Raw genomic sequence first — 144,179 nt, forward strand, 5'->3', positions numbered from 1 at the left:
TAATTTAAAAAAATTTTTTTTTTAATGGTACATTTGCTCAGTTAACGTTTTGGTATGTCCAAAATTGTGCCTTTTAGCAAAGAAAATATTTTTTTGAGGGCATTTGAAGAGCATTTTTTCAAAAATTTATGGCAATTCTTGTCTCTATACAGTATTATAATTTAACTCAAAAATTTTTGAGTTGATTAAAATGAAAGTTATTTAGTGTTGAAGCTTCAAAGTTGAGGTCTGTGTTTGTTCCCACCTTTTGAGAACTGCCCAGTAACATTATGTGAATAGATGCTTCCAGTCTCTTTGTTTAGGGGAAGAAAATAGGGGAAGGAGGTTTTTGTGAAGAAAAATACCTCTCGCGCAGGCGCTGAAGCCAAAAATTGACGTCAATGAAGAAAGATCGCCCCCCCCCCCCCCCCCGCCCTCATAAAGCAATCAACAAGTTCGATGAAAATCCAAACACGGAAGTTCCTCGACAAAAAACACACATAACCAAAAATATTCCGAAGGAAACATTAATAATAGCCAATGCTGAAATTATTGAGAAAAATAGCTTTACCAGATATAGAGGCTTCCTTCTTTGCCGAACGACTCATTCTTAAATTTTGACTAAATTTATTAGTATAAATCAAGTGCAGAAACAAAATTTTCTCCCCTTTATTATGACATTTTAATTTTCAATCATTAATTTAATGATGCCATCAGACAAATACGTTGCCTGTGAAATTAATTTCATTTAATTTAGTGCATGGCCTCACTAAATTTCGCTTACGCTTATAGGTCGTGACAGTGACAGAAACTGATGGCAGCAAAGAGGGCACTTCAGAGAACCCCTGTTTCCATTACGCTGTCATTGATTGGTGGATGCAGGGGTTCCGTTCAGCTCCTCTTGCGGTCAAAATGGGCGACGTCCAATCAAAAATAAACTTTGAAATGTTCACATTGATTGGTGGATGCATGAGCGGATCATAGCTGTAGGTTTGACACAGAAAAGTTATAAATTGTCAAGCCCTGTTAAGCGTCAGCGCCATCTAGTGGGGCCATGTTTAGTGCAAGGGAGGCAGTAGCTTTGGAGCAAAAAGGTATATTTCCTAATCATACAATTGCAAGGCTCAACTTTAACAGAAAAATCATAATGGCATTGATTTTGTGTCATTTATGAAAAACCTTGAGTAAAACTAGAGATTTGACTGAACCAAGAACATCTTGTATCAAGCATACGAAAGTGATTGACGCTCATAGTTGTAGTATACCTTTTTGAAATAAATTAATTTTTACTTCAAACACTTAAAACTTTTTTTGTAATCATTCTACGATGTCAGCAGCTCTAGTCCTTGCGGATATTTTTGAAATGATTATTTTTATGGGCATTTCAACGGTACAAAAACTGAAATAATCGGACCATTTCTTGGCATAGACGTAAGTTAAAATGGACGTGAAACTGAGTTTTTAATTAATATCTCCGTTAATTAGCATCCTACGTAGATGAGGCTGGGATATTCGTAACCCTCGTAAATTTCGTTTTTTTTTAAATACCTGGTTCGACCCTGAACTCGAGCCCGTTCTTGAGAACTTTGCATATGAGTGCGAAGCGTTCCCCATCCCGTTTCACTCCCTTAAAATTGAAATTTCCAAAAATCCTTTCTTAGCACGCACTTACGTTATAAATCTAACCTATGTTCCAAATTTCAGCTTTCTAGCCTCAGTAGCTTTGGCTGTGCGTTGATTGTCCGTCAGGACAAACTATTTTATTTATACAGATTATATTGCATTTTTGAAACTCCCATTTTTAACCATTTCTAGGATAGATTCTTTGAATCCTAGCATTACCAAAGATGGTCTACATTTTTAAGACTACAATTCCAAAAAAAAAATACCCAGGAAGCCACTCCGAACAACACAAAATATCATTCAATCTTGAAGTTTTAAATCTGCAGTTTCGAGTATTTTCTAAAAGGGAGCCCAGTACAGATGTTTCTGTGCAAATACTAACTTCATATTGCCGATTCGAACCCCCCCCCCCCTAAAAATTTCATTGGCGCAGCCTGCACTATGATCCCCCCTGCGATAAGATTATGTAAAAACAAGGTTATCAGTTCACATTATGGGTTTAAGCTAAACTTTAGCGTAAAACTAGCAAAAAATTGGAAATATCGAGACCAAGTAGCCCCATTTTACGATAACAGAATTTTTTTAAAAAATACTAAGCACTTTTCAAAATGCTCGCAAAAGGATAAAATACCATTTCTGGGTCAGAAAGGACAATATGTTTAAGTATTCTTGTAGCTTTTAATTATTCCAAGAAAAGACTCCACAAACGAGGAAAAGTGCGACTCAAGTCAGGTAGAGCATTTCTTATCATTATCTAACTTTCTGTCATAAATTTGAGGGTTGAAATATGCAAATTTTTCTGGGAAAGTTTGGTTTGAAATGACTTGAGCCGCACTTTTCCTCATTTGTGGAGTCATTTTCTTTTAATAATTAAAAACTACAGGGATACTTAAGAGCCATTTTTTTAAAAGCTGGGCGAAGTGAATGGGGGCCTGATAGTTGATACCTTCAATTTTCCAGAAACTTTCAGGATATTTTTCTAGTATGATGATAAGAAAAAGTGAAGCTTCTTTCCTCTCTAATTTGACTCGTTAGCCCTCGAGTGGAGGTCACAGTTTAGGGCCGTGACAATATAGAGCTAAATATACGATTGCTTTGCTTCTAAAGCAATGAGTGAACCAAGCCAATTCTTTTAAATAGGATACTTCTTAAAGGATACTACTTGATACTAGGTACATGCTAACATAAATATTTTGGTGACTCACTTATGGCTTTGAGGTCAAAGGTCAATTGAAACTGCTACTTTTTTTGCCTTGTTTAGGCCCGGATATCTGCTAAAGCCGTGAGTAACCCTGGGAAATAAGTATATGATTAACTGCTCACCACAGTATAGTACTAAGAAAAACATAAAATAGCTTTCGCTTCTTTTGACTTCAGTAGTTAAACGGTCTCAAAGTCGATGATTTTTTTTTTTTTTAAAGCGCAAGTTTAGAGAGGTTAATAACTTCAATCGCGACGGGTCAACAACTTTGTGCTACAGCTGTAGTTATAGTCCAAGTGGTGTAGTTTAAGGTCCAGGTTAGAAACATATGGCAACTAATCAACTTTTTTAATTACGCGGTCTCAAAATTGATAGTTTGAAACAAAAATAATAGATTAATTACTCTAAAACGCCTGAGTCAATAACTTTGAACAAAAGCTGCAATTATACGCTACGTGATGTAGTTTTAGACTCGTGTCAGAAAACCATGAGATCTAATCAACTTACTTAATTAAACGGTCTCAAAAATGGTGATTTCAGTATAAAAGAGCGTTTTTTCACGAGTTTATATACGTGCTACTCAAAATCTTATGAGCTCAAACTCGCATAAATACTAGAACGAATCAACAGCTTAATGTACTACAAGCTCCTAAAATTTCATACTTCTAGTGTTATAATATTTTCTGTAACCTTGACCACAACATGACAATTCTTCTCACAAAGCTGATCCTCCATTTTGGAGCACAATATTTTGGAGGTCCTAGATACTAAAGATTTGGATCTCGGAAGCTGAAAATTTACATAGGTTAGTTTCAAAGACATCCCTACACCAGCATAAAATTTCATTCCATTTGGAGATAATCGAATTAGAACAGTTTGAGAAATTTAGGTCAGTTGACGTGGAATTACCTTGATATAACATTGTGACAATTCACATGCATCTTTTGTTATTTTTAACTTTATAATGATCATAAATCAATGCTATAGTTTAGGAAAAGGATTGCAATTGGGTAAGCGATTCAGTTCATAATTACAGTAAAATTTGCATATGCACTACTTAATAATAAACTTTTATAAAAAAAATATATTAAATAAGGCTCAAAAGTAAAAACATAAATATGATGTTAAAAAAAATGAAAAAGTAATTTGAATTTTGAAATTTTGAATTCAAATTATGTTTTACGCAGTCACGAGTTTATGCAGGACCCTACTTTTTGGAGTTATTATTGATAGAAAAGGCTTCTGTCCCCTCCTCCTGGGCGGTTACATGTATATAGTTGTGTGTGTGATGGTGCGCATTCGTGCATGTGTAGGCTTGTGTGTGTGCATAGACCTGTGCGTATGCACGTAGGTGTGTGAGAGTGTATGAGCGTGTGCGTGTGTAGGACATCAACGCCACCGCCCAGGAGAAGCGGATTCCGGGGGACAGTGCTCAGGACCAGAGGAGCCGCGCCTACAGAGGCTGGTGGGCCGTCGTGCTGCAAAGGCTCTCGGTCCAAGCTTAAAAAGGAACCACAACGCCACGGACGGTCAAATGAAAACAATTAGCAATCGTGATTGCTCAAAAAAAGAAAAAAAAACACAGGGTTTGAAAGACAATAACAAAGGATGCAGGTGAAATGTGTATACTGATAATATCAGAGTGATTCCATGTCAACTGACATGATTTTTCAAACTGTCCTCGCTCGATCATTCCCGAATGGGATGAAATTTTATAGAAGCATAGAGATGTCTTTGAAACTAAACTGATGCTAATCTTCTGCTTCCGAGAGCCGAATCCTGAGGATCTAGGGTCTCCAAAATATAGTGCTCCAAAATGGCGGATCAGATTTGTGAGAATTGCCATGTTGTGGTCAAGGTTACAGAAAATTTTATAACACTGGAAGCATGAAATTTTAGGAGCTTGAAGTACATTAGGCTGTTGATTCGTTCTAGTATTTATGCGAGTTTGAGCTCATAAGATTTTGAGTAGCACGTATATATATATACTCGTGAAAAAACGCTCTTTTACACTGAAATCATAATTTTTGAGGCCGTTCAATTAAGCAAATTGATTAGATCTCATGGTTTTCTGACATGAGCTAAAACTACATCACGTAGACCATAATTGCAGCTCTTGTTCAAAGTTATTGACTCTCTCGTTTTAGAGTAATTGAACTAAAACTGATTCTTTTTGTTTGAAATTATAAACTTTGAGATTGAATAATTAAAAAATTTAATTAGTTGCCATGGTTTCTAATCTGGACCTTAAACTACACCACTCGGACTATAATTACAGCTGTGTTACAAAATTGTTGACCCGTCGCGATTAAAGTTATTGAGCTTTAAACTTGGGCCTTTAAAAAAAATCATCGACTTTGAGACCATTTAACTATTAAAGCCAAGAGAAACGAAAGCTATTTTATCTTTTTCTTAGTACTATAATGTGGTGAGTAGTTAATCATATACTTATTTCCGAGGGTTACTCACGGCTTTAGCAGATATCCGGGCCTAAATAAGGCAAAAAAAGTAGCAGTTTCAATTGAACTTTGCCCTCAAGCCATGAGTGAGCCACCAAAGTATTTATGCTAACATGTACCTAGCATCGAGTAGTAGTATCCACATTTAAAAGAATTGGCTTGGTTCACTCATTGCTTTTGGAGTAAAGCAATCATATATTTAGCTCCTTTTTTTTCACGAACTTAAACTTTGATCTCCTACTCAAGAACAAACAAATCTGTTTTTTTTAGAAAAAGAAACTTCACTTTTTCTTATCATAGTACCACTAACACATCCTGAAATTTTTACAAAAATTGAAGACATCAACTATCAAGAGTGTCCAACTTTAAAAAAAAATGACTCTTAAATATTGTACTTTCTGACTCAGATATGTTATTTTATCCTTTTGAGTGCATTATGACAAGTGCTTAGTATTTTTTTAAAAATTCTGTTATTTTATTCTTTTTAGGGTAAATGTGTTTCAGAAATAGAATAATGTTACCATCACAAAATTTCACCTCTTTTTTTCATATAAATGTTTTATTCTAAAATTAAAAAAAAAAAAACTATGTACATCTAAAATTTTAAGCATTTGGCACTAAAAAGGAATCTTTGTTCCCCTCTAGGATTTGTTTGTGTGGTAATTTAATTAGAACCATTTAAATATTAAAGGTTTGCGAAACTAATTCATATTTCACAACATACAAGTTACTCGTGATAAAGACCCTAAGAAGGGTCTTTACTTAGCCCCGCTTTTGATTATTGGCATAGATGAGGATAAAAATCCTAAGAAAGTAATGATCGTGGATGCATTTCATGTTTGCTCCAGAGAAGCATTGATTCAAAATTTTTATTATGATTACTATTAATATTGCTGTTGCAAGGCAACAAAATTTGTAACAATGGGTTTTATATTTAAACATTTAATGGGGAAATTACATGAAATTTGCTGTCTGTGTGATATGTGTCTCCATCCAATTTACCTTGCCTTGTTGCTTCATTAACGTTGGTTATTACGTCAGTGCATTTGATTCCTTACAGCAGAGGGTGAAAGTTGACTGGGTCGCAGTCTCAATAAAAGTTTCTGAACTATTTCGCTAATTTTATCCCTAACTTTTACGAGACTATCAAAAACTGGAGCAGCTTAGCATACTGCACTGCCATACGAGTCATCTAGTGTTTCATCCAAGTTTCTGTTACACCTTTTAGAGTCATACTGAATATTGAAGATTGCACAGCTAATTCATCCTGCGTAAGTTTCAAGGTACATCACCTACAGTAATATTAGCTTCAAAGTGACAAAAACATCAACAGGCTCTTCTTACAGGTTAGAGAGCAAAAATAAAAACGTTATGTTTTTCAATGTGGATTCTTCAGAACAAAATATTGCACACTTTTAGTACATTAGGCTTCGAATGCATTCCTTAAGTTTACAAAAGCGTTCCAAAGTTACATTCAGGCTCATGCAGCGGATTTCATGCTCTGTAATACTCTTTCTCAATTTCTTCTAAAGCTCAATTTTCTGGGTTTCAATATATAGGAATGGTTTTTGAAAAGGCTTATAAGTTTTGCGTATTTTCACAATTGCTGAATGTATAAACCCTGAAACCTCAAATAGGAAGACCTATTCATTCTCAGAAAAATATACTCTACTTTTATTGTTTTCTTTAATGGTCAATCTACCGTTCATCATATGAGACAAAGATTTTCTTACTCTTATTGCAGATAGCCAGGAAGTTGATGAAAATTTCAGATGATACTTGTAAAAATATCCGTTTATGGACGTCAAAATTATAAAAAGTTTGTATGCAAAATCTTTGCCGGATTGAAAATCCCGCGGGCTTACTCCCGCTAAATACTGTACTAGGAAACCCTAGTCACTATCCACTTCTGACTACCTGATGTGAGATTGATAAACAGAGGTGCCAACCAAGGGGAGTCATGTGCCATCATTTTTTTTTTTTAGCAGGGGGTTTTCAGAGGTATTTCTTCTCTTTTGGAGGACTCTCGCTCTTGGCGGGATCTTTGTAGATATAAGGGGGGGGAGGGGTGCGCGCCCCAGTTGTTACAAAGTATTTCTTTTTACAAACCTTAACATCATCTTCATTGCTTTAATCATATGTTATTATGACAATACTTTCATTCAATTACATAAACATCAAGTAACTAATATTTCTTTTTTTTTTTTCAAAATTATCTTTATTCAAAATACTTCTTTCACATAATTATATAGCTTTTACATGGTACGTGCATAAACTTTTCATTATCTCTAGCAAGTACTTCACATCACAGTCTTGTTTTCTTTTTCTTTCCTTTTTTTTATTACAAAAAAATAAAAATAATAATAATTCAGTGGAATGCATAATGAGGAAAAATTTAAATAAATATATATATATATATACATAAGGCACATTTTGGATCAAAGCAAAGTATTTTTGCCATTTCAGAAAATTTTACTAAGGACAAAAGATTTAAAAAGCAAACAATAAAGCAATATTCAATACTGTGAAAATTTCATTGTGAATAACATTTGTAAACCATTTATAAAATTGTGTGTTGCTATTAAAGATCAGGATATAAAAGTATTCAGTAACTTCTCACAGAACAGAAAGCTATCAATGGGTTGCTTATGACTTCGGGAAAATTATTCGTAAGATATAAAAAATATGAGTTTTTTATGATAAATTTGACAGGAAAACACTTAAAGCTTCAAAGCTCAATTACAAGAGCAATACATAAATCGACATTTTGTTCATGATTATTCACTGCCTTTCTGGATTAAGAGCAGATAAATAAAATTGGAGTTGTTGATATAGAAAAAGTTCTGAAATACAAATATCAATGAATTCAAAAAGGTGTATATATGCTCAATAATGAATAAGTGCTAATGCAAATATTAATAATAATGATAACGGGCCATTTCATGAAAAAGCCTATCCTTTGTCCCACATGTGACGATTATTTGATTCATTAAATAGTAATAGTTTTAGAGGGTAACAAATCTTTTTCCGGGGGGGGGGGGGAAATAAAATCACACATATGTTTGTAATTTCTTAAGCAGATAAATTTGTTCATGAAATATTTATTGAAGTATTATTTTTAAAGAAATATATGAGGCGTAACTTGCGGGACAACATGACCAATTTCCGAGGAATGTTCCTAAATAATAAGAAATAAAGAAATTTTTTCAGATATTTATCCATAGCTCTCTATTTAGAAATTGTGTAAAATAGCTTCTTTAAAAACCTTAGGTGGAAAAGGGGGGGGGGGAGTTAACAGAAATATTATAGTTATGGCACTTAGGATATGGAAGACACAAAACCGAGCTATTTAGCATGCAACATCAACAAAATTCTGATCTTAAAGAGCTTAATGTGTCAACAGAAAATGAATGGCACTTTAAGTAAAATATTCCATCAAGGAATGAAACATTGTAAGCAAACTATAACAACGAAAGAATATTTTAATTACTGATTATAGTGTATGTTAACATAATTATGTATTTACTGAGATTCATTTTATTCATGCATATAAAAATGAAACTACTGAATAAAAAAAATTTTGCCATAGATGGGAAACTGATGAAGAAATAATACAAACATTAAATACAAGTTTCAAACAGGGAGAAAAAATGAGGTAATCCATAAATAAATTATAACTTATGATAATTGGATACATATATAGGAACTTTATTTAAATAAAAAGTTACAGCAAAGCAACTGTTTACTTTGGTTTATCAGACCTGGATGTCCTATTTGGCACAATGATACAACACAAAATGATACAAAAATATCTTTGAAAAATGTAAATGAAAATATATCTATTAAAAAGGAGTATCTTTGTAAAGCAAAATGAACACATAAAAACGTTTATTATCACAGTATCAACTATTTTTACTAGAGATGTTCGATGTAAGTATTATTTTAAGCTGCAATCAGAATTTCCATTCAAAGCATCATCCCCTTTTTCTGTGCACTTCATTACACTAGGAGTTTTCGGAGTTTGGTGAGAATCTCCTTTATTAGCAACCCAATCCACATAAAGATTCCTGTAAATTGAAACAGGATTACAAAGTTATGATGACAACAATATCTATTCAAGTGCTCTACTAAAAGCATACAGAGAGAAAATGCATTAAGTTAAGACACAATTTGAGTCATATACCACTGCGAGGAGGTAGAATGCAGTATCTGCAGAAATGTGTTTTTGAGATAGTTGAAGAAACATGTAATGGATTCCATACTAACAACAGGGAAATGTTGGATTTTTTTTTTTGGGGGGGGGGGGCTGTACTTTTAGCAGAAAACAAATGAACAAGCTTGTACATTTCACTTCAAGTACAATAGACGAAAAAAAAATGAAAAATAAAAATTTTGCAGATACTTTGCTTTACCTTCTCACCATAGTATAGTCACAGAAACTTTTTTTTAACTCTAGCAAAAAGTCTAGTTTAAAAAATACATAAATGTTATATTGATTCAAAACAAAAAAAAAAAATTCTATCAATAGCTTGAGAACTGTACCCCCAAAACCTGACAACGTTTTACAGAGAATTTAACTTGTAAAATTTAAAAGGTATATAAATGTTATGCATCATCTCTTATTGTAGAATGGCTCACATTTTTTCTATATGCTTTGGATATTTTATAACACCTTGTTCCGGAGGTTGAACTTCGGATGACGTTAAGTGAATTTTAGTTACAGAAAGCCTTTATTTATAATTGTAAATATATATACATATATATATATACATATAATTTAAGAAAAAAAGAAAATAGAGACAAGATTTAACATTCGGGGGAATGAAAAATTCTTTTAATTGTTAAAAAAATAGACTTTTTAAACTTCCGAGCAATGAAACAAATACTGAGCACTAAAGCCTGCACATTCGCCAGGATTTTGAAATTACCTCCAATTAGCAAAATATCGAGTTATGGAAGTTTGACTGTATATTCTCGCATATAAGAAATTTTCAAAGCACAATCACACATGACTAAGTTGGAAATGAACAATTTTTTCATTTTCAATTGTTCGGCATTTCCACGCACCGAAAGACAACTTCAACTGCCCTGATCTTGCATGAAACCGAAATGATACGGAACTTCCAGCGCCATCGGCTAAAAGTCGCAAAAAAAAAAAAACTTATCAAAGTGAATTTGGCTTCTACTTTCTTGTTCTACTTTCTTTTTTGCTTCTACTTTCTATCGCTGTAATTCATAAAAAAACATGTCCAGGATTTTTCATAGAATCCGTTTTTTGGGAAAAATCAAATTATTTTGTGAAAAATCAATTAATTTTGTAAAAATCAAATATTTTTGCAAAAAAAAAAATTTTTAATTTTAATGTTGCAAATACTGCATCATTGAAACTTAAAGTTGAGTGTTTTCCTCTTTTCTGTTGAGAATATCATTATTGAGTGTTTTTCTAGTATTCGCCGGGGGGGGGGGGGCATCGTTCTCTGAGAGATGGGCACTCCTCATGTATCAATATTTATTAACCATTTTACATTGTGTTAAACTATACTAGAAATGTTAGATGTATAGTATTTAAAATAATTGTAACAGAAAAGTAAAACTTAGGCAGGGGTGGGGTCAGCATTTAATTTCTCTGGCCCAAGACACTCTTAAAGAGCACAGAATTTCATTTAAAACTTATAAATCTCATGACTTTAACAAAAATATAAAAAATATTTTATTTGTTTACCTCTTAACAAAGGGCACTAAACATCGAAAAATCTATAGCAGATGCAAAGAAATCGCAATCCACAAAAAAAGGACATCAAAAGTATGAAAACGGCTTGTAAAAGAAATATTTTTCATAAAATTACTTTAGAATTGCATTTTAGAGGCCTATAATAAGCATATCATTAATATCTATCAACACAGTTGAAGCAAAAATAAAATTAAAATATCGATTCAACAATTTGACTTTTGACTTGTAGTAGATAATGGAATTTCGCTTTAAAAACATGAAATAAGTGTTGTAACAAAAATAAAATATGATTCTCATAGTGGATGTAAAAAGATTGCACTTTTCAAAATGTAAGCATCTAAAGAAAAAAACAGTAAATAAAAAAGTTAATTTAGAGTTAAACATCCTTGTTAGCATTGAAAAATCCAACTCACATGATTTTCTCCCAAAATAACAGTTACACATCACACCCTAGAAACGCAAATATTGCCAAGCTGGTAAAATGAGAATATTTTTTAATCAAGTCACTATAAAGATTTAATGTCAGATACTAAATGGTGATAATTTTGAAGTTGGTAACCCTATCTGAAGCGATTGCATTTTTCCCCACCCCTAATATCTGTTTGCAGTTCTAAGTTCATTTTGCTGATATATATTATTATTGTTTATCTGCAAAATAGCTATGATAAAACAAACTGACTTTCAGCTGTTAATTTCTTTCAAAGAAACAAACAAGCATTATATTTATTTGGCAGTAGTAGATATTTATTGCTTGCAGGAGCATCACACAAGTTTGGATTTTTTTTTTTTTTTTTTTTGCAAAATTAGCAGATTTTGTATAAGCTCACTCCTCTAATTTAACTTTAAAAAATGTTCCAAACGTTATTGGTTTTATACACGGGAAATATGCGTTATTTTGATTTCAGATTTGCTCTTTCCATAAATAATTTGTTTATCATAATTTTGTGAAGGGTCCATTTTGGTTGATCGGGATTTTGTGAAAGGTCTGTTTTGGTTGATTGGATTTTTGTGCAAGGTCCACTAACGGACCCAAATTTCCTCTGATCAGACCCCTGATGTGTCTATGGATCAAATGCATCTAAAAGAAAAATGTAGTAAACTTGTAACTGCTATAAGATAGCTAATATAATCCAAAACTTAAAACTGAAATTTCTTAAAATTGGAGGGTGATAGAAATTTTTTGCAAAGATATTCTTTTTCAGCACATTGAAATCTATAAGAAACACCCAATGTACATTGAGGAACAGAAAATTTGTTAATATTTTTTTTCAGTGTTATTTTCTAGTCTGTAACTGACATCAACATGAACTGTTGTTATGATAAATTCACTACAAAAACGTAGTAGTAAAAATTAACTCATAAATGAACTTTAACATTAATAACTCAACGTGGCAAATTTTTGAAAAAATTGTTACAAGATTGAATTTGGTGATGCATTTACAGATTGCAAATTTTGTGTCATAGTAAATACAATAAAGTCATACTCATTTTTTTATGGGACATTTGGCAATGTTTTTTCATTCATTCACACTTATGATGCACTTACAATGTTTCCTAGCATTATTCATTACATTCAGAAACATCACACAATTATCCTGTAAAACCCATTCTTGGCTAATCTTGGCATAGCTTATAGACAAGCTAAATTACACAAGTTTATAAAAAATTCCAAATGTTAAAATTTGGAAAGAAACGTTTAAATTATTTATAGCCAATGAGACAAACTCGTTTATGAGCATTTTAAAATTGTCTGTTGCAGATAAAAATCAATATTTCTTGAAGTCTCAGTTGTAATACACAATATGCTATGGGGGTTTTGTATTGTTCCCAAGCTTCACATCCAATTTCCCATAGAAAACTTCACAAATTACAGAAAGTAATAGAAAAATTGAAAACCATAATCATTACCTGAACACAGTTCATTACCTGTGCATCAGATCCACACAAGGTTTTAACTGATCGTATGACCAACCAGTTAAGCGTTCCAAATGTCCAGGCCAAGGCACTGATACTGCCAAACATCCTCTAGTTGCTGCAAGACAGGATGCTGCAACTTTAGATGGTGGGAATTGCAAGAAAATAACATCTAAAAAACAAGATAAACAAGTATTTATATTCATGCATTAATCAAATTCATATGTGTTTCAATGTCACAGAAAGACAAAATTAAACGATATTAGGGAGGAGGGGGAACCACAGAGCCCTTGATTTTAAGCCATATTGCCAATCTAAGTATGGTAATATTGTGTGCATGTAACCAGATATAATTTTAATGCTTGTAGCATATTTCACACATTGAAACCTAAGAATATGTTACATTTCTCATGTTACATACGTGAGTTGTGTTGTTGTGTTACATATGTTACATACATATGTTAACATTTATGTTTTCCCTACCATCCTGCAAGTGCATAAACTGTATAATAAAAAAACAGAGTGTTAAAACTGTAATTCATCAAGAAAAATTAAATTTTTAAGTCTAATCCATTTTTAAATACTCTAATATTCTATTCTACACTTAGATCATTCATTTAAAAAAACTTACATAGTCATAACTAAACATAACACATGTAAATCCAAAAATAATGAAAAATATTTGCTACTGCTGTTCAAAAACAATAATATTTAGTTATAATCAAATGCAATTGTAAAATCACCTTGTATGGAAACTTCTAAAAAGTAGCGAACATATTTCTTCATAACCACCTCCATTCGCTTCAAATTAGACCAATTTCCATCATCATTGCTGGCATCAAAAGGGCTAACAGCATACATTATATAATAATCAACAAAATGAGCTGCAGTGGGGAACAAAATATCCCAATTGAAGAAAGTCAAAATAGAAACTTCCATCTGCACAAATTCTATTAATTTATATTTGTTTCCGACAAGTGCATTGAGATCACTGTTCTTTGGTATTAAGGCATCGTTTTCTTCAAGTTTCACTAAAAACAAACATGTATGTCAGTATACATGTAAAAGCGTAAAATTATTTTAAAATACATACATTTTTTGTACATTGCTGATATTATGATACAACAGTCACAAGTACATATAAGTACAGTCAAATCCCAAAATAACAAAAACAACAAGGAGCCAGAAAAATCTTGCATTATGTCAATTTGATATAGCTGATTAAATTATTAATTTGAGTTTTCAATAAAGCTTTACAAATATGTACTATGTCAATCTTACACACCAGCACAATATCAATTCAAATTTGTCAAAGGTGGTTAGGCAAGTCTTAATCCTTATTTGTTTATATATTCTTATAGGTTAAAAACAATTTTTGCTCCAGAGCAAAACAGAACATATCCTAAATTTGACTCAGGTGTATTAAATGTGATGGTAATAACTGGCAGTTTTATGTTTAATTTGTCTGGCAACAGTTTTGATCTAAAAAAAGTTGGTTAAGGAAATAATACATCGTCACCTATTATCTACATCAGCTTAAAAAAAGGCTGTACCAAATTGTATGAGTATTGGGATTATAAAAGTAGCCCAAAACTGTCGAGTGATCCTAGAGGGCAGGCATGCAATCAAAACCTTTTACTCCTCACGCCTAGCTGAAAGCAAATCTTGATCTATACACAGAGCCGGATTTAGACTTAACGAGGCTTAAACTACTTCAGGTATGTTGACACGTTTTTAGTTCAGACAACTTTATGTCGATGGCAAAAATAACAAGCTATTTTTGAAAGTTTTTTTTATTTCACTATGTGTGACTTTTTTCAAATACAGAAACCAATATACCTCCCCCACCTTTTTTTTAATGCTCTTACTGTCTTTAATGGATTCACCTCGAAGGGGTTACAGTCAGCACAGGGTAATTGGATCAGTCGTTAATTTAATCAGCCGCTTTAATGAAACCAAATCCTCAAAAGCAGAACAAAATCCAACTTTAACATTAAAAAACTGCCAGGTATTTGAATCAAACATGCATCTTAAATGCATCAAGTGTCTTTTTTTTTTTTTTTTTTGCAAATAGTGAAAAGATAGGAAGACATAGTGTTGCACACTTTTTGTGAGTTTTCTCGGAAAAAAACCCAAATGAAACTAGACATTGAGAAAAATATTGCCAACAGGTTTTTCAAGCACTCTTCATTTTTTTTAAAGAATGAGTTGTGCAATATTTTGGGTGTTGAGGGCCCCCAACAAAGTGGAGGTCCTAAGCTATAGATTATTTAGCTCATAAATAAATTCAGCCCTAAATGTCTTTTTAAAAATTTTCTAAGACAAATGTAGCTTACAAATATCAATCTCTTCCCCCAAAGTAAAATTTTTTAACCAAACAAAATTTGCCAAAGAAGGACATTTTTGGGAGGTCAGAATGTCCCTCCGCTGGAGAATCCCCGAGCAATATATGTGAAAATGTATTCTAAAGACTAACTCTCCTCAAGCCATTTTATCCCTTAAAAACTTGGTCGTATCGGGAGAAGTTAAGAGTAAAAAGTTGGTCGAGAGCAAGGGAATGCAGTGACTGGTTGTCACTGGGGCCTATCAGAAATAAAAACAAGCATATAGGACACGCATTTGACAATTATGCATCATGTATACTTCAGTTTTTTATGTCCTATTTTAAAATTTTCTAGTATTAAATTCACTATAGCACATCAGAAGCAACCTTGACAAGCAATTTCTCTTCCAACATGCAGCAATGGAAATATTAAAGTAGCCAATACAATTACAATTTGTTAATAATCCAAAAAAAGAAGAGAATTTACTTACCAGCAACAGTTAAACAACCTAGTGCCACCATTTGTAAATGATCATAATGAATTGTATGGTTGTCCATGAAAATATCTAACAAATACAAGGCCAGATGAAGGACAGGAGTACAAAACTCTAATTTATCACAGATCAGCTCTAACCACTCCACTAAACATTTCCTCATGTGCAACTGAGGTGACTTTCCTCTAAATAAAAACCTCTTCTTTTCTTTAGATCGAAGGTGCTTGTGGATGTCTTGTGCATATTCTTGAACCCACCAATCTTTCTCAGTTGTCATCAGAATAAATGTAACCTAAGTTCTAAAAATAAACACATTTTAGAAATTACAAACAAATTGCAAATGATGTTACAAATTTATGTGGGGGAAACCAGTTTTGAAGGCCGAAATTTTAGTGTTTTTTCGTGATTTTTTTTTTTTTTAACAGGAAAGAAATATTCAGAATTTCTTTAAATTTGGAGGATATTTTATTTATCTCCGGAAGAATACTTTGTAATTTTTTGAAATCATTTCCAGCAGAATTAGAAGAGTTATAAGCTGCTGTCCATGTGCAGTAACCATCAGAGCTTGTTGCTGGTGTGCATTACTGAAGCCAATTTTTGCCTGTAATCATTACAATTTTTCTTTCTCATAAACAACATATTTCCTTAGAATATGAACCTAATTATGATCAAAAAATTGAAAATTAAACATTTTGGAGGTGTTTTATTACAATATTAGGATTTTTTCACACTTCTAACATTTAAAAAAAATATTTTTATTAATAATATCATCAAATAGTTAGGTTCATATAGAGCATAATTGAATAAAGAATATTCACACAAATTTTCAGAAGGATTTGTCAAAAACTCTTGGAGCTAGAATGCACACCAGTTGAAAAAAAGTTGTTTTGAGAAAAACGCATTTGAAAAAAAAAATGCTGGGAACATTTTTGAATCTCCAGTCACTTTTAGTGCTCATAGCAACGAAATTAATCGGAATTTTTCACACAAATTTCGGCAACATTAAGGGTGGAAAATCAAAAATTCATTTTTGTATTAGCTTTGTATCAACAAAAATGAAAATTTTGTATCAGTAAAAACACTGTTTTGTATCAGAATGATCAGTTTTGTATCGGATGAACTCAGTTTTGTAACAGAATCTTTAATTTTGGACAAGATCACTATACACAGTTTGAATCAAATACAAAACATTTGTAGCAAAAAAGTATCTAAATAATTTTTAAAAACTAATTTGGCAGCAAGTCATTAAAATTGTCATTTAAAAAAAAGGTGTAAAAACTACTTTTGGTAAATGCACAATTCATCATAATTTCATAATACATACGTATACCTAACTAGAATCTTAATTTAGTTGTTTCATAGTAATGGGGTTGTTTCCTTCAGTCAAAAGTACTACTTCAAGTCATTGAAATTGATAGAATAAGCAAGAAAAAAAACATAAACCCAGAAAATATTTTATTTTCCCAACAGTTGATTTTTAATTAATTTTTTTAAATGTCCAATTTTTGAAACAAGGCATCGTCTTGATGACGTCACAAATGATGCATTTTGGCACATCTTTCTACCACGGTTCCATATTATGAAAATCAACAAGAGAATTAAAATTGCGCTCTACGCTTGCTATCAACCATATCATTGCCAATGCATGTAAGTAAAGACCAGGGATAGAAGTGACATTTGCCAACAAAAATATAGGAAAATATAGGAATTGTGAAAAAAATATAGGAATTGGATAGAAAATATAGGAATTTTCTGAAAAAAATATAGGAATTCGATGGAAAAAATATGAATTTTTTGCAAACAATATAGGAATTTTTCGAAATAATATAGGAACATTTTAAAAATAAAAAAAAGAGGACATACAGGAATTTTTATAACAAGGCAGGCCAGTAGGACATTTTTTTTTCAAAATGCAATACAGTCGAACCTGTCTATCTCGAATTTTACGGCACATAAGAAAAATTCGAGATACAGAGGCTTCGAGATACAGAAGTTTTGAAAAAAGTTCTAAAAATAAGTAATTGGAGCAATGACTCGAAAGTAAAACTTTGGGAGCAATTTTACTAATCAACCATGTCCCCTTCCTCTCAGTTTCAGAATGGATTTAATTGCTGGAAAACTTGCTTTTTGTACATAAAGTTTTAATTCTGGAGGATTATGTGACTGCTTATATTAAGAAAAGTGCTTTCTGTCTCCAAATTCCAGTCAATAAAGATTGTTGTGGATGGAATTCAAGAAAGACACTTAAGTCAAAATTCGAGTTATGCATGTTTTCAGAAAATTTCATTCAAGACAAACATGGGGGAAAACATTGAATTAATACTTTATGTGCAGGGAAAATGAAAAACTTCGACACAGAGAGGTTTTTGAGATAGGCAGGTTCGAGATAAACAGGTTCGACTGCACTACTATTTGATTAAAAACATGTAATAACACTACCTGACATAAGTGCAATACATACGCATAAATAAGTCTAAAAATACAATTCTGCTTTGTTCTTAGACTTTTAAGCACTTAAGCATCTTGTCTGATTCCATCCCGTGAATGACCAAATATGGCGACTATGTTTCACACGTAGCTGCTGGTCCGGTAGCTTTCCGGTTGGAAAAAAAATGATAGCTCCAGATTTACCCTATTATGTTGTTTGTATATTTATTTTGTGAATGAGCTGCTTTTGAATGTGGAATTTTGTGAATGGGGCCGCTTTTACGATGCGTAAATTTGTGAAGGGGCCGCAAAGCGGACCCAAATTGTGTCTGGAACGACCCCAAAGTGTGCATGTCTTTCCGACTTCCTCAATTCTTTTAAAATCGAGAACAGCTTTGCGTATTCTTTTTTGAAAACTTGGCTGTGCGGCCTCTTCGGAGGCATTATTATTAAAATGAACGTTTAGTTGATACGTGAGCTGCAGCACCTACATTCCACACAATTAAAACCAAAACAATCGAAGTTGAGATGAGTTATCCCGCAAGTAGCAATAATTGCAACCGTAGCCAAACGCAAAGTTCCGAAAAAAGAAAAAAAATCGTGCGTGTGGAGACCTGAAACGGTAAGTGGCCGGAGAGCCCTTCCTAGAATGACATCGTCAAAACCTACATAGCCCATGCGCCCACCATGATCGCCCAAGTTCATCGACGCCGAGTTAGAAAGTGAAGTTTTGAGGACTTGCGCAGGAGCTTCATGGGCTCAGAATTGAGCTGCAGAAACGAGCTAAAGTCAAACGCTGCTCCACTCAGGAAGAAACACGGTACAGGGCACTCAACACATTTTAGCTTTAGAAAAGGAAGGAGACCATTTTCAATTAAAAAGAGGACTAAAGAGGACCAGTTAGGATTAAAAAGATGACCTTGGGAGGACCATTCATTTAATTTCAAGGAAGCACCAAAAGGCAAATTAGCTGCCTTCTGCTAAATCCATGAAGATAATTTGTTAATTAACCATAATACTGAGATTTTTAATGATACAATTCCTTTATCTTCTGCACAACTGTTCTTTTTATCCATTGAATAATAATATTATTTACACAAACACTTGGATGGGAGGGGGGGGGGTGCTGGTAGTCCCAGAGAAGGATAGATGAAGCTGTGCTTCATCTTTCCTTAGTTTAAAATTATTTTTGTGTTTTTCTGTCTTGTAATGCTTCTTAATAGCATTATACCCTTCACAACCGATATGAATCTATCACACACCAAACAGATCTACTGTATTCAAAGTTTTCCTAAAAATGTCTGAAATGCTGAATCACAAAGGGAAGCAGATCACATGAGGCTTAGTTTTGCAATTTTCATATTTAAAGTATATTTTCAAGAATCATAAAGCTTACATTAAAAAATTACTCCATGATTGCAGGGCCATGAGTGCTTTGAACTTTTATGGGGGGGAACAAATCCCCCCTTAGCAGGCATCATGCCGCCTGCCTTGTCTAGTGGTCAGAGAAGTCTGACGGCGACAGGAAGGTCCGGGTTCGAATCCCGGCTCGGGCATGGACATACTTTCTTCTGTCCTTTCTTTGTGTGAATCTAATGTTATGCTGTGAATAATTGCCTACCCTATAAACTGATCCTTATGACATGTGTGTACTGTGGAAGTCGGACTTCACACCAAATGACAGTGCAGTTGGAAAAATGAAGCAGCGCATCCCAAATTGCCAGCCTAGCTGGCACATGAGAACAACAGCAGGCATCATGACAATGAAATGATGTACACAAATTCAACTTGATGAAATTACATACTTCAACTTTGTTTCATATAAAAATGCTACTTTAAAATGCTATGTACTCAATTATTTAAATATAATATCCCCCCACACAAAAAAACAGTAATAAACGAAAATAAGCAAAGAATAATCAAAATTAAGTTTGAAAAACTAAATAAACTAATTAAACACAAAAATTATTAATTTTTTAGTTATCTAAATAAAAATTAAAACGTATCATGTCAAAAGAACTTCTAATTGTCATAAATATAAAAATATTTATAAGATGCAAAACTATTGAAAGCTCACAGAAGCATATTTTCACGAACCAAGTTCAATGTTGGCATGTTTCCCATAAAACATTTATTTTCTACTAAATTAAGCATAAAACATGCTAATCTAAGGTGGCATATGGGAAAAACATTCGATTGGGAAAAATATTTCAACATTTACATAATTCAAAAAGATTGAAATTTCAAACACAAAAAGCAATTTTCCACGAAGTCCGAGTAAGTTCAATGTTACCGTGGTTTCCAAAATAATTCCTTCGTTAATTATTGAAATTAAATGAAAAATAAGCTAATCTAAAGTAGCATATGTCAGAATAACTTCCAATTGTGGAACACATCAAAATATTTATAAGATGCAAAAGGATTGAAATTTCAAACGCGAGATGCAATTTTCCATGAAGTCTGAATAAGCTCAATGTTGTCATGGTTTCCAAATTTTTTCCTTCTTTAATTACCAAAATTAAACTAAACTAAGGTAGCATATGTTAAAATAACTTCCAATTGTGGAACACATCAAAATATTTACAAGATGCAAAAGGATTGAAATTTCAAACGCGAGATGCAATTTTCCGCGAAGTCCGAATAAGCTCAATGTTGTCATGTTTTCCAAATTTTTTCCTTCGTTAATTACTAAAATTGAACGAAAAATAAGCTAAACTAAGGTAGCATATGTTAAAATATCTTCCAATTGTGGAACACATCAAAATATTTACAAGATGCAAAAGGATTGAAATTTCAAACGCGAGAAGCATTTTTCCGCGAAATCCGAGTAAGTTCAATGTCGCCATGGGTTCCAAAATAATTCCTTCGTTAATTATTGAAATTAAATGAAAAATAAACTAATCTATAGCAGCATATGTCAAAATAACTTCCAATTGTGGAACACATTAAAATATTTACAAGATGCAAAAGGATTGAAATTTCAAACGCGAGAAGCATTTTTCCGCGAAATCCGAGTAAGTACAATGTTGCCATGACTTCCAAAATAATTCCTTCGTTAATTATTGAAATTAAATGAAAAATAAGCTAATCTATATCAGTATATTTAAAAATAACTTCCAATTGTCAAAAACATCAAAATGTTCACAAGATGCAAAAGGATTGAAATTTCAAACGCGAGAAGCATTTTTCCGCGAAATCCGAGTAAGTTCAATGTTGCCATAGTTTCCAAAATAATTCCTTCGTTAATTATTGAAATTAAACGAAAAATAAGCTAAGCTAAAGTCATGTCAAAATCACTTTGGATTGTAAAAACATCAAAATATTAACAAGATGCAAAGGGATTGAAACCTTAAACACGAAAGCAATTTTTCGCGATAAATCAAACCGAATATATATATGTTCAGAAAATTGCACTATTGAAACACAATCCAATGATTTTTGAAAGAATTCAAGCAATAAAGAAACTTCTCATACATTTTCAAGGTTTTCAAGCACTTGAAAAAAAAAAGACCTTTTTTTCCAATAACCTTTCAAGGTTTTTTTAATCGGCGTACGAACTTGGTTTAACACGCGCTGCGGCGGCGTGTTTGGGTGTACAGTAACTTTTAACGAAATGAAAAAACTTTTAAAATGTGATATTTAAGTAAAAACTATGTAAAAGCGGACTAATCAGACTGAAATGTTAAAAAGCGGTCTAAAGCGGACTTTACCATAAAAAACGAACTTTGGCGGGAAAAGCGGACCATTTGGGAGCCCTGCTTAGATAAAATGGCGTCTGCGCGTCGCTCACGGAAATGCAGTAGCAAAAAGTCGGGGGAAAAGTTTAAAAAAAAAAAAAAAAGGAAGCGGAAACTGAAAATATAGGAAAATATAGGAATTATAGGAAAATAGGAACCTTTTTCAGAAATATAGGAAAATATAGGAATATAGGAACGCTGCGATGCCTGGTAAAGACACAAATTAAATATTTTAGTCTGTGAACGGCAACACTGAATGGCATTTCATCATTTGTGATGTCATCGGGCAGAAACATAAACAATGAAAGCGCACCAATTTAAGTAATTTTTTAAAAATATTAAACTTAAACAAATTATTTAAAAAACAGTCGTATCCCAAGTCTTTAAGCATGCTCTTTCAGAAAAAAAATACTTTTAAAATTTCGGAAACAACCCCATTGTTGCAAACATTGATCATATTTTTATTTATAGCATTGCATGACACAGACAACAACTATAGCATTTAAATTAAAAATTGCCTTAAGTATATTACATTTAGATATTTATTACATTTAGAGCTAAAGAGAGAAAAAAAAAACTTTAAAAATGTATTTATAACCAGTTTCTAATTATTACAGAAGAAAAAAAACAGAAGGAGGGGGGTGGGGAGAGATTTTAATATAAAAATGTGAGATTTTTTATACTTTGGTTTTTTTAAAAAAAGGGGAATTGATTAGCAGTTTAAACATGAAATGTAAAGTTTTCAGGTGCAAAAAACAATTCTTTAACAGAATGATTTGAAATGATAAAATGAATTTTTAAAAAATGCATGAATTAAAGATTTATTCAGAAGAAACAAGTTTTATATCCTCAACATGTGATGAATATAATTTAGAAGTCATTACATTGATGTGTTATTCACACATACAGTTATAGACCTGGTTTGAATATTCTCATCTTGCATCAATATCTGAAATTTTACTTTTAATACTTGAATTAATAGCCCCCCCCCCCTTGCACAGACAAATAAAATCTTGGAGGGGGGGGAATGTAGATAAATAAATAAAAATCCTTCTCACTTTACAGACTTTTCAGTACATAGCCCTTTGAAGCAAGGGCACCTATATAGGGGGCTCAAGCAGGGTTGGCAAAAACCCGGGTTTTTTTAAAAAAGCCCATGGACCCAGGGTTTTTTGGGTTTTTTTAAATAAAACCCAACTAAAGTTGGGTTTTTTAAAAGAAATGTGTTTTTTTTTTGTCTTTTTTTAGGGAAAATGTGGGGTACTTGTAGCATATTGTAGCATAAGTATATGGACAAAGTGCAAAAATTATCTTTGGGTAAAAAGCTGGAAACCTAGTTAAAATTCAGAGATTTATGAAGAAAAGTATAAAAGACGAAAAAACCCAAGAATGTTTAAGTTTCAGATTTTTTAATTTTCATTATTACCAACAGTTAAGGCAAAGTTACTTCTCGAGTGATAAAATCTATTGTTCGTTTTTTAATTACTACATTTTTTTTTTTTTTTGCATTTTACTTTATAGTATTTCATTTCGTTGTGCAAAACTACTGTAGAACCTCATTTAGTTTAAATCCCTTTTTACTGAATTCCAGCTTAATCAAGACATTTTTTTGAATTTTATGTTGCCTGTTTTTCTATTTCTGTGTACAGGGTAAGAAATATTAAACTTTTTTGTAAAATAATGAAAATACTGTACCTGTTCTGTTTTTTGTCGACCGTTTGAAAAATCTGTTTATTTCTAAAAAATTTACCTTGTGTTTATTCGAGATTTGTGACGTGTTGGTAAGCAGAAAATAATTACATGAAAGCCTTTTAACTAGATTAGTTTCTTCTGTACAATCTACAAATATTGAGAAAATCAGACGTGACAGGACTTGGTATAGGGACTCAAGATAATTTGAGTTATTTATTGACCAGTTAAAGAAAAAGTTAAATACATTTATTTAAAATCTTTGAAGTATATTTTTAATGCGGTTAAGAGTTAAGAAATACTATTAAAGCTCAAAATCCATTTTTCATGTTCATTGTCTGTGGTGAAGAACAAATAAAAAAGAAGTTTAAATTGTAAAAGTATTTAAATTAATTAATTTTTTTAAAAATTCTCACAAAATTTTAAAAAACCCAAAAGTGGGCTAAATAATGGGTTTTTTTGAATGGGTTTTTTCAAAAAAACCCATTGGGTCCAATTCGGCCAACCCTGGGCTCAAGCCGCCCCACTCCTAGAAATGAGAATTTTCTTGCTTTTAGTACTTTTTTCTTTGCAAAAATATAAAAATATTTCTTCTCCAGCCATTAATGAATAGTTAATTAAAAATGTCAAACTTTAATAACTCTAATTTGTACTGAAATCAGTTTGTATGGGGAAAATATCCTGCTAAACCATGGGGAAAATGTCTGAGCCCCCCCCCCCCCCCCTTAAAATTTTGCATATGGGCACCCACGCTTTGAAAATTTTTAAAATCCTTAAAAAAGTAAAAAGTGATCCAAAATTTTAATTAACTACTGAAGAAATTATAAAAATTGAGCTCACTGATTCTTTTTAGGCAATAATTTAGCATTGCTTTTAACTTTATTAATCCGCTCATTTAGAAGTAACATTTCATTGGCAGAACGAAAAAAAAAATGAGGATATGGACCCCATATTGCTGTTTTCTATGTCGATTTACAAATTACCTGCCGTGACCACATATTTGCATTTTATTCAAGTTCACTAAATGTTGATGCCTCAATTCTGGTTCACTTGAACTTCACCCAGTACCAGAGGAATTTTTTTTAAGTTGTAACTGGTAGACAATGTGTTAAAAACTATATTTTGTTTTATAATTTAAAAGAAATAGATACAGGTATGCATGGCAACCAATAAATAATGTGTGCTGAAAAAAAATCCTTTTTGAAAATTATTTTAAAAGAAATAGATGCATGAACTTGTGGTAAAGATTATACTGCTTAAATGTAATTTAAAAAAAAAATACATTTTATTTTTTTTAATAAACTTTTAAGACACTTTTTCTACACACATATAAAAGAATAAGCATATCTTAATTTTATTCAAAACATGAAATAATCATAAAAATGAGAAATAAAATAAGTCAATTCAAAGTAAAATATAGGCTAAAATAGCTTTAATTTTCAAAATTGACAAATTTACAGGATGCAAAAGGATCGAAACTTAAAGCACAACACACAATTTTCGGCAAATATAAAGAGTTCTTAACCCCCTCTTTTACTTACTTCTTCCTTTTTAGCTTTCAATGACAAAAAATGAATGCAACTATTTTTTTTCTTGAAGTGAATGTTTCTGGATAATAAAACCGCATTTTTGGTACAGCTTGGCTCAAAAATTACGAATTTTGCTGTTTTGTATCAGAAATTGAAAACTGGCGCGATTGGCGCAGATTTGCACCCTTGCAACATATTCTTGAATAGTTTTAGTAACATTTTATGAAATTTTAAAAAAAAAATGGATTTTTTGACCGGTCTTAACTGGTTTCCCCCTTAAGCTTTCACTGATGGTGGAAACTTTAAAGGCTGGTTCAAGAATTACCACTAACCAATCATTGAAAAATATTTTTTGAAACTTTTGTAGCTGTTTGCAAAAATCCTAAGATGATTAAATTTTAGCCCTGCAATTTGACACCTAACATAATTCATTAAAAATATATGTCAAGAAAAGTTTAATAAAAAAGACAAAAACAAAACAAAATTTATAATGTTATAACAGGATTTTATGCAGCTATGACTATGACACATTATAACATGGCTTTATTCAGATATTCAAGTACCTTTTTTGACACCTTCACAAAATTAAGTATCATAAAATTGAACCCTTAATGAGCACTTGATAATTCAAATCATTCTTTAAATCATTTGAAAAATCATATATTTTTTATCATGCCTTAAAAATTTTGTATAACATTTGAATTTTTTACTTTTACAAAAAATAAATTATAAAAATATAAAAATTTTTATCAATTAACTTTATTCAACTGTGAAACAGACAATATTGAAAGTCCTTTATTTTCAATCATTAAAATATGTACATTCATAGTTTTTAATAATTTTTGCAACTAACTTGTCAAACATTTTTATTCATCAGTAAGAAAAAGTGCTTTAAACTGTCAGAGATTTATCAGAAAAATAATGAATTCCGGGTTCAACAGATTTTTCGTTCATCTCTAGGGAGAAAAGTTATGAGTTCTAAAAAAAGGGGGACCAAAACAGGATCCATTTCTTAATTTAAAAGGTTAAAATTAGGGATTAAACGGCCAGTTATTATAAATTATCGACCAACTTGCTGAACTATCATTTTGTGTTGTTTAGTTCCTAAGCTGAAATCTTTGAAATTAAAATAAGGGAAATAAATACCCAAACAGAGCCTTTTAAGCAAAGATATTCTACTTTGGTTGTGAATAAAAGCAAAGTAACAGAAAGTTCCCACGGGATTTTCTTTTTTTAATTCAGAATGGCATGATTTATTTAAAAATAGGATGCTCTTCTCATAAAACTTTATGTGCTTTTAAAAACATTGTTTCCTGTTCATATTGCACGTCTTTTTATAAGTTTAATATATTAATTATGCATAACAATAATTTAGAATCCTGAAAATTAAAGCTTACCTAATTGCAAAGTAAAATTAGCTCCGTTGCACCCAAAACCGAAGATCTTTAGTAAATAAACCAAAATTTAAGAAAACTGGGTATGTGGAGTTGGGTCATGACATGCTGCTTTTTCCTAATGGGAAAAAAAATATCCAATTTTTTAAATGTGTGAAAAGTTATGCAATAGATATTAAAGCTTCAGGGGCATTCCACGGTATTTTTGACATTTATGTAGAGTCCGTAACGTGACCTTTTTTGCCATAACTTTTTAATTTACTGTTTGATTAGCATATTATTTTATTTTCATCTTTTCCTACCAACACACCAGCTCAAATTAAAATAATTTGCAAATCAAACGGTAAATTAAAAAGTTATGGCAAAAAAGGTCACGTTACGGACTCTACATAAATGTCAAAAATACCTTTTAATGCCCCTTCAACATTTAAAATTCGAATTTTTAATCAAAAAAACGAAATTATTGACTTTAATAACCAGTATTTGACAAAGTTTAGTCATTGACAGCCCTTCTATGAAATTTCTGCTGATATGTAAACCATTAAAATATTATTAAATTTGACGAAACAATTGAAACAACGCTTTCCCTTTTTAGGAGATTCACTATTATTCTAAAATCGATCTTCCAATCGTCACAAATTTTTACATAAGTAGATCTATTTCTGATATATAGCTGTTGATACAAGTGAACTGACTGTTCAAGTAAGTCTTATTTGGAAGCTGAGGCTTAACAGCATCTGGGAGTCATTTAGCCAGCCATATGGTGATTTCGAAAATATATTTTTAATTAAACAATTTGCTTAACAATTTTCCTTGCAAGGAGGTTCATCCAGTGGGCACAACACCCGTAGGACAGCATCCGTTTCGTCTTTCAATAACTGGTGCATTGTTTGCATCTTTCGTTATCTGTGACAATAGGTAACATTGCAGAAAAATTTCTATTTAGCCAATGCTATGGAGTTGTTTACTCTTTCTTTGCTAAACACTGCTGTTTTAGCTTGGCCTGTACTTTTAAGAAAGGCTTCAAGTAAAAGTAATTTGCCTCTACATGCAGAAGAAGCTAGTACTGCATCATTTTGATATTGCTCTATCTACGAACTAGTGTACAGTCTTTTCCTTGAAGTTCAGATTACATTTCTGTTTCTAAGGCTTTAGTAATTTCATGTAAAAGGCTTCCAGATAATGCTTTACACAAAGGAGGTTGATATCCAGAATGTACTATAATTATTAACTTAGCTCTTTAGACCTGGCAGCTTTTAATGAAACACATTCATTTTCTTCAATTAATGAGATTTTTCACATTTCTTCTACATAGGATTATTACATTCAAGCCATACAAAAAAAAAAATCATCAAAAATATTTAGCTGGTTTATTATTAATCACTTAGTGCTAATCAATTTAGATATGCTTTAACGCAAAAGAAAAAGGAAATAACATAAATAATTACATAGAAGAATTTTCAGATCGGAAAAATTAATTTTGTTACTAAAAAGTTATAACAACTACTTACAAAACTGGATTTAAGTTTTTGTATTTATAACTTTTTTTTATGGTATAAGAAATTAATTTAATAGAATTAAATTCATTTTAATTAATTTTATTTAACTGAATTGATAAGATACTATGATTAAAAAATGTTTCAGAATGAGGAATCATAAATATTTATAAAAAATGTCAACAACTGCTGTATTTCAGATTTTGACAGGTTTTTGACATGTTACGTCAAAACTGGTTTTAGACGTCAAAAACTCAACCCTAGTTGTGGTACCAGTGTGACATTTTATTAAAATATCCTTATATTTCCATACAACTACTGTCAAATTCAAAAATTAAAATTTCATGAAATATTTTTGCATTTAGATTATGCATCTGTAATTACAATTTTCCCAGACATAGATTCGCATTGGAACAAAAATTTTAAATGTTATCATGAGCGAATTCTTAGCAAAGCAAAATGCTTCACCTCTCACACCGTATTATAGTTTACTTTGCTCATCTCACCTCATTCCAGATAACGAACGCTATGACTCAATGTTAATAGGTAGAAGTTGCAAGTAAATTTATAATCAATTATTATCACTAAAATACTACTGTCATTTTTGTTTCGAAAGCCTGTTAGAACGTGAAAATATCACGCAGTCTTAACTCAGCAATGTAACTGCAGAGTAATACGAAAATTTGCATTTTACTCACCAACGCGCGTTTCGAAATTACGAAAATTGAGTTGCTTTGTTTGCTATGAAAACAAAACAGTACGGTAGAAGTCAAAGTTGTGAAATAATTTAGTCATGCCAAAAAAAAAAACTTGAAACAATAAAATTGTAGTTATGTACTTTAAATTGAAGTAGTGAGAAACAAAATGATGTAAAGTTTCTTTTGCATGATAATTAAGGGAAAACAGGTGTGGTTTAAGCTTAAACCATTCTGACTCCCTTTATCATGATATTTAACTGTAACCTTGGTTTGCAATAAGTGTCTATTTCTCCGCCGTAGACTACGGTACGACTTCGCCGGCTAAATAGCCATTGACTTGTTTTCTTTATCAAATTTGTTCTGGGTGATGCTGCGCTGCTTTAAAAGTGGTAAGTCTGCTCATTCTTTTTCTCTATGAGAAGAAACATTTGTTTTTTTTAATAAAAAATTGATTGTTTCACAATTTACCGTCGGTAATTTAGAACTATGTCTTAAAATTTAAACTAAAAATAATAGCGAGTTAGGCTGCGATTTTGCATTTTGTGAGAGAATTATAGCGTGGAACACTTGACGTGGAAGGATTTCGATAATTGGGAATCTGGCGATCTTTATTCATTGGCGTCAATTTTTTGCTCCAGTGCCTGCGCGAGAGATATTTTTATTTGCAAATCCAAACAAAGAGACCGGATACATCAATTCACATAGGTTACAATAAATCAGCAGGGTTACCAAAATAAAATTATTTACGCCAAAAATGAGACGACCGCGCCAGATTCCCAATTATCGAAATATCCCCCTTGGCGCGGTTTCAAAAATGTTTCACCAAACTAATCAGTCGAACCTTGATATCTCGAATTTGAAGGAAGCATCGAAAAAATTCGAGTTAACGAAAATTCGAGTTATTAAAAATCCTTGGGCAGCTGGGGGAGGGGGGATAAAATGCAAAAAATACATGACTTTTTGAAAATAAATGCATATATTATTCACAAAACACTTACTGATACATTGAATCATTTTTTAAAAAATCGATGCTGGTTTGCTTCACATTCACGTCTTTTTCTCGTTCCACTACAATTTCTAAATGAGAAAGCGCTCTAAAAGTCTCTTCTGTCATATGTGGACGGAATTCGATGAATCTTCGTAGCACATCAGTGGCGGATAGGGCTTCTTTGTTTGTAAGTTTTTGGTGAGGATTGCAGATCTCTTCTTCTTCATCCTCTTTAGAAATTGGATCGCCAGCGGTTATTTGAGAAAGAATTTTGTGGTCTAACCATTGATTGCATACTGCAACTTCTTCATTAAAGTTTAGGAAGTCTTGGAATTGCACTTAATTTAAATCCTAACGTACAGAAAGTGGACAGACTTCCTCATCAACACTTGCACTTCGCCGCATACCTTAAGAAACGTAATGTTGTTTTGATTTTTGGAATTCTCGAACCATCCATTGCTTCTTTGAAATTTGAATGACCTAATTCCTTAGCAAATTTTTCGTCTTTCTCTTTTATAAAATTTTCATTCCGAGGGATGTTTTGTGCTCTGCATTGCGTTATCCAAACCATTAGACATTTTTCCATATCATGAAACTCGCTAACTCAAATTCTCTTTCGTTTCTCAAAGTCGTCATCACTTTTCTAGAATAGCCTCTTTGTTTTTCAAAATGGTCGATAAGGTACTGCTTGTAATTCCAAACTCTTTTTTGATTTCGTTTTTCTTTTTGGAACCTTTTTCTACTTCTTCAATAAGTCGTTTCTTCTCCTGAATGGAAAGCGTATATAATTTTCGTTTAGTTGCCATAGCTAACTAAGCATAAATTGACCGTTTTGAAAGTTATCTGAAACGATGCCTTTCTACCACTGTACGCGATGTGAAGATAGAACAGAATGAGGGTCCAGCAGAACTGTAACAAGAAGCAGCTATCCCCCCCTACTCTCCTCCCGCCAGCATTTCACAGCTCCTCTCCTGTAGGTGTGTGAGCTTTTTTAAAAATCCCATGGATCCAGGGTTTTTGGCTTTTTTTAAATAAAACCCAACTAAAGCTGGGTTTTTTAAAGAAATGTGGGTATTTTTTTGTCTTTTTTTAGGGAAAATGTGGGGGTACTCGTACCATATTGTTGTGTAAGTATATGAACAAAGTGCAAAAATTGTCTTGGGTAAAAAAAGCTGGAAAACTAGTTAAAATTCAGCGTTTTCCAAAGAAAAGTATGAAAGAGGACAAAATCCAAGAATGGTGAAGTTTCAGATTTTTTAGTTTCCATGATTACCAACAGTTAAGGCAAAGTTACTTCACGAGTGATAAAATCTATTGTTCATTTTTAATTACTACTTTTTTTTTTTTTTTTTTGCACTATTTATTGAATTCCAGCATAATTAAGGGGCAGTTCTCAAAAGGTGGGAGCAAACACAGACTTCAACTTTGAAGCTTCAACACCAAATAACTTTCATTTTAATTAACTCTAAAATTTTTGAGGTAAATTATAATGCTGCATAGAGACAAGAATTGACATAAATTATGGAAAAAAAGCTCTTCAAATGCCCTTAAAAAATATTTTCTTTGCTAAATGGCACAATTTTGGACATACCAAAACGTTAACTGAGCAAATGTACCATTAAAAAAATTTTTTTTTTTAATTATTTCCATACGTTTCAAAAAAAAATTAAAGGCATGAATCTTACAATGAATAATTTTTTGTTAATATTTTGCACAAATAACAAAAGTAAAGACAGATTATTTACTTTGTAAACGATTTTAGAAAAAAGTAAGTTTGAAATTTGATGCATGTCCAAAAGTTGCGATCTTTACAATGCTATTTTTTGAGAACTAAGTATATGATGTTTTCGTTTTAAAGGTATTTATCGATCCTCAGAATCAGTTTTCAGTTATTTAAAAGTGTTTTCATAAGCTTTTATGCAGTATCTTAGAAGAAAAATAATTTTTCTTAAACATACATGTGAGATGTCCAAATCGCGTTACGATCTTGACGCCGATAATTCTGTCCGTTTATTTATAATTTTTTTATAATCTACTGTCTTCTAACATCAATAAAAAAGATTATTATGATGTTATCTTCTGTAATCCATTGGTATTTTGCATAATTTATACGTTACACATTGAACAATACATAAATTACAGTAGAAACATGGCTGGTTATGATCGAACGAAAGCCATTTTGCGCGAAAATCGCCAAGCAAACCTCCGTTGGCGACAACACAGTATACGAAAAGCTAAAGGTTACCAGAGGGGGATTCCAGTTTGACAAATGTAGTTAATCGTCAGCTGCACCAGTTTTGGCGCCTTTATCACCTGCGCTAGCAATTTTTTTTCCCCGCCACTTTTATTATTTTAGAATTTTTTTTTTCTCTTCTTTCTTTTAAACACAATTTAATGATCTCCAAATAGAAATACGAATTTCTTTTTTAAATAATTTTTTTTAGACATCGTTTTAATTCTTATGACATTAGAAAAAATATTCATTACTAAAACTGATGTCATTTTTTACATTCTTTCTTAAAGCATATTTTGTTTATTTTTCCTTTAAAAATATATATGTCGTATTTATTTGTCTCTATTTTTATTCCTTATTTGTCCCAATAAATCAAACTACAAGTTTGTATAATTATTTCCATGAAGCTTTTTTCTACCTTTCATCAACTTCTTCAAAATCATTCCAAAACTTTATTATATGTAAAGAGCAGTATGTATAGCCATTCAAGTACTTCATTAATATCCTCTTTGTCATTAAATTGCAAAATTCAAAAAGTAGTAAATAAAATTTTCATTGGAAAAGTTAAAAATCAGATTAACAGTTGTCAAAAATGGTGAAACTTACATTATGATGATGTCCAAAATCCGTTACCTACAGGACAACAATGTCCAAAATCTGTTACCTACAGACTGCTGATTTAATTTGCTAATTAACAATTTTTACAAATACCTGCTGTCTTTTCATGTTCATATATTGTGTTCTAGATATGCATACTATAGAATAAAAGCAAAATTGATATCAAATTCGAAAATTTTTGAAATTGCTCAAAGTTAACTTTTTTGTTCCCACCTTTTGAGAACTGCCCTAAGACATTTCTTTGAATTTTATGTTGCCTGTTTTTCTATTTCTGTTATAGAGTAAGAAATATTAAACTTTTTCGTAAGATAATGAAAATACTGTACATCCTATTCTGTTTTCTGTCAGACCGTTTGTAAAACCTCTTAATTTCCAAAAAAAATACCTTGTTTATTCGAGATTTGCGACATGTTGGGTTGCAGAAAATAATTCACATGAAAGCCTTTTAGCTATAGTAGTTTCTTCTGTACAATCTACAAACATTGAGAAAATCAGACGTGACAGGACTTAGTCAAGATAATTTGAATTATTTATTGACCAATTAAAGAAAAAAGATAAATATATATATTTTAAATCTTTGAAGCATTTTTTTAATGCCCTTAAGAGTTAAGAAATAATATTAAAGTTCAAAATTCAATTTTTATGTCCATTGTCTGTGGTGAAGAACAAATAAAAAAGAAGTTTAAATTGTAAAAGTATTTAAGTTAATTATTTTTTTTAAAACTTCTCAGAAAATTTTAAAAAACCCTAAAGTGGACTAAATAATGGGTTTTTTTAATGGGTATTTTCAAAAAAACCCATTGGGTCCAATCCGGCCAACCCTGTAAAGTAAACATAAATTGTATGGTTAGGGCAGAATCAAAGTAATGGATGTACCATTTCCAAGCAAAATAAAATAATTAATGATGTTTTATAGCTCATTTATTGATCTGCTGGTTTAAATTTTGGCATGCTTCGATCATTACTTATCATTTCTTCTCACCCTGTCCAAGTTTTCATTCTCATACATAACTATATATTTCAGTAAATGGTAACGCACGGACGTACTATTCTTTTGAATATTAGTATTGATCAAAATTCTCTGATTTACTACATCTGACAAGCGGAAAAATATTTTTCTTACTGACTTTTGTGTCCATTGATCCAAAAACAGCAGGGTTGGCCGAATTGGAACCAATTGGGTTGGACCCAATGGGTTTTTTTGAAAAAACCCATTTAAAAAAACCCATTATTTAACCCACTTTTGGGGTTTTTTAAATTTTCTGAGAAGTTTTTTTAAAAATTAACTAATTTAAATACTTTTACAATTTAAACTTCTTTTTTATTTGTTCTTCACCACAGACAATGAACATAAAAAATGAATTTTGAACTTAGTAGTACTTGAACTTACTAGTTTTGAACTTGATAGTATTTCTTAACTCTTAACGACATTAAAAAAATACTTCAGATTTTAAATAAATGTATTTAACTTTTTTTCTTTAACTGGTCAATAAATAACTCAAATTATATTGACCAAGTACTGTCAGTCTGATTTTCTCAATATTTGTAGATTGTACAGAGGAAACTAATCTAGTTAAAAGGCTTTCATGTGAATTATTTTCTGCTAACCAACACATCACAAATCTCGAATAAACACAAGGTATATTTTTTAGAAATAAACAGATTTTTCAAACGGTCGACAGAAAACAGAACAGGTACAGTATTTTCATTATCTTACGAAAAAGTTTAATATTTCTTACTCTGTACACAGAAATAGAAAAACATGCAACATAAAGTTCAAAGAAATATCTTGATTAAGCTGGAATTCAGTAAAAAGGGATTTAAACTACTTGAGGTTCTACAGTAGTTTTACATAACAAAACAAAATACATTTAAGTAAAATGCAAAAAAAAAAAAATGTAGTAATTAAAAACGTACAATAGATTTTATCACTCGAGAAGTAACTTTACCTTAACTGTTGGTAATAATGAAAATTAAAAAATCTGAAACTTCACCATTCTTGGGTTTTCTTTTATATTTTTCTCCAGAAAACGCTGAATTTCAGCTAGTTTTCCAGCTTTTTTTACCCGAAGACAATTTTTGTTTTTTGTCCATATACTTACGCTCCATCTTCTACAAGTACCCCACATTTTCCCTAAAAAAAGACAAAAAAAAACCCACATTTCTTTTAAAAAACCCAACTTTAGTTGGGTTTTTTTTGGGTTTTATTTAAAAAAAACCCAAAAAAACCCTGGGTCCATGGGCTTTTTAAAAAAAACCCGGGTTTTTTCCAACCCTGAAAAACAGTCAAAACATTTAAAGATTTTTTTTTCTTTTATGAAAAAAAAATGTGTTGGTAATGGTAACGGACGTGGTAACGGATGTACCTTTCCCAAAAGTTTAAAATTTTTTGAATGAAAAGCATTGACAAGAAGTTGTGTATGGTTGAATCAAAATTTTAATACAGAATATTTAAAATGATGTTGAAAGGTATTGTTACATTAAACAAATCAATTATATCAAGGAAGTCCTTACAAAGCAGTAATACTTGGATGATAATGAAGGTCCATTGTCTATAAATGTCTTATATTATTTCACTTTTGCTTAAATATTTCATATATCAACATCCCTCAAATCAGATTTGTAAGTTCAGCTATGAATAACAGTTCTTAGCATAGTTACAATGTTAACATTGTTGAGAAATGATCCTAAAAAATACGTTCACGTTTCAATGCCTTAGATTCTCATTTTTCCATAATCTAAACAGTTAGAAATTAATATATTTCTTATTATTTCTTGTTAATTTGGCCATATCTACTGAAAAGTAGTGTATATCTAGAATTAACTCATTGAGCACTCTAAATTTTTTTGACTTTTCAATAAAATTTAAAAATTCCACCAGTGAAACAACTTGTTCACATGCAAAAAATCAAATTTCAGAAATCTACCTGTGCGACAACTTTGTTCACTTGCACTTTGCTTTTCAAATTTTCCATACTTTAACCCTGTTTTTGATACATATAGATTTAAAATGGTTTTTGTTCTTTTTCCAGTAATTTGAATTGAGTCATTTTAAGAGCAAAAATGTATAAATAAATATCAAAATAAATTTACCAAGATAAATAATAACCAAATTTTTTTAGCATTTTTTATATAAAAATAAAAAAATTTCTATTCATCATTTTTAACCAAAATTAGTCACGGACGTACCAAAACCAGTTGGGGAAAATTCATACTAAGCATTTTTAGACAGAATAAATCTATTGTTAAAATATATATATATATACTAATCAGAACCTTGGAGTAGTCTGCAAATAAAACCCAGGTGGAAAGGGGAACTTTTTTTTGATATTTTCCTTTTTAAATATGTGGCCTAACTTATTACCCTTGTGTACTGCTATTTCTAGCTAATAGATATATGTTTAAACATGAACTCAAAACCAAAACTCTGTTGCAAGTTTAACCATTATCAACACATATTCAAAATCTGCAAGCGTTCACCTTTAAAATAAGGTATCATTCAAGTTTTTACGGCAAATTTTTGAGAAAAAGTGTTTAGATGGTTTTTGTCTTTTATTAAATAAATAATTATTCTGAGAACTTAAAACACTAACAGCGTTTATCGTGAAAAGTAATTAAAGAAAAGAATTTGAATCAATATTGCAGGGAATGTAGCATGAAATTGCACTTGAGCTCTTAAAAATGATTTAGATCAAGTCTAAACTTGACCATGTGCATTTAACTATGGTTGGGGGGACCAACCTAACCTGTCAGTGTCGGTAATGCTATCTATGGCTATGATCTGTGTAGCCTTCACAATGCTGCCAGGTTAGGTTTCCCTCAACCTTAGACCTAACTGACTGGATCTATTTCTGCCCTGTTTCACTTCTTCACTGGTCTGCTTTTCAGTGGTGTTCCCATAGGGTATACGCCATATACTCTGAAACATTTTTTAAGCATAACGCATATACGCTCAAGCTTAAAAGAATTTCATATAATGACATATTATGTATGTGATCGCATACACATATTGTGCATAATCAGTGGCGTACCTAGATGGATGACACCCAGGGCTGCAATTTGTGGTATCACCCTCCCCCCCCCCCCCACACACACACTGACACAAAAGAAAAAAAAAATGAAAACATGCAATTCAGAAACAACTACATTTGTGTTATAATGAAATTTTAAGTTTGCTAATGTACAAAAAGCAAATTTCAATCCGGGGGTGTACCCCTGAAAAATTTTAAAATATGCATTTTAGCTTCGTTTTTTTCAAAAACTTGCAATTCAGCTTTGGGTGTCATCCCTCAGGTGGGTGACACCTGAAGCAGACCCCCCCTCCCCCGAAGAATTTTATCCCATTCGATCTGTCATTATCTCAATTTGCTTCAAAAAGAAAGAAATATGTTAAAGACAGAAAACTTTCAACCCTGGTACTTGATTCAACTTGTTGCTGCAAAATCAGGGCGGTATGGATCTAAGCAACACACTTTTTTTGAGCCCTCCTATGGGTAAACGTTACCAATTTAGCCATAGGCTAAAAGAACTTCGCTATTTCAGGTTCCTTGGTGAGGACCTAGTTGGCCTATTTAGTAAAATCAGGCTCTATTCTACAAATCTGACTGGTTGTTATTCTTGAAAGCGACATTTTGACAAAAATTCTTTATTTCCTATTGTCGTTGAAATGAGACCGCAAAATGCGACAGGAGGTTTGAGACAAAATAAAAGCTTGAAGCAAAACATGTACTTAGTTCAAACCACAGATGGGCATTCATTGAAAAGTTTTCTAAATCATGCTGCATAACAGCATCTCCCAATAGCTAATCTGTGGTCACAAAACTTAAGAAAATTTCTCTTACCTACTGTACTAAATAATTTCAAACATTTCTTTTTAGCAATTTACATTTCTTTTTAGCTTTCACCTCTCGGTGCTTCAAATGATTCTATATAGTACAAGATATTTTTCCTGTTTTTCTGAATTTTTAATATTTTTTCTGATTATAAAAAGGTTTCAAGTCTCATAATAATAACCACTCAAATTTTGTATCACTCATTATTACCTACTAAAAATTTATTTCATGCATTTTCAGCTCTTTGTGATTTTTCTCCTGTTCTATTCTGCCATCAAAGAACATTTTTGCAATCAGTGTTGAATTCTGATTCTGTTATGGATCCTGCTAAAAGAAAATCTGATGTAATAGAAAATGAAAACTCATCTTCAAGTGAAGCAAAGAAGCTTAAAATAACAGAAGATGTAAGTTGTAAAAACCTTTTCCTTTTATTTCATTTTCTTAATACACACAATGAATTTGATTTTAAGTAATTCTTTTAAAATTAAAGAAAATCATTTTCAATTGTGAAAGTAAGCTGTTTTTACTACTGAAACAGTGAATTATAAAAGTACAGTTAACTCTATATTATCTGGTTATCCACGGTCTTTCACACTTTCAAGGAAATCTTTTCAGCAATGATTAAAACCGAATGTAGATAAATTCACCTATTTTAGCATAACAGTAAAATTCATTCCTATTTCTCTCTTAATATTCCCTTCCATTGATAACCAACCTACCAAGATCACCGAAATCTGACTAGTTGAAACCTGATTTTTACACTGTTGACCTGCATAAACATGCGACCAAACAAGTTTTGTTTAATAAAATTCTTTTTTCTACTGTATTATCCGGCATGCCGCAAAATTCGTTGGTCAACAGACTTTCAGTAGCACTTGCCTGGTCCTTTCCGGCTTGACGGAAAAATCGAGGTAAGGGAAAAAAATAATAGGTACTATAAAAAATATATGTTCAGCTTAAAAATGAATACAAGTTTTATGCATAACGTATTCAGGGTTTGTACGCTCCGAGAGAACAAAGGAAAAAAAGTTCCTCGGGTGAACAGGAATTTTGCACAAACTATATAGCAGGGGAGAAGAGAATTTACTGATATGGAAGCACAAGCCTGAGTATGGGAGGGTCCATCGGGAAAAATCATTTTTTTATTATCACAAAATCATTTTATGTTTGAAACGTAGTCGTCAGTTTTGGTCATTCACTAGTTGGAAGTCGATTTGATGCTTAAATGCCTAAGTTTCCAAAAACAAAGCAGAATTGGATGTTTTCTTTAACTGCAAACTAATGAAAACAACGCAAAATGTGCTGCAAATTGTTTTTATTATTATTATTATTATTTTAAATATATAATTTTTTTGAAAAATGAAAAATTTTGTTCTTAAAACTTAATCTTTTCCTCATTGCTTTGGACACAAATGTGTTAAAAACTTTTTAACTAAGTTGTAGTTTCATGAAGATTTATTATTTAAAAATTGTTTTTATGCTACTAATTCAGAAATTTTTTTCTTAATTTTTGACGTAGCCGTTATATGTGGTCATTTCCAAGATGGAAGTACACAAGACTTTTTAAGTGTCTAATTTCTGAAAACGGCATTGGATGTTCATTGAAATGCAAGCTATTGAAAACAACGCAAAATGTGCCCCTTTTTTCAGATAATTCCTAATTATTTTCTAGAAAAATGCAAAATTTTATCTTCAGAACGTTTTTTAAATCTAATTGATTTTGACACTTATGTGCTGAAAATTGACTATTTGATTATTTTGTCTTAATTGTAGTTTTTTAAGGATTATTAATTATTTATAACTACTTTTATGTAACAAATTCAAGAATCTACTAAGTATCTTATATATTTTACGTTTAGTTGCCATATTTATTCGTTTGCAGGATGGAAGTAGACGTAATTTTTCAAAAACAGAGTTGGATGTTTATCTGAATGTAAACTACTGAATAAAACATAAAATGTCAAATCATGAATTGTTAAAAATTAAATATTTTCTGAAAAGAAAATTTTAATGTAAACACCCTTTATTATGCGAAAGAAAAAAGAACCCATGATTGTTGGCATTGTCCTCCTATGATCGACGGATGTCAATCTTCGTTATAACGTTAAAAAAATTTAAATTTTGAAAGAAAAAAGAAAAAGCTTCATTTTTTTATGTGAAGAGAAAAGTTTCATTTCTTAGGCATTGCTACTTTAAAAAATTTTAAATAACTTGAAAATATTGTTATTTAAATTTAATTTTGAATGAAGGGAGTAACCTGAAATTTTCTTTTAAAAAAAAACCTGTAAAAGTCGGGGAATTTTTTTTAACCACAAGTGTATGAACTCTGCTTATTATTGATAATAAACAGTTTGATTTTGTAAAAATATTTTCTAACAATGTCATTTGTTATTTTAACAAGAAAAACGTTGTTTAGTAATGAATACTTTATGAAAATTAAATTAAAACTGAGTAAGCAAACATTTAGGCAGTAAGTTGCCGCCCCTAAACCAGTGCTAAAGAATTTACCATAGCTATTGAATAAATAAAAATTAAATTTTCTTCTCTAAAGGAAATTTAAAATAATTTATTTTAAAATAATCACGAGCAAATCACAGTAACATTGATTGTTTCTCAATTAATTACTTCATTGGCATCTAATAAAATCCATTAATAATGACCTACCATAAATAACAAGCACATATTATATGCAATACACTTTTTTTTTTTTTTTTTTTTGAAGGAAGGTTACTTTTAGGATTCATTTTTTTTTTTTCCTAACAGCGGTTTGATTTCTGATTGGATCTGAATGGGGAAAATTATTTTTGTTTTGTTGCAAATAAACCTCGAATTATCCGGCATGCCGGAAAATCGAATTTTTCCGGCATGCTGGATAATGCGAGGTAGTATGATATATGTTTTTGGTATAACCTTGCTTAATCTGTTTGCGCAATGTGCTTGCGTTTTTTTTTTTTTTTTTGCTTATATAGCTATACAAGTTTTAGGGACTGTGTTTAAATTTGGTCATCAAGCTATGAAATTTGATAAGATTAGCATCAGAAATGGCACCTAGATGTAAAATTGCCTTAGTTGAGCCGAAATTTTATTTTCAAAATAAGACTAATGACTTCGAATTTCAAACCCTGTGCCAGGCATCTAACAAAAGGGCTTTAGTCTGATGTCTTTTCATTTATAAGCTCACCACTTTTGTATTGAAAAAGGGGGATCCTTGTTCCCAGAAACAAGTGTGTGCAGTTCTCTAAAAATTTGACTTTACACTAACATTTTCTTTTGCTTTTCTGTACAAAGATTTTTCTTTATTTCTCATAATGATGTGGTAGGTAATTTGTGAAGAAGAGAGGCGAGATTCAATCAAGAACCAGTCCAAATGGAATTACTGCAGGTCCTTGGAGTTGGGTGAGCGATTGTGAGGGCTTCAAAAAACTCACTTTCTCTTGTAATTGGACATGTTCTTTGCAGCATAGGAAGTTCAGAGAAATATTCTAACATTTATACCTTACCGTATTTTTGAAGACATGAACTATTTTATAAAAAGAAAGTTAATTAAACATGATGAGCACACTTAAACAATGATTGATGATTCCCGTATTTTCTTTGTTGTGTATGAAAAATTGATTGTGTATTCGAAAAGCACAACTCATTCCTGCATTTCCTTTTTCATGTTAATTATTGCTTTTCATCTGAATGAATATCAATAGATTGTTCCGTATTATTTTCTTATTGCATTTCAATTTTTTTATTATTATTGTTAGAAAAACCATACTGGTATTAATTTCTTTAGTTTTCAGTTGAAAATGTATGTATCTTCTTACTTGGCATCAGTATATTTATTTTTGAATTGTTATTTCAAAAACACATAATAGTATATCATAGGATTTAGTTTATTAGTATTTTTATTTTTAAAGTTAAATGTAGATTTAATTTTGGATTTCATTTAATGTGAATTTTCTGATGTAGCAGTTTAATGCTTCAATATAGTTTACTATATTCATATTTTCTATGCAAAATAGATAACTTTGTAAAAGATACCTTCAGTTGAAGCATTTTAAAGTATTTAACACTGAAATGTTTTAGGCACCCATTGATGATATAATTAAAAAGGCTGTAGAGACTTCAAACCGTGTTAGAAAACCAAAGAAAGCAGTTATTCTTATGTCTTATCTTGGAAAAGAATTTTATGGAATGCAAAGGTTTGTGCTTTCTTTATTTTTCAAAATGTACCAGTTCAGTTTTTCAGGAATATATGTATCATATGATTTTTATTTCTGTTAAATCCAAAAACAGTGTCTTAAAGGCTGAAAATTTGAAAAAAAAAAGGCAGCTAGAGCCATCTTTTAACAAGTTTGTGTGTGTGTGTTTATATATATATATATATATATATATATATATATATATATATTGAAAATTTTTGAGATGGATTGAACTAAAGTTAAAAAGTAATACATAATCAGTGAGTTAATGAAACCTAAGAAAATTCTAGACACATCAGCTTTTTTATTTAATTTGTAATAATATTGAAGATATACTACAGTCATTACCTAACAAAATTATTCTTGGACAGTATTTTTAATTTTACTCTTGAATATACAGAGATAATTTGTCATATTTTTTTCTCTGTCTGTTTATGTATACTTAACGTAAAATCCCGAAAGTAGCCCCCCCCCCCCCTATTTTCAAAACAAAACTTGTTAATTTCAGAAAGGGGGGGGGAGGAGTTATAATTGTGATTTTTTTTTGAAAAATTAGCCAAAATAATTGTTTTTAGCAGTACAGTGAAACCTGTGTAAGTTGACCACTTGCGGTGCACTACTTTAGTGGTCAACTTAAGCCGTTGATCAACTTATAGAGGTTGAATTATATGATAAGATCTAATTCTCTGTGCCTGAAAATAGCGGTCAACTTAGACAGGTGGTCAACTTACAAGGTTGGTCAACTGTACAGGTTTCACTGTATTATTATTAGAGTTCAGAAAAGAAGTAAGTAAATAAGAGTTAATATTAATCAAGAGTGAGAAATTATTTAATAAAAATCTGTCATAATTTCCTAGTAGTAATAAACTACATGTGAGCGCCATTTTTTCGAAAGAAAGGATTTTGCACCTTAAGTTGGCAAAACCCCTATAGTTTATCACTTGAAAATTCATCATGTACTGAATATGATAAGGTTACAGTAAAAGAAGCAAAATCTTAATGTTCTTGTTTCAGAATAGAAGCAAAAATCGCAATCATGGCCGCAAATTTGTAACGAAGATCGTTATTTCGAAAACTGAGCTTTATCAAATTCGTGAATGTAAACATAGACAAATCTCTTATTTCATTTAGTAAAATATACATTTCTGATGATTGTAAACTCGTTCAATTACATTATTTCTTTTTTTAAAAAAAGGTTATTTTTAAGTTTCACGCTACTTTTTAAGCAACGCATTTCGAAAAAGGCTACAAGTTTTCAAAATGGCATCATGTTAAAGATTGTTAATTTTCACAAACCAAAACAAAAATGCTCCTTCCAAAATGTATAAAAAGCCCTTGCATCAAAAGGAGTCTAGATATTTTGGAAGGAATAAACTGTGAAGACCACTTTTTTTCTCTTTTTTGTTCAAGTCATTGTTTTCTTTTCTTTGTTTTTTTTGAAAAGAAAACCTGCATTTTCCGTATACCGCAGCGGTCATTTTGACTGTTATACTTAAAAGATTGGAGGTTTCATCTTTTCGGGATTTTCAATCATAGAAAAGATTTCTTTCAACATGTCAGAAATTGATTTGATATTTCAATCATAATAAAGCCTGAAAATCAGTTTCAGGCAATTTTTTTTTTAATTTTACGTTTGATCAAGTGAAATACTCATGCTTTACATAATTGGTATTGAGATTGTACAAAAAAGAGGAACTTTTCTTATCATGTAATAACTAACAAGTACTTTCAACCATGCATATATTTGTTTTCAAAATTACATAAATATCGCAATATATCGTACATTATTATCTTTTACTGTACAGTAAAACCTGTAAAGTTGACCACCCTTGTAAGTTGACCGCTTTTTCCAGGCACGGAATGAGCCCTTATCATATAAATCAACCTCTGTAAGTTGACCACCAAAGTAGTGCACCGCAGGTGGTCAACTTACAAAGGTTTGGCTGTACTTAGAAATACTCATTGTTATCACTTTGCCTGTGTGATGCCTTCGACCAGGCATCCCATTGGTGATGAGTCTTCGTTGGACCAATGGTGGGTCCACCTCCAAACTATACATACTACTTCAGACTGTTAACAAGGTCTTTAATAGTTCTCTTATTCGCCTTGACCATTCAAATAAGTTTTCTTTCCGTCCTTGGAGACTTTTTGCATTTTCTGCTACATTTTCCCAGCCTCTTTTGGATAACTACTACGTTTTCTTTGACAGAAACATTGATTCTGCTGACAGTTTTTTGGGAAATAGTGAGTTTTTTCTCAATTTCTTTTTGTAAAAAGGTATTTTGTTTTGGTCTACCATACACATAACCAATGCTTTCTTGCTCAGTGAGAGGTAAAGCAGCTTAATTATTTCACCAAATTCACCAAGATCTATATTTGAAGTAAAAATCATCAAAACGTACACTAAAACTGTCCCTTGAAACCAGTGTGCAGAACAAAATCACTCATAAACTTGTCATTTTTGTGCTTCTCATGCAAAAATAAACAAAAAAAGTACTGTACGCCATTCACAGCTGCAGAAAAAGTTTTGGAAACAAGAATGGAACATAATGGCGGCTGTTATCAGATAAGACTCAATGCTGCCAGAAAGAGGAAATTCAAGAAAAACGGGAAATTTTGCGGTGAAATAATGTATATAGTACTTAGACTACTCTCAAAAAATATAATTAGGCTTTTAGAAAGTATCTAGAGGTTCTTTTTTAACTGGAATAATAGGTTTTCCTGTTTTTTGCTCCTTGAGTCTAATAAATTTCACACCTATGTAAATATGACAGTCTTTTTTGTTTAATATGCTAATGCTGTGTTAATATTTTTCAGGAATTCTAACGTTTCTACTGTGGAAGAAGAGTTGTTAAAAGCACTTTTAAAGGCTAACATCATTCTTCAAGGAGAATTTGACTATCCTAAAACAATGAAGTTTCAAAGAGCTGCTCGAACAGATAAAGGGGTATCTGCTGTGAGGCAAATTGTTTCATTGAAACTTCCTTTGAAAGAAATTAATGAGACCTTTGCTGAGAAAGTAAATAAATGTTTACCTGCTGAAATTAGAATAGTTGGTAATTATTTACTTTTTATTGTATAAATGTTGTGGTATCAACTGTACTAATTACTTGTTTTCAGTGAACCATAAGAGTATTACATCACTGCCTACAATACCGTCTAACCCTGCTATAATGAACCCTCAGTGGACTGGCTTTGGATATTGCTATAACTGCAAGTTTGTTACATCCAATTTTTTTACAAAAAAGTCCTCACTTTTGCTTATATGCTTCTATAGTGAATCTTTATTATGCAATGTTTCTATTAGTGCTTAGGATAAAATTAAGTAAAATATTAGTTTTATAACCATTGTGCTCAGTAATTAAACTATATAAATGTGTCTTATTTATAATGGGAAAGAAAATAATTTTTTGTTGCAAGCAATGATGTAGGTTTCATTGATTTTTCTGCCAAATATTGTCAACAAATCTACAATTTGTTTACTTAATGTCATAAAAAAATTGCTCAGAACATTGACAGCTACCTTAAAATTAACGATTCTACCAGAAAATGGCTATAGTGAGTTTAAAAACAAAAAATTCCTTACAAATTAAGATTAAACTTATACTGCTTTCAATATCAGAAAAAATTTAACTTAATCCCCTTCAGATTCTTCCCCAACTTGTCTAATTTTGCTATGGTCAGTGTGAAGTTCACAATACAATATTATGAGAGGAACAATAGGTGAGGAATGTGATTTGAACCAGGGTGCCCATGAAATTTTTTTTAAGGAACATAGCTAGGACAAATGCTATGAAAAGCTGGAAATTAAAAATAAAATTGTGATTGTTATAGCTAATTCTATGCCGCTTAGTAATCATTTGATGCAATTGAAAATACATTAGTGACATAGAGCCTCAGTTGGGACGATTAAGAAAGTTTGCTACTGCTGGGGATCATTATATCCCTGACTCACTATAGCAGGATTCGACTGCATTACAATTCCCCTGCTTATTTTTTACAACTATGTTTTAGCTTCCCTTTAAACCTACACCCATTAAATCTATTAAGTCTGCAGATCAGATCCACTAGAAAACATTAGGTAGTTCACAAACGTTAACAGTTTTGACGAAATATGTTTAAGTTAACAAGTATTTTGGCTGGGAACTCTAGTCGATCTAAATCATTGGATCAAAGGATCTATGAAACCCAATCCACCAATTAGCAAAATAGATCCAATTTTGCATTGAAAAAGAGGTTCAGTGCTGCATCAAAACGTATGCCTGCAATTTAAATTGTCAAAAAAGTGCAGCTACTAATATCAAAGTTTAACTTATCCTTTTTGTTTTAATTGAATTTTCAAAAAAAAAAAAAAAAGAGAGAAAGCTTAATGATAACCGTTTACTTTTTTGTGCTAAAAAAACTGCAATTGACGTACATATACTGTGCTGCATTAAATAAAACTTATTTATGTTCAAAACACACTTGCAAAAATTAATTAAAACAAAGCATGACAGGACAACATAAAATCAGGGTTCCACTGTATGGCAAAATAGAAAAGCTGTCAAACATGAAATGTTGCATGGTTTAGTTTTTTATTTGAAAATGAACCTATTGAATCAACTTTATCTTTCTCTTGCCTGCATTTTGTTAAAACTTTCGACTGCAGATCATTCTGAACTTCTTCAGCTATGCCTCCATTTTATGCTACTTGTGTTCAATATACAGTGAAAAACATGTAACATAAAACAAAGGGGAACAAAATATTTTTTTATGTTCAAAGATTTGTGTTAATTTTCAGAATGTATTGTGTGGACTGCTATATAATTTCCTGTTAATCAATTTTTCATGTTAAGCATTTTTGTGTTTCATATAATATATTTCAGTGTTATGTTTAACAGAATTTATGTTTTTAAGGACTAATAGAGTAATGATTTGTCACTTGATAGTTTTCCTTGGACATGCTGTCCCGAATGATCAATGAAGGCAGTGGTGTCATTACAAAAGGGCGGGGGCGGTCTGCCTCTAGTGTCACCCACCTGGGGGGGGGGGGTGACACCCTAAGTGAAATTCAAAGTTTTTGAAAAATATGAAGCTAAAATGCATTTTTAAGACTACAAATTTGAAAATTTTCTGGGGGCAGGGTGTCACCACAAATTATCACTAAAGGTTATATTTTTTCCAATATGTATGTAAATAACACTAAATCAGATTTATTTCAGTTTACTGGTTTTAACTATATATTTCTTGCATGCCAATATACATTTATATTTCTTTTTAAGCTGTGAAAAGAGTTACTCAGTCCTTTGATGCTAAAATCGCATGTGATGCCAGAACATATTCATACATGCTGCCTACTTTTGCTTTTGCAAAAGATATTCAAGATAATGTGGAAGATTATAGAATATCTGGTTTGTATAATGATAGATGTATGATATTTTATCTTATAATTTTAGCCAACTTAATTTCATTCATTCAGCATTGTAATTTAGTGTTTTGAAAGTTTCCATATAATATTTTGTTCTATGTTTTATGACTTTTAGACCTGTTATATTTTCTGACATTATCTATCATAAAAGCGAGGGCTCTGCAGATGTTCAATAAGGTTTCTTCTCAAATTTTGTATTCACAATAAAATTTGATTTAATTTCAAAACACATGAATTTTTTGTCCTCGTGACACAGTCAATGTTTTTAAAAAGGAAAACACTCACTTTTTTTTCCAATATACAAAATTTTGCCTAGTCTGAAAACTCAGTTCTACACCAGTGTTATTATGTTTAGAATATTTAATTATTTGAAAAACATGGTTCAATTAAACATGGTAGTTGCTTTTAATGTCACTTTCATCTGAAATTTTTTGGTTTTCAGTACCACGCTGATGTTTTGAGAATTTTTGTTGTATATAATTTCTTTTTTATAGACGAAAAAATACTTTCCTAACAATAGAAAGATAATTTTTTACACAAAGCTCTTGAACCCCTCAAATTCCACAAAAAAATAGTGGTTAGACTCTGAGATGTTTCAGCAAACAAATATGCTTGGAATGAGAGAGATGAATATGTTGCCCCCCCTCCCCCCCCCCCCTGTTCTCTCTCTCTTAACTTGGTAATAAGAGTTTTTCCCCATGCAACTAACTTATGAACTTATGACAAAGCAAATGAACTTTAGAAAATACAAAATTTAGAAAACATAGCATAAAAAGTAACTCACGGAGTCCTGTATTTTGGAATCTTTTGTGTAAAGTATGATGCACATCAGTACTTTGCTTCAGTCTATTTGTATTCAACTTTATTCTAAATTTAAATTTAAAAATAATTATCTTATAATTTCGTACTAGTCCCATTCTTTTCAAATGGCTCAACTCAGTTGAAAAGTCATAATCAATTAACCTGATGCTTTTGAATGTATTAAATTTCACCAAGAAAAATTATGCTTATTTATTGTCAAATGTGTATGAAACGTTTATAAAGATATCTTTCAACAAAGTCTTTGAGAGTTACCTTATATCGAGGTCCAACTGTATATTGTTTTTAATCAATTGAAAAGAGGGATGCTCCATTTTTGTTTTGTTTGGGTAGACTTGTTGGTAAACAGTAGAATGCTATCACGGAACAAAAAGTAACAGTTTTTTAGTTAATATTTAATTTACTATAGTTGGCTCTCTGTTTAGTGACTTGCATGGGACCACGAAAAATCGTCCTTAAGTAGAAAGTGCCCATAAATAGAATGCTTTTAAAACTATAGTGGACCATCTGGGACTGTGAAAAGCCAACTTTAAATAGATAAAGTCTTTAACTAGAGCGCCAGTGAAGAGATCTATCTGTATATGGTGAAGCTCATCTCTTCAAACATTAATGTGTTTCTAAAAAGAATTTTTTTTCTGGAGAAGGCCCGTGATCTTTATTGGAGATTAATAATTTGGCCAGGAGCTGTCAAACTTATTGGTCCAGACCAGAGCCTGTTGCTGGTCATCACTTTTGTGTACAAAACTTCTGAAAACATTTCTTAAAGTAGTTTTTGTTAGAGCTCTTTACATGTTATAATGAATTTTATTTTTCTGTATTAATAAGTGAAAGCATTGACTCCAAAGATACAGTAGTAATATATTGGGGCTTGAAATGTTTTGCCGTGTGATTATTCTGAGTCTGATGTTTTTGTCTAAATTTTGATTTGTTAATTGTGCCCTTTTTACTTACACATTATTGTGGTGATTTTTACAATCACATCTGAGATAACTGTCGAGTATTGACTATTGTAATGTTCATGGCACCCTATTGACTGGTATGTTACATAAGGTGTCTTTACTGTCAATAAATTTGAATTTACAATTAAAATAAGCTGATATTCAGTTCTTCGGGTGTTTTTTATTCAATACTGTGCCAGTAATCAAAAATATAAAATTTCAGATCTAATTTTGCTGATAAATGACTTGATATAGTCACTTAATGCTATCTTACGTAAGCATTATGCAGATGATAATAACATCCTTAGAAATTATTTCATGGATGACATTGATATTAACATTATTCCATCATCTTTATTAATAAGTTTCCCTTCTTATATTTCGTCGTCTCAGAGCAACCTTAGGCATGCGCTGCTCCTGGGGCAGGCAGCCGCCTAGGGCCGCAGATTTTAGGGGAGGCAAATTTTGCAGTTAATTTTTTTTTTTTTAAAGTTTTATTTTTAAGTATGAATATCTGTTTCAGCGCCATAAGTTTTCCTGATTCAGTGTTAAAAAATAATGATAATTTAGAGTGTGTACCTGTGCTTAGATATGCGAAACATAGTTTGGAATTTAACTAGGAATTCAATTTAATTTTAGAGGTGGAAATTGCGTGATTTAAAAGTCTGATGAAAATATTAATATATGTCTCAGTGCCATGGGATGTTACTGTTACTGTTGATGTACTTTGTCTCTGTTGATGAGATGTTACTGTTAAAAAAGATAATTTATGGTGTGTACCATTGCTTGGATATGGAAAACCCAGTCTGGAATTTATCTAGAAACTCACTTTAATTTTAAGCATTTTACAATGGGGTCGTTTCCAAAATTTTTAAAGTATTTTTTTCTGAAAGAGCATGCTTAAAAACATAGAATCTGACCTTTTTTGAAAAATTAGTTTAACTTTAAGATTTTTAAAAAAATTACTTTAATTGGTTTGCTTTCATTACTTACGCTTCTGCCAATGACATCACAAATAATGAAATGCCATTCAATGTTGCCATTCCCGGAGCAAAATATTTAATTTGCGTCTTTACTCGCGTGTATTGGCAACAATATGGTTGTTAGCAACCGTAGAGAGCAATTTATTTCATTCGCTTCTCGATTATCATAACTTGAAAACATGGTAGAAAAATACGGCAAAATGCATCATTTGTGACGTCATAAAGGCCATGCCTTGTTTGAAAAATCAGACATTTAAAAAAATTAATTAAAAAATAACTGTTGGGAAAATAAAAGTATTTTCTGGGTCCATTTTTTTTTTTTTTTTTTTTTTTGCTTATTCTATCAATTTTAGTGACTAAAAGTAGTACTTTTGACTGAAGGAAACAACCCCATTATTTTTATTTTATTAATATGTTATTATTTTATATTATTATTATTTTTTGAATGCGGGGGAGGGGGGCTCTTGTCAATATCGCCTAAAGCGGTAGAACTACTAGAGCCAATCCTGACCGTAAGATAGCTTAGTGTTATTTTTGGGATTAGATGTCTTAGTGTTGCTCTGAGGTGACGAGTCTAGCATTATATGTATATATTTTTCAGGTGAATGTATTGAAGATGTCAATGCTTTCCTTAAGAATTATATTGGAACACACAATTTTTACAACTTTACATCTGGCAGGTAAATATAATTTGCATAGCAGTTACCAATATCATTTTCGCAGAACTCAAAACTTTCTTTTTAATTGTAGATTGGCTGGAGATCCTAGCTGTAAAAGGTTTATAATGTCCTGTGAAGTAAGTTAAATTGTATAATAGTTTAGCACTTTTTAAATTTTTGATTGGAAAAGTGTTTTATCACTATTTTCTTATTTTATCAAGTTTATGGCATTGAATTTTGACACTGCAATCCCTGAATGAAAATTAGTTGTAATTTATTTATTAATAGAGTGAAATCTCATTATAATGAACTTCAAGGGACTGCAAGTTTTGTTTGTTGTAACGGAATTCAAGCCATCTAATAGAAATTAAATCAGGACTGAAAATTTATTTCATTCAAACAGATATTTCATTGTATTGGTATTTGTTGTAACGTGATTTCACTGTATTTGTATTCATGAATTAAAAACGGTTTTAATAAAAGTAAAATAAATTTGGCAAAACATAAAGTTAAACACAGTTACTTTTCATCCTTTAAGTGCAAAAAAGCCAGCTTTGAAATCTAGTCAGTATAGTCAATAAAAGCTAATAATTTTGAGCTTGCTCAGTATAAGTGAACATTTTCCTAGGCCATAAAATCAGGAGTTTTTTTTGTAAACTAATCATCTTGTAAAATCCTTATGAAACAGCAATGTGACAAAAGGCGCAAATTGGCAACATCCCTGCAACTTGGTTAATTCTGCCTACTTCACAGGCTTGTACTAAACAGTTATTTTCTGTTGCTAATATTTCAGTCACTTCCAGTGGTTCACACAATGATTTTTTTTTAATGAGATATGGTATTCTCTTTGTAAAGCTGGACAAGTTTCAGTCAAGGTCACATGTCTTTCAAATGACTGGACAATCAAGAGGTGAGAATCTGCAATGAAGTTCACCTTTTCTCTCTTCTTCTTTAGGGATCATAAAAAATAGCTTAAATCTAGTTATGTATGAATAGTGCTCCAATATTTGAATGGTGCTCCAATGTGTATATGTTGTATATATGCTGCATACATGAATGTTTGAGGATGTGAGTGGATTTTTTTCTTTTGATTTTATAAATGACAAGCTTAGTGATCATAAATTGATTAGGTAACTGAAATAAAGTAATGTCCTAAAAGATAGTGTCTTAAATCTTAATCAAAAACCAAATCTCATTTTTGATTCTGAACATAACTGCAATTAATTTTATCAAAAATTGAAGTAAATGCTATCAAAAATTCCATTACAAAGCTTCCACTAAACTGCACTACAGTAAAAAAAAATTGCATCACCCTCGCATTTTCACAACAATGGGATATGTGAGAAGTTTTGGTTGACTGATTAACAATGAATGTATGAAATTCTGCAAAACTTATGAAATAAACATTTAAAACCATGCTCATTTTTCCATTTCTGAAACTGCGTGTGAGTTGTTACTTACCAGTTTTGCCCTACGGCAGGGAGCAGAATCATCCTGGAAAATAACGTTTGGAAATGAAGTAAAGTGATTCCGAATAGTAGGAAGCAATTTCTTCTCCAAATTGCCAATATACACCTGAGCGTTTACTGTTATTTGCACAAAGTCAAGCCCACCAACTATTTGATCAGGAATACATCCCCAAATCATCTGGGATACAGGATGCTTGACTGTGTTGAATGCAGTCGGGATGATATTCCTCTCCTTTGTGGCATCTAACTGTATGCTGTACGTCTGACCCATGCAGATTGAATTTGAACTTGTCCAAAAACACAACTGATTTTCATTGATCGAGTCACCCTTGGTGAGTTTTTGCCCAGTCTAGACACTGTTTCCTCATTTTTTTGGTCAACAATGGCTTTTTTCGTTGTTGACGTGCCACCAAACCCACACCACACAGTCGTTTTTGTACAATAGATGTGAATGCGTGAACACCTGATTCGTTTTCCCATACTCTTCTAAGGTCTGTGGAAGATGATTGTCTGTTGCGAAGACTGAGTCATATCAAATACCTGTCCTGCGCTGCATTGGATATTCGTGGATGACCACTGTGACTCTGTCTTAATGTGCTTCCGGTGCTCTTTAGCTTATTCAGTAGTCAAACAACAGTCAATTGCGAACAGTTTATTCTTTTTGCTATGGAACGTGACGACAATCCTTCTTGTCTAATGCAACCGCAACACTCTTCCTTTGTGGTGTCAGTTGAACGTATTTCAGCATACTGCAACTCATAAGTCCAAATCGTAAATGAATGTGTCGAACGTTCAATTGTTTTTTTTATACATCAATCTTACGCAAAAGCTTGTGTCATGTACCGATGCCAGTTCGTGTTATATGATGCAAGAACCGTTAAATAAATCATAATTACTTATAAATGCCAAAAATATTTGGATTTCGCCGGGGATGCAATTTTTTTTACCACCGCTGTATATATTGTATTTATTTTGCATTTTCGTGTCATATTTTTAATTCACATTTTTCCTTTTGAAGTGTGGCCCTCCTTTTGAATCATTCGGACTGGAGTTTTCTGTAATTAAAGTCAAAGGACAAAGCTTCATGCTGCATCAAATACGAAAAATGGTTGGTTTGGCCATTGCTTATATGCGAAATTTAGCTGATTTAAATGTCCTGCAAAAATCTTGGTCATCTGATAGGGTATGTATTTTCTGTTTGATATTATGCAAAGGTACAGGACTGTTTTAAAATGTTTTAGCTACAAAACATGCAAAGGCCCAAAAACCAAATTCAAATGCCAGTCATTCCTAACAATTGGAAGGGCTTGTCTAAGAGACGAAATACTCTAATCATTTTTTAATTATCAATGTTTGTCTTTTCTCAAATAGTTACATTAAATTAAAATTTAGTATGAGACATGGTAATAAAATGTAAATACTGTAGGTTTTTAAAACCTCTTAACAATAAACTTTGGAATCGTTTCTGATTTATGTTTAAGAAAAAAAATATGAAGTTTGTTTTTTGAGAGGCGGGCTGGGGATGCGTAAAAAAGTTAACAAAAACAAAGCATGTGCTCAAAAAAACAATGTTCGTGTCTGAACTTTTGATAATTGTTGTCCTAAAAATGTCTAAAATTGTTTTTAAAATTTTGTCCTAGTTTTATTCAAATCTCCACTTTGAACCCTAATATTAGCTCCTATGATTAAATTTAAGGCATATTCAAATCTCAAACTGAAAGATGTGTTTCTTTCAAATGGATTTAGTTAAAAGTAGCTTTTGACAAAGAGCATGTTCAAACATTCTTTGAGTTGGCTATTTTAAGGATATTTTTCTTGGAGGGAGGCTTTGAATTTTCGGGTCATTTGGTCCCTAGTTTGGATCAAAACTATCAAAAGGAAAGTTGGTGCTTCCTTTTAATCTGTGTTGTATGAGTTAAAGTCGAACATTCATTCAATTGTTATTAATTGTACGCTCAATAGGCCATGCTAATTTTGCCTTAAATCAGATAGTATATTCTACTTTGACTTGGTGATACAAGTGGTATGAGACACAACAACTGCATAGTTATTTTTTAAACATTTCATAACAAAAATGTTATAAAAAACAGTAGTACTAAAAATATGTTTTTGGTTTTGTTTCAAAAAGCAGGGAAAAAGGTTATTAACAAAAACCTAAATGCAGTTCCTCAAAAATCTTGTGCTACAAAAGTTGGATTTTGTTTGACTAAATCAAACTGAAGTGAATTTTAAGTACGAGAAAGCTTCAAACAATTTTGCTTTTGATATTATTCAATGCTCATAATAATTATGGTTGTTCATTTTACCATGAAAACAGTATTTTTGCCTGAATAGTGGGAAAATCTTGAAAAAACACCATAAAAATGGCAAAAACTTGAGAAGTTGGCTAGATTTCCTAGAATGTTCCAAAAAACAATGTAATTTTGTACTTAATAGAATTGAGTATTAAATCAGAATTATAAATTTGATGAATATTAATTCGATAGTTAAAACAATTTTAATTCTTGAACAGAAACTGAAAACAGATTGGGAATAATGCTTCAAAACTTATTTTTGCTATGCAATTTTAGAAATGCAAATAATGTATTCTGGTGTAGAAAATTTGATTGAAATTGATGAGAATCAAATTTTTGTAAAATTATTTTCATTATTGAAATTACCTTTAGTTGAATATGAGTCAAACTAGTTTTCCATAAAGGTACATACTAATTATAATTCAATTTATAATATACAAATTTCTGTTAGCATAGTAAATCAGACATTATATCTCTGTACAGGGTGTCCATGCCCCTGGAAAGTTCGAGAAAGTCGTGTATTTCGACAATGGTTGAAAATGGTCATGGAAAATCGTCATTTTCAGCAGAAAATGCTCAAAAAGCATGAAAACTGACAACCAATCATGGATTTTGGTTTCAAGAACACGCGTATTATCGAATTGTACTGATTGGGTATAAAATTTACATATCTAGCAGTTTCTTACCCTTTTACTCTTCAGTCTCATTTTTTCACACATTTTGAAATCCAGTTGCATTTGATTCTATAGTATTTGCTCATTTTTCTTTACTGTGTGATTCTACCGTTTGGATATTTATAATTTTGTGTCTTTAGTATTAATTTTAAACCCTCGCTATATGTGTCTAATTGTGTCATCGAGGTCTTTTAGACTTCTAACTTAGCCGCTTTCATTCGGCTTAAAAATTTTGAGTCATTTGCATCTGGAGTGCTTCAAGAGACGCATAAAAATTATCTTTAATTTTCAGCAGTGATTTAAGTTAATGATGATTTTAGAAAATAAAATTTGTCTAAATAATTAAGAACATTTAGGACATCAATAAAATGCAGAAAACTTTCAATGTTGATATTTTTAAAAAGTCCTAAAATGTTACTAATTACACAAATTCGGGAATTTTTTCAATATGTGTAGCCTATCCTTAAATTTTAGTGATAATATATCTGCTAATGTCTGGTAAGTTAATTATTAAGTACTTTAATTAAATATTTTTCTCATTATTTATTTATTTCATCTATTGTAAACTTAATTTTATTAATTATTATATTATTGCTAGTTGCATATTTTTTAAAAAGCACTAGTTAAAAAAAATAATAAGTTTAATATTCTTTATTTGTTTGTAAAATAAATGTTTTGCTGTTCACCACTAGTTTTATATCATAATTGCTGCATGTTCAAAGCTCCTTTTATTTTGAAAAAAATCATTTTGCAATTGAAACCTTTTTTCAGTATTTTTAGTGATTAAAAAATTGTGTATAGTATCAGATTTTTTGAAGAAAAAATAATAAGTTAGTTACATGTTAATTCTTACCTATACAAAACTTTGTATGAGTCATCGGAATCAAAAATATATTTTCAAAATTTTGATTTATAAATATGTCCTTGGTAGCAAAATAATTAAGTTAAAACTATTTTTTTATGTGTATCACTAGTCGTTGTTGCATTAATTGTTTCTTAATTATAATAGTAGCTGCACTAATTATATTTCATTTTAATTTGAATTTTTAGAAACGTGTCCAAAGCATTGATCCGATAGTTGCAATTTAATGTACACAAAACACTTACTCAGATATTCTTGTGAAAAATTACTTTCTTTTTCTAGAAAAATTGCATCCCCTAAATCATGGAAAGTCATGGATTTCAAAACTCAATCTATAGAGGATACCCTGTCTGTAAAAACTAACTGAAAGAAAAAAAAAATTTGTTCTTAGTGCAGCCAGAATTCACCTTCCATGGGGGGGGGGGCATACGTCCTTACATGTACAGTTGAGTCTCGACTTTCGCGAGGGATGTGTTCCAAGTCCGCTTGTGTAAGTCAAAATTTCGCGTTATAGAAAAGGGTATGTATATGAATTTGTTTATTAATATACCCGATTATTTTAGACCGTTTTAAACACCCCTCAAACTCTTTTAGACCATTTCTTAACTATATATTACCGTTTCTTTTATTAAGAGCTGAAGTTTTACTGTAAAAAAAGCCCAATTATTCAACATAAAATACTTTTACAATGCACGAAATCACTGATCCATTAGGGAAAAAAAAAGAGACATAAAATTAAACAGTAGGGTACGTAAAATAAAATGCTAAGCTGTACAGTAGATACAATAGTTAAATCAAAGTTAAAAATTGAAGATGATGATTTATGCTGCGTGACACGTGCTTTGTCGGAAGTTTGCCGACTTCTGCCGGATGGCGGCAACCAATCATAGCGTGCCACTAATTTTTCCCGATCACTTCCGATTCAAACTTAAACATTTGAGCGTCGGTGGCAGATGGATGGGATTTCCCATGTAAGGTTTTTCCGGAATGGCAAAAGGTAAGTTACAAATCTTTTTTCTTTAACAATATTGATGAAATCCTTCAAGAAACAAAAAATAAAGGCATTTAGCCCAACAGGTTCCCCCCTCTTAAAGGAATTTCATCAAAAACCACATGATACACACTAAAAATACTTAACTACATTCACATCATATTTACAAAAAATACATTTGAAAAAAAGTTCAAAAATTTGATACGCCCCCCCCCCCCCCCCTTTCTCTTAAGTTAATCCCAATTAAATATAATTTTACAAAGCTTGTTTAAACAATTCTTAGATAAGGGTTTAGTGAAAATGTCCGCGATGTTTACATTTGTCCTCACATATTTAATCAAAAAAATCTTTTGCTCAATTAAATTTCTTAAAAATTGGTACCTTACATCGATGTGTTTTGTACGAAAATTCTCAATGGGAGACTTATAAAAATCAATTATTGCAGTGTTATCACAATAAATGACTGTATCCCTAAGCTGGAGGTTTTCAATATTTAATTCACTTATTTCTGCAATTATCCTCTTCAGCCAGACCATTTCTTTTGCAGTTTCACCAAGTGAAATATATTCTGCTTCCATTGTAGATAACGCAACACATTTATGTTTAAATGTTCTCCAATTAATTGGGACCCGATCAATACACAAAATTGATCCCCCCATTGAGACTCTATCCTCTCGATTGTCGGCGTAATCAGAGTCGGGGAAAACCCCGTAGGTCTACACTACTGATTGAGCTTAAATTTAGTTTGTATGATATTGTGTACTTTAAATATCCTAGCAATCTTAATAGAAAATCCCAATGCTTCCTTCCGGGATTTGCTTGAAATGGCGAAAAAATGTTCACCGCATAAGAGATGTCAGGCCGGGTCTTTCCCGCTATGTATGCCAAACAACCCAACAAATTTCTGTATGGGAGCTTTTCTACTTCCCTTTTTTCCTCCTCAGTTTTCGGGCAGTCGTCTTTTGACAAAACTGTACTTTTTGAGATTGGGAGGGTTGAATTTGACACATAGTAATCTGAGAATAACCCCAAGACCTTCGAAATGTAAGAGCTTTGGTGAATAAAAAGATTATTTTTATCTTCCACAAATTCAATCCCCAGTAGTTTTCTGGTTTTCCCCATTTCTTTTATATCATACACACTTTTAATTTCATTAATTACCTTTTTAATTAAATTTTCGTTTTTTGCTAGAATTATTATGTCATCTACATAAATAAGAAGAAAAGTCTCTTTGTCTCTGTGATATACACAATTACATCCTTTTAATTTTTGAAAACCAAAACCATGAAGAACACTGTCTATTTCAAAAAACCAGTTTCTTCCGGACTGGTGTAGTCCATAGAGAGACTTCTTCAATTTACAGACAAAATTAGGGTGACTTTTACTGATGAAACCCTCTGGTTGTCTCATGAAGATTTGTTCCTCTAAATCAGCATATAGGTAAGCATTTTTTACATCAATTTGTGAGTGACACCATTTTAAAAGACATATAAAAATAGAAAAGAAAACTCTCACAAGCGAAAACTCAATTACCGGGCTAAAAACTTAAGAATATGATTCAATTGACTGACGGTCCCCCCTCACAACCAATCTGGCCTTGTATCTAACAATTTCACCCCTGTCATTTACCTTGAGGTCGTAGACCCACCTATTTCCCAAAATTGGTTTCCCCTCTGGTGGAGGTACGAGGTCCCACACCTCTCTTTGCTGAATGACATCTAATTCAGATTCCATGGCCAGTTTCCAGTTGTCCACCTCGGGGGTGTCGAAACATTGCCTATACGAATTCGGTATAGAAATTTCCACTAAACTTGCTTCAGGAGCTTCTTCACCTCCTTCCGAATTTTCACTCTCGTCACAGATTTCCCCTACTGTTGGATTTTTAGTTGAAAAGTCAAAAAGTTTTGGTTTATATTCTATTTTATTTTCACTACAATATTTTAAAACCTGTTTTAGTGAATTTAATCTTACTTTATTTTTACCGGCAATTGTATAATAAATATCAGTCCTATCCCCTGTCTTTCTTTTTAGCTTCCCTAACCCATTTAATTTTCTCACAGGGAGTCTCCTCAATGCTCTCCTGGATTTCCTGTTCAAGTTGAACTTCACTCATAGGCCTGATAAAGTTAAATTTTCTCTCATTTTTATTTTGGACTTTTAATTCCCCCCATTTTTCATTTTCATTGAAATTTACATTAATAGTCTCTGTGACTGTTCTGGTTTCAGGATCCCAGATTCTGTACCCTTTGGTACGTAAGGCGTATCCGACCATGATCCCCTTGGTAGCCCTCATATCTACCTTTTTTAGTTTAAACTTAGGCTGACCTACATAGGCAATACACCCAAAAATACGTAGGTGTCTAACTGAAGGTTTACGACCAGAAAACAGTTCTAAAGGGGTTTTGTCCATATTTCCTATTACTGTCCGATTCCTCACATAATTAAAACAAAGAGCGGCTTCAGCCCAAAACTCATCCCCCAATCCAGAATCATTGAGCATAGACCTCACAACATTCATTATGGTTAAATTATATCTTTCTACAACCCCGTTCATTTGTGGGGTGTAGGAGTTGGTCCGCTCTATCTTTATTCCCTGATTGGTGAGATAGTCCTCAAAATCTTTGTTAACAAATTCTTTTCCGTTATCGGAACAGATAGCCAAAATTTTTGAGTTCAGGAATCTTTCAGTCCTTTTTTGAAAATTGACAAAAACATTAAATGCCTCACTTTTTGCTTTTAAAAAGAAAACATATGATTTTCTTGAGAAATCATCTATAATTATAAAAATATATTTCTTCCCCCCCCCCTTCCCCAAGGACTCGGTCTGAAGGGGTCCCATGAGATCCATGTAGAGCAATTGAAGTGCAGAATTAGTACGCCTTTCTGGCATAGATTTAAAAGAGCACTTCCTCATTTTTCCCAATTGACAAGGGTCACAATTGGGTTTTTGCCCCTTCTTAATTTCTAGTCCCTGGACTGTACCAAGTTTACTTGTTTTGGTGATACTCTCCATATTTATATGGCAAAACCTTTTATGCCATTTCTCCATGTCAACACTGACCATGTTGGCCCCTTCAGACGGGCCCTTGGTCTTAAAAACTTTTGTATAATTAACATTTTCACAATCAATATAAAAATTTGGTTTAACATGATAAAGTTTATTTATTAAATTTGCTGTAAATAGTTTAACATTCTCTTTATTAAAACCGCAGATCTTTCCGGGCAACCATTTAAGCTTATAGCCCTGTTTGTCTATACAAGAACCAGAAATTAGGTTGCGTCACAGTGTTGGAGCATAGAAAACATTATTGAGGGTGATGGTAATTAATTTTCCATCTGATTCAATTTTAAAAATTACTTTCCCAATGCCCTCTACCTGACTCTTCACGTTTCCTACAGCTACCTCCATTTGTGTGTTTTGAACATGCAAACAATGACTTATCTCGACAAAAATGAGATGTACTGCCACTGTCCAATAGCCATGTATCCTCACATTTTGGGTAGGTAGTATTTGCAGAAATTTCGTTTTCATTTACAGAACAGAACTTCCTGCCTGAGGGTCTTCTTTGGTTTTGAATTTAAAACTCTTATCCTGTTTTACTTTGTTTCGGCTCCAACACCTCGACTCAATATGCCCTTTCTTTTTACAAATGTAACAAACTTTATTCCTAACAAGGAATTTACTCCTACCATTTGCCATTCCGGAGTTTCCGGGTTTTGAAAACATTGCCGAATTTTCTACATTAGGCTCTTCGACCAAATACCTAATCCTGCCTTCCTCAGCCAGTAGTTCGTCTTTCACTTTAGAGAAAGTAAATCTCTCTTCTTCCCATCTGTAGATGGCTTGCACAATACTGCTGAAATTTGAAGGTAAATATTGTATCAATTGGAAGGTTCTGATTTTTTCTTCCATGATATATCCATTTTCGACTAATTGGTTAAAAATTCCCCCCAACCTTGCAGCGAATAATCCCACCGTTTCACCTTCTTGCATTTTGCAAGAGAAGTAGGATTCCCATAGCACGGCTACTCTGGCCAAAGATGGGGGTTCAAAATTTGTCTTAAGGGCTTTCCAAGCTTCACTAGGATCTTCCAAATTATCAATTAGCCTTTATGTCTTTTTCTAAATTTAAATAGATGATGGCTAAAGCTTGGCCACATCTTTTTCTGTCAGCACTAGTTAATTCCCCCTTCTTGTTTCTTTTGGGTAACCTCCCATAAATCCCTTTCTATGAGCACCATTTTTATGTCTTTTGACCAGGTAGCCCAATTATGGGAGCCCAACTTCTCCACATTTCTATAATCCTTCTCCATAATAAAAAATGATTCAATTTTCTCCGAGCAAATCAACCACACGACTCTGCTACCACCTGTTGGATATATTTAGATCTTATTGAGTTAGTAGCCTACAGCTAAGCTGAAAATTAGGCAACTCATTACCAACTGAATTTTGAGGGAGTGGGTTATGGGCCCAGCACGCTTCCACTGCGCTAATTCTAATATTGTTTTAAATACAGTTGCTTCGCATTTACTTTTATAACGTTTCCATCTATGTTAACACCCCTCTTCCAGAGTCTCTATAATCCACAATAAAGGTGCAGCTTCAAATTTCATACTGTTTGCACTTTGCATAGACACTACTCTCCGAGCGTAGTAAAACTAAGTTCTGTACTGTTACGGATTGCCTTTTTTTAACTTTTAACTGTTTGTATGGAAGATTCGCTCATTGTCGAACCGCTCGTGCTACCTTTGATCCACTTTTTTAGTTGTTCAAGCGTATCAAGAATTTTTACTTTTTCCTAGCACCACGATTTCTTCCAAGTATTTTCGCGTTATGAGCGAGTAATTCCGCGTTAGCTCTAAAATTCATTACTCGTGAAAAACTCGCGTTATAGCCATTTCGCGTAAGTCAAATCGCGTTGTAGCCGGAGTCGACTGTATATAAAATACAGTCAACTCAAAATAACTCGGATGCCTTATTCCTTCTTCTCAAAATTTTCATTGGATCCTAAACGCTGGAGAAAGCTCTGAGAACTTCCCATTCCTTGAAGGTTTTAACCAGTCCCTTGTGAGACTTTGGGAATTATTGAGTATATCACTGCTGGCAATATGTGTTAAAACAAAGGATTCTGGGCGATTCTACCCCCAATCCCTTTTTGTACGCCCCTGATTACGAGTGCTGTTTAGTAGTTAAAGCCTTTCAAACAAAGCCCAGTGATTTATTTCATTGTTATGTACTCTCCCCATTATTCTACATTTAGAGTATTCATCAAAAAAGCATTTCACTAAGAGAGTACAAACTTAACTTGTTCTAAACTAACTTGTGTGTGTTTCTATGATGTCTTGAATATTTGAAGTTTAAAAAATACTTATATACTAAAAATTTAGTAACATCTCTTTTTTAAGCAAACTGTTGTTGCCACTTTGGCAAAAAGGTATTTTTACCAGGGAAGTTTTTAATAGTTTTTTCCATGTTTTATTCCACCTTCAGCAAAAAATGTGTGCAACCCTAATTGATATTTATCTTAATTTTCATTTTTTTCTGTATATAATTGCTATTCCTTTTTGTTTCTTTTCAAATGTTTGTCAGTGAAAAATTTTTTTGTGAAACTCAATATTTTAATGCTATTATTTAATTTTATTCTAAACTCTGGACCAGGGCCGTCCCGAAGGGGGGGGGGCGAGCGGGGCAATCGCCCCGGGCGCCACGAAATGAGGGGACGCCACAAGGCGCCCCTCGTTTCGATGGAACACGACGACATTCACACGAAATGAGGGGCGCCTTGTGGTGTCTCTCTTCGTATAAAATGCCCTGATTGTATAAAATTGCCTTGATGCGCCCCCTCATTTCAGGTATCATAGATACGCAGCCATAAACTCACAAAATAGAGAATCATTGCAATGGTTCTCTATTTTGTTCTATGGCACTAAAATATTCCTATCTTTCAGTCTCCAGAGCATTCGTTTCCTTTGTATCATTGAAACAGATACAATTTCTGAGAATATAACTGTTTAGAATCAAACAAAAGACACTTCTCTTTTGTCTAGTCCTCACCAAATTTACTTGAGTTCTGCCCCTGCATGCAGTGACGTAACAAGAAAAATTTTTTAAGGGGTCACTTTGAAAAAAAAAGGCGGGGGGGGGGGGGTTATTGATCGGATAGAAAAAAATATCAAAAGGTGTCCGGTCAAAATTTTGAAACTTTTAGTTTTAAAAACACAATTTTAGCCTTAAAACGCGATTATAGGCCATGTTTATTGACGTTAGGGTAAGGGAGGGGGTTTAGAGACTGTTTCCGATCGATTATTTTTTTAAATAGATTAAGATCAATTCCTTCTCCCCCTGAAGTTTTCGAAATTGAAGTTTCAAAAACGCAGCTCTAGACAAACTTTGAAGATTTGATGGATAGGAGGATCTGGAGCATCTCCCAGGAAAATTGTTCAAAATTATGGTCAAAAAATTTAAGCAGTATTTTGCTTTCAGGAGCTATCCCACTTAAATTTTTTGTAAGTGTCGTTTGAAAAACCCATTGCTTGTGATATTAAATAAAGGCGACATGAGGATCCTTACACGAGTATTTTCTTTAACTCAAGTCTTTAAACGCAATTTCTAAGGCCATATTTTGTAATATTAGGGCCAGTAATTTTTCGAAATTAGAGCTCCGAAACGCAATTCTGAGCGGTTTTCGGTGTTGTTGAGTATTTGTGGGCTTCTCCCTAAAACTTACAAATATTTGATGCAAAAGAATAACATCTTGGTTTATAACATATAAGAAAGCTGATATTGGTACAAGTAAAACCAAAAAACTCTTGAAAAGAATCATTGGATGAGTTCAGATCGAAATTTAATTTTGATGTAATTTACTTTGATAAATACATTTTCTCTTTATAATCAGCAAATTATATTCGTGTTCTTAGTTTGATGAATATGAATAACCAATTCAGTTTTAATTGTTTGTTTTTTTATCTAGTGGGATAACATTTTACTAGATAAATATTTGGATTTTTAACATTTCCGTTTTTCGAAAAGGTTTGGGGCATTAATGTTTCACAAATATCAAAAACAGATTCATTGCTTTTGTTTTAATTTGTATTATGCGTAGCCCTTTGATTGTTCTGTTTATCAATATCTAAAATATTTAAGTATGTACTATTCACCAATGTTATAACTAGCTTGATTTTTCTGTGTGTATAGGGGGGGGGGACACCAGGAAACTTTCGCCCATGGAGCCGTCAGCTCTTCGGACGACCCTGCTCTGGACATTGATTGTTGTTTGAATTTTTTTTTTAAAGGTGTTAATGGATGTTTAAATAAGCATGTTTAATGATGATTTATAATGGATTTTCTTTATTCCAAAATCTAGATTGATATTCCTAAAGCACCAGGACTAGGTTTAATGTTGGAAGAATTGCATTATGACTGGTATAATACAAAATATGGCTCAGATGGTATGCACCAATCCTTAACATGGAATGAGTATGAAGTAAGTATCATTTTAGTTTTTGCATGTAGTTTACTCCTTTTTATATTTTACAATGTTCAGGTGTTGAAAATATTTGATTTTCTCTCCTCTAATTGAAGGTCGATTCTAAATGTTTCTTCATTTTATCCTTTGTTTATAACAAACTGGAATGTTTTCCCCTCTTTTGTGGATATCTTCTCATTTCAAAAAATTTCTGACTTTTTTTTGAGATTTATCTAAGGAAATTTGTTGCAAAAAATGCACTTTGAAATAGGTGTAGTGTAGGCAAACATAAGTTATGTTACATAACCTGGTAGCATTGTGAATGCTTTGCCAATCTTTATCACATTATTACGATGCTGCTAGGTTAGGTTTACTCCAACTATGGATTGAAATGATTTGAAACTTACTTAGAATCCAGACAGTTCATAATTTTCTTCCCTATTGCCTTTCTTTTTACAGAATCTATGCAGCAAAATTTTTCTATGTGCAAAATTTTGATTTGTTTTGAAGTTCAGAATTATTTTTATCAAATTTTAAAGAATACATTTAGTAGTTGTACGTAATTTTCATAATTTCTAACATTTATAAGTAACAGCTAAATTTGTTTTTTTAAGCATGCCCACATCGAATGCCAAACATGGCATGCCGTGTGTAAGCTTTGAATCCTTTTGCATCTCCAAAAATTTAATTATTTTAAAAGTTGACAGCTAGTTTTTCATACACTACCTACTTTTTTTATTTTAGTAATTATTTATTTATTTTGTGTTATTATTAAATCATCAATAGTTTTCAATTTCTCTCATTAACCCATTTTATCATGCATTTTTTAAGTTATTTAGTCCAGCTGTTTCTTTTGCTGTAAGATTTGATTGGCATGGAATTCTTCTTTTATTTTTTTAAACTGGCATTTACCTACGTGTTACACATTAACTATATTGTCAGAGTCCCATAATTTTTGTATTTCATAAACTAAAATGATTGTATTAAATGTGTAAATGAAAAATCATTCTTTTATTTCATTTTTGCTATTTTTAATAAAATTGAATATTGTTGCATGTGTATGATATTTTGCTTAGAGTTAATTGTAGGATTTGGGCTATCTAGTATGTAGCTGTCTGTCCTTCTCTCTCAGTAATTAATGCATCACTTTGTTTCTAGAAAGCACAACTTTGAAAATCAATTTGAACGTGCAATTCATTTATTCATTCTCTGTTCAGGAAGATAATATTTTTCAAACTATTCATGTAACAACTTCGTACTTTTTAAATATATTTTTTTTTCTTTTTTTCTTTTTAAGTGCTTACTATTCAATTTTGTAATGTATATTCTCTATTGTAGGAAATTGTCAATTCATTCAAGATGGAAAAAATATGTGCCAATATTGCTAAAACTGAAAGAGAAGAAAAATCGTATCCTTATTATTTTTATCATTATTTAACTACCTTTTCACTAAGGAAATTGTAAGGAATGTCTTTGCTATGTACCCAAAGAGAACACTCATTTCATTTACCCCAGTTTCCGTAATACCAAAATGTAAACACAGGGTTTGTACGCTCCGAGAAAACCTGGAATTGTCAGGGAAAATGGCACAGTTAAAAATGTCAGGGAAAAGTCAGGGAATTTTCCAAATTTGGCCCCCAAACATTTTTTTTTCCAAATTTTTTCCAGGGATTTTTGTTCCGTGAGATCTAATCTTCATTTTCATCGATGTTTCCTGAAAAAAGTTGTAAAATTTTGAAGCAAAATGAGTAGTCAAAAAAAGGGCGACTTAAAAAAAAAAAAAAAAAAAACTTCCACAGCGGCCATTTTTGATTCTCAATTCAGTGAAACATGTGTATAACAATACTGTCTATAACAATAAACCTGTCGATAACGATATTTTCCTTGGTCCCAGGAATATGTCAACATGAATAATCAAACTGTCTATAACAATAACCTGTGTATGAAAATATTTTTTTTCAGGTCCCAACAGTAAGTTGTAGACAGGTTTAACTGTAGTTCCCAAGAAAAAAATTCCTCGTGTGAACGGGAATTATGCACACACTCAACAGGGAGGAAGACAAATTACTGCTTCGGAAGCACTAGCCTGAAGATGAGAGGGTCAATCGGAGAAAATCATTTTTTTTATTGGAAAGTCTTTTCAGCTGTGTTTGAAATGAAGTTGCCATTTTTGGTCAGTCACAAGATAGAAGTAGACACAATCCTTAAATGCCTAAGTTTCCAAAAACAAAGCCAAATTGGATGTTTTCTTTAATTGCAAACTAATAAAAACACCATAAAATGTGCTGCAACTTGTTTTTATTATTTTTTTTTATTATTATTATTTTATTTATTATTGTTATTACTATTATTTTAAATAATTTTCTTGAGAAATGACAAATTTTGTTCTTAAAACTTCATTTTATCCTCATTGCCTTGGATGTAAATGTGCTAAAAACTTTTCAACTGAATTATAGTTTCATGAAGATTTATTAATTTTAAATTGTTTTCATGCTACAATTTCAAAAAATTATTTCTTTTTTTTTACGGGCGTAGACGCCATATTTAGTCATTTCCAAGATGGAAGTACACAAGACCTTTTAAGTGCCTGAGTTCCCGAAAACGGCGTTGGGTGTTTATTGAAATGCAAACTATTGAAAACAGATAATTCTTAATTATTTTCTAGAAAAATGAAAAATTTATCATCAGAACACTTTTTTATTCTAATTGATTTAGATGCTTATTCTAGACTTTTTTCTCTTAATTGTAGTTTTTTAAGGATTAATAATTATTTATAACTACTTTTATGCTACAAATTCAAACATCCACTTGTTATCCTAACTTTTTCACTTATATTTGGTCGTTTGCACGATGGAAGTAGACGTAAACATCCAAAAACAGAATTGGATGTTTATCTCAATGTAAACTATTGAAAGCAACCCAAAATGTGAATTAAATTCTGAATTTTTACACATTATTTTCTAGAAAAGGAAAATTTTAATGTAAGCATCCTTTAGTATGGGAAAGAAAAAAAAACAGATGGATATTGGCATTGGCCTATGATCGGCGGATGTTGATTTTGTTAATATGCATTATATTGTACGCCGATCAATGCAAGAAGTTAATCGGATTTATACTGAAAAATAGCTTTGTATTTTGCTCAATATGTTTTGTGTTATGTACTGATAAGAAAATAAAAAGAATTATTGTAAACCAAAAGCGAATGTTAAAATATTGCTGCGTGACTACAGCAAAATGCTAATATTACGCATGACACGCGACATTGAAGAAATGCCAAAATAAGTTGAAAGTACTTTGTTTTCAGCAAGTAGTAAACCAATTAAAACGTTTTTGAACAAAGTGTTAAAAAAAATAATAATAACTTAACATTTTGAGGGAGAAAAGAAAGAAAAAAAAACGGGGAAAAGTTTCAGTTATTCCGCATTGCTACTTTAAACAATTTTAATTATTTTGAGCATATTGTTATTTAAACTTCATTTTGAATGAAGTGAGTAACCTGGAATTTTCTAAAAAACAACCTGGAATTGTCGGGAGAATTTTTTTTAACCACAAGTGTATGAACCCTGAAACACTTTGACTGCAATACTTCACCATGTTCAGGCAATGATCAGATGATGATTATGCACATTACAAAACATCTCGAATTTTAATCCACAGAACCTATGAAAAAGTACTACTGAGTACACAAAGTACACCGCCAGCTCAGTCATTCCATCTGGAGACTACAGTTTCATGCTTATTAGCTTTGATCTGCCCAGATTAGGAAGTGACTGAGCTGGAGGTGGGAAACATCTTAAGGTAGCCAAGATAGTGAAACAAACTGGTATCTAATATAAAATTAGCACAGACCAGATGAGTGACCGAAACAATGGTTTGGTTTGACTCAAAAAGAAGAAGTCAGGAGACTGAGTATCTTCGTTCTTTTTTTTTTTCTATATCTATTATCTGAATTATAAATATGAAGTAGTTACAAAAGTGCAAAATTTCAAAAGTAAAAAATTAGAATTCACTGAAAGTTTTTGACTTTTTTTTTTCAAAATAATGTATGAATATTACTGCTTTGCTTTTGCAACTGCCCATGCATATTTATCACTAGATACAAAATTTCTTCTGATAGGTGACAGAATTGGGAGGTTTGGGAAATGTCAGGAAATTTGTTGGTCCATGAGAAATCAGGTAAATTTGTAAAAATAGCGAAGAAAAATTGATTAAAAGAGAGAAAAAAAATTTGCTTTGAAAAATAGAATAGTTCTCGTATAAAGAGTGTTTTTTCTATAAGGAATAGCAAAACCATTCTTTATACAAGCCTTTTTTTTTCCTTGTGATTTATGTTAATTGTTTACCACGGATCAGTGATTTTTATCTTCCATTGATTGTAAATTCTTCTATATCAAATAAAGCCGTGAATTAAGTTGGTTTTTTAATTTTGCGAAATAGAAATGACTTTGAAAAAAGATAATGAAGTAATGATTATCTGGGTGGTTTTTATGGATTGTCTGGTATTATCTGGATGGATTATCTAGTGTGGTTTTTAAAATGTGGCTGGATGAGCATTTTATTTTGGTACCAGAGTAAGACTTATAGTCATAAGGTGCCGAGTGATTATTTTCAAGTCGATCTTGGACACAAAGGGACAATTTTATCGTTTTTTTAATTCAAAAGAAAAGGAAGGATTTAAAGTTGAAATATTGACGTTCTGTTTCTATTTTCCTTAAATGTCCTTATGCATGCTGCAGACAGTTTAATAGTTCTTTAGAATTTTATGAATAGCTTATTATTTTTTAAGTTTTCATGCCTGTCGTTTCCTTAAAATGTCATAGTTAAGTTTCAAATAGTGGTAGTATTGTGAATGAGGAGAGACAAATGCATGTTTTTTACTTATTTTTCTTTTTTGGATATATGTATTTAAAACTGAATAATGTGAAAGATGTAAATGCAGAAACATAATTTCCTACAAACGCAATACAGTGGAACCGCGATTTTACATTGTCTGTTTCATAGACTATTCCATTTTTGAAGGCATTTTCTGTGACAATACCTCTAATGTTAAACTATTCTGAATTTTACGTGACTTTTTTCAGAAAATCCACTTAATACATTATTCTTAAAACAGATCAGATCAAATTTCATATGCAAGACCAAGATTAACTTTTTTTTTCTGGGTGTTTATTTTCAAAATAAATTTGTTTTTCAGCTGTTGGAACAGAAACAATGCCAGAACCGCTTCAAATTGATTGGGGTTTTTTGTATTGTGTAGCATAAAACTTAAAAACAAAATTTATTTGCATGCAAACCAAGAAGCAAATTTGCAAAAAAATTCTTAGTACAAAGTGCACTATGAATGAAAATGTATCTACAGTTACTTCCTATGCCAGGCTGATTAGTGCTAATAAGCACGATACTGCAGTCCTCGGCTGGAATGACTGAGGTGGCAGTGTATTTCATGTATTTCTACCTCAGCCCTGGCTATATGGGTCGTAATTTACTGAAAATACCATGCCTTGCCTTCAATCTTCGAGTTGAACCGAACCATTGCTTTGGTCACTCGTCTGGTCAGTGCTATTTCCATATTAGCTACCAGTTTTTTTGGAGCTCTTGGCTGCCTTATTAGGTTTTCCACCTCCAGCTCAGTCACTTCCTATGTCGGGCTGATTAGTGCTAATAGGCACGAAACTGCAGTCCTCGGCTGGAATGACTGATCTGGCGGGGTATTTCATGTATTTCTGCCTTAAGCCTATATGGGCGTAACTTACTGAAAACAAGTAGACTAAATTTCTTCCATTGGGGAAATGTTAAATTTAAAGGATACCTTATTTTTATTACCATCCCAAATTTTACGTTTTCCCACTTGGTACGCTATTTATTAATAGGTCAGCAGAATGCATAATATTGAGGTTCTAATTGTAAGAAAGTTTATTCAAATAGTTATCGCCAAAATGATAAGCAATCGCCTTTCCCCTTAACTTATCCATGAAAGTGTGACCATGACTCTATGATCATATCTTAGAGGCACCTAGAGACTTGTGATTTATTACTATTGAATTTTTCTTTCGAAGAACTTCTGAAAAATGTACAATCATAGCTAGATAATATAGACACACGCATGCACGCTGTGAGTGAATACATTCGATGCTATGCAGATACATTTGCTGTAGATAGTGCATTGGCTGAAAATTGTTAATAATATCCATATTAAACACTGATCATCTTCGAAATTTGAAGATAAATTAATGTAAAATGTTCATTATTGCTTTCACAAATACATGATAGAAAGCAAAAGGAGTTTTCTTACTAAAAATTTTACTTACCCATTGCATGTTGATTTTCATTTCTTGCAGATAGTTTTGAGCAATGTGTGCAGATACTTAATATTTTTACCTTACTATGTGTGCAATATTTGAATTACTTGCTTTTATTTCCTTCACAAATACATTAGTATGATTCAGTGGCTGGAGACCTTGCCTCATCATAGTTATGATGTGAGAGAAGATGGACCACCTACAACACTGCCTACTAAAGAAGAAGCAAAAGACTCTGATTCAAATTCTTCAAACTGCAATCAAAATTCTTCAGAAAATAGTAGATTAGACTCTAATGCTGTATATTGCAAGGACTTAAATTCAGACTTAAAAGAATCAAAAGAGAATGAAATAAAATGTGAATGTTGAATGTTACAGCATTTTCTATTTTATTGTTGTTGTTTCTTTATTTATTTTCAGTTTTTCAAAATCAGAAATTGTGCTCATCTGTACTTATAGCTGACAAGTATCTGTTTACATTTTTTGAAAATGTTGCATCAAAGATATTGTGTCTGTCTGATCAGCATACTGGAGACTGCTTAGCATCTACAGCCTTGAAATGTGGTACAAAATTACTTTAGACTCCAGGAGCACCTCGTAGCATTTTTTAAAAATTTTTGAATGTTTTTTGTAATTAATTGTTTTAGCTAAAATTTCACATTACCCGACCATAAAGGGGATGAAAGATTTCCCTCATCCCTTTACTTTCTATGTCATTCAAAACAGTTTTTTTTTCCTGCACAAAATGAAGTTTGTTCCAATTTTCTTAAGTAATTTAAACAAGAGATATAAGATCAAATGCATCAATCATCGAACCTTTTGATGCACAAAAATTGCAAATTACTGTAGACACGTGATTCGGTGTAATAAAGAACACCTTTTTCAATGCAAAGAAGTGTGAGCTTTTGGATGAAAAGTCATCCCAGGAAAGCAACACAGTGGAACAGGAGACAGCATAAATACCAAAAAATAGAAATTAACAAAACAAATAAGACAAAATGACACCTGAAGCCAAAGTTTACTATATAATTCGATCAGGGGAAAACTGTTAAGTAATTAATTTTCAAGAAATCTCATAAACAGTGCAAATTATCCAAAAATGAAACCACTGAATTAGCAATAAATTTACCGACAGGAAAAATTAAGTTCCATTGGAGCAATGCAGAATGAAACAGAGTGAAGGATAAACAATTGGACAAAATTATTGGGAGTGGTTTCATGTTTGGACAATTTGTATTGTTTATGGGATTTCTTGGAAATTTATTGCTTAATTGTTTTTTCCTAATAGAATTATATAATAAATTTTGGCTCCAGATGGCATTTTGTCTTATTTGTCATTTTAATTTCCATATTTTTGATATTGATACTGTCTCCTGTTCCACTGTGTTGCTTTCCTCGGATGACTTTTCTTCCAAAAGCTCACACTTCTTTGCATTGAAAAAGGTGTTCCTTGTAACACCAAAACATGTGTCTGGAGTAATTTGCAATTTTTGTGCATCAAAACGTTCAAGAATTGATTTATTTAATTTTCAATCACAAAGGTATTTATTCGTCATTTGTTAAGGAGATATAAGAGATACTACTAAAGTAAAAATTGTTGGCTAAACTCAATTCAAGTCAAGAGTTAAAAGAACAAACATACTGGAGACCATGAATTTGAAAATGACTTTTCAAACATACATAACGGCTGTTTGTATGCTCAGGATGTGGTTGCTATGCTCAGGAGCCCCTTAACACCTTTAGCTGAGAAATTTGGTGCTAGTTTAGTATGGAGAGGTGTTCTTTTTGGAAGAGTGCGAAGCCCTTTTTTTTAAAGTCATTTTACTATTTATATGCGTATTTTCATCAAGTTCTTTTTTCTTCTGGTGGGAGTGGAATTAATATGGAAAAAATAATCTAATTGCAATGAGCTCATCCTTTAAATTCTTTTTTCTGTGAGGCAAGAAGGATTTTCACTTTATTCTAATCATTGCATGCAGTTGAATCTCATTCTTTCTACACATAATTTAAGGGGCACATTCGTCTCTAGCACTATTGATTGTTTTCAATACCATCAAATTCTACGATAGTGCAGCCAAAAAGTTCCTTGCCCCACACAGCAGGAAATTTCTTACTAAACTACTGGTGGATAGAATTCAATCGCGATGAATATGCCCTTAAATTTTAGTGAATCAAATAAGACTGTAAAGCAATCTTCTAGGGTTGGCAAGCAGGGGGCAGAGCCTCCCAGTATTAAAAAAAAAATTGAAATAAAAAAGGGTGAAAATTAAGAAATAACAAATAGTGAGTGAGATGATGATGAAAATGAAGACTTCAAATTTTAAAAATAAAATTCATCTTTCTAGTTTTGTTGGAAATAAATGAGAAAGTTAATTAGGCAGAAAAAAAATTATGTTTGCTGTATAAATATGGTAATAGTCAAACAATTTTCTTCATGAAGCTATTAGGAAGATATGTTTTTCTCTCTGACTACCATTTCCTATGTTCGTATCATTTCTAAATATTTATAGATTTATTTCCATTGGAAACAAAAAAGAGTTTTGAGTTTAGCTATCATTTTAGCATCCTAATTGGATATTCTTGTGTCTATACATATAAGCTAAGTATGTGCTTTAAGACAACTGAGGTTCTAAGACTTAATAAGGTAGGCTCGCCCTAAATTTTATTTTGTGAAATTTTGAGATAAATTAGATTGGTAGAAGGCCTATGATTTGCTTTTTGTGATGTTTTAAGTATAAGTACTAAAGTCCAGATTATGCATTAAAAACCCGCTGAAATATGCTCTAAAAAAACCTAAAATCAGAGCTAGATAATGTAGACGCAGCCTTGCGCGGATACGTCTGCTGACGTGCGGATACATCGCCGCGGAGTTGCACATCGTCCGATAATTGTAAAAGTTCATACTCTTTACTTCTAATTCGTTTTGAATTGATATTATTTATTTAGATTGTAAAAATTATCACCAAATAGTATATAATAGTATATACACTCGCACATTCGGTAGACGAAGAACGTTTTCCTTGTATGCAGAAAAACATTTTCTTTGTATGCTGAAATGTAGATTTTTCTATTAGCAGTGTTCGACCTTTTGTATAAATAAAAAATAACTAGTCGACCCGTGCGGAACTCCGCACTGTGCTTCAAATCGCTTCATGTGGCATTTCGCTCTTTAAAAATTTCAAAGAAAAAACATTATGAAGAAGAACCGAAAAAAATAAACGGAAAAAAATAAGCACACAAAAGAGGGAATGTAATTTGAAGACATGAGTGACGACTCGTTAAATACAACGTTGTGATAATGTGATCATCGCTCACCTTTTGGTTGTATGTATTTTCAATGCAAACATAAATATCATTACAAGTGTGACTTCGTGGCTCGTAAAAAAGCAGTAATTGTGCATCTGAAAAATGGGTTGTGGCAAATACAGTCCTGCCCATGTGAGCATCTGACGAAAAAAAAAGAAATATTAAAGAGATATTTATTGGCACGGATTCGAACAGGCACTATTCTGATTAAAAGCATGGCACTCCAACAAAACGAACAGTTGCGCCTTTGTTTTTGAATGCTATTCATTGAAGGAACGTGTATTGATAAAAAGCAAGAAAGCTTTTTTCAAAAAAAAAAAAAAAATAGACCATGCATCTATGTTTTGTCATTTGCTAGCATGATAGGCTTGAAAATTATTCATCAAACATGAAATTTGATTAAAGAATGAGGAAGATCTCGTGTAGCGATTGAAACATTCTAGAGAAATAATAAATTAGATTGAAAATAAGTTTTTATATTTGAATATTGAATAATTTCCCATAGCAGGCTTAAGTTTATTTTTTCGAACGTAGACAAAATGCATTTCTTTCTTTTTTTCTGCTGAAAGCAGAGGAGTAGAAAATAATTTCTTACTGTTGAAGTTGATAATTTTAATTTTTTATATCGTATTCGAATAAATAATTAAAGGTTTACTGGGTGAAACTCGTAATTTCAATTTAAGGTAATGGTATTTTTTTCATTTATACAAAAGGTCGAACACTGCTATTCGAAAAAACTTCATTTCAGCATACAATGAAAAAATTTTTCTTCACAAAAAGGATTCCCTTGAGGTCTGAATTTTTTAATCTAATACTTTTTATATGCTTACATTAATGTTAATGGTCTGAACAGAGTCAAAGCTTAAAAAAAAGGAAGAACACCTTTCGATTAACAGTCAACTTATCTGAATAATAACTGTAGCCTGCATAAAGGAGTCGAAACACCAAGTAGCATTCCCATCACATTTATTTTATTGTCTTACGTGTGTTATCCGTTATATGTTATGAGTACATGTAATGGGTAGTATTAATCTAAATTTGCTATTATGTCGGGCAGCCCAGGCGGGCCCGAAGTTCAGATAGTTTATAGCCGAACGCCTCCCGAAAAACTTATCAATTTAACCGAACAACTAAGTCCAGTGCTTTTAAGCTTTAATTTAAAAAATAATAAATAAAAAAACAGGTTAATTGTAATTTTTTTTCTTGCCGAAAGCGACGCAAAAAATTAGAAAATTGTATTAGAACTTTGCTTTAAAAAAAAAAAATCTGCATAAGAACTACAGGCTGCATCAAGGTTTTGTAACAGCAAGGGGCGTTTCTGAAAACTTGATTTTTAGACCGTAAGTCTTTTTTTTTTTTTTTTTTTTTGTCCTTAGATGGCCGGATAAGTTTTAAAATGAGGGTGGAATTTCTTCAAGAGATAAGAAAGGTCTCACATACTGGCAGAAAAATAATCCACAGAAATAATATATAACCCTACTAGCAAAATTTCTTGCATCAACCTTGTCAGATCTTGATATTATATACTGACGGCGTCAATATTGACGTGTTTCATACTGCATAAAGCTTGCATAACGATTAAAAAGCAATATTACAATAACAACACGTATGCAACGTTGCATTCATCTTAAAATATCAATATTGCTATTACCTTACAATAACAACATTGCATACACGTTGACGTCGTCAAGATGTATTGATTTCATGCTGTCGCCGTCAAGGTAATTAGTACACAATAGAACAGGTGGACCTTCGTTGATACTTGCGCATGCGCACAGTTCTTTTCTACCCAGCGTCCTTCGCGTTGCTGACACATCTTCCTCCTCCGACCTTCGATTCAGTCGGTTCAGAGGAGCTGCACGTGGCGTTGCATTCTTTAGGCTTCGTTAAGTTGGTAGCTTAGTTATTAGTGTGGAATAGTATTGTTTTAGGAATAACTTATGAATGACTGATAACTGCATTTGTTTATTAATATTGTACTAAACAAGTCATATCGCAGACGATGTGCGATCAATGTTAGAAATGGCCGAAAATAACTTTTTTTCGCCCCCAGACTTTAAAACAAAGGACATGAAGCCCAGAATTTCGTATTATCACTTCAATCTCATGAGTAAGATTAATTTTATTCAATAGTTATTTATGTTATTCTTTAAGATAAATTCATGTGTTTTGTCCATGGGATATTTTCAATGCTGACATCCATTTGGAAATGTACTTTATTGTAATTATTTACTTATTTATTATTTTGCTTTCTTTACTCTTAAATGTGTTATAAAAACTTCCGCAATTATTCCTAACTAGGCATTTTATGTCTTTATAATACAATTAGAAGCATGAATTTAAAAAATAAGTCAAGTATTACGCAAAACGAAGAAACTTTCATTTTTTAAATTTAATTACGAGTACTATTAATACCTTTATATGAATTTCCGATCAGATGTTAGCTTTAAGAAAATATTCTTAGGCTAGAAAACTATCTTGAAGAATAACAGAAATAATTAAAAGAATGAAATTTAATTCTCGAGTTTAAAGTGAAAATAATACAAATAAATAAATGGATAAAACACCTTGCAAACGTGCTGATTTCATACTGTTATGTCAATGTATCCGGAAATTTTCCTGTCATATCAATACGTATGCAATATTACAAAAGCAAGATCATCTTGCCTAGACCTTGATTTCATGCTGTCATGACAACATCTTGATATTATCCTGTCATATCAATACGTATGCAATATTACAAAAGCAGACTACCTAGATATTTTCCTGATATTATGCTGCATGCACCTTGTCAGTCAATATTGTGGCAGCCTGCTGACAGCATAAATGGAGTAACATAACAACATTGGGGCAGCATTAATGCAAGATGATTTTTCTTGCATGTCAACCTTTATGCAATACTGAGGCAAGATATTTTGCTTACTGGGAAGATAAGATATTGAAGGGAAATGTTTTTATTTTTGGAAATTTATACCATTTGTTATCGCAGGCTGCTTGAACCGTTATAGCTTAGATGACAGCATGTGTTCATCATTTAATCGCACGGTTAAAATACAAAATAATTTGAACTAAGTTCTTTTTTAAGCGTAGCGTCCTTTTTTAAGCGTAGCGTACGTTTTTAAACGTAGTAAAAATGTAATGGAATATTTGTTTTTTTGTTTTTTTTTTTTTTTTTTTTTTTTTTTGCCAAAGGAAGAAAAAAAAATATTTTACCCATCAAGTTGTTAGTAATTTTAATGTTTTACTTCGTATTCTAAAAAATATTCTTAATTTTAAATGGAAAGCGTAATTTCAATTTGAGATAGTAACTTTTTTATTTGTACAAATTGTCAAAAACTTATTAGAAGAATCTATATTTCAATATGCGATTTTTTTTTCTGAACAAAAAACTATTCCATTGTTGTCTGAAATCTTAAACCTGATACTTTTATTTTCGCTTACATTATGCTTTAATTTTCTGACCGGAGCCAAAGCTTTAAAAAAAAGAGCCTTACAATTAAGAATCAATTAAGCTCCAGTTGCATCAAGTTTTCATAACAGCAAGGAGCGTTTCCATCTCATTTATTCTATTACCTCATATTTGTTATTTAGTGTTCATGTAATTTTTCTCTATTTTTTGATGCAGATTGTCCGGACTTGGTCCCGAATACTCATTCTTCTGGTTTATCAGTCGAACATTCTGCCGATCGAACTATTCAGCTCTGTCGGTGGTAGTTTAAAGCAGGGCTGTGGAGTCGGAGTCGGAGTCGGACTGATTTTGGGATAAAGGAGTCGGAGTCGGAGTCGTTAGAAAACATGCCGACTCCGACTCCGACTCCGGGCTTCTTTTTTTCTTTCCTTTTCACTGACTCTCCTTGCATTTTTTAAAAACTGATTACCAATTGGTTCGATTACATGTATAAAAAGATACTAATGAGAAAATAACTGCCATTATGGCAATTAGCTAACTTGAATGCTTACCGAACTTTCTGTAGCCGTCCCCTAGTTTGCTTGCTTTTTAACTTATCTAATAGCAACTGTCAGTAAACGGTTTTGTTGCCTAACATTTTCAAGTAATCACTTTCAAATAAAAATGAAATATAGTGTTTTGTTCGATCTCACTTATAAAATAGTAAAAGAAACGTAACAAATTAGTAAGTCGACACCCGTAGCTAAGGTTGAAACGTTTAAGTGTGATCGGCAAATTCAAAGAAGTTCTGGCGCGAAAGCACGAATCCAAAAGATTCGATGAAATAATCTAATGTTTTTTTCTTTATTAAGACTAATTCTGTAAGCTTGGTTGTCACTAAAAAGTATGGAACAAAATAAGTAAATGATTTCTTGATTACAACACTCAAGAATTGCAGTTAATCTTAAAATCTTCATATTTAGGTTAATTCTAAAGCAACCAATAAAATTTAAATTAAAAATTTAGCGAAGAAGAAATATAGGTATAGTAAAAGCTATTCGTACAAATTTGTATACCGCCGCGTTTTATGTAAAATTAGCTCCTGACGTATATGTGCCCTATTTTCGTTGAAATTTTATTGATGAAATATAATTTAAAATATATTCGTGAAAATTTTCAGAATTAAAATATTTATATTTTTTATAAACTCTGAAATTAACTTTGGGTGTCATCTGCTAGATGGGTGTCACCCGGGGCAAACCACCCCCTCTCAAGAACTTGGGTTTAGAAAAAAAAGGTTTTTTTTTCTCTCAAGTTACAGCTTTCAAAAATTGAAAGCACACGATTTGATCAATATCTATTTGTTAAACATTAAAGGGGGGAAAATTACAGATAATCCTTTTTAAAATTTTTAAAAGGGATTTTTAAGTCATCTCACTTTTTAACTCGTAACTATTGGAAAGTTTAATTTTTAAATTGAATTTCTAACGTTGTATGGCGTCTTGGGTTTACAATAAAACACAAAATGCGAAATTTTCATAAAAAGGAATTAATATTTCAATCTGTGTTAAGAGGTTTTCCCCCTTCCCTTGAATGGAGAGAGGGAGTTGAAAAAATACAATAAAAAAAATTAAAAAAAATTTGGAGTCGGAGTCGGAGTTGGAGTCGGAGTCGGGCGTTTCAAAATCCAGGAGTCGGAGTCGGGGTCGGAGTCGGCCATTTTCTTTCCGACTCCGCAGCCCTGGTTTAAAGTTATAAATTTAAAAAAAAAAAAATTTTTAGATCGTGGATCTATTTTTTGTCAGTAGCCTGCACGATAAGCTTTAAAATAAGGTGTAAATCAAAGAAATTGATCAAGAATTGAGGAAGACATTGCGTAGGAACAAAAACAGGCTACAGAAATAATACATAAGGATACCCTAATTTGAAATTACGCGTTTTATTCAGTAAACATTTAACTATTTATTAGAATACGAAGTAAAACATTAGAATTACTATCAACTTCATAAGTAAGAATTTTTTTCTTCTTTTTTGCTTTCAGAGAAAAATAAACAACGAATTGCAGTTTTTCTACATTTAAAAAGTTTACACTTAAAAACGGATTCAGTTCAACGGGTTTTGGTTTTGAATTTTGACCTATCGATTCTAAGGAAAACATGTGCTAACATCCAATCCGTAACGGTTAAAGCAGCATACTGCGGGAATTGTATCAATTTAAAAAAATAAAAACCACTTTCTTTCAAACTCATTTATTATTTCTCTAACCTGTTTGTTTCAATCGCTATGCGAGCATGGCCTGATTAACGCACGGTCCAGCGGGTCCGCGGACCTGGGTACCACAAATTTAGGGGCACCAAAATAGCCTAGCCTAAATTCACTTACTTCCTTTTTTTAAGCTCATTTTACTTTTTCTCAACTTTAAGAGAGATTTTTTTTAAAAAAATCAGCTCAAAACCTCATAAAGTTAAAAAACATTTCGCATAAAGAAGTCGTTGTCTCTTAGCTCTGGAACTTCAAAATAATTACTTGGATGACATAGATGAACATTTTCCAGAAGAATTAACACACTTTCAATTTTTTGCAAAAGGTAACCCTTCTCCTGGAGAATGTTTTAAAAGGATAAGATCACTAAACATTACACATACATTTCCGAATGTGGAATCACCCCTGCAGCTTTTTCTTACCTTGCCTATCAGCAGCTGTTCCAGTGAACGTTCCTTTTCATTTTTGAAAAGAATAAAAAATCATTTGAGAAGCTACGTTTCTCGGGATAATTTACAGGTATTTTCCTTATTGACCATTGACAAAACATAGATATCAAACATAGATCACGGGACGCGGGAGCGTCCCGCCCCGCCAAGGAAACCAAACGTCAGCAGCCAACAGAAGCAAATCCACCGCCAAAGACGAAAGAAAATAAAAGCGACCAAGAGCAAGATTACACGCCAGAACAAGTTTAGGTTTTGGGGGTTTTTCACCCCTCTGTATCTCAGCCCCATGAAGATCCCCGGAGTTGATTTTTGGTACACTCAATCTCTAGTAGCCCCTGACACCGTAACCCAAAATACAATCCCCTGGACCATCAGGGGGAGGAGGTATTGAAGTTATAAAATCGCTGTTCAAAAAAGTTTTCGCTTTCTTTGACAGGGCTACAGCCCAGACGAAAATAGGAATCAAGCTGAAATTTCGCACACACATTCCTTGTGCCCTACTGATGTGCCTTTTGTGCCATTTGACCCCCTCCCCTTCCCCCCTCGTTTTTACCCCCCGAATTGTACCTTCCCGGAGTTCTATCACAGCCCCCTGGGGGGCTACAGTAATGTTTTTTGTATACATATTCTTGGGGGGCCATTGAGTACATATACAGAAATTCAACCCCCAGGGACATCACGGGCCGGAGTAAATGAAGTTTGAAAATCACTAATTTTCCCTAAATTCTTATGTACTAACTCTCAGCTCATAGGGTTTGTTTATCTCGGACTGCAATTGCAAGGTTAGAACAGATGTAACAGTTATTCCGAAGTTGTCTTAGGAAATGAAATTCAATCAAGACTAAAACATGTCCAACAGTTGCAACTAGACGTTAAATCGCGGATATCACAAATTTGCCACAGCGACTGCGCATGCGCGCAGACTTAGCTCATTGGGTTTTCAGATTCTATGTTGTTTGTTTATACTTAAGCAGAGAAACAAATCAATGAATGAGATTAGAATGCTGTCCCCCCCCTCCAAAGTTTTGCCGATACGAAATTTCCTTCCCCCTGTTTTTCAGTTTTGATATATTTATGGAGGGAAGAAATTTTAAATGTCGGCGCGAAACTCTGGTTGAACCATTACAATATTTTACGCGACAAATTATATGAAACTGTACGCATATGAATACGGCACATATAACTTTTTAATTGAAAGCGAAAAATAGCACTTTTTTATTGGTTTGCTTATTTTCTAAATTAATGGATTTTTCACAAAGAACACATAATTAATTGAAAATATATGGAATACGTGTGTGGATATCCGTGCTTTGCAGTAATTTGTTAGCTGAAAAAATTTTTGCAATTAATTTAAGCAAGACTTTTAATGAGCTTAGTCCGCGCGCAACATGCGCATTCGCTATGGCAAATTTGGGATATCCGCGATTTGACATCGAGTAAAGTTGTATAGGTCTTCTGACACATTTAAATTTAAAATATTTAATGGCTTAGTTTTTTTTTTTTTTTTTTTTTTGCTTGATGATAACATGCGTTATTTGTTTTCTAAATGAACTTTTAAACAAAACTAGGTATTAAACAAGACAAAGACTTCTATCAAGAAAAAGATAAATCACCAAACAACTAAAATTATCCCATAAAACGTAAAATGATCTACGATTTTAGAAAAAATGTGATTAAACAAAAAGTGAAAAGCTAGATTAAAATACCCCTCAAGCTGTAAAACATTTAAAGAAACCTTCATGAAAATGTTGAATAATCTGTCAAATAAAGAAACTAATAGAATTTATTGTGAAGTTGTAAAATACTCGAAAACAATATAATTTAAAATATAGTATTTTATTATCCAAGAAGTTTTCTTTTCAACAGAGAGGATACAGGGATTGCAATAAAATTTAAACCGCATAATTCTCGCAAAATAAACATAGAATCTTAATAGTCAGAAAATAACTTGATGTAAAATTAGGTTAGCCATTATTGTTCCTTAAAAACACAAAACAGCGTGGTTTCAATTGAAAATTTTCTGACTTGAAGTTCTCAATTCTAAAAATACAGACAAAGTAATAATATCAATGCAAAAAGATGTGATATCTCATCAAAAACAACCCTGTTGTAAAAATTTCCCTGCCACGAAAACCTTTAACTTTTCCGCACAAAAAAGAAAACCTGCATCCTAAACCCAAAAACCCTCAGCCATAAAAAGTTATGATATCTAGTTTGCCCGCCAAGTATCTGCCAAACTATCAACCTCCCTCTTCTCCTTTTTCATCACAGCTACTTCCATTAGAACCTCCTCCCACCTTCAACTCCTCAGAAATATGGATAGATCTTTTAAATTGTTTATCTTGTCTGGCGGGAAGCTCTTCAAAGTGAAGTGGTTGCTTGGTGAGCAAAAAGCTTTTTCAATTTTTTGATATTTTATAAATTTTGTTTTTTTTCTTTGACTTTTACAAGAAAGTTGGAGAATAAGGACTTTCTGCAAATAGGAAACGAAGTTTGGAGTTTCGTCTAATCTCATGATCCTCTTAAAAATAGTTTCTGAAATTTAGTAGGTTGGACCTACTATTCTAAATCATACAGCCAAATAAATCATTAGAGAAAGGCGACCCACCAAATTTTGATTTGAAATTTGGTGGGTCGCCATTCAAAAATTTTACTTTTTAAACGGAGCTAAGGTCCGTTTAAAAAGTAGAATTTTGTATTTTTTGACTCATTTTTATTTTTGCTTCAAACTTTTAATATCTTGACTCTGCATCTGATTTTGAACATTTTTACAATTGGAAGTATACATCTAGAACTAACGGTTGCGAAAATAAAGTTCTTGCTGGTTAAAACGGAACACCCTGGTATAGATTATATCTACTGCCCGGTAATCACATAAAGATATTGCAGTTTCGTCCTTGTTGTGGACTCATCTGTTTAGAATAGTGAATAACCGAACTGGAGGCAGATGTCATCTCATTAAAGTGAAGCATTGAATGATAAAAAAGATTTCACTTAATCCCCAAAATCATGCAAAAGCAACGGAATGGAAACAACAATTCCATTATGAGAATTTTAAATATCCAGCAATGTTAATGCTGTATTCGAATATTGTCCCCTAGTTTAAATCAAAAGCCATTTGTCATCTTGCCGGACTCTCCAACTTCCTGATAATCTCTCATGTGCATACATTAATTTCCCTGTCACTTAAATGTGTTCATTGGAACGGTTAAACAGCACAAATATTTCGTCTCTTATTCCCACACAAACTTTCGTTCGGATTAAATTTTGGAAGCTCAAATCACATTCATAAGCGTAAATAATAGCCTCCTTTTTGCTAGGCACGAAATGATTGACAGGGCAGGAGTCGCTGTCAGCCAGGCATCACTTTATTCGAAATATATTTCCCGCCGACTCCCGGGGCAGCAAATCGCAATCCTAATAGCGGTAGGGAACGAAATAAATCGAAATGCCCTGAGGTGACGCGTATAAAAACCATTTACCCCTTTATCGCGATAAAAACCCTTTTGCCCCGTTCCTCCTCTCTTATTAAAAATGACAGGCTGTCGGAGCTTCATTTCTCCGCCCCAAGATAAGGCGGCGCCCCGAAAGCCATTATACAATTCATCCTTAAAAAGATAAGCGTTTACACGGCAATTTCCTCCCTCTAATGGAGTTTTATGGCTTGATGGCGCGGGCTTTGCCTCCTTTTCCATCTCGGCTCGCCTGCTCTTATCCCTTTGCTATTTGGACTCACTGCTGCGGAATAATGTTGATAAACATGGGAAAGATTGCTATATATATACATTACGCAATATATATATATAAATATATATAAATATAAATGTATATATATATATATATATACACACACACACACACACACACACACACACACACATATATATATATATATATATATATATATATATATATATATATATATACAGTCGAACTTCCACCTATCGAAATATTTTCTATATATCGAAAAAATCTTTATATATCGATTTTTTTTTTTTTTCCGAGACATTCGTAGATTTTTTTTTTTCCACTTTAGACTTTGTCTCATGAAAAATTAAGGTTAGAGGAGAAAATTATGTTCACTAAATGTATGTTGCTACGAAACTCATAAGGAATCTGCTGTTGAGGGATGTGTAGATAGGTCGTTGTTCCGTTCTGGAGTGCCTAAATTCCCTGAAGTTTATTTCAAATCTTAGTTGAAACCAGTAATATAGCAAAATCAGTTTCAAATTATATATTTTGTCTATTGATTATCATTCCTAATCTTTTTAGCTGCAGTAAAAATCATTCAAGTTCAGTAGATTGATTTTTTACTTTTTTTCTCGATTACATTGTCAAAACGAAAATCCCCTAATGTTGCGGATCAAGTTGAATTGCCGAAGAATGAAGATGTATAAAGACACAAAAATGTAATTTCTGCGATTTTTTTAATGATTAACTTTTATTTAATTCGATGCTCGTATGAATTAGAAATTGGGTTTCATACACGAAAATTAGCTTTAATTTTAATGTTCTCGATATTTAGGATAAAATAAGATGGTTTTTATATATCGAAATTTCTATGTATCGAATTTTTTTCCGGCAATTTGCTACTTCGATATAGGGAGATCCGTGTATATATATATATATATATATATATATATATATATATATATATATATATGTTGTCAACTCAGAGCAATAGTAAGACATCTCATCCCAGGAATAACAGTAAAATAATGGTGAGTGGGGAAATTTGTGGCAAAGTAATAATTAAGATGACTCACCTTTTTCAACATGAGCAAATCGGAAATTTGTTTCGAAAATTTCAGTGCATAAAGAAAAAGTAATGTATTTCATTAAAAGAAAAAAAAAAAAAACCCTTGCATTGAAGCATTATTTTTTATTTTTAGAAATAAGTTTGTACCTACCAAAAAAAGTGGAAAATGTTTACTTTTTTCCCCATGGAGCAGAGTGAAAAATAAAATATTTTTCTCATGAAATATTTTTAGTTCAAATATTAAAGGTATTTTTGATCAACTGAATAAATAAACAAAAGCATTAATGAATAAATAGAAAGATAATGAAATAATAAACGAATAAATAAATAAATAAATTGATTAATATGTGAGAAAAAATAAATTAGTGAAAAAAATAGTGAATGAATATGAAAATAAGTGAATCTATATAAATGAAACAAAAGTATGTGTATCTATGCATGTTCCTGATACAAATTCACAGTTTACGTCGGATCTCGACCAATTTTGGATAGGAGGTACTTGGGCTCCCGAGATGGAATGTAGCGGGGGGAGGGGGGGGGTTCAAAAGCCAAAAAAGTACTGAACTGTTCGAATTTTAATTTTTGGACCCGAAAATGGTAAATGGGTTTGACTTTTCCTATAATCGGGGGAATGGTGTCTCCCAAGTTTCGTGGACACAAAATCCCCCCCACCCTGTTTTTCAGTTTCAATCATACCTTTTGTTTGTAGTAAAGGGAAGAAATTTGAAATGTTGGCGAAATTAGAGATAAACCAGGGGATTTAAAAAATTTTCCTTTTTGGTTAATTTTCCACAATCTGTTGAAAAATTTGAAAGATTTTTATTTTCTTTGTTCAAGCCTGATTATTGTGAACAATGTTCAGTTGGTTCCAAATTTCGCACATTTATCACATGACTACAAAAAATGAGAAAAATAATCCATGTGAAAATTTAAGTTTTAATTATGTTTTTCAGTAACTTTAACTCAACGAGCTGATGTGTGCATCACATGATTTTCTTTTACGCCAATTTAATGATAATAGTAGTGCCTTGGAGTAAGCAAAGAAACACTTGAAGTATTTTTGCTCCACGTTTATTGCGAACTGAAGCAAAAAAAGTTTTATACAGAATAATTTTCCCAATATTGGACATTTTAATGTGATTCAATGGTTAACTCTCTAAATATCGTCTATTGTGGCCAAAATAAAACCAAATAAAAAAAAACCTCGCCAAATTCGTCTCCAAGTTGGCGAAAAAACTTGGCGATCAAAAGCTTGGCGATATGTCGCGAAGCGTCATCGAAATTGACAATGATTTCCCCCCAAAAGGGGCAAAAGACCCCTTTAGAAGCACCCGAATGCAACCAAAAGGGAAGGTGCACAACTAGACCCCACTAGGAGTCTACGTACCAAATTTCAACTTTCTAGGACATACCGTTCTTGAGTTATGCGACATACATACTCACATACATACGTACATACAGACGTCACGAGAAAACTCGTTGTAATGAACTCGGGAAACGTCAATATTGATATTTCGGGCATCTATACGTTCTTAGGTACATATGTACGTGTGGTCGGGTCAAAAAAAAAAAAAAAACTCACCATTCATTTGGGGGTGAGCAAAATGGAAATTAAGGCCGATTTTTGAGTGAAAATCTTTTCGCGAATACAATACTTCCTTTTTTGTAAAAGAAAGTAAAAAACAAAAAAACTCAACATTCATTCGGAGGCGAGCAAAATGGAAATTAAGGCCTATGTTTGGGTCAAAATTTTTTCGCGCGAATACAATACTTCCTTTACTTTGTAAAAGGAAGTAAAAATGATATTTTGTCTTACTAGGGAAAAGGGTCCCCTATAAGGCCAACTGTGAAAAAATGCCGAAAAGTATTTTAAGACAAAAATTAATTTTAAAATTACCATTTGTTGTACATATAAAAACATATCAAACCACAACTGATAAGCTCAAAACATTATGAACGAGCTGATGTATGCATCACATGACTTCCTTTTACTCCAATTTGATGTCATTTTCTCATTATTGGCAGTTTTTATATGATTCAATAGTTTACTCTCTAAATATCACCAACAATGGCCAAATTAAAACCAAAAATTAAAAAAAAAATTTTTTTTTTTAATCGCCAAATTTGTCACCAAGTTGGCGGCAAAACTTGGCGACCAAAAGACTGGCGATATATCGCCAAGTGTCCGCGAAATTATAACACCACTTGAGTTTACATCGAAATTGACAATGATTTCCCCCCAAAAGGGGCAAAAGACCCCTTTAAAAACACCCGAATGCAACCAAAAGGGGAGGTGCACAACTAGACCCCACTAGGAGTCTACGTACCAAATTTCAACTTTTTAGGACATACCGTTCTTGAGTTATGCGACATACATACACACATACATACGTACATACAGACGTCATGAGAAAACTCGTTGTAATTATCTCGGGGATCGTCAAAAGGGATATTTCGGGTGTCTGTACGTTCCTAGGCACATATCCACGTGTGGTCGGGTCGAAAACAAAACTCAACATTCATTTGGGGGTGAGCAAAATGAAAATTAAGGCCGATTTTTGAGTGAAAATTTTTTCGCGAATACAATACTTCATTTTTTGTAAAAGGAAGTAAAAATACCATAATTTTTTCAATGGAAAGGAGAAAGTTCAATCGTCACATTCGGGCACTGATAAGTTGTTATTTTCTGTTTTTTTTGGTCACTGTTATGCACAATTCGTGCTCATAAGTGCATCACAGGATCGCATCTTCCACCTGATCCTTCGGTATCTTAATGAATTCGCCGCGCCGGAGTACTAATAAGACCAATCATAGTTTTATTGAGCTGCAGTCTACTTTCAAGGGTTATCTAATTACAGGAGTAAATCGCGGTACACAGCTACATTTTCTTTCTTCAATTCGTCAACTGCATAAATTATGCTATCTAGAACAGTTAATAACGTTCTTTATTACAAAGTAAACTATGGTGAACCAAGAACCATGAAGAAAAAGAATTTACTGTAAAATAAGATCAGGTAATTTCAACAAGATTCTTTTATAATAACTTCTTACACTTTTTCCTGTTGATAACAAACTGCCTGTTGATAACCCTTTATCATCAGTTTAGCTTTTTGGTGACGATAAAATTATCATCACGCAAATTTTCGCTATCCTGACATCAAAAAAACGGCGGCTTAACCTCGTTGGTCCACTTGAGGTCTTATTTGGCACTCCTACCTTATAAAACTAATATACTCTAAACGTTATACAAACTCCCAGGTTAAAGATCTGGTCTGGCAAATTTTCTGCACGACCCAGGTTCAATTCTTGTCACATTCAACAGCAATTTACTTGGGGGAGGGGGGGGGGGATGATTTGAAGAAAGATAATTATTTCGGACGTGTAATAGCAAAAGATAAGAAAAGTACTCTTGTAGCGTTTACTAGACATACCAATAGTGCATGTTTAAACTTGCGGGTCATGACGAAAGAAATATTACGTAAAAGTATTTAAAAACCTAAATCCAAATGTATGAAACATTGCAGTTATTATGTATATGAGGATATTTAGCCATGGTATAAAATACAGTAGCTCTGCAAATATGAAAATGTTTTTTCTTTAAACGAAACCCTGAATTTTTCACTGTCTGTTTTAAGTATGAAAGAAAAGTTTAATACACTAAATACTCGTCTAGCACTAAGAAACTATCTCTCCCTAATTAGGCTTCCGGAATTTATCAGCGGTCTTCCAGTGCAGTGAAGCATCCCGAACGGAGTAGAGAGAACGGGATAAAAGAGCAGCAGAGAGAGAGAGAGATGCTCAAAAGCAAAAGCCAGTCGGATCCAGCAAGCCATAAAACTCTATTAGAGAGAGGAAATTGCCGCATAAACTCTTTATCATTTTAAGGATGAATTGTGTAATGGATTCCGAGGCGTTCTTATCGCCTGCTTCTGAAAGGAGCTCCATTGCTAGATGAGTATTATTTTTAAGAAAGAAAGGCGGAGCCGATGATGATTTTGTCTGGATGAAAATGATAATGGTATTTTTGAGCGCCTTGCTGATTTGATTTTCGCACCCTGGGATTTCCTTCATTACTCCTTGGGATAATTTTGATTCAGTCTGATTGAATCTGGCTGGATTTCGAAACCCAAAATATCTCCTTTATGTTATCGAATTTTACGTACTTACTTTCTTTCAAAGCATTCCAGTGGAGTTGTAAGAAATGTTTATGGAAGGGTTTTTCATTTATTTTTACACCTAAACGTAGATAGATGAATAGATATAGACAGATAGACATGATTAGGTAAATAGCTAAATATAAATATACATACTGATAGATAGATAAAGAGAGAGAGAGATCGAAATAAATAAATAGCTGGATATCAAACGAGAGATTGGGAGAGAGATCGATGTAAATTGAAAAATATATAGAAATAGATAAATATACATAGATTGATAAAGAGAGAGAGAGAGAGAGATCTCGATATAAATAAATAGCTAAATATAAATAAGTATATAGCTAAATGGATAGTGAGAGAGGTACATAGGGGAGGGTGGGGCGTGGGGTTGGTCATTTTAGTTATAATCGATAAATGATATTCGGTACCCATGAATCTGCAGCAATTGGTCTTGTGGATAGTGATGAAGTTTTTGCTTGAGTTTGCCATCAAATGATCCTTATTTTTCTGATGTCATTCAAGGAATGTTTTCTCTTTAACTCTCGCATCGATTTACAGCATTTTCTTTTATGAATAAAAAATTAACCAACTGATCATTTTTATTGTTCCACCTATGCAGTTAATTATCATTCAAAACATTTAGGTTAGGCTTTAAACAAATTCCTTAAAATGTTGAATAAGAAGAAAAAGGCAGAGTGGGGTACATTAAGACAGTCGTAGATGGGGCAGGGTGAGACTGTCTACCGATGCCCAATCCTGAATTTTGATTCGCAATGGATGTTTTTTCTTTTAATAAGAGTTTTAAAGTTGCTTGTTTTTTTACTTCCTTTTACAAAAAAGGAAGTATTGTATTCACGAAAAAAATTTCTCTCAAAATTCGGCCTTAATTTCCATTTTGCTCACCCCCGAATGAATGTTGGGTTTTTTTTTTTTTTTTTTTTTTCGATTCTACCACACGTGGATAAGTGCCTAAGAACGTATACACACGCGAAATAACCATTTTGACGATTCCTGAGTTAGTTATAAAGAGTTTTCTCGTGACGTCCGTATGTACGTATGTATGTATGTGCGTATGTGCGTATGTATGTCGCATAACTCAAGAACAGTATGTTCTAGAAAGTTGAAATTTTGTACGTAGACTCTTAGTGGGGTCTAGTTGTGCACTTCCCCTTGTGGTTGCATGCGGGGGTTTCGAAAGGGGTCTTTTGCCCCTTTTTGGGAGGAAATCATTGTTAATTTTGATGTATACTCAAGTAATGGTATAATTTGGCTTACACTTGGCGATATATCGCCAGTCTTTTGGTCGCCAAGTTGGCGACAAATTTGGTGATTTTTTATTTATAATCTTGTTTCAATTTCGTCACTGGTGCTGATATTTAGAGAGTAAACTATTGAATCACATAAAAATTGCCAATAATGGGAAAATGATATTAAAATTAGAGTAAAAGAAAGTTATGTGATGCACACATCAGCTCGTTTATTTTAGAGGAGCGAAAATTTGAATTAAACCACGTAAGGCAAAAATAGTGACATGAAACTAATTCGATGAGAAATTCATTTGTAACTAAAACTAATCTTTTGATTTCAAGTGGCGTTTCAGATAAAGTAGATCATAATAATCTGTAAATTTTCCATAAAACTGATACAAAAGCGCCCGCTTGCTTTAGTGTAAGCAGAGCATGTGTTTTTTTTTTTTTTTTGGATCTTCAAGTTTCAAAGGATATTTAAAAACCGAAGAAAGAAAAAGGTGAGTACTGAAGAAAGATCATCAAAAGGATAAATGTATCATTGCAAGTGATACTCATAGAAAACAAATTTTAGAAGAAGAAACGACAAAGGCTAGAGAAATGAAAATAATAATAATAATACTAATAATAATAATAATAATAATAAAAGTCAAAAATGAGAAAAATGTAGGGTTTTGATACAACTAATGAGGTATAAAATATTAAATGTGGGATCTGATATTTTATCAGACCATATTGGCATGTGCTAAAATCTACCTTCAAAGTTTGCAGAGCTAAATCGTGAGATACTTAAAGGAGACTTTCTTTTGATAGAATTTACCATCAAACAGAAATACTTTTATGCTGTTAATACTCTAATGGAAACTGATAAAAATGGCGACTTGTACATAAGGTTTTTTTTTTTTTTTTTTTTTTTTTTTTTTTTTTTTTTTTATAGCAATCACGATTGCTTATTGTTCTCATTTGACTGTTTTGAATTCCTATTATTTTATTTTCCGCCCAGCACCCTCTGCCAGCACCACCGCCGCGTCGACCGGCCTCACGATGCTGCTCCTCTTGCGAAAACAATCTCCAGGTTGCGTCCATATCCTACGCACACACGTATACACACACACGCCTACACACACATACACATACTCATGCCTGCGCACAGACACAAACACACACTTCTACACACACATACACATACTCATGCCTGCACACAGACACAAACACATATGCCTACATACACACACACACACGAACGTCTACACACACGCGTACACACACAGCACTGCATACACAACACGCACACACATGCATACACACACATACATACACACACACGCGCGCACCCACACACATGCGCCTACACAAACACGCACGCGCATTCGTGCACACACACACACGCTCGTGATTGCGAAAAACATAATTTGAATTCAAGATGCCAAAAATTCAAATTAATATATATATTTTTTTTTGCGCAAAAGTAAAACCGTTTTAACTGCTTTTATTTGACCATGTGTACCAGATGTTGCATCCGTTCCGACTAAAAATATTAACTTGTTAATATCAGCTTCTACGAAAAGAAATGATACAAAGCAAAATCTTTTTTTTTTTCTCTCTCTCTTTCGTGGTTTGAAAATTTAATTTTTACTTAAATGTACGATGAAACTTGAATATTTTTTCCTTATGATTTAATTTTGGTTTCAAACGTTGAACATATTATGTTTCAATCCTATATAATGTCTCTCTGTGATTTGTATGCTGTCTCACTGAACCCCATGCATGGGGTACAGTGAGACAAAATTTTACATTTCTTTATTTCATATTTTCTAAAAAACTTTGTATGGTAACGAAATTTTCTGTGTCTTAAAAAAGTTTGTATACTTAAGCTGCATTACAAATCCACCTTAAAATTTTTCTCGTGGAATCAAAGTTTCCAAATTTCTTGAACTTTATATTTTTCGTCTCACTGTGCCCCGCCCTTCCCTACAGTATTTCCTCTATTTGTACAAAATAATACAAATTTGTACCACAATTTGTATCACAATAAATACAGTAAATAAATAAATAAATAAATAATAACAAAAAGAGCCAGAACATATTTTCCAATTATTTTGTTGTTATTAAAATTATATTTCAATTCAAATTTTTTTTTTTTTTTTTTTTTGCATATAATAGAATTTCTAAAAGAAATAAGGACCCTCAGATTGGACCCAGTTGGCCCATGCGTTAATCAGGGCCCGCTTCAGTTGAATCTTCTACTTTGAAAAAGTAAAAACTCTGTTTTTAATCTCATGTGTCTATTTTGAAAAGAGAATAACTCTCAGTTTAAATTTATTGTTCTTATATCATTAATCAATTAAAAATCGAAGTTGCAATTAACCTACAAAAACAAAATGGTGAAAGTTAAGAGCGGTAACGCTTCAAACTTTCATAAGTCAGTTTCTTATTTCAGGGAGATGTAGTCTCTTCGAAATAAATCATTCAACAATACTTTTGAAGGGTTTTTCTAATTACAATAAGCAAAGTTCATAAGATTTAAAGGCACTAAGTTCGCTTAAATTCTCAATTTGAAAGCTATAAACCAGCAGTGGGTCTACTATCATGTGACTACTATTAAAATCAAGCATCTCAAACCAGCTTGGAACCGCCGAGAACCAAGGCAGGCCCCCTGTTCGCAGGTCCCCTATGAAATTTGTAAGTTTTATGCTATTCGGATTGGCTTTCCCAAGAGCCGGACCCCTATTTTCTGACTAATCTGACATGGTTTCTTGTCGGCCCTGTGGCGGACTGTCAAAATTAGTTGAACCAGTTTTTCTCTTCAAGTTTCTCTCTGTGTACAGACAAATATTACAATTTTATATACACTATATAAATTTTGAATTACTAAGATTGGAAATGGCCACAATGGAAATGAATTTATTGAAAAATTTAACTAACAACATCTAAAATAATGAAGGTTTACAGCTTTCCTGTAAAGTTGGTTTTTTTTCAGATGACCAAAAATTTGATAGTGGTGTTCATGTGGTATGCTGCCGTTGAAAGGTAAAGCGCAGCACCTGCAGAAATGAGTTTTTGAGATAGTTGAAGAAACACGTTTTGGATTCCTTACTTACAATAGAGAAATGTAATTTGCAGTTTTTTTTTTTTTTTTTTCGTGCTTTATTTGCAGCGGAAACTAAATGACAAAACTGCAAAGAAATGAAGAATGAAAAATTTGCAGATACTGCTCTTAACCTTTCTACGGCAGTCGAAGGAGTTCAAGTCTTGATTTATAAGACATTTATGAATTTATTAAAATGATGGAAGGTATACAGGCTGTGAATAACTTTAGAGTGCTTCTTTAATTTTTGTAATAAACAATGGTTGCGTGATGTTCCATAAATAAAGCTTCTGCTAATGAGTTCTAGGACCTGTTTAAAACACAGCTTTCTGTATCTTTGCTTTCGTAAAATTTCCATAGAAATTTGAAATTATCTTTGCATTTTTTTTTTCTGTCATTCATAGTTGTACTTTTGAAATTTTGATCTTTCAGGTTGAACGCGATAAGTAGTCATGAACACTTCAAGAAGCTATTTATTAATCCTTGTTAACGTTTATCTTCATTGCATAAAAACACCAGTATAATTCATAACTAATATTAACAATAATTAGATTTTGAATTTTGATTTTGAAATAAAAAGAAAACTATAACTTTAGAATCAAAACTTTCAAAATAATGTTTTAAACCTTCTTTGAGCACACACATGCCTGCGCACATACACATATACACACGCCTATACACACATGCGCGCGCCTGCACACATACTCACACGCCTACACACACACGCCAGCACACACACACGCGCGCGTGCTAGTACACATAAACACACACATACACACACGCCTACACACACACGCCAGCACAAACACACGGCAGCATACACATTCACGCCAGCATACATACACACACACACACACACACACGCTTACGCCTGCACACACATAGCGCCTGCACGCACACACATACACGCTTAAGGCCTGCACACAACACACATATAACGCCTGCACGCACATACATACACACTTAAGGCCTGCACACAACACACATATAACGCCTGCACGCACACACATACACATTTAAGGCCTGCACACACACACACACACATGAACACACACGCTTACATACACACGCCTACATACAGACACACACTTTGCGCTTCCTAATCGAAATTTTCGTTGCTCTTTAAATGAATATTCGTATCCGTTTGTTCAAACTCTGCATTTAACCGAAAACGAAGCGAAAGATAATTTCCGACTTAAATATCAAGTAGAAATAATTGCAATAATTCAGCGAATAAGAAAAGGGGATGTCGAACAAAGAAAAATATAAATGAAGGAAAGCGAATGAAAACTTCCATTTCCGTATCTCTTTTTAAAGCGAGGAATATGAGCTAAACTCCGTCCAATTATATGTCACACTGGAAGCGAAGAAGCCTGCTATTGGCTCTGAACAGGAATCCAATTTCGAAATTCTCACACTTCGCCGAATTTACGTTCTTCTTTCCGATAAACGCAATAGTCGAAATAAGGAGCGAGAGAAAGAATAAAACGAAATAAAAGTGGAGAAAGCTTTTTCTCCGGTTTTTTCTTTATCGTCTTTTTCCCGTTATTTCTTACCCTATTCAAGCAGTGCGAGTGAAAGTATTAGTGCTTTTTTCCCCATTCTTCAACATCCAATATATTCTGTTATAGATAGATATATATAAATCCTTTTCCGAGCAGTAAATATTTGGCCGGAAATGGAATGTGTTAGTTTTCTTTAGCTCCGAATTTTTCGTTGCTCTTGCTTTGTTATATTTGAATCGAAAGGCTGCTTCAGGGTTTTTTCAGCATCGTATTTAATTTTATTGGAAGCGAAGGCCACTTTAACTCGCCCATTTAAGAGATTAAACAAGCCTTCAAATCATTGGCTACCCCACAAAAGAGGAAAAGACATTAGCTCGCTTTTGCACTTCTCTGCAGCGCGATAATCCAAGCAGAACCTTTTCGAAAGTGCTTAGAAGAAACGAATGAAATAATTGAAAAAAGGTTATAATTATCTTTGTTAAATAATAATTGATCTTCGAAGTTTACATTAAAGTAAACATTAAGTTGAAAAAAAATTTCAGTCTGATTTATTTTTTACAAATTTTGCAATTGTACATTTTTTTGAATTTGAAATTTTGAATAATTCGCTTTACAGTGCAGTAAAGCAAAGGGGGGAAAACGCAAAACCCGAATATCCAAAAAAATAACAAGTGTTTAAACCTGTTGCAAATTACATCTTACCCTTCCAACAAGAAGGGGTATCCCAGCATTTTGCGCGTCGGGTTTGGGGGAAAAGGGGGGAGGCCGAAGAAAATCCTTTTTTTTTTTTTCATTATACAGTGCCGGCAAAATAAATACCGAATATTCAGCTACAATCTGGCCGAATGTTCTTTATTCGGCCAAGGGGCTGAACTAGGGGCCCACTAGGGAGCATGCCAAGGAAAATCTTGACAAGAAGTTTGCATGCAAAGTTTTTAATTGCCAGCCAAATGCAATTTTTTTTTTTTTTTTTTTTTTGAGGCTAGTATTACTTAGAAAAATTACTCAAAAATTGCAGAAACTACTCTACATTGTTGTACAGAAATTACATTGTATTCGGTGTGCGCGCGTTTATGTATGTTTTTTTTAAACAATAAAATAGCCTCTTAATTTGTAAGGATATTAATTAGGATTAACCCAATTGCCAAATTTTACATTGTAGAATATTTCGCAGAATTGTAAATTGAAACTCTGCAAATCATGTCTACAGTCGACGCTCGATATAACGACCATCTCCGTCCCAGAGAAAAAGGTCTTTATAACGAGTGGTCGTTATAAGAGGTATAATTAAAAAATATATACACGGTCATCATGCATGCCCCGCTGTTCCGAAAAAAATGGTACTTTTTCAAACATTCCAGTTAAATGCCCAAATTATTTTTATCATAGGAATTTTTTAGAAAAATCGTGTGCAAAATATTATGACAGAATATTAAACAAATTTTAAAGTAGAAAATATAGGGAGGAAAATGTTACACACTTGCAAATCTGCTACTACTACCACAACATTTTCTGAAGATAAAACCAGACAGATGTTCGCCTTTTTGACAGAAGTGATTTTTGCGAAACATTATTTTCTGTTTCTGATATAGGTGATGAATTGTGTTTTTCTTGCTTTTCAAAGAAGCATTTAAAAGTCCCTTGAGAACCCCAAATTTTAAAAACCACTAGATTCAAACACCAAACTACCAACACATCTGTCAACTCCCTTTTCTTAGGAATCTGGAAATTTCTCGATTTTTCCTCCCATTATTTTTTTTTTTGTGCTAGCAGTGGTGAATGGTAATCCCTCCACCCCTCTCAAAGTTCGATTTGACATTGAAAACTTCAGGCAGATGTCCGTAAACAATAATCAAAGTCATTTCAAGCTACAAATTTGTTTATTGGAAAGAACACCAGAAATAGCGTCCGCTGAATTCGGTCGCTGTATTGGATTAGACGATACAAAAAGGTCGTTATAATGGGACGGTCTTTATAATGTGTGGTCGTTATAATGAGCGTCGACTGTATATTTTTTAGAATTGTACTTTGAATTTCGCAGTACCGTACTCGCTACTTAACGCAATTGAATTAATCAAATTTAAGCAATGTGCAAAACTCACCCAAACTAGAATTTCTTTATGGTACGGTTATTATTCCTGCACTTCCCTTTGCTTGAAAATTATAACACTTTATTTTCTAATATTATGATCGAACACTAAACTGATGCAACTAAATAAACTTTTCCATTAGAAAATGAAAAATTAAATACTTTAATGACATATGCAAAATATTATGTATTCTTAAAGGTTGCACATTTTGACGATATTCATTCGCTATAGATAGATCTATAGAACTTAATTCAGAGTTACATGTTTAAAATCTTTACTCCAATCCGATGTGAAGAAAACACAAAGTTTGCAGAAACCAACTCTAATTCATGAATTCTTTACTATACTCTAAAATATTTGGAAAATTCCTTCTCTTAATCTAAAATGTTTCTATTTTTACTCCCTTTTCCAAAAAGAGGAAGTATTGTATTCGCGAAAAAATTTTCACTCAAAATTCGGCCTTAATTTCAATTTTGCTCACCACGGAATAAATGTTTTTTTTTTTTTTTTTTTTCCCGACTCGACCACACGCAGACAAGTAAGTGCCTCAGAACTTATAAATACCCGAAATATCCATTTTAACATTCCCTGAGTTAGTTACAACGAGTTTTCTCGTGACGTCTGTATGTATGTATGTATATATGTGCGTATATGCGTATGTGCGGATGTGTGTATGTGCGTATGTATGTCGCATAACTCAAGAACGGTATGTCCTAGAAAGTTGAAATTTGGTACGTAGACTCCTAGTGGGGTCTAGTTGTGCATCTCCCTTTTTGGCTGCATTCCGATGTTTTTAAGGGGGTCTTTTGCCCCTTTTTTGGGGGAAATCATTGTTAATTTCGATGTAAACTCAAGTGGTGATATAATTTGTCGGACACTTGGCGATTATATCGCCAGTCTTTTGGTCACCAAGTTTTGTCGCCAACTTGGCGACAAATTTGGTGATATATTTTTTTTTAATCTGGTTTCAATTTGGCCACTGTTGGTGATATTTAGAGAGTGAATTATTGAATCACATTAAAATTTCCAAAAATGGGAAAATGACATTAAATTGGAGTAAAATTAAGTCATGTGAGGCACACATCAGCTCGTTGCAATATACTGTTTAGTAATTATGAACGAGATGAAAGCTAGAAGCAAAATCTGTGAGTAATAAAACTCGATGAAAGCTAAACATATTCTTTTAAGGTGTGAAGAATTTTTAAAATGCTGTCCCCATAACGGAGAAAACCAATGGATCATTTAGATTTCCGATATCGCTATCATTTGAATTGCTTCCAAAGAATTTTAGAATTCAAAAATTTTCAGTTTAATATTAGTATTGAAAAGTTATTTTGTGAGAAAAACCATCTGTGCAATTTTTATTTAGATAGTGTTAAGTTACTGATGAAGTCAACTTTTTTTTTTTTTTGGCCGAGTTTAGGCGCCAATGAAATAATTATTGTTTCATACGTCACTTGAAAGTGTACTGTCTTTTCCGACATAATTGGTCTTGATAAAGACTGACTGAAGTCTTTTTAGACTTGATGGTTCAGTAAAGATATAGAAGTGGATGCACTTTGATATTGCTTACATTTTAATCTTATTGGATGGAAAACGCGACAAAAAGAGAATATATATCTTCGCTATCATTTTCAAACATTGTATAACTCATAGTTCATACCACTTATACTGCTCATACTTTTCCCTCTACTTTGCTAAGACTTAGTCTAATAATTTCCGTGTTCTGAAAACCAGAATTAATTTAAAAGATATGTACATAAAGAAGGGGTAAAAAAAAAAAGAGAAAGGCAGTACGTCTTTTGCATTATTAGGGGCTTCAGAGTATTACTCAACGACTACCTAAATTAATCCTTTAGAAGATAGTTAAAGTTAAATTTGAATTTTTGACATTTGAATGTAAATTATGTTTTTTTTCAATCACGTGTTGCGATAGGACCCTACTCGTTGGGTCTTGTGTGTGTACGTGTGTTCAGGTATGTATATGTCTGTAGGCGTGTATGCATGTAGGCATGTGTGTGTGTGTGTGTGTGTGTGTGTGTGCGCGCGTTTTTGAGCATAGACACCTTCGTCCAGGAGTGGTCCCGCTTCCGGGGGCCTAATTTTACTCCTCCATCTTTTAAAAGTAAAATCTGCTGACGTTAAGCCTTGAATGAGCGCAAATTATTTCTTACCATGGCGACGAAAATATGTTTTCTTAATAAAAATTAAAATAACGAGCTAGACTTATTCTCGTCGTCATGGTAATCTAAAAGCTCAGAGAAACAACAACATTAGTCAAGTGAGCTTAATAAACAATTCATAATTGTTCAAAAAAAAAAAGGGAAAAAAAAACACCTTAAAAAATAATAATTTTTTTCTACATGCTCTCATAAGATAGCTTTTCGCAAAGCACTATATGTGAAAATTTGAATAACATAATTGTTGCTTCTTTTTTTTTTTTTTCCTCATCCTTTTTATTATTGCCATTTTGAGTGCACAAAAGGAATCTCACAGAATAAATGCCACTGCTATATAAAACATATTTTTTCCCTTTTTGAATCGCTCTTTCACGATTTTTGTCTTTTATACATATAATTCCAACATTTTTGATAATTTTTTTAATTTTTGGGTCGTAAATAAGAAAGCATATTTCACACAAAAGAGCGACACAACTTCTTCTCTACAAATCAACCTCCAAGCATCTAAAGATTCGTATGAAAGACGTTTGCGACATTCCATTTAATATCTTCTAAAAATTCAACTGACAGAAAATATCCCCCAAAACAAGAATATAAAACGGACAGCCTTCCATTTCCTCTCCGATATATACCGAGGAAAAAGGATTTGTGAATATCGGTCTCTGTGTATAACTGGATGTGCTATAAAGAATAAAAACTCCTATGATAATCGCTCGATCCATTGCTTTAATGGAGTGAAAAAAAAATCCGAAAGGGCGTCCAGGGGGAGGGAGGTATTGAAGAAATAGCTTTTTCCCGAATCTCGTTTTGCTTCTTACTCTATTTCGGAGATGCCTTTATCGAAGGCGGGAGCATAAATTCGGCGAACTGTGAGAATTCGAAATTGGATTCCTGTTCGACGCCAATGATTTCTCCTTCGCTTCCACTGTGACATATAATTGGACCAAAGCGTCACTCATATCCTCAATTTTAAAAGGAGATACGGAAATGGAACCCCCATCGTTTATTTTCTTTCGCTCATCTCGTCTTCTATTCGTTAATTTCCATTTATTTGTTGTGTTTCATCTCAAGATTCAAATAAGTGCTTCGTACTGGTTGTTAAATCTAAACATATTTAACTCTAGGATGCAGGTACGGGACATTTAACCAATGTCCATTCCTCACTTCAACATACTTCAACTGAACTTAAGTCTATGACGAGAAACATAACAACGTTAAAGCAAGAACACTATTTATTAAACTGGTTAAAACATGTTAAAAACTTTCGAAGTTACATGCGCGTGCCAAGAAAAAAAAACTTTGACCGCCACAATACCGGCAGTTTTATGCATTGTAAACACAATGTTGCCAAAAAAAAGTTAATGTATTAGAAAAAGTTAACTTGCATAAATAACATGAATTAATTAACATAAACACGGAATTCTAGAATTGGAAATTTTCAAATCCAGTTCCAACACTGGTATTATATCTTTGGCAACTCAGAAATTGAGCAGCATGAAAAGAGGACGCTAAGTGGTTCGCAAGTTTACGACTGTTACCAGGGGTGGACAGACTACCATTTTAGAGGGGGTCTTACGGAAGAAGGATATCCCCACTCCTCCTTCTCTCAGAAAAAACCTACGATTTTGGTTGCAAAAAATTTCCGAAACTGCTTGGGTGTCAATAAAAAGCACAAATCGGCGAGGAATAAGGAATAATGCACCAAATAGGGCAAAAACATTGCTAATTAATTTCAAAGGCCGTGAAAAGAAGTAGTATTTAAAATATTTACTTTTGAAAACTTTTAATGAAATAAAAATATTACTGCAATCATTTACATTTTACTACATTCATAAAATGTCTGAACACAATGTGGATGCATACCGGGCCGCCGAGAGCCAAGACGGGTCTCTAGTCAGTTTGGTCGTCAGCCCCCCCCCCCCCCCCCCCCCACCACCATCCCCAAAAATTATCAAATTCATACTACTTCGATTCAGGGATGGTTCCCCTCAAGGGACGGCCATAAAAAAAATATATAAACATTATATATATATATATATATATATATATATATATATATATATATATATATATATATATATATATATATATATATATATATATATATATATATATATATATATATATATATATATATATAGATATATATATAGATATATATATATATATATATATATATATATATATATATATATATATACATATATGAAAAATTATGTAAAACGCAGCAAGCATTTGCAGTCCTAAAATTAAAATATTTCACAATTGCATAAAGAAGATAGCTTTGAAATGAATAAAAAATAAGTTTACTTCTCTAAAAGGAATTCAAAATAATTTAAATAATTTATTTAAAAAAATAAAAGAGGAGTAGCAATTACTATGATTGCTTTTGAGTCAATCATTTTATGGGCATTTAACGAAAACCATAATGCATGATTTGCAACAATTATATGGCTTTAAATTCTGTCTCTAAACATCTTCTTTTTGGAGAGATTTGGTTCATCGTGGATATTCGGAGATCTGGCTAAGAAGGGATCTTCCCTGCCGTAATGTCATGCTGAACCTTTGTCATTTCGTGAAATTTTCTCTAGAAGTAGGGCACTTATTGACATCTTCTGGAAACAATCGCCATCGCATCCGCTGGCCCTAGTAGAGCTTGGGCTTTGGAGATAGCCGGCAGGGCAAGACGTCTTTGTCTCGGGTGGCTTCTGGTCACCTTAGATCTCTAAGATTCTACCATGATATTAAGACTTTCTCGAGTTGTACCAAGTGCAATGAAAGTGAGGTCACTGCGGATACCTTACTCTATGGTGTTGCCTTGTCTCAAGAAGACAAACTGGACAGACCTGGTCTGATGTTGGATGAATGGACTCATGGACCTGATCTGGTTTTAGATCAGTGAGTTTTAGTAACACCAACAACAGCATCGACACCAAACACATACAAATTTAATTTCGTTTCTTCTTGAAGTATTTGGATTGTTGATTAAACATACAATTTTTTTCAGCCTCCTTTTTTTTATCTTTTTTCGCAAAATGAATCTCGAATTATCCAGCATGCCGGATACTTCGAATTTCCTGGCATGTGATGTGGTCACTCTCACTTATTTCCGGCATTGTGTGTATTGCTGCCATCATCCACAAATTAGAAAAAAAAATCAGGTTGCAATTTGGAAAAAAAACCTTAAGAAAAATCTACCTATCGCTACACAGTAAAGCAACATCATGTGATTAAGCACAATTTTCGTAATTTACAGTTTCATAATTTACAGAAGTTTTCAAGAAAAACGATATTATAAAATATCTGATGTGGACCCCACACTACTTCATTAAGCGACTCTTAAGTAATCTATGTTTTTTAATCTCGAAAAAAAGGGACGCGTGTATTCTTGTAACTTGCGTTAAAAGTAATATCTAGTTTTCTTAAATGCATAAATTTTTCAGACACACTCTTACGTCTATAAAAGATTGGTAAACATTGGAAATGGTACTTTCAAATATAAAAAAAAAGTTGATGTTTTCGTCAGCGTTTTAAATCAAAAGTTGCGCAAAAACTATATGGAACATGTGTAAAGAACAAAAAATAATAGCACCTTGGAGTGAGCCAAAAAAAAATTTTTTATCTTCTCTCTTAGTTTGTTGTCGAACCGATACAAAAAATTCTTTTAGATAATCATTTTCCAAACATTGACAATTTTAAACTTGATTCAATGGGTATCTAGCTAAATATCACTAAATTGATCCCAGAAATGGAAATTTAGTTCGAAATTTGAGTGCAATTTTTTTTTCATGAATATGTTACTTTTACTATACCACTAAATAAATTTATACTCTTGAGCGAAAATAATAATGTGTTGATAATGTAACAAAGGTGAAAAAATCAGTAGTCATTTTTTTTTTTTTTGAATTTGCTATACGAATGTAAATTTGCAATCAAAAATTAAATTTCTTACCAGTGATTGCCAAGTTTTACTCTCATTTAACTTTGCATTTTCCCATGCTTTGACACGCCTCTAAGAAATTTCGCTTTGTACATTTTCTAGGCTTGTGCTAAAGAATACAGAATTTTTGAATACGTAAAGAAATTTCTGAAAGCAAACAAAATAAATACCCACAATATTACTTGAAATGAAAACCGACTTTAAAAATTGTTTGCGTTGTATTGTGGCAAAATGATTTGGGAAGTATCCAGTTGAAAGAAAAAGCACGGGAGAAATTCGGCTCTAAATTCTTAATCCCATTTTGCGTCACTACATGCGTTTACAATTTGAAGGGAAGGGAAGTGAAGTGGTAAAAAGGAATGAGAAGACAGAAAATAAAGGCCCCATCAAGCCTTAAAGCTCCATTAGATGAAGGAAATTGCCGTGTAAACGCTTATCTTTTTAAGGATGAATTGTATAATGGTATTTAGGGGAGCCGCCTTATCTTGGGGCGGAGAAATGAAAATCCGACAGCTTCTCATTTTTGGAAGGGCGTCCGGGAGGGAGGGGCGTAGGGTTTTATCATGATAAAGGGGTTGATGGAGCTGCCCGGGGGTTTTTCAGCATATTCCGGTCTGTATCGTTTTGAGAGCCACTATTTGCTGCCCGGATGTTTTGACGGGGAATATATTTGGATTAAATTGACCGCTGGAAGTTTTGCTTGTTAGATGTCAGTCATTTTCGTGGAAGAAAAGGGATACATATTACTTTTTGTTGCGCTTAAGGATATTTTTGTGGCTCCTTTGATAGGAAAATAAAATAACATGGAAAAATGTAAAAGATTTTTCAAAAAGGAAATAAAATATCAGTTTTAGTTCGTAAACTGTTAGTTAAAATTGAAAAGATATGTACTTGAACATAAAGTAGAGCAAAAAAAAAACATAATAAAAATCAAAGTAACATAGTAGAAATGCGCAGCATAAATTTAAACAAAACGTAAGAATGAAAAAATATTACATAGAATATACTAGATTAGAGCTTACAATAAAGATAAATAAGGATAACAAGGGGAATATCCAAATAAGAATTTAAAAAACAATAATATACGGGAAATAATTAAGTAACCTGTAGCCTCCGCTGAATATGATGACTCTGGGATAAGTAATAACAACAACGATTGATGACAATAAGCACAGGAGAAAATTAGATAAATTTACCAACTTTCACCACCTATGCTGAATTTCAAGATAAAATACGCACTACTAACATCAGACGGTGCTCTTCGATTTCAGATTACATTCACACATAACAGGCATTGCTCTTGTTATAGGGTGTCTTGAAAAAGACTGTTTTTAAAAAATTATAGCAGGAAAACGGTAAATGATAAAAAAAAAAAAAATTCTTGCCGAAAACTCACGTGGTGGGTCGTAATCCCCCCCCCCCTGAGTTCCAAGTTTTAGTTGAAATTTTTTCCAATAGATGGCACTGCTGATAGTAAGCCCGTAAATCAGAAAAAAAAATTTAGAAAATTACATCATCATTTTTCGAAAATAATGAACAAAAGAACAAAACAATATTTTCAAACAATCGTCGGCTGTAATCCCATGTCGCAATCAGAGGAAAATTCGGTGAATTTCAATTCTTCTTTTTTGACTTACCGGCTTACTATGTGCAGCGCCATCTATTGAAACATTTTTGAACTAAAATTTGGAACTGTGAGGGAAAAAATTTAGGGTCCACCACATGAATTTTCTGTAAGAATTTCTTTTTTATCATTAACCGTTCTCCTGTTATAAATTTTTGAAAACAGGCAGTCTTTTTCAGGACACCCTGTATAAAAGAGATAAATTAGAAAAATGTTTAACGTTTTTTGCATTACGGTGGAAGTATACAAGAAGAGGAACATTTTTAATCTAAGGAATTAATGTAAAAATGTATTGACTAAAATGAATAAACTGTTACTTCAACTCTTAAACGAAAACAAATCAATACAGATGCGTTTAATTATACCAAAATAATTTGTGCCACAAAATATTCCAAGATTCCCAAGTTCGAAATAAATTTACGAATTACTCCTTTAGATGACGAATTTCATCACTGCTTAGTTACATTGGGGGAGATTAAATTGAAGGGTGACAGATATGTTTATGCCAACTCTAAGTTGATTAAAAAGAACGATCATAGACTCTACGGAGCTTATTTAAATATATATATATATATATATATATATATATATATATATATATATATATATATATATATATATATATATATATATATATATATATATATATATATATATATATATATATATTGTGCGTCTTGTAGTCTGCAGTAATTGCTTACACATTTTATAGAGCACATTTACCCTGGCTATAGGGTGGTAACTTACTGAAAACACATTTACAGAGTTTATTAATATTTTATATATAGTCTAATTCTACATAATAAGACCTCCAGCACCTATTTTGATTAGCTGACTTCGTTGAAAAGAAAGTACTAAATCATAGACTCCTGTCATTAAGATGTCAAAAATAGTTTCTAAGCAAGCTTTTGGAGCTTTTACGCAATTTGAACCCCTGAAAGCATAAGAATATAAGTTCCAAAATTAAAAATTTAGAGTTGACCTGTACAAATGTAGGGAGAAACTTTTCTGTGTCCTTGGCAAAAACCGGTAGTTTTTCTACACAGCATGATTTAGAAAAACTTTTCCCAATGAAAGTCTTCTTAGGGTTCCAACTTTAAGCACGTTTTACTGAAAACTTAAGAAAGTCTACTTAATACATCCTTTTGCTTCTCACTGCTTCAATTGTAGTTTACCTTTTATGGATGCGAGAAAAAAGTTTCTCGCAATAACAATGATTTTGAGCGCGGATGAAAATACTCTGAAAAAAAAATGCTACTGCTGTATTTTTTACAACTAAGTACAAAAGCATCACAATTTTTCGTAAAGCTCACGGCTTCTGACCCGTGGTGATCTTCCGGTGGCTATTCGAGATGCAGAAAATCGTCGATGACTATGTCGTATAGTTATGCGACGTGTAAAAGATCCCCTGGGCATTCATTTGGCTTTGAATGCTCTAGGCAAAATTAAATACTAAGTACAATTTCGCATCGAAGAGAGCCCGGGTGCCTCCATCTGGTGGAAACTGGGCTTCAAAATTATCTGTCCCCTTGACATCCGCGCCTTAACGGGGCGCGGGATCTGTGTGATCCCCGAAAAAGCATCCAGTAAGATAACGGCAAATGAAAGACTGGATGCCATATCGGGGGAGCGCACTAGGTCAGAAAAAGGTAAAGGCGCATAAAGCAGCTCCATAAGAAAAAAAAAATATTACTGCAAGAAGGAATATTAGATGAGTGGACAAAAAAAAAAAGCTTTTAAAATGGGGTTGTTTCCTTCAGTCAAAAGTACTACTTTTAGTCACTGGAACTGATAGAATAAAAAAAAAAAAAAAAAAATGGAGCGAGAAAAATTTTTATTTTTTCAATGCTTAATTTTTAATAAATTTTTTAAAATGTCCTATTTTGAAAATAAGGCGTAGTCTTTATGACGTCACAAATGATGTACCTTGGCACATCTGTCTACCGCGTTCCATGATAATCAAGAAGCGAATTATATATTGCGCTCTACGCATGCTATTAACCATATTGTTGCCAACACATGTGAGTAAAGATGCGATTTACATATTATTCTCTCTGAATGGCATTCAATTACTTGTGATGTCATCGGCAGAAGCGTAAGCAATATAATTATTATATAGCGGCTCTATACACAGTGACAGCGCACCGACTAAAGTTTTTTTTTTTTTAATATTAAATTTAGTCAAATTATTTTAAAAATGGTCAGTTGCTATGTTTTTAAGCATGATCTTTCAGAAAAAAAATACTTTTAAAATTTCGGAAACGACCCCATTGTCAGCAACTTCTCCAATGTATATTCACCTAAATTCGAAAAAGTCAAGTAATTCAGCCAAATTGGCATTCCATAAGATCAAAGTAACATATAGAGAAAAATCGAACAAAAACCATCAAGAAAAGGATTTTTTTTTCTGACAATCCTGCCGCTCTTCCAAACTCTATTTCGGCAATTGCTTTTTATCGCCGATAAAGAGAGGAGCGTTAATTCAGCGAAGTGTAAGAATTCCGAAATTGGATTCCTGTTCGACGCAAATGGTTGCTTTGCCTCCACTGTGACATATAATTGAGCTGAGGCGTCACTCATATCCTCAACTTTGAAAGGAGAGGCGGAAATGGTGTCCTTTTCCATTTATTTCCTTTCATTTATCTACTTCGGGATTTCTTTTGTACATTTTGTTTTCCGTCACATTCCTTCTTTGGGTGGTGTGTATCATGTTTAACATTAAATTCTGTTGTATGTAGTTTCGATTCCTGTTTACGAAATTACCTTTGTCGTTTTCTCTTATAGGCGCCCATGTTGAAAATTTAAAAGGGGGGGGGGGTCAGATATTTCCCCCATGGAAACCGATTTCAGAACAGATTAGAGTTATTAAAATTTGACATTTTTAATAACTTATTTGTTAATGACTGGAGAAGAAATGTTTTTATATTTTTGCAGAGAGAAAAAGTACTAAAAGCAAGAAAGTTTTAATTTCTAGAGGGAGGGGGGAGGGTCTTGAGCCCCCACTTTTCTCCTCCTCCACCCCGCCGCACACTCCATTTTTTTAATAAAGCGGCAACTTTCTATTGGAACCTTTTTTATTAAGCTAAGGTAAGCTTAAACTTGCTTGATTTATTAACATATAAATTGAAGCAAGCAAAAAAATTCAAATGCGTTGATATTATTTACATAAAACATGTAATATTTATTCAAATGGTTTTATTTGTAATATTCAGTATGAATATTTTGAAATGTGATTAAAATGTATTAGCTTATATGTTTGTTTTTTCTTATACTGATTTTGCAGTGAAATATGTATTACGTAGATATTGTTCATTATTACTAATTTTAGTGAATCAAGACTGGTTTACAATAATACTACCTTCCACAAAGCTCCACATGAAAGTTTTTAAACCCTCCCCGAAATTATTTTCTGGTTACGGCCCAGGCCCAGGCCTAGTTGACCTGTGCAGTAATCAGACCCTGAAAGCATATTATGCATTTAGTAACTGAAATGTGGTTTCTAGCAGAAGTAAACGATGAACACTCATTGGATAAACATACATTTAAAATATGAGAGTAACAATGAATGCGAAATAGTAAGGAATTTTCTTGTGAAAAATCATGCCACAATACTGCACGGGACTCTCATATTGGATGCTCCACCTTTATGCTAAGTACACAAGTATGAAATATTTAGCCTATATGGGGAGAAAATTACTTCTTTAGTTAAAATAAAACATGATTCTCCATTGGTGTTGTCTGTTATGAAAACGTCAGCATTCGGCAAATGCTTCATGAATTCCCAAGCCATTACTCAAATGTAGCAGAAAACACTTGTGCTCTTGTCTGGAATTGAACCGAGTTTCATCAATTTTTCTGAGAATCAGCGAGAATTTTTCTAATGAACATTGAATTTATCCATTTTTTTACCGTTCTGGTCAAAAAATTTGGGAGTGTGACCGCCCCTCTCGCCCCCCTGTTTTACGCCCTTGGTTCTGGGGGGGGGGTCTTCGTTTAGCGTTTTGAGCCATGAAAATTGAAAAACATTTTGTCTTGTGGTTTAGTGGCTGTAGCAATAATGGGAAAAACTGCTAAATATACTGCATTATTCCATTTTGCTGAATGATAAGAACAATGCATTTTGAACAGTTAAAACGGAAATCTTTAGCGTTTACGTTCCTTTTACGCGTCTGGAAAAACAGCTGACGGTGTCTTCTGCCGATACTAATAATAAATGTTTAAATGTTATATTTCGTTTGCAAAAACTGCACAATGCACACAAAAAGCATGAAATCTTTATTTGGTTGAACGAAAGCATTATGCAGATATCCTTTGTGCTAGATTTATTTCCACTGGACAATCAAACAAAAAACTTTTTATTGACTTGATTGAATATGGAAAGTACATTTGAACTGGAGCTAAGCAATTGTCGGGAAAAATATTATGAACAAGATTAAAAGCACGAGAATTTGAAGTGGAAAATCATAATAACTTTAAATTTCATCCTGGGTGACACTGCAATTTCATCTGTAATTGGTCGAAAAGTGTAATTGTGAAAGATGTGGGCTGGTAATGTTTAATTCTCTTCATGAAACGTCAAAAGTTCTTTTTAAGAAAAGAGACAAATGACTTAGACAATATACATAGGATCAGCCATCGAGATTAATAACAACGCTAATGAAAACGATAACGTCAATGTTTGTCTAAAAGAGAAAGAGGATTGATGCAGGAAAAAAGTTTTGAACTTGATGGAAGAGCTTGGTGGTAGCGTTTTGTCAACGATTCGTATCTTCTTCCTAGTTCGTATGACCTCGATGAGCCGGTGATGAATGGAACGGGATGGGGATGGGGGTGGACGGGACATCCGATCGTCCCGCAAAAGAAAACTTTTGCCCACGGTCCTTGTCAGGGCAATTAGTGACTTTGACCTCGGAAGGTCTTTGGATGGATGGGGCAGGGCGCCGGTCGGATTCTTGTGAGTTTTTGCCAGCGCTTCTGAGAGGAAGGAGTGGTAATTTGTACAAAAAGTATTAGCTGAGCTCATTGAGCCAGCTTTTCGTTTAGCAGCGCTTTAGCCATGAACTCAATTCCACAATGATTGAACAATTAATAAATAGGCGGGAACATTTTAGGTTTACCCCCCCCCCCGCTTTGCCGACTGTAAATTTTCCTTCTCCCTCTCACTGAGAAATTCCATAAAATAGAGAATACTGTAATGGGTTACTCTTTCGGTTCGCCGACATTATTTTTCGGAATATAAAGGCAAAGGAAGAAATTGTACCACACACCTCAATTTTTTTACGGGGATTTAGTGCCACCAATGGCACCTTTTCAACGCTACTCATCATTGAAAGAAAAAAAAATACTAATTTTGCTAAAAAGATATTTAAAAAAATTTGGTCAAAATTTTAACGCAATTGCGGCAAATCAAGAAAATTTTCAAAAGTTTTCAAATTTTTTTTAGTTTTCAAAGTTTTTTATGTGCACTTTGCTCTACCAATTGCCTTTTTTCGTACTATCCATCAACGAAATTAGAAAAAAAAGCTTTACTTAAAATATTTCTACTTATGCTTTAAAAATCTCTTTCACAATGAAATTTTTGTCTTTGAACTTATTTATAAGAAGTCTCCTTGATTTTACGTGCGCATGTTTCCCAAATTTTCAGCTTTCTTCTTTGGCAGCATATTTAATTTTCATTTTTCTATGCCTAACCGTTTTCCCGGGAAGCTCGTATCGCAACGTGCAAACGCACAAGCAAGCAAACATTTTTATTATAAGTATAGACGAAAATAGGTTAGGTAGATTTCTTTATCCAGAAGTTTTTTTCCCACCAGAGGACGAATATTCCATTATTCATTTGTTGCGAAAGTCAAGAACAATCTCCCTAGGATCAAAATTTAATGCTGATGTATTGTAAAAATTATAAAGAGTCATCGTTTTAATTTTGACTTGGATGCATTTATTTTTTCTTCCTTTAAGAATTTTATGTGATATAAAAGCTGACTAACTTGACAATAATTAAAGACAGAACACAAACATACAAATTCATCTTCAGTATCAGGACGTAGGGTGAGGTTTCTATCATTTAGCCAGCTTCTTAATTGAACCACTTCCATTATTTTTTAACTAACTATTTTTGGTCACTTCACTTTACCATGCTATTTCACTATACTGATATTCCCTTCTTGTTCAAAAAAAAAAAAAAAAAGAAAGAAAATCCAATCTCTATCCCGCGGGATTTTGGCATTGTGCCAAGATCTCACGGGATTAAATTTATTTTTTTAAAAGTTAAAAATTTTTCATCCTCAGAAAAATATAATTTTTTGTGTGTGCGTTCTTGAATGGTAAATTCACCATTCGTCACAATAATATACAAAGTTTGTTGCTCTTTTTTTCAGATGTATGAGGAAGGTGATGCAAACTTCAGATGATGCTTGTGAAAAATTTCGTTTATGAGTGGCAAAAGTTGGAAAACGTTAGCACGGGAAATCGTTACGGGATTGGAAATCTTTTGAGATTTTGCGTTCTCAATCCCGAGGGATTAATCCCGTTAAATATCAAGCGGGATCCACGGGGTCGGGATTTTAGAATTGTAAATCCAAGTACAAAAGTTAAATAAAAACAATTTTTCTACTATAATTACTAACTAATTAAATTATTAATTAATTGTATAAAATATTTTTAACATATTTCATAGCTTCTTTAATTGGTTTCATTCCTATACAAATGCAAAATACTATCGAATGTAAGATAGAAACTTGCTGTTGAATGCTGTTTTCCAACTCTATTATCCATTTTGACACAGGATTCATTAAAATTGACAATATTCAACATTTATTTAATCCGTTATAACGTCATTGCATTTCTATTTCAGAATATACATCTTTTTTACTCCAAGTAATTGCTTTTTCATGCCCCATAACTTTCAGACGCCATTCGTATGTACTTACAAAGCAATCCGATCCTTTCGTCACTCCTACAACAGAAACAGAATATACTCGCCGCGACATTTAGAATGAATAAATCAAGTGAAATAAAAATCTGTCTCCCTTGTAAAAATAAATCCGGCACCGTGCACGTGCAAAGACGTTGATCCTCACGAAATTGCGTGCTAACGTATCCCTAGCAAATCAACTGGTTGACAGATAGGCTCTAATCATGATGCATTGACGCGATGTGTAACACGTCCGGCATAAAAACACGATGGTCGGGATTCTGAGAAAAAGTTATACGCTTGATAGATCTAAATGAGGAATGAGGAATCGCCCTCGTCTGTCATAATTGTGAGAGATTTCGCTTTTGCTGCGTTGGTGGACGAGGAAAAGGTTGATTAGTTGTAGCCTTAGGAGCATCAGGAAGGTCAAGTGTGTGTGTAAATATCACTTTTTTTTTGTTTGGGTGGTAGTGAGAGAAGCAGCATTTTTTAATGGACATTTGATTAATTGGATGTGGTTCTTGAAACTGTGTATCCGTTAGTTTAGTGGTGTGACTCTGGTGCTATTTTATGAACGGCTACAAAAACTTGTCTTTTGTAAATAAGGAAAGTGCTGTCACAGATGACACATGATGTTGCTGCTTGTTCTTCTTCTTCTCATTTTTTTTTTTTTTTTTTTTTTTTGTAATTTTTTGGACAACATTTCAAAGTGCAAATAACTGATATTTCATTATTTTTTTATTGTTAACTAGCGGTACCCGCACGGCTGTGTCCGTAGCAGAAATTGATCATTTGGTTGGTCACCTGTATATATACAAATTATGGATGATGAATTAATCGCCAATATGCTATGTTAATTTGCTCGACCATGTTATGGTAATTTGCTCGTTCATGTTATGATAATTTTCCCGACCATGTTATGGTAATTTGCTCGTCCATGTTATGGTAGTTTGCTCGTCCATGTTATGTTAATTTGCTCGTCCATGTTATGGTAATTTGCTCGTCCATGTTATGTTAATTTGCTTGTCCATGTTATGGTAATTTTCCCGACTATGTTATGGTAATTTGCTCGTCCATGTTATGGCAATTTTCCCCACGATGTTATAGTAATTTGCTCGTCTATGTTATGGTAATTTGCTCGTCCATGTTATGGCAATTTTGCCGACCATGTTATGGTAATTTGCTCGTCCATGTTATTGTAGTTTACTCGTCCATGTTATGGTAATTCGCTCGGTGCAGAGGAATTAAATCCACCAATGGTGGTAAAAATAAAATCATAGAAAAAGAACAAAATCGAATTTCCGAAAAATCGCTTCGTGGTGCTCATCCCTATGCTACGAACTAATTTTGTGCCAAATTTCATGAAAATCGGCGGAATGGTCTAGGCGCTATGCGCGTAACAGAGATCCAGACATTCAGAGACATAGACTTTCAGCTTTATTATTAGTTAAGAAAACCAAAGTTCGCATGTTTCCACTCTCAAAAGTCTCATGGTTATCACAATTGGGCAATATTACTCTTATGCAAATTTTGAAACTTAAAAAGGAATCTTGACAAACAACTGTATGATGCTGATTAATAGTTATTGCAGAAATGGTTTTGATGCCTGGTTGAACCGTAAGGTAATGTTTTTAGTGTGTCGGTATTCAAATTACAGCTTCCATTTGCAAAATATCCAAGCAATTAGAAAATCACCAAACAGATACATCACATTTCAAAATATTAACAAACATTGTGACAGTACATAGATTCTAGCTTACATGCGTGGCTAAACTGACCATTTTGGATGGTGAAATACATGCAAATGATTCCATGTGAAGTTCCAGTGAGGCTTTTGAGGCAAGTCCAAAGTCCAAATAGCAATTTATTTCTTCAAACAATCAGAAATTTGCAATGCAACACATTTTAAATGTTTATTGTAGGCTGTAACTCCAAGCTGAATTTTTCGACGGGGAGGGGAGGGGGAGATTACCCCCACAAACTAGTATACATACCTGGAAATGCCTGTGATGAAGTGAGGTGCGATATTAGTCTTTGAGACGTGTATAGTGAAATATTTCAAGTGCGAACTGTATTAAATTTCATGTTCAAATAATAATAATGTCGACTTCATTTGCTAATTCAGATTAATGTACATATAAGTAATACATTTGATAAGAGAAGTGGTATCTCTTACAAAACATCTGCTCTAAATCATATGTATTATTTCTTAAATGTGTTTTTTTTTCTCTTGGAAACACTATAACTTCCTTAAAAAGCCATCAAACTTCATAAGTAAACACAAACCTCATAATCAAATTCATTAGTTAAAATTGCTTTTAACTTATTTATTCGGACGATCTTTGACTATTTAGTGCTGAGGTTTTAATGGTTGCTTCTGATAATAAAACAAGCATTTCGACCCTTGTTGTTTGGGAAGCATTAAATTTAAAATAAATATTAGTAAATTTTCTTGTTTAATGTATTTCTACATTGATGTTACATTTGCCGATCAATTTTTACTTAAAATATAAAAAATCGCCCATCAAAGTATGACAGGTGAAAACTGCTTTATATATTTGAACCAAGCAATTACCTGTTTGGTGATGTTTTGATAGTTGAAATTTTTAACTCCAGTCGATTAGTCATAAACTCCAGTTAATAGCGTTTACTGTTGACTACTTTTTCGTTTCTTCATTCTTTTAAAATGATAGTTTTACCAGTAAAACAGTTAAATTACCCCATCCAGTTCAGTCATGTCTAGATGTAAAATTTCCGGAATTTTTGAAGTGCTGGAAAAAAAAAACGGTTTTTACCAGTTTTGTTCGGGAAAAATTGGAGAAAATGGAAGAATTGATTTTTTTATGAATAAAAATAATAAAAAAAATTTTAAAAACATGCTTTTCTTTTTTTCATTCAAAAAAATGAACTAAAAAGTGGAAAATAATTTTCTTTTATCACAAAAAATTTATCCTACATAACACATAAGTTAACATCAGACCTATTGTATTACGATACATTGAAATTATCATTTAAATTTCTGACTAAAAAGAAAAGCGTGGGCGCCGTATAACCCGTTTTATACTAATGAAAATTAAAAATTTAACATCATACACATGGAAAAGCAATTATTACCAGATGAATTAAATTTAAAGAAATAAATTGGTATGCATTAATTTATTATATTAGACTTAAGAAAATTAGAATAGAATTATAAAAAAATCACATTAAAAATTAAAACATAAACATTGAATTGAAGATTAAATCATTAAGATGGATCAAGATTCATATAAAACTACAATAAAAATATTAAGAGTGTTATAAATACACACACCAGCATTATAATAAATTACTAAATTAATTTTTATTATATTACGGCTCTGAAGTATCATAAGTGTAAATTTTTTACTAATTTTTAATGTCTGATTTTAAAAAAAATTTTCCACTTGTAAAGAGAACCTTATTGCAAGGTACAGTGGTTATTGACACGTAAGTTTAGAAATATGAACAATAAATAGTAGTCGATTGAAAATTGAATTTTAATGTTTGCATATACTTATTAATTATCCTTATAAGATAATCAAAAATATTTTCGATAACTTTATGATAAGGCGCCCACGCTTTTCTTTTGAGTCAGAAATTTAAATGATAATTTCAATGTATCGTAATACAATAGGTCTGATGTTAACTTATGTGTTATGTAGGATAAATTTTTTGTGATAAAAGAAAATTATTTTCCACTTTTTCGTTCATTTTTTTGAATGAAAAAAAGAAAAGCATGTTTTTAAAATTTTTTTTATTATTTTTATTTTCTACTTTTTAGTTTTAATTACAAAATACCAATATTTCTAGTATATCACATCACTAGACACATGCAAAATGCTACTTTTTCCACACCACTTGAGAGGTAAATAGTCAGAAACGTTTTTTTTTTTTTTTAATTGTGGTTTGCCCAGTAGGTCTAGTCCACATTGAAAATTCAAGCATTTTTGACAGTACTATTTCGTATTCTTTCATCATTTTCACTGTACCTCCGCATTCTCTCCATTTCCACAAGAGCATCATTATTGCAAGGCTTCTTGCCAGTTAATTTTGTGCAGTCGAGCTCTTCTATCCGGAGTCCAGCAAGAGATCTTACTCTGCTCAAGCTTACGTACGCTTGTCCTTCAGCAAATAGTTTATTTCCAAGATAGACAACTGCATAGTCCACAGTACTTCCCTGCATTTTATGTACAGTTGAAGCCCACGACAAAATCAACGGCAACATTCGCCTTTCGGCAGTTCCATAACTGTATAAAGCTGGAAATTGAATGGATTTCGGCTCGATTTTGTGTATGCCGTCTTTACCGAAATTGATGAGAACAGATGGTATGTCCTCGGCATACACTTGAGCTCTGCGAAAATATGGCCAAACAATCTCTTTTACAAATCCTATAGCTCCATTAACAAGACCTTTGGTGACGTCAATATTGGCTCTTAACATAACCTTAGCTCCTACGAAAATTTCTAATTCTCGCGGTAAACCTCCGGTCTTGTTAATGTCTTTTGAAATGATGCTATCGATACTTGTATTTTCGTTGAGTTTTTTTGTTGCATCGATTAGTTGATCTTGGGCACGAATTTTGTAGATACTAGTATTTTTGCTCCTGAAATACTGGAGAACTCGATTGTTATGTTCATCTACCTGCTTGTTAGTTGGGTAGATTCTTAAGGCTCTTTCAATGGAAAACTCTCCATCCATATCAGAACTTTCTCTCTCAAGTAAAACAGCCATATGCTGTGCCGAGAGTTCACCAATTCTAAGAGCATTTAAGAGGTCAACGAACAACATGTCTCCTTGCTGTCTCATATTGTCCACCAATTCTACCAAAGAAAAAAGTTTCCATAAGTCAGTAGCAGGAATCATGTGCTCGGGCTGTTGGAATATTTGTCTTCCTCTCACAGGTGGAAGCTGCATTAGATCACCAAATACTAGAATGTTAAGGCCTCCAAAAAAATTGTCAGTGTTCTTTAATTGCCTCAAACGCGAGTCAATCATGCATAGCATCTCGTACGGTACCATGGATATTTCATCAATGAAGAAGAATTCAATGTCTGTCCAAAGTCGACGCATAGTTTGGAGAAATATTCCAGTTAGTAAAGGCATTTCCACAATACGACCATCTTTTTGAACTGGTAATTTCAACGAGTTGTGTAATGTGGATCCTCCAACCAATCGTGCAGCTACACCTGTTAAAGCACATACTTTGACTACTGGCTTGGCGTAACATCGGTTGACTTGATTTTTCAGTAGATTGAAAAGAAATGTTTTTCCAGTGCCAGCTTGGCCAGTGATGAAAAGTCTTTCTCGGTGTTGGCTGCCACCCAATTGGTCTTGAATACTTGATGTAATGTACTTGAATATGTCTTTTTGACGCAAGTTCATTGCTTGGACTGCATTTTGAAATTGAATGTCGTCCATTATTTGTTGTTCCAAAACTTCTTCGTCAACGTCTTCCTGCAATTCAAGCGGTTCTGCATCGAGTATTTCGAATGCGTGAGCTTGGTTAAAGGCATTCTCCAGTTGTCTATCTCGTTCTCGATATTCTTCCATTTGCTCGCTGTTTCTTTTTAAAGCCTCTTCTCGAGCAAGAAAGGCTTCTTTTGAAGAATTAAATCCTTCAAGTAGTTCTTGCTCCGAGCGGTAGGGCATGTATTGCAGAAGAAGACTATAGTAAAAATTCTCCGGATCAGTGGAGGCAACGAAGTATGGAACTCTTACAACAGCAGTTACATTTCTTATTTCTATTTTACAATTGTCCATCAAAGTAATCAATTCTTTTTTTTTTCTCTTATGGGGAACATTATCATTATAAACGTCAATGTCAATACTCTCCTCAACAAATTCTTTGCTTTGTGGTTTCGCGTAATATGGTTTAAATTTCATGGCGAATTCCATCAAGGTCATGTTTGCAAAGTTGAAATTTTGATGCTCCAGAGGTCTTTTTTTGTATCTATCAAAGATGTTTGCGCACAGTCCGGTGTTATCTCCCGCTTCGTTGAATTTTAATACTCTGTATCTTTGCTCGGGTTTTCTGGTGTTGAGGAAAACACATTGTCTTGAACTGTCTCGTAAATTTAAATGGCAGAGTCTAAAAACACACTCGCATGCCGAAACTTGTCGCTCACTCATTAGACGCATACATATTTTGAAAAGTTTGCGAGAAATATGTTGGGAATTCCAATTAATATTATCAATAATTCACGTTTATTTTGATATATTTGGCATTAATTAAATCCCCATTTTTTATCTTGCAAAGTCACGAATGCTAATTTCAATGTATGTAACGTATTTCCCGATCTTAGACACGTGCGTGCCTTACGTCATGAAATGACGAAGTTCCTTATCCATTTGATTGGCCGCCGTTCTAACATCGGGAAATGCGCATTTCATATGCAAACGACTCTGGCTGACTATATATGTTGCTTCTGTAGCTCAGTTGCTCTCTCTCTCTCTCTCTGTTAAGGCGCCGTATTTCAGTTTCATAGTCAGCCAAGTCGGCTGCTAGCCGTTATGCTCTCGAATAGGCATTTTATTACTGTAAACTTTATCAGCAAATCTTAAGTTTAAATAACTGTAACTTCAATTGCATAAATGATTCTTCATTTGTCATAATGCAAATTACAAATAATGGTTTTGCCTGTTTTACAAATCTATCTAATGCTTCGAGAGAACTTACTTTAACGTTATCATATTTCATATGTAAATAGTTCGCCAAGGATACCACTGTATAATATCACCAAGGAGGAAATAAAGCCATAATTTCAAATACAAGTATTATTTTCTGAAAAAGGACTCCAGTTACACTCTGCAACTAAAAATGCACTAATTAAATTAGTCATCGGTGCGATAACTTCATTGACAAAACCTTATCGCACAAAAGGGTTACGGGCCTCCAGCGCCCTCCTTGCGTTTTCCAGTTGGAGTTTATGAATGAAACTGGCACTTCCTGGTGATTTATAAAATTTCTCAGACGGCGGGCCCTGAAAATTCAAAATGGAAATCAGAAAACTGAATCGGGACAACTACGCCACGTGGACCGAAGATATGAAGGCAGTCCTGATGTCCAAGAACTGTTGGAGACTAATTTCCGGAAGCGAAGTAGAGCCAGCAAAAGATTCTGCCTTACTTCAAGATTTCCGTAAAAGAAGCGATAAGGCGTACAGCCTGATTTATTTAAATGTAAGTTCGGAGTACAAACCACTAATCAGTGATGTAGAAATACCGAAAGAAGCTTGGAAGAAATTAGAAATCCATTTTAGACCTGATTCAAGAGCGAGAGTAATCGGCCTCACAGACGAGTTTTTTTCATGCCGAATCGACGAAGGTGAAGAAATCAATATTTACGCTTCAAGATTGAGAAAAATAATGAAACAACTTAAAGATGCCGGTAAACCAGTTTCGAGTTACTATGAAGCTTTTCAACTTATCAGATACTTGCCCGCTGAATTCGAAGGAATAGTTCAGTCTATATACCGATGGGAAGACGCAGATTTCACATTCGACAAAATTCTCGAGGAACTTTTAGCCGAAGAATCCCGATTGCAACAAGTTCAGAGAGACCGCAGTGAATATTCAAGTTCTGCATTAGCCACCTCCCGTAGGACTTTAAACAGTGCGAAAGTGATACGGTGCAAGTACTGCAGAAAAACTGGGCACTCAGAGTCCAAGTGTTTTAAGAAGAGGTCAAAGGAAAATAACTTTATATGTTCCGCATCGGTAGCGGAAGAGGATCTAAAATTGTGCTGGGCTGTGGATTCGGCATCTACAAATCACTTTTGCAACAACAAGAGACTGTTTCAAGATTTCCAACCTGTAAAAGAAAGTAGCATGGCAACCGCTCTTCAAGGATCCAGCTGCAAAATCGAGGGAAAAGGAACGGTGATCATGATCCTGAAAAACAAAGGTAACACAGAAAGAGTGACTTTGAATAATGTTTTGTATTCTCCCAAATTGCGCAGAAATTTAATTTCAGCTTCATTAATTGACCGTGCTGGCGATTCTTTTTATTGTAGAGATGGTAAATTTATTGTGAAATCTAAATGTAATAGTCGAATCGTTCTTACAGCTAAATTGAAAGAGGGTCTTTATATTGTTAATCCTATATATCCTCATTTTAATGCTAACTGTGCACTGAATTCCCAAAATGATAAAAGTAATGAATGCATAAATGCAATTTCAAACCTTAAAAATGATGTTCGTAAATCTGAGACTTCGGTGAGAAAAAGGAAAAATAAGAAGTTCACGAAAAACGATGTAGATTCAAATCCTGACACCAGTAACTTTAACGAGAGTTCGCAATCTAGTCAATCCGGTGATATTAAAAATTCTACTGTTTCTAAAAATGTTTTTACGGATGTTAAATTTAATGAAATTCATAATGAAGCGCAGAATCTTAATACCATTCCTACACCCGTTCCGGAATTAGGAAAATCAAGTTCTGCAAGTTCGAGCCTGATTCTAGATCCCGCTAAAATTGTCTGGGTTAGAAAAGCCGTTCTTCGTCCAGATAAATCGCGTACGAAAATTTATTATTCAATTGAGGGTTTAACTGCTAGGTTACGTTCACACAAAGATGTGGAAAAATTCTGCAATTCCCGTAATATTGAGTATATGAAGGAAAATTTTAATTTTAGTCGTAAAAATCATTTTTCTGGAATTGTTGATCCAGACATAGCGGAATCTAAATTATGACTAGAATCTCGCATTTTCTCATTAATCCGATTGTTATTTTCAATTTTTGTATGTAAAATGAAATGGTTGCATTATCAGTTCGAGATAAAATGTTCATATTCACATGCACCTTCAAGAGAAACCATTAATGTATCACAGCCACAAGGATTCAAGGATCCTTATAACATTGAATATGACTGTAAATTTTATCGAGCGTTATGTGCTGTGCACCAATCGGATAGAGAAAAATTTACTGAAATTAACAATGTGCTATTAAACTTGGGTTTTCATAAATTATCTTGGGCAAATTGTGTATATACATTTGAAAATAATATTGTGTTAATTCTTTATGTTGATGATATTGTTGTGTTTTGTAAAAATGAACAATATTTAAATACTGTCACTTCAAAACTCCAATCTAAATTTGATATAAAAATGCTAGGAAAAACTCGCAAACTTCTAGGAGTTGAATTTGAAGAAAGCAACGGTAATTTGTTCATTCACCAACAGACATACATCAACAAAGTATGTGATACTTATAAGAATTTCAATTTCCCAATTGTTTCATTGCCTATAGGAGTTGGCACAGTTCTTTCAAAAACCCAATGTCCGGATTCAAAAGAAGAGATTGAAATGGTTTCTAAATTTCCCTATCGTAACATTTTGGGCTGTATTGCTTTTGTTGCGAGTAGAACACGGCCGGATTTAAGTTACGCCGTAAATATCTTGTCTCAATTTCAATCGAATCCAGGACTTATACATTGGAATGTTCTACTTAAATTACTCGGGTATTTATGCTATACATGCTCGTTAAAACTCTGTTTATCGAATGTTTCCGATTTGAAAATTGAATGTTTCAGCGACGCTGACTTCGCTGCAAATCGTGATGACAGAATTTCAATCGGTGGAATGATTCTTTTTATCGACAAATCTCCCATAATTTGGAAAACATTCAAGCAAAAATGCGTCAGTTTATCCACTATGGAAGCAGAGTATGTGTCGTTAACAGAGGCAGCGAAAGAGCTTATCTGGATTGTTCACATTTTGAATGAAATTGTAAATTTAAAGTTAATAAACTTGAAACCTAAATTCAAATTACTCTGTGACAATCAAGCTGCAATTAACTTTTCAAATTCTTCGATAGAGAACTGTAGAACTAAGCATATTGATATAAAATTGCATTTCTTGAGAAATTTAATTGATGAAAATTTGTTTGATTTAAATTACGTTAATACGAAACAAAATTTTGCGGACCTTTTCACGAAACCTTTAAATAAAGTGAAATTAAATTCTTTTTTGAAAACCTTTTTGGTTTAAAAAAATTTCAAAGTCCAACAACACTTCAGTGTTTCTTGGCAAATTTTTCTACAAACAAAACTTTCTTAAACAAATGTAATTACTTTGTCTTTGAAAATGAAATTTGGTATATTTGTACTTGTTCATAAGTATTTTTGAATTGTATCTTTCATTTTCTCGTATGCCTACCGGACATGACTTTTTGGAGCAAAAAGGACTTTTGAAGCTTCAACCTATTTCCGATGTCATGCCAAGGATTTCACCATTTTTTAAAAGTTTAATTGCATTTGTAGAAAAAAAAAAAATTTGTTTGTAATGTTTAGATACATTGTGCTTTGCAAGAGGCGGGCCCTGTTGGGAATTCCAATTAATATTATCAATAATTCACGTTTATTTTGATATATTTGGCATTAATTAAATCCCCATTTTTTATCTTGCAAAGTCACGAATGCTAATTTCAATGTATGTAACGTATTTCCCGATCTTAGACACGTGCGTGCCTTACGTCATGAAATGACGAAGTTCCTTATCCATTTGATTGGCCGCCGTTCTAACATCGGGAAATGCGCATTTCATATGCAAACGACTCTGGCTGACTATATATGTTGCTTCTGTAGCTCAGTTGCTCTCTCTCTCTCTCTCTGTTAAGGCGCCGTATTTCAGTTTCATAGTCAGCCAAGTCGGCTGCTAGCCGTTATGCTCTCGAATAGGCATTTTATTACTGTAAACTTTATCAGCAAACCTTAAGTTTAAATAACTGTAACTTCAATTGCATAAATGATTCTTCATTTGTCATAATGCAAATTACAAATAATGGTTTTGCCTGTTTTACAAATCTATCTAATGCTTCGAGAGAACTTACTTTAACGTTATCATATTTCATATGTAAATAGTTCGCCAAGGATACCACTGTATAATATCACCAAGGAGGAAATAAAGCCATAATTTCAAATACAAGTATTATTTTCTGAAAAAGGACTCCAGTTACACTCTGCAACTAAAAATGCACTAATTAAATTAGTCATCGGTGCGATAACTTCATTGACAAAACCTTATCGCACAACAAAATATTTGTCTCATCTCGGCGGATTTGTTGAATCGCCTGTGCAATGCTGGAATTTAACTGTGTGGATTCGGACTTGGATATGTACTTAGCGACGTAATATGCTATAGATTCATTGGAGCCACATGGTTGAATATCCATGTTGCCCTTCCATATCAAAAGAAGTGACTTATTATAGTTATTCACATAACTCTCTTTGGGTCGGCGTTTCAAGAGGCAAATTCTTCCACCGTTACGAATGAACTCATCTGATGTATGAGCGATGATGCGTGTTTCAGTGCAAACTTTTCTGGGAAAGTTGAATCGGCAGGTATCAGAGTTATTTTTCTCACACGTATGCGTATGATGATGTATTTGGCACTTTTTGACGATCTCATAAAGTTCATCGTCAACGGGGGGTAATTCACAGGTCAGAACTTCGTCAAGTTTTAGGATTCCTTCAGGTGTTTCGAACGAAGGATGATTTTCAATCCAAATAATCATGTGCAGATGGGGACTGCCACGATTTTGGAACTCAACGCGCCACCAGAAGTCATTTACTTTGCCACCCAAGATTTTATTGTTGCGGAGGATTAACTTCATGAGAGCATTTACTCTGACCATAAAATGACGACTAACAATCACTGGATATTGTTCTATAAGGCGCTGTGTCGATATAATGTCCAAGTCATTTGGATCTTCGTCGGAGCGATCGTCGACAATCAACAACGCCTTTTTCATGTCAGTCCAATGCAAATCATTACAGCTGAAGGTGACAAAGTAAGTTGGTGGCCCCAGACATTTAATCTGGGCTAAGAGTTCATTTAAAGCCCCTCTCCAATAGGCTGCAGAACCTCTCAAATTTCTTAAATACAAATGAACGTCTTCGATCATGCCATCTTGTCCATGAATTTTTTTAGTACAAGCAGATATGGTAGATTTAACTCGTTCATATTCGAACATCGATAAAGCATAAAAGAGATAATCATTGCGTTGAAATCGTAAATCATTGCCTAGAATTCGGCTTTGAAAGTAATCTAATGCAGTGATACACTGTTAAAAATTACGTCCACCGTTGCACCAAAGAAAGGAGCAAATTTGCTGCAACCTATATTCAGTGCACGATTGAACCAAAACAGGGTGTTTTATATCACTCCCAAGTTTCGTGCGTAGTTGAACCATATTCGTCATTCCATCTTTCTCCAACCATAGGAGTTAATCTGAACCATGTATCGTGTTCTCCTTTTCCCCTATAACTGGAGCGGAGTAGAACCATAACTCACGTTTTCGTTCGTCGCATTCTTGGAGTGAAATTGAACCATAACTCGGGTTTTCGTTTCTTGCATTGCTGGGATGAAGTTGAACCATAACTAGCGTTTTCCGACTTTCATTTGTTGGTACGTGGTTGAACCGCTAACAATATTCTGATTTCCTCATTTAGGTGTTAAATTTAGCCATTTGCTTTACTTGATTTATATTTTGTTTTCGTGGAAAATAAGTAATTTTGTGAGGATTTTAAAAACTTCCCTTTTTTTCGATTTTCTTTAGAAAAGTTAATATTAGATGTACTCGAGAACCCTTTATAATATTTTCAGTCAAAATTTTATATTGTTCTCAAGAATAGAGTACTTAAAATTAGCATCTTTCATCGTCAAAATGACCACAGGTTTATCATACTCTTTAGTGTTATAACATTAACGCAAAAGGTAGAATTTGCTATGCAGGCAGATATTAAACAACTATTTATTTATTTTTTGTGATTTTTGCTAAAACCATTAACTGCATTAAAAAAATGAGCAATTGGAATTAATAAAGATAGATTAAAAAGATTTTTAACGTACGTATGTGACAATTCCTAATTAAAAACTTAATTTAAAAAAATACACATTATTTAAAATAAGAAATTATCCTTTTTATACATTTCTTGATATTTTAAGAGTTGCATAGCTGGGAGGGAAAAAAGAGAAAATATTGCTATTGCAATTACAGTAAAACCTGTGTAAGTTGACCACTTGCACTTTGATGATCAACTAGACAGGTTGTCAACTTATAGAGGGTAGTAAGGAATTTTTTTTCTTTTCTTTTTTTGTCATTTCTTGTCTCATGCATTCATTTTAACTAATTGGAATACTTTAAACTCACTTTCATTGTTAAACATTACTTTAAAACAATAAGAAAAAATGTTGTTTAAATATTTTTAGAGATTATTTACCAGAATGACTCGTAAAGTATCATACAAATTTAAAATTTCTGTGAATCAATCAAAAAAAAAAAAGTGTCGTTACTGAAGAAAAACAACTTACTTGATATTAACAATTCCTAAAAATTCATAAGTCGAAAGTTACTCAAATTCTTCATTTGATTTTTTCTTGAACATTCGTAACCATGGTAATAATCTACTTTTCAACAAAATAACTCCTTATCGAAGTTTGGCGCATTTTCTGGGACATAACATCAGGCCAATGTTTTTCGATGGAAACATAAATATTCATAGGATTTTCTAAAATGTCTGGTTATTTATTTGAGGCATAACTGATGAAACCTCTAGTACAATTTAATGCTTTTGCCTGTTGGTCAACTTACAAAGGGTTTTTTTTAGGGATGCACCAGATGCAGTGATTTTGCCGGATACCGGATATCAGATGCCCCCTTACCTGCCGGATTCGGATACCCGACGGATATCTCTCACATTTTTACCGGATAACTGCCCGATATCCTGCAAAAAACTGTCGGATATCCGGATCCGGAGTGGTTTGACGGATCGGTTACCTCATAGTTCCGGATAGTTAAAAAATCAGCCGGATACCGGATATCCGGTGCATCCCTAGTTTTTTACATTTCTCCAAACCAAAGCTGGTGTATATTAGTGGTCAAGATAGAGAGGTTTTCCTTCATTATATAAGGTAGGACTAATTCCGTTCCTGACAAAAGCGGTCAACTTAGACAAGTGGTCAACTTTACAGGTTTTACTGTATTCCTAATTGACATTAATTTTTTATCTTTATATTTTTTTCCTTAACATCAATCTAATTGTAATCTGAAAAAAAGTTAACTACATTTCGAACCATTTTGACAATCAAAATGCATTAATAAAGTAAAAAAGAAATTAATACCAATAAGGTGCTACAGTTCTTAAAATAGGTTACGATTTATTGTTCTCAAAGGTTTTATAATTTCTGACTTAAGGAGCCAAAATTTTTAACTGATATGCTGTTTTTAGAAGATACCTAATTTTTATTATGTTAAAATTTCCAGTCAGTTATTAGTTGAGATACTATGCATACAGTGGCAAGAACATAAAATATTGATAATTACACAACTCTGCTACTTATTTTCCTTTAGGAATGCAGGATATTGATTTTTACAGGATATCCAGCACTAGATGTTTTTATGGGGGCGTACATTTATTTTTCACTTTATGCCATCACACAGCAGTAAATTATAACTTATCTGACGTCATAAAAACCTTCTATATGTTTCGAAATATAATTTACAACAGCTGTCTCTTTCAATTATTTATATTAATAGTGTTGCATTAAAAGTAATTTACATAATAAAATATTCTGCTTTTTTGAAAAACAATTTATTAGTTGTCTCATCCCCTAACAAAAGAAAAATTGCAAGACTTGCTCCAAAGGAAAAAAGTTCTTAATTTACTCTTTACTGTAGTTAGCTTTAAAAAATAGCAAGATTAGCATAGTTCTACCAATAAATTGCATTTTTCATCAAATTTGATAAATCTTTTTAATTTACATAAAGCATGTTTAAATAATGTCTAAATTCCAATAGTGAATTTTCCAGCTTCTGTCTTTGGTATCAGTTGGTTCTCTGTTTAACGACTTTCAAGGGACCACAAAAAATTGTCCTTAAATAGAATGCTTTTAACACTACAGTGGACCATCTGGGAAGGTGAAAAGCGGTTGTTGAATAGAGAAAGTCGTTAAATAGAGTGTCGTTAAACAGAGAGCCAACTGTACTTTTCTTTTTCATCCAGAAAATTAGAGGTAGTTGGATGATCCATACTTTTTTTCCTATTAGTATTGTTTGTTTTAGTTTTTAATTAAGAATTATTTTTTAATTAATAAAAAAATTTCAGTAATGTTTATGAGGTACATCAAGAAAAATATCTAATTTCAAACTCTACTTATTCTTTTTCCTGAATTATTGTATTAGGGGCCGTCAAATGAAACCCAATCAGTGTGTCTAACTTTGCAAAACACGTAAGGGGATCCATGTAGCTGCATGTGTGGTGATTCCGTGTATTGGTAGAGAGACTGATGCAAGCACAAAGTTTGACTTTACATAGCGACAGTGTGGCTGCACGACTAAGGCAAGGTTGTCACTCAACTTTTTGTCCACAACAGAACAGGCGAGTTCGCAGGGACATTCAACTGAAACCTGGTCAATGCGTCTAACTTGGGCATTAGATGTAAGGGGCAACGTCTACTGCAAAGTCTTATGTCTAATGCAAAGTTAGACACACTGACCGTGTTTGAGTTGAATTTTCCTGTGAACTTGCCTGTTCTGTTGTGAACGATAAGTTAAATGACAACCTTCCCTTCCTCATGTAGACATAGTCACTATGTAAAGTCAAACTTTGTGCTTGCATCAGTCTCTCTACCTATACATGGGGTCACCACACACACAGCTACATGGAGCCATAAACGTCTAATGCAAAGTTGGACGCACTGACCAGGTTTCAATTGAACATCCTAATACAATAACACAATTAAAGTTGTCTTTCATTAAATTTTTCATTCATCAAAAAATTTTCATAGCATGCATGTTAGTACAATACAAATTCAAACCAATAAAATGTAACCGAGTTACGACAAAGTGTATATAAAATGCTGAAAAAATGAGTTGAAATTGAGTTTGATACACACAAAACTCCTCAAACATAAATTGGAAAAACAAAATTTTACTAATTTAACCAGTAAAAAAAAATTTAACTATTAATCAGCAAAAAGTTATTGGAATTTCATTTCACTGGTTAATGGTAAAATAATCCTAGTAAAAAATATCTATCTTGCAATTTTTTTTTCATTTAACATGCATGTCATGTCAATTTTATCCAACTGCAACGAATTCTAAGGGTGGAACATTTCAACCAATACAAATTCAAATCAATAAAATGTAACACAGTTATGACAAAGTCTATATGAAATGATGATACAAAATTTATTGAAATTGAGTTCGATATACAAAAAACTTTTCAAACATTAATTGAAAAAACAAAATTTTACTAATTTTACCAGTCGATAAAAATTTACCTATTAAACAGCACCCTATATGGGCGCCCATGGTGAGGCTTACGGGAACTCTTCTCTGTCCTATTCATAAGTTTCGAGGTGGTTAAAGACCTCTAAAGAGGGCGGAGGGTTCAAGATGAACAACGCTCTAGGCGACTGTCAACCAGCAAAACCGACAACAATGTGGCTTGTGTTCCTCAATTGTTAGACTTTGACCCTCGATTGACTATCAAGATGGTTGCAAATGAACTGAACATGTCGTCTACTGTTGTGTTTCGCATTACTCAACATTTAGTGATGAGAAAAGTGTGAGGCAAGTTTGTGCCGAAGCACCGTGCCATAATGAGCTGCGAGCTGTAAAGCCTAAATCATTTGAGATTCACCATAAATATTTTTTTACTTTCTCAAATTCACAAAAAGAGTAACCATGCCAAGTTTCAATAAAATTTGAGACTAAGCCACAATGACTTTTTTGATTGACTTTTGCATTTTTTCTAAAATAAATTAAAGAAATAATAATATTATATAAATGATGAATTAAATAAGCAGATATAAGGTAGCATAATAGTAAAAAACCACCCAACATTAAAAATAATCGAAGTACTTGCAGGATTCAACAAGATTGAAATCTCAAACGAGGCAAGCAACTTTTGGCGCATCACGTGTTTGACATCATAGGCATGATTCCAAAACATACTTTTTTGGCAATTATGGAGAAGGATGAAGATTCAAGGGAAAAAATTGAAAGAGTAAGAAATTAGGGTCCAGTCGTATTCTCTTCCGATTTTTGAGAAAATGAGGGCTGAAAGAGGCAAAAACAGGAAATATCAGATTTTCAGTGCACTGCCACAATGGTGCATCAAGAAACTTTCCTTGGGAGAGAAGGGAAGGAGGGGGGGGGGAAGGTCATATAAAATGTTTCGAAATTAAAGGTCGGATAATGCAAATTTAGGCACTTGCAGTGTGTTAATACAAATAATTTGGTTGCTATATGCGGGGGGGGGGGGGGGGGGGGGGGGGGGGGGGATGAACTCCCGATTCTACCCCTTGGCAACACCACACTGTAAAAAATATCTGTTCGACCTGTAACCATAATACGGTTCAAATTGAAAGTCCACTGTTGATGTAACCATAGTTTGGTTCAACTGTGTTCACATCAACCACTGCGTGTCACGTTTAGGTTCGAATCAAAACATAAAGCACCAAAATTAGGTGCTTTCGTCGTCAGCCAATCAGAGCTTAATGAAGTGAAATGAAGTCACTCACGGTCGGCTATGTTCATTTACTTTCCGGGGCGCAGCGCTAAGTACGAAGTTACAATTCTTAGTTTTGTATTATTTTGATGCAGTTAATGCTGCTCATGATTACTTTTAGTTTTCACATTTAAAATAAAGGGTGGCCCAAAATTAACGCAAGATTTGAATTTGCCACAATTTTTGCTGTGAATTGTTGGCAGCCACGGAAAAAGAACAATTTGACAGCTGGGAGTTTAGGGTTAGTAAAAATGGAGTGTTATGCTATTATACAGCCAGCAAAACAATTCAATCACTGCATGAGGAATTTCTTGTTCGTGTACTCTCTCGTTTCAGTGATATGAATTATACCCTAGATCGTGTGATTTTACATCATTAGATTTCTCCCTATGGGGTTATTTGAAGTCAAACGTCTACGTCGGCAATCCCACAACCACCTGCGCATTACCTAAATGCGATATAGAGCGCCAATAACAGTAAACTGCTTGACCCGCCCAAACTTTCATCATTTTTCAAATAATTGTTCGATAATGAAGAAAACGCATTACAGAATCGAAAACGCTCCATTTGTAATAACCCTAGACCCTCAGCTGCCAAACTGTTCTTTTTTCAAGATTTCCCACAATTTATTGCAAAAATGGCGGCAAATTCAAATCTTGCGTTAATTTTGGGACACCCTTTATAACAAACGCAAATAATGTAGACTATAAAATTTTTGCATACCCATGGTAATATCTACTTAAATAAGGCATTTTGAGGTTCGCGTAGGCTTAGCTGTATTATATTTAGAGCTTATAGTAAATGTTCCAATTTGTGAACTAATGGTTTTAAAAGAGGGTTTTGATGATCAACTTAAGTACATGAAATACAACTTGTTCGATATAACATGTTTACTTTTAATGAAGATTAAGGATTTTTGGTTTGAAAATAAGTTTTAATCTGAACTTATCTTGCGGCTAGGTTCGAGTAGATTAGAATGCTACTTTGCGACATGCCTACGTCACAACCTATCACGTGAGCGAGAATCTCGATCTCGCAAGCTGACGAGCTTGGAATGACCGCCCAGATCACTGGGTGCCGCAGGAGGAGGTGAGAGGCTTGGCAAAGTGTCCATAGTAATAATAATATGTACATAAAACTAGAGTAGGATGCCGTGAGAAAATTCTAATTCTTCAAAAGGTGCTGCGAATCGTTAAAGTTTGGGAATCCTGCGTTAGAAGGCACCAGGCGATGGCGTGGTGTTCAGAAGGAGTCAGGGGCATAGATCTTAAAATAGAATAGATGTGCCTTCTCCCCACTTTTCTCCTCAGAGCGCGCGTCAACATCCCCCGTTGGACATCATGTGATCAAGGGACACCTCTCACAAGAAACTGTTTCCCTTATCGAAGAGAATCACTTTGCGCCGCGATCATTTGCACAATTAAGGGAAATTACAGCATTTAACACATGGGTTAAATGCTTTAAGCGTGGGTTAAACCCCCATTTAAGCATGGGTTAAATTAAAGCATTTAACCCATTATCAAAGAAAAAGGGAACACTCTGTCCCTCACGTAACACCTCATATTTTTCACTAAAAGTAATAATTAAAAAGGTAACAATTTTTTTTCATTAAGAAATCGCAAATGTATTTGTTGTACTTTTACAAAAAAATGTTCTTTTTTACCTTTTTAAGTTAATACTTTTTAATGAAATGCGGGACAAAATGACAGCTTTTTCATGGAATGGTCCATTAGATATTTTCAAATCATAACTTTTGAAGCAGGCGCACAAGCTATTTAAACTTTTTTTCAAGTGCTTTGAATACTGAGTAGAAATAGACGTCTTCAGAAATCTTAAACAAAAATTGACCTTATAAATTTTATTTCAATCAAATTTTTCAAATACAGATAAATAGTTTCAAAGCGTGCTTTTTCCCACAACTTTTGAAGCCAGTGCAACAATTTAACATAAAACCCTATCTAAAACTATATACCAATTAGAAATACAAATGTAAATAGTATTGAATATCAATTAACTCAATTAAATAATATTCTAATATTCGCATGCGTTTCGCACCAAAACTACATTAGCCAAACAAATAACTTAATTTTTAAGCAACTTCAGTGTTTTTTTTTTTTTTTAAGTACTCCGAAAATAAATTCATTTGCAGTTATAAACTACATGAAAACTAGTGATTATTGTCCCTCAACAATATTAATTTTGTTACTTTCCTACGTATTGGTCTTTGTGAATTATTTTCATTGTTTGAATTGACTGCGCGATACATTCTAACGCTTAAATATTTAGTAACGATTAATTTTATAAACTTGTTAATGAGAAAATCTGCTGCTTCTGTTTCCAACATATGCATATTTACACTTAGAAAAACGGAATTCGAAATTTTTCTCATAACTCTTGTGGTCTCATGAGTAACATTATATTTTTGTGTTTTACTCCCAAAACTTTTTCACATTGTCGCTCAGTTGTTCTTTACAAATGTACATATTTCAATGACTGCAATCTTGCAGCAATAAGTTATCATACTTGAATATGTCCCAAAATTCTTAAATTTTATTAGGCCTATTTTTTGGTTTGTTGTAGTTAAGACTGCACTTGCCAGACAAAAAATCCAGCGTAGTCAGAAACATTATTAATATACTGCGTCATGTTAATTGAGATGATTTCTGAATTTTCTAAATCGTCGTCAAAGGAATCGGAAGAAAAGGCTTTCTTTCAAAGCATTTCTGTTACGCTTCAAATTTAATCTTAGCATTTGCAGGTTGTCAAAATCAGCGCAATTTGAAGAATTGGACTCTTTAATTTCCGTATGAATGAATAATCTTTTTTCGCACTTCGAAATTGTCCGACGATTATTGTTGAATCCCCCCTCACAACCTGATCGCAGTGAAAAAAGTTTTAAGGTGATCCTGAGTAAGCTTATAAGTCATTACGCAATTTAGAACTGGAATTTGGGCACATACATACTTTTCATATGTTCCCAGCACACTTTTCATAGAAATTAGGAAACTTAAAAATCCAGTTTTTCGCGGACATACTATAACTAATTTTCCATCGCTTGTTTTTAGTGATTTAACATAATGCTCGGCATCTACAGTAAATTGCTTAAAATATTTTTAATTTCGATTCAGCATGGGGACTTTTTTTGCCATTAGCAGAAAGAAAGATTTCTGTTACTCACTATGTCTTTTTTTTTTAAATAAAATTGGCACTAGCATCGCATGAACCCTCTTTCGTTAGAAAATCTCAAATTCACACACATAAAGATTTCTCACATAAGTATAATGAAAATCTTCAGACAATCCTAGACTTTCAACGACGCTTCGCATTGTTATATCACTGCTGCCCGAGAAGAGGGAGACACGATGTCCCTTGATCACGTGATTCTCGGAAGAATCATGATGACCCCACTTTCTCCTGGCGAAATACGCTGCGCTGTAGGAGGGAAAGGCCTATCTATCCCTTTTAAAGATCTATGGTCAGGGGCTCCGAAACCCTTACTAAAGAAAAGAACGCGTCTTGGGAAAGCGAAGTTATTTTAACAAAAAGAAAAGCAAATAATGTTGGGGGGAAAATTCGATTCTTTCAAAAAGAAATCTTTAAATTAAAAATATTTCACAGATGCAGTTTATTGCTTTGCAACTTAAGTTCTCCTCTCTTTCTTTCCACCCCCCCCCCCTTCTTTTTCCCTATTCAGTCTGAAAAGAACGGTCTTCAAAATTTTTCTCTCCTTAACTCTCGTCCCCTGCAAGAAATTGAAAATAAGTTTTAGTAGTTCGATTGGAGTAATAATGGAATGGTCCTAAAAATGCATTTATTCAGGCGCTTTTCGACCATCAATTTCAAAACATTTCTGGAGGAAGGTCCCTGGATCAACATCCTTTCACTAAGGTAACGACTCTTTATTTTTAAATAATTTAAAAAAAGCAAAAGTAATTGGTCATATTTACATACGATTTCCTACCCAAACCAATAAATCAAATTTATTTTACAATTCCAATACAAGAATTACCCCAAACTAAACAACCAATTGTAAAATAAACACTGATTTTAAATATTATGCGACAAAGTATTTTAATGCCTAACTAATTATATAAGATCTCTTAATTTTTATTCACCATTTGAAGTCTGTGCCTCCTATAAACTACTAGCTAATCTAACTGACAACCCACCTTTCGTGTTAGTCAAATTAGTGTTTAGCTCAGGATCCGGTGGGTTAACCCTGAGCTAAACACTAATTTGACTAACACGAAATTAATCTTTGAAACCAAACCTAGTGAGTTACAATAGGTAGTAGTTTATAGGATATTAATTTTGAAAAACTTTGGAGGAAAATCCCTAACCTCTAATTACTTCGAAAAATCTCCAAAGATAACCTGAAATTGAGTTTTACCTTTCAGGGGAGGATTTTCTCTTCCTTTCCCAAAATTACCTAATGTTGTGGAAAAATCAGAATTGCTTTTGAAAAGAACATTAAAATAAAAAATTTCAAAAGTTGCCGACTATTCATTAGGTAATCATGCTAACGTTATCAAAACCGCTAACATTTCCAAATATGGTCCGCAATCACGTTTTTCACAACTTCAATTATGAAAAAAATTTGGACGACGCTCCGACTGCTCTCGTATGAAATCTGAAAATGAAAAACCTACAATTTTGAAAAGTGGAGAGGGTTTAAATCTCACCACCTAGTATCACTGAAGATCTCTTAAAAACTTCGACTTAGTTTTTTAAGACTTCAATTTCAAATTTGTTTTTGGGCCGAACACCAGAACCGCACTATCCATAACATCATCAAATTTAGTCTGAAACTGCGTTTATTAAACTTCAATTTCGAAAAATTTAACAGAGGGATGATGGATTTCTCTTTCTCTCTTTTTTTTTTTTTTAAGAATTGAATCGGGCAAGCAATTTAAAGAAGTCTCGTTCCTTTCATTACCCTAGTGTCAACAAATAGTTCATAATAGCATTTTTAAAATTTTAATTTCTAAAAATTTTCGCAGAAAGCCCCCGAATTTTCCCTCACCGTAGCATTACCAGAATCTGTCTAAACCTGCGTTCTTTGCACTACAATATTTTGGACTAATTCCCCCCCCCCCCGCCCCAAGCCAGAGTTTTTTAATAGTGCACTCCTAATTTTTTTTTTGGTTGCGCCACTGGGTGACAGTGTGAAGTCCTTGCCCCACCTCGAAAAGAATGAAAAGATCATGGCATTGTTGCTTCCCCCCCCCCAAGAAAAATGGAAATTGCAAAAAGGGAAAAGGGGGAGGAGGAGCTGATCTTGGTTTTGGGCCCCCTCTCAAATAAAAACATATATACGCCACCGATTCTAATAGCGGAGCTGATCTTGGTTTTGGGCCCCCTCTCAAATAAAAACATATATACGCCACCGATTCTAATAGCTCAGTATGCCGATGATACATGTTTCATCTCAAAAAATTATGGCCAATCGTTTGCCGCCCAATTAGGACTCTAAAAACAGACGTTCAAAATCAACAAATGGTTCAATAGATGGAGAATACAGATTAATGCTAGCAAAACTACCGTCATCTTTTCGCTAGAAGAGTCCCCCTTCGCTCCCCACCCAAGCTCAGCTTAAAACTTATTTTCAAACCAAAAACCCTCAATCTTCATTAAAAGTAAACATGGAATATTGAACAAGTTGTATTTCATGTACTTAAGTTGATCATCAAAAACCTCTTTTAAAACCATTAGTTTACAAATTGGAACATTTACTATAAGCTCTAAATATAATACAGCTAAGCCTACGCGAACTTCAAAATGCATTATTTAAGTCGATATTACCATGGGTATGCAAAAATTTTATAGTCAAAATTATTTGCGTTTCTAATATTTTAAATCTGAAAACTAAAAGTAATCATGAGCAGCATTAACTGCATCAAAATAATACAAAACTAAGGATTGTAACTTCGTATACTTACCGCTGCGCCACGGAAGGTAAATAAACATGGCCGACCGTGAGTAACTTCATTTCACTTCGTTGGTTGAACAGAAGCTCTGATTGGCTGACGATGAAAGCACCTAATTTTGGTGCTTTATGTTTTGATTCGAACCTAAACGTGATACGCGGTGGTTGATGTGAACACAGTTGAACCAAACTATGGTTACATCAATAGTGGACTTTCAGTTTGAACCGTATTATGGTTAAAGGTCGAACAGATATTTTTTACAGTGTACTGACTGTTCTTGATGTTTTAAAGCCATTTATGCCATACGGAAACAAGAAAAACCAAGCTAACTCTTCAGCTTTCAGCTCATGTCCGATATTAACAATGTTATCACGAGTCTTTCTTCTGATTTCATTGATATTTTCGTTCAACTCGAGTTCATCTTCAACATCTGGTTGAGCACAGTCTATCGGTGCCATTACAGATGTTTGAAGCACCAGTGGACAGGAAGGTACTTGAGTTTGAGGTTGAATGGAGTTATGCAATTGTGGATGATTTGCTTCTTCAGCCAAAATATTTTGATTTTCTACTGATTCATCAAAAATTACTTTGATATAGTCAATTGTAAATTGCACGTTACGAGATCCAGTCGCTCTTTTGCAAATACGTACAAGTTCTTGTAGTGTACGTGACTGAATCACACATGCTCTTCCTGATTCATCTCTGGCACTTGCACCTTTTGGTCCACATGAATGCGAATCTGTAAAGTAGTACATATTGTTGTAGTACATGACACCATACGACTTTCCCGATGAAATTAAAATACCCGCTGTATAATTTTGGAATAGTTCTGACAGTGCTTCATGTAAAGTATAACCAATATTCCCTTCGTTCGCTGCATCATTGAGAACTCCATACAAACGTGGCTCATCGTTGTATTCCAATGTAAAATTTCTGCCAAAAATGGTTACACCGTGTTTGATGACATTAAAATTTTTAACCAATAAAAAACCATTTACTATTTCGAATGCTTCTTCGTGTCCTTGTTCAGTAAGAATGCGAACTGTTTTGTACAAGTTGTCGCCTTCAATCATGTTCATATCTAAAATATTTTTTGTCCACAAATGAGGGGAGATTATAGAGGCCTTTGTGATGTTGGCCAAAACCATAGCACAGCACTGAATTCCTGGAAAATTTTTGAATATTATTTCATTAGCTTGATTCCATGATGCTCTTAAAATTGAAGAATTATCGTTCAACTGAACATATGCTGTAGGTTGTTCATTCTCGACGTGGACAGCTTCTATGACTTCATCTGCCACTCTAACTAACGCGCTATTATCAAGTTCGACGTTATAATCAATTTCAACGTCACAGTATAATGGGTTATTTCGGATAAGCCATTGCAGAGCAGCGTAAACTCGATCGCGAGAAATTGAAAACTCCCGTGTGATGTCTAAGTTTTCAAGCCTCTCGGTTATTACGATGATTCCTGCATCATCTGGAGATCTGGGAAGCATACGTGGCAATTTCTCACTAATTTCAAAGATGTCTTGTGCAAAAAGAATAGCTTGACCTTTGAAACCATACTGGCCGTATAAACCGCTGAATTTAATGATCTTGACGAATGGTATTATACGAGACAGTAGTCGTTGCTCAGATTGCGTGAGCTCTTGCAAAACATTCGGCACTTCTCCGGGATAAAGATTATTCCAGTAAGCCTTTGGTGGTGAGGTCGTTTTACGACTTATAATATGGTTCTTGCAACGATGACACAGCACTAACTGGTCTTTTTCGATCAATTCATCGGGAAGAAATTCAGGTTTTGGAGATGGTAATTTAAACTTTAGAACCTGGTTTGGATAGCACCTTTTAGAACAAATTTGACATACATTGTCACAAAATGAGTTTATCTCTTTTTCAAAAGTAGTAATATCAGCATTAATATGTTGACGGTATTGTTGTTGTTTGGTTAAACGTATTGTATGTTCTTCAAGACTTTCGTTGTAACGATGTTGGCAAATTCGAAAGCGTTCATTCGCCAAGCGAAGTGTACGTTCTTTAAGCGTTTCACTTTCTCGTTCTACAATACGAAGTTGAGAAACATGCTGACGGATATATGCTAAACGAGCATCATTTTCTAGAACTTTGATCATTTGACGCTGAGAACTTCGCTGCTGTTGAATTGCCAAGCGAGCTTCGTGTTGTTCTTTAGATTCTTCAGCTCGACGTTCAGAACTCCGCTGCTGTTCAATCGCTAAGCGAGCTTCATGTTGTTCTTCAGATTCTTCAGCTCGACGTTTAGAACTCCGTTGCCGTTGAATCGCCAAGCGAGCTTCGTGTTGTTCTTTAGATTCTTCTGATCGACATTTGGAACTCCGTTGCTGTTGAATCGCCAAGCGAGCTTCGTGTTGTTCTTTAGATTCTTCAGCTCGACGTTCAGAACTCCGCTGCTGTTCAATCGCTAAGCGAGCTTCATGTTGTTCTTCAGATTCTTCAGCTCGACGTTTAGAACTCCGTTGCCGTTGAATCGCCAAGCGAGCTTCGTGTTGTTCTTTAGATTCTTCAGCTCGACATTTAGAACTCCGTTGCTGTTGAATCGCCAAGCGAGCTTCGTGTTGTTCTTTAGATTCTTCAGCTCGACATTTAGAACTCCGTTGCTGTTGAATCGTCAGACGAGCTTCGTGTTGTTCTTTAGATTCTTCAGCTCGACATTTAGAACTCCGCTGCTGTTCAATCGCTAAGCGAGTGTTATGTTGCTCTTCAGATTCTTCAGCTCGACGTTTAGAACTCCGCTGCTGCTCAATCGCTAAGCGAGTTTCATGTTGTTCTTCAGATTCTTCAGCTCGACGTTTAGAACTCCGCTGCTGCTCAATCGCTAAGCGAGTTTCATGTTGTTCTTCAGATTCTTCAGCTCGACGTTTAGAACTCCGCTGCTGCTCAATCGCCAAGCGAGCTTTACGTTTCTGTTTGGATTCATTTGCTCGACGTTCAGAATTTCTTTGCCGATCTCTTTCTTGGCGAGCTTTACGTTTCTGTTTGGATTCATTTGCTCGACGTTCAGAATTTCTTTGCCGATCTCTTTCTTGGCGAGCTTTACGTTCTTCAGAAATCTCGATTGAGCGAGATTGTGAATTTTTCAACCTATTTGCTGCTAAGCGAACTTTACGTTCTGAAGGGGTTTCGTTTAAACGACGTTGTGAAGAACGTTCCCTTTCTGTCACTAATTTTCTTCGTTTGGATTGAACATCTTCGTTAAGCTTCTTAGCTGCATATTTGTCACGAGCCTTTTCCAACCTTCTTTTGCGCTGCGTTGCTGTTTCTTTTTTCATTGTTAGTCACTTCTTTTTGGTGGTTTAGAGTGTCTGTAAGAAATGTTTTTAAATTTTAGTTATATATTTCGTTTTTTTTAAATATTTTTTTTTAGCCCCCGAATGTACCGGTCCGTCATCATCGACCTAGATGTCCAAGTCCATACAAGGTTGCATCATGCATCAAGTTTAAAAATTAATAGCACCCTGGGACATCTGGAAGTTGGTTTAATCAAAATTGTAAGATTTGATAAAAATTCAAAATTATTTTTATTTTTAAAAATAAATATGGTTTCATAAATTAAAAACTGTATTAAAAAAAATAAAATGAATTTAAAGAAAAAAAATTTTCGTGCTGCTTATTGTTACAAAATAGTTAATTTAGTTATATATATATATATATATATATATATATATATATATATATATATATTTGACCACCGGTCCGTCATCATCGACCTGGATGTCCAGGTCCAAAATCATGATGGAACCTCGTATTGTCATCAAAGACGAGAGTTTAAAAAAATAGCACACTAGGACATCTGGAAGTTGGTTTATTCAAAGTTGCAAGATTTGAAAAAAACCCGGTTATAAAGCCAAAAAAACAAAAAAAAACAGGCTAACATTTTTTTTCTCAGTATATGCATGCAAACATGTTTCCAGCATTCCAAACTGAAGGAAAAAGTGAAATTAAAAAAATACGTACAACGAGTGAAGTTAAAGCAAAGCATGTAACCACCCGAATATACCGGTCCGTCATCATCGACCTGGATGTCCGGTTCCAAAAGTCATGATGAAACCTTCTATTGTCATTTAAGACGAGTGTTTAAAAAAATAGCACCCTAGGACATCTGGAAGTTGGTTTAATCAAAGTTGCAAGATTTGAAAAAATCCGGTCATATAGACAAACAATTTTGTTCAGTATATACATGCATGTAAACATGTTTCCAGCACTCCAAACTGAATTAAAAAGCGAAATTATAAAGTTACGTACAACGAGTGAAGTTAAAGAAAATCATGTAATAATAATAACAGCAAAAAAGTGTAGCAAGCTTGACTTTTCAATTGATTTTGAAAAAAAGAACACAAGAAACAAGTAGAGATTGCTGTAAAGTACTTAGTGGGGTTAACGACAACTTAAAGATATTTCAAGTTCACACTACCAAGAATAGAAACAAACTTACTTAAACTGAAACTCAATTCATCAAAGATAAGGCAAAACAGGGGTTATTTTCAATGGTCCGTCGTTTGAAAGGATTAGTAGCTCGACGTATAGCTTGCTCAATCACAAAGCGAGCTTTATGTTTTTGATCGGATTCATTTGCTTCACGTTGAGAATTACTTTGACGATCTGATTCTTGGCGAGCTTTGCGTTCTTCAGAAATCTCGATTGAGCGAGATTGTGAATTTTTCAACCTGTTTGCTGCTAAGCAAACTTTACGTTTTGCAGGCGGTTTCTTTTAAACGACGTGGTCAAAAACGTTCCCGTTCTGTCACTTGGGTTGAACATCTTCATTATTATTAAGCTTCTTAGCTGTATATTTCACACGAGCCTTTTCCAACCTTCTTTTGCGCTGTGTTGCTGTTTCTCTTTTCGTTGTTAGTCACTTTTTTTGGCGGTTTAGAGTGTCTGTAAGAAGACTTTTTAATTTTAGTTACATATAATTTTTTTTTTCTTGACCCTCGAATATACCTGCCCGTCATCATCGAATTGGATGTCCAGGTCCAAAAATCATGATGGAACCTTGTATTGTCATCTAAGATGAATGTTTTTTTAAAAAAATTATCACCCTAAGATATCTGAAAGTTGGTTTAAAAAAAGTTGCAAGATAGGAAAAAATCTGGTCAAACAAACAAACAGACAAACAATTTTTTTTCAGCATATACATGCATGTAAACATGTTTCCAGTACTCCAAACTGAAGGAAAAAGCGAAATTAAAAATTTACGTACAACGAGTGAAGTTAAAGAAGAGCATGTAACCCGCGAGTATACCGGTCCGTCATCATCGACCTGGTTATCCGGGTCCAAAACTCATGATGGAACCTTGTATTGTCATCCATGACGAGTGTTTTAAAAAAAAAATAGTACCCTAGGACATCTGGAAGTTGGTTTAATCAAAGTTGCAAGATTTGAAAAAATCCGGTCATACAGACAGACAAACAAACAAACAAGCAAACAAACAAACAAACAAACAAACAAACAAACAAACAATTTTTTTTCAGTATATACATGTATGTAAACATGTTTCCAGCACTCCAAACTTTAGGAAAAAGCGAAAATAAAAAGTTACGTACAACGAGTGAAGTTAAAGAAAAGCATGTAATAAAATAGGATTTCTTAATGGCTCTGTGTTTCTGGGAAAATATAAAGGGTTAAGCATGAAAAAATATATGCAATCCAAACATCTTATTTTTCTGCATGACAGAACTATACATAAAGGTAAGTTTAATTAGAAAAAAAACTTTTTGTTTCATAACTAAGAGCTTTCTTGGTCAAACACGAGAAATGAGTCAAGTCGTCGTTCAACCAATAATATTGGGTAAGGTGGTCCAGTCATAACAATTATTTTTTCTTTTTTAGATTGCCTTTGAAATTTTAAATAATAATTGTAGTTTTTGACTTTGAAACATGATCTTCGCCATATCAGCCAATTCTAGCTGAGGACAGCAGTTTCGTGCTCATTAGCATTCATCAGCCCGGCTTAGGAAGTGGCTGAGCTGGAGGTGGAAAACCTCTTAAGGAAGCTAAGAGTGCCAAACAAACTGGTAGCTGCCATAAGCCCTGGCTATAGGTCGGTAACTTACTGAGTATAATTGATATTGTTTGAAAGAAAAATAAGTCTGATTTCCATTCCTTACTGTCTGAAAATAAAAGCTATATTGAGTTTTGATTTTTTTCAATCCAGTCTAAGTCCAAATCAAAACTAAGTTGGTTTTTCTTTTTCTTTCCAAAAGAAACCCCAATCCATAGCTGCGTAATGATTTCTAAAGCTGAGCCAAAACTTAAACTGGAGTTTCAGTTTATTCATACGGCCGTGCTAAGCACAATAGTAAAAGTAGTCATATCTGCAGCTTTGAACAAAACTGAGTTATTATAAACAAATTTTTCTCTATTTCGTATTTTACTTAATAAATGAAATGTTTTAGGGTCATTTGATCAGGAACTATTTTGTTAAAAAATTTTTAAAAAAAAGCCATCTGATTAAAATGTATGGAAGAACCAAACTTCAAAACACAATATCTCAGCTTGAGCTCAACTACAGATTCCACTTTTGTGCTTAGCACGGCGGTATACAGGGTGCGGCAAAAAAAAGAGAAAAAACAACCTCGGACAAATATTGCATTATCGAATGGAAGTAATTTCATTTTAATGAGTGCCTTATTAATTTTTGTTTCTCACTTAATTAGAAAATAATTTACAATATATCTCCTGGTTTATGTGTTGTTTTTCGGTTTTCTTACAATTTAAAGCAAAAGATCTGCTAATTTTAAAGTTGTTTAACCAAGTAAAAAGACAGTTCGTTTGCTTGTTGTGCCTCAGCAAACAGTATTTGATGCGGTATGCTGCTTCAAGTGGCTTGGAAACGATAGTCGATGTCCGAAAATTGCACAAAAACGAACAGGGAACATTTCAGTTAATCGTCAGGTCATCCAAAAGTGAGTTCAATGAAATTCTTGGGTTTCCACAATAGAGAAGTTGCTCGTAAGATGGGGGGAATTTGTGACTTAATGGCGACTAAAGGCAAAAGCAGCTCAAACAGAAGTTTTGCGAGTTCCAAAAAGTTCAGGCTCCAAAAGTATGACTCCAAAGATGCCAGAAACGTTTCAGACGGGCCGCAAGTTCATGCTGGAAGAGATGCCTTTCAATGATTTACCGTTTAACCAGCTTACACTTGCAGCTCTTACTTTGATTCTTTAATAAGATTTAAAATTCAGCTTACTAAGTCTATTCGACTAATTTAAAGTTTTGTTGTGAGAAATTCTTGGGAAATTTCGCTTGATTAATAGAAATGTATGCGGCCTACCACCGCTCCTTAGCCGCCCGTGTGCGGTGCACGCGCTGCACACCTGCTACGATCGGCCCTGCAAGTGACAAAAAATTCTGTTTTTTTTTTGTAGATGAGGGCATAAAATGAATCAAAAATTGTACCAGAAGGACATTTTAGAAGCTGTTGTACTTCTGTGGATCTAATAGCACTTCAGCTTAGCAATGTAGACTAGACATTTCAATTTGACTCCACACCAGTTCATACAGACAAAAAGACAAGACTCTGCAAGGCGAATTGTTTTTGACATGATATCATCTTTAGAGTGGACGCTCTACTCGCTAGACCTATATCCCATTTATTACATTGTATGGCCTGTTTTAGAGTCAAAAGTCTACCCTTAACTACACTTTGGACTCTCTAAACCGCTTCACAGTGTTTCGATTAATACAAGCTAGCTGGACAAAAGTCAAGTTCAGAATTCATCATTTCATCACACAAAATTGATATTATTTATACTGAAAAGTGCTTTTTTCTAATTTAATTACTAATCTGATAATTAAACAATATTAAAAATTTTTTGAAGATAAACGAAGGCGTTTTTGCTCGTTTAAAACCTTTCAAGTGATGGTAATGATTGTAACCGTTTGTACCCGGGCCAAATTTTCAGTATATAATAGCTGCACTTTTCCCGTTAATAATAAAGCGTATTATTGTCAGCACACTCTAGTACAACATATATTTTTTCTCTGGAATACTTTCTTTCGAGTAGGGATTAATTTGAAGAATTATTAAAGTACCCAAAGCTTTGGGTAACAAAAATATGTTGTATTCGAGTGTGCTGACTATAATGCGTCTTATTATTAATGGGAAAGCTGTAGCTACTGTATACAGAAAATTTAGCCCGGGTACAAATGGGTACAAGTCATTGAATTACTTGAAAGTTTTGAAACAGGCAAAATCCGTCATTCATCTTTAAACATTTTTTTAATATTGTTTACCTATCAGATAGATTAATAAAATTAGGCAAAAAAGCACTTACTAGTATAAAAAATATCCATCTTGAACAATAAAATCATATGAAATTAGGAACACTATAATTTTGTGTGATGAAATGATGCCTGGATCTCAACTGATTTATTCAATTACAAACGGATACGTACCTTTGAACCTTATTACTCACGTGACGGAAGGGAGTTAGACATAAACAAATAACTAAGTATCATGTTTTGGTTTATTGTTTGCGTTATCCCAATACCAAAATTAAGAATTTAGAACATGACTTTTGTCCACCTAGCTTGTACTAATCGAAACACTGCAATTGCTTAATAGGGAATAGAATTGATTAAAGGACTTGTGGTCCTTGAATGAAAATTTCAATAAGCAGTTGCACTTCTATATTACTTCAAAAGGCGGCAAGTTTGAAACCAATTAATTTATTGATTGCTAAAGATCTTCTCATATTATTATTTTTGTGATTTGTTAATTTATTTATTTTTAATAAAGTTACAAAGAAAATTGCTTGCCAAGTTTTTCCCTGTACATTTGGTTCGCACAGTCAGCAAAAACGTAGTTCTGTGATTAAAGTTATAAAGTTTTATGAAGAAGGAAAGTAAATTCTTCACTAAGGATATTGGTTTCATTTTTTTTTTTTTTTTTTGCAAAAAGTATTAAATTTTTTTTGATCTATATGCAAATTATATTATCATACAACAACTTGCATTGTGAAAGTTAGACAGTATTTTAACATACAAGGAGCGAGGAGGATATTGCATGAAAATTTAAGTATGAGAAATTTCTAATCACTTTTTGCTGAAAATTTCAGTTAAAACTTCCTGAAAAGTTGAAAATAATAATTTTTCAATTTTCCGGAGCGGAAATAAACCCTTTCGGAAAAGAACGGTTTTTTTTTCAAAATTTTCCGTTCCCCCCCCTCCCCCCGGCCGTTTTCATCTCTAGTCATGTCAAAATAAAGCATTCCCCTGCATGTCAAGCATTACCAAAAAATGCATATTGTCAAATTATCATGCTATGGCGCGAGTTTCATTGTTGATGACGTCAGAGTGTTACTCGATCAGTAAATCCGCCATTATATGTATGAGGTTGTAGTAGGTAA

The 144,179-nt window shown here is 33.1% G+C and overlaps 2 protein-coding genes across 3 annotated transcripts; one reads left to right on the forward strand and one right to left on the reverse strand.

Annotated features, from left to right (window-relative positions):
* Positions 1-8,963: 8,963 nt before the first annotated feature.
* LOC129222579 (cyclin-J-like) lies at positions 8,964-26,584 on the reverse strand. Of its 2 annotated transcripts, none has more exons than XM_054857094.1 (5): positions 26,504-26,584; positions 15,722-16,023; positions 13,651-13,938; positions 12,920-13,079; positions 8,964-9,329 (listed from the first exon to the last, which is right to left on the reverse strand). In XM_054857094.1, the coding sequence occupies exons 2-5, from the start codon at positions 15,999-16,001 to the stop codon at positions 9,200-9,202; spliced, it is 858 nt and encodes a 285-aa protein (XP_054713069.1). In that variant the 5' UTR covers positions 16,002-16,023; positions 26,504-26,584; the 3' UTR covers positions 8,964-9,199. The 2 variants fall into 2 exon arrangements, with proteins under 2 accessions (XP_054713069.1, XP_054713070.1); XM_054857095.1 differs by having other exon boundaries at positions 9,193-9,329; positions 12,902-13,079.
* Positions 26,585-28,987: 2,403 nt separating this feature from the next.
* LOC129222520 (pseudouridylate synthase 1 homolog) lies at positions 28,988-70,785 on the forward strand. Its single transcript, XM_054857032.1, has 11 exons — positions 28,988-29,083; positions 37,606-37,769; positions 41,440-41,555; positions 44,373-44,611; positions 46,817-46,945; positions 50,304-50,382; positions 50,453-50,498; positions 52,849-53,013; positions 64,016-64,135; positions 65,456-65,526; positions 70,554-70,785. The coding sequence occupies exons 1-11, from the start codon at positions 29,062-29,064 to the stop codon at positions 70,783-70,785; spliced, it is 1,383 nt and encodes a 460-aa protein (XP_054713007.1). The 5' UTR covers positions 28,988-29,061.
* The last annotated feature ends 73,394 nt before the right edge of the window (positions 70,786-144,179 follow it).

Source organism: Uloborus diversus, chromosome 5, assembly GCF_026930045.1.
Source record: "Uloborus diversus isolate 005 chromosome 5, Udiv.v.3.1, whole genome shotgun sequence".
In the NCBI taxonomy this organism is placed as follows: Eukaryota; Metazoa; Arthropoda; class Arachnida; order Araneae; family Uloboridae; genus Uloborus; species Uloborus diversus.

Coding starts and splice junctions, on each gene's coding strand:
- LOC129222579 (XM_054857094.1), bottom strand. CDS start 16,001: ATGACAACTGAGAAAGATTGGTGGGTTCAAGAATATGCACAAGACATC. Junction 13,939..15,721: donor AGGTTGTTTAACTGTTGCTG/GTAAGTAAATTC, acceptor GTTTGTTTTTAG/TGAAACTTGAAGAAAACGAT. Junction 13,080..13,650: donor TTTAGAAGTTTCCATACAAG/GTGATTTTACAA, acceptor CTTGTTTTTTAG/ATGTTATTTTCTTGCAATTC.
- LOC129222520 (XM_054857032.1), top strand. CDS start 29,062: ATGCTGCGCTGCTTTAAAAGTG. Junction 46,946..50,303: donor GGAAGATTATAGAATATCTG/GTTTGTATAATG, acceptor TATATTTTTCAG/GTGAATGTATTGAAGATGTC. Junction 53,014..64,015: donor AATCTTGGTCATCTGATAGG/GTATGTATTTTC, acceptor TCCAAAATCTAG/ATTGATATTCCTAAAGCACC.